Genomic DNA, 124,413 nt, shown 5'->3' on the forward strand with positions numbered 1-124,413 from the left:
CTACTCCACTCCTGTAGGTCCTGGGCGAAAGACCTAGGCCACCAATCTGTCAGACACACATCAGTCAGCTTGCAGACTGAAGCTCCGCCCCTTAGTCCTAGACTCCGCCTCCCCATCCTCGGTCGCCAGGGTTTGGACCTGGAGGCGACGCCCATGAAGAAGCCGCGTGCGCACTGCGGGCCCCAAGGACTCCGTTTCCCTTCTCCCAATGGCGGGCGGCGGTCCCCCTTCCCGGCAGCCTCCCTCGGGTAGAGAGCGCGTCATTTCCGGTGGGGAAGGCCCGCGGCCGCCGCCGCCATTTCGGGCGCTGCTGGGAGGCTGACACCGGAGCCGGTCCGCTGGGCGGCGGGCGCCAGGGCTGGAGGGGCGCGCGTGGCGGCGGCGGCCCAGCGTGAAGGCGCGGAGGCGGCCATGGCGGGCAACTTCGACTCGGAGGAGCGGAGTAGCTGGTACTGGGGCCGCTTGAGCCGGCAGGAGGCGGTGGCGCTATTGCAGGGCCAGCGGCACGGGGTGTTCCTGGTGCGGGACTCGAGCACCAGCCCCGGGGACTATGTGCTCAGCGTTTCGGAAAACTCGCGTGTCTCCCACTACATCATCAACAGCAGCGGCCCGCGCCCTCCAGTGCCTCCGTCGCCCGCTCAGCCTCCGCCGGGTGAGGGACAGGCGGGCGGGAGGCCCCGGGCGGGGGTGAGGGCCGTGGAACTCTGGTCCGCTTCAGGAGGAGGGACGTGGGCAGAGAGGGCAGGAGTGACCCTGGCGGGGGAGCTGCCTTCAGCCCAGGCTGGTTCCCACCGACGAGCGGGATTGTGGGGGAGGAGGAGCTGCTCACCGAGGCCTCTGGGTGTGCCTTGGGAGCCGGGGAAGGGGAACTGCTGCGGCCCCGGGGTGGGGCTGGGCGCCAGGGTCAGGCCCAAGGGCAGGGCAGGGCCAGGCAACTTGGGGACAAAGAGTTAGTGGGGATGTTGCGGGGACACAATTTGGCAGAGGTGCCCAGAATGGATCTGCTAATCCTACAAGTGGCTTTTAGGCTTGAAACGTTTCCTGCAGTGTTAGAGCCGGTTTTGGCCATACTCCCCTGGTGGCCTTCGGTAGGAAGTCACCACGTACTGGCTGGCTGGGAGGGATGGAGACACCCTCAGGAAGCCGGTCGGTTTTTTCCTTTCTTGGGCATTTTTCCAAAATCTTTTTACCGTGTTCTTCCCTTGTGGAATACGAAGGTGGTGAACTAAGTGACTTGGTAATAGAAAAAAGCCTTCTGTGACCAGCCCAGAGTAATTGAAGCCTAGCTGGCAAACTGTCCAAGAGGTTTGAAGTGTCCAAAAGACTGCCTGCTGCAACTAGAGTTTCTAGTTTCAAAGTGATTAGTGGGGGAAAGGTTTTTTTTTTTTTTTTCCTTCAGAAAATAAACCAGGTATAAGCCAGTGAGAACAACCCTGGAAGTGAATGGAGCTTCATTCTCCTTGGGTTTAAACAGTGTCAGTCATGTACTTCTGGGTCTTTTATTGCTCAGTAAGTTGGTGTTGTAGTCAAAGTCTTCCAAGATACAAGAACAGACCTGTCTGTAAAGATAACACCAAGCATTTTAGTTATCCCACGGGGTCTTGTCAAGGATCAATGAATTGTAACCGCCTTGCCCATACTGTTGGAGTTGTCTGGCAATGTTAAGGAAATACATCCACTTAGCACTTGAGGTTTTTGAGATACAGAGTGATTCTGTGATTGCCTTTGTCTGTGTATGTATGTAATGCATCAAGTTTCTTGCTTTCTGGATGTTTGAAGTGAAAGCCTTTTTCTCCTAGATCTGAGCCAGTCTCATGAATGAAGACTCCTTGGCTAACCATAGCAGACCTGCCCTTTTTAGGATAGTCCTAACTTAGATTTATTCACTTTGGCCTGAAATGAGGTGCGATAAAGATAGTTCTTTTTGTTAGCACACACAAGTTAAGGGAAGAATTTAGTATTGAGGTCCTTTTAGTTTACACATTTAGATCTTTCTAGGTCTCATTGGTTTAATATGTAAAATAAAATAAGAATATTAATGTAGCACATTTGCCCTAAAGGTATTTGTGCCATCTGCAAGGTATCTATTTTATGTTAAGTGCAGTACTAGGATGGTATGTTGTCATTGAAATTCAATTTCCAACCACATGTCATAGTTAATGCCTGTAATCCCAGCACCTGGGAGACCGAAGCAAGATGATTTTACAAGTTCCAGGCTATCCTGGAGAACTTAGTAAGACTCTGCCTCAAAATAAAAAGTTAGGATGGGGGTGGGACTGGGAATATAATTCAGTGGTAGTTTATTTGCCTAGCATTAGGGAAGCCCAGGTTTTATTTCCAATAGTAGGGTAGAAAATTTCAGTCCTCAGCTTTCTCTCTATGTGTTTTGTTATAAAACTTGGGAATAGTAGCAGGCAGGTTTGTTAGTTTGATATTTCTCCATACCTGGGCATTGTGGTTTTATATCTCAGCAGCTCCACCTTTTCAAAATAGATGGTTGGTCTAAGAGAGGAGATTGCCAGTTTGTGGGTGGGGTAGGAAAGTTCATTGGCATTGTGGCAATTTGTTCTGTCATGTACCCTATTTTCTCTTTAGGGCAGTCAGTTCACTTGCTGTTTTTTACTTTATGATGGATACTTAATCTTTGCCCCCCCCCCATTAAGCTCTTTTTGTTTTAAAGCTACATAGGGATTACTTGAGTTTTAGAGAGGCATATATAATATTAATAGCTGACACTTATTGACTGCTTATTGTATGCCAGATGCTTTGCTGAGGACTTTCTGTGCCTTACAGAAGTTACTGTCGGTAACAATATAGTGAGTGAAATATTGCAATGTGCATTTATTAAAATATTTCCAGTTTTTGGACGAAAGAACTAGAAATCCAGTAACTTGTAAGGTCACAAATTTAGTATATAACTAAACCAGAATTTGAGCTAGACAGTGTCACCTGAGAACTGACCCGGCCCCTTATTATATAGTTTTGTTATTCTTTGTTTATTTGCTTTGAAATCCCTGAAGTGCACTTAGGAAACTCCATTCTTTTGTTTTGAGACAGAGTCTTACTGTGCAACCCTATCTGGTCTGCAACTGTCTATATAAACCAGGCTGACTTTGAAAAATCCTCCTGCCTCTACCTCCTGAGTTCTGGGATTGAAGGTGTTCACTAGTGCACCCAGCTCAAAATTTTAAATAAATAAAAGTCAGAGCCAGCAGGATGGCTTACTAGGTAAGAGCACATGTCTTGCAAGCCTGAGGATCTGAGTTTAATCCTTGGGTCCTAGAGTAGAATAAGAGAACCACTTGTGATGGTTATCCTCTGACCTCCATAGATGGGCCAGAGGTTGTCTCCTTATCCCAATAACTGTTTGTTTGACATGGCATCATTTTGTAGCTCTGACATGGAACTCACTATGTAGACAATGCTAACTTCTAACTTAGGAAGATCCTCCTGTCTCTTTGCCTCACTGTTGTTGGGTTTATAGGCACGAGCCGTTGGACCCAGCTCAGTGACCCTATTTGAACTTTTACCATAGAGCTTTAGCTCCCACAGATGATCTCCTATATTGCTATAGCCTGGGAACATCTTGACTCTGCCCCAGAGCTATAGGGGAAAGTTTGTTCAAGTTTACTGGTCATGTTCTGTGTAAGGTTAGGCTTCAAGGTGAGAGCCTCTTGGGAAGACTTGAAACAGCTGATCCACTAGTTTCTTCTACTTGAAACAGTACAGACTAGATTTTGACTGATAGAGTCCTAAACTGAATGAGAAGCTGGGGGTGTACCTTAGTTGATAAAATTCTTCATTTGAGTAAGACTGAAGGCCCCGATTTCAATCTCCTGCATCACACAGAGCAAGCTTAGTGACACAGGTCTGTAATCTCAGCACTTGGGAGGTGGAGGCAGAAAGCTCACAGTGTAAATCATCTCTGCTTATGTAGTGAATTGGAGGCCAAAAACCAAACTTGAATAAAGTGTGTGTAATTTAAGGACAGGGTTTCATTATAGATCAGTCTGGCTTCAAACTCAACAGAGAGCCATTCTTCTAGTGATAAGCTGAGGCTGGGTTTTAATTTATCTGCCACTTTTATTTGTTTAAATTTATTTTTATATCATGTTAATTGGTTTTGCCTGTATGTATGTCTGTGAGGTGTTGGATTCTCTGGAACTGGAGTTACAGACAGTTGTGAGCTGCCACATGGGTTCTGGGAATTGAACCCCAGTCCTCTGCAAGAGCAGCCAGTGCTCTTAACCACTGAGCGCCCCCCCCCTTTGTACTTTGGGTTTTTAACTTTTCTTTGCTTCAGTTTCTTTATCTTTGAAAGTTAGAAAATAGCAATACTTCATAGGGTAAATGGATTCAAATGTATAAAATTTTTGAATGTGGCAGTATTAAGTAAATACCCAAGTTATAAATATTAATCTTGTTTTTTTGTTGTTTTTGTTTTTCAAGACAGGGTTTCTCTGTGTAACAATTCTGGCTGTCCCTGTCCTGAACTCACTCTATAGACCAGGCTGGCCTCGAACTCACTGAAATCCACCAGCCTCTGCTTCCCAAGTGCTGGGATTAAAGGCACCACCACCATCACTGCCTGCTATAAATATTAATCTTAAGACTATAGCGATGTGCAGGGTGTGATGGCTTATGCCATCCTGAGGGAAGGATGAAGCTGAATTTTCATACCGTTGAGAATCCATGGTATACTTTTTATACATTTTTTTTCTTTTGTGTGTATGTGTGCATGAGTGGTACAGGGTACATACTGGGATCAGAGAAAAATTTGTGGGAGTCTGTTCTGCCGTGTGTGTTTGGGGGTCAAACTAAGGTTGTCAGGTTGGTGGCAAATGCTTTTACCTACTGAGCCATCTTGCTGACCCCCTAGCCTTTTAGTATAATTTATTTTTGCAAATTTTTATTGTTTTTTTTTTGTGTGTGTGTGTGTGTGTGTGCATGATGTGTGTGTGTGGGGAGTGCATGTGCTAAGGTATATGTGTGGGGATTAGTGGGAGTTGTTCTCTTTTTCTATGGCTATATGAGTTTCAGGGATCAAACTCAGGTTGCCATTATAACCCTAGCTATCCTGGAACTAACTCTGTAGACCATGCTGGCCTTGATCACAGAGATCTGCCTGCCTCTGCCTCCCGAGTGCTCCTCCGTGAATGCTGGAATTAAAGGTGTGTACTGCCACTACCCAACCTGCTACTTTTTTTTTTTTTTTAATGCAGAGTTGTTATGTTGGCTTTTTGGAGAAGGGTTTCACTTTTGATTAGGCTGGTCTCTCCATCTTGTCTCTCCCTCTGTGCCTGACACCAGCTTCTTTTTAGAGACTGTAAAATAGGTGTTTGACCCTGTTTTACAGAAAACTGAGGCACAGAGAAGAAATTAGGTAACAGTTATAACAACCAGTAAGTGAGAAGGAATCTGGTTCCATCAAACATGAGTCTACAAAGTACTGGGTTTTTTTAGGCAATTTTTGTTTATGTAGTCTTTATTCACTTGTATTGTTAATATTTGTTACGTCCTTTTGAAATGGTCTCATGTAGCCCAGGCTGGCCCAGAACCTCCTATGTAGCCTAAAATGATATTGAATTCCTGATACTCCTGTTTCTACCTCCCAGATACTGGGGTTATAGGCACACATTACCACGCCAGGCTTCCTTAGTCTTTAGATTTCCCTGTTAGGTGGAAGACAGCAGCCTTTAATCCTATGTATTGGACCATTAGTGGGTATTATTTATTTAAGCAATTTATGTAAATGCAATAGGCAGAGGAGGAGGAAGAAAGGATTGATAATGAAGGAAAGAGGAAGTGCTGTGAGATTTTGGAAGGGTATTCTGGAGCAGCTCTTGGTGATCTTGCCAGAAGTAACCTGGCCAGTTTTAGCACAGAGCCCTCAGGTGTGATGAATTCTTTGGGAAATGACATTGTAAAAACTGTTGTGGCCTGAGGCCTGAAAAGCTTAAAAGTAATTGGCTTTGCAGATAGCAGAGAAGCACCTAGCAAAAAAAAAAATTCAGCTGTTAGCTTGTTTATTTTGTTATTTGTTCCATTATGTATCTCTGGCTGGTCTGGAACTCAATTCATAGACCAGGGTGCCTGGGATATTAGGACAGTCTTTCTGTTTCACAGGTGCTTACCACCACACCTGGCTAATACTTTTTTTGATATTTTAATTTATTACTGCACACTCAAGCTGGGCCTAGTGATGTAATCCTATAATTGAAGCTTGTTGATAGGCTGAGGCAGGAGGATCACAAATTGAGGACTTGTCGAGGCTACAGAGTAAGTTCGAGACTAATCTGGGCAATTTAGTAAGACCCTTTCTCAAAATGAAGCTTGCCTAGCATGTGTGAGGACCTAGGTTCAATCACAATATCCAAACTGCACATTCAGAGTGTCACCCAGGTTTACAGAGTGAGTGAGGTTTTCCAAGTCCCAGGCAGCTGTGAGCTCTGTAGTTGGTTCTGTCCTCTAGACTGACCGACTGTATCTCCTTCCTTTCCCTCCCTTCTGTTTCCTGCCTTTGGCTGTTTGTGGTTAGAAGGAGGGAAAAGGAACCCAAATGCATAGCTGTGGTGAGGTCTGGGCTTATCTATGACTTATGTGCATTCTTTTCCTTTTTCTTCCCTTCTGGAATTTAAATCAATGAAGTTTGCCTGCCCCATATATCTTCCTGCCCCAGTAGTCAAACCAGGCATCCCTCCTTAATTGTAGTGCTAGCACCATAGAAGTGTGCAGGTAAAGTGTGTCAAAGACTTTGTTTGCTGCTTTGCTTGTATTTTGTTAGGATTGCCAAGTCCAAAGAAAAAGGCCAGTGAGCCCAATTTGTACCATGTAACATTAGCAACATTAGAACAAGAAAAGAACTAAACTTATCATGACTTTTTTTTTTTTATATAATGATTTATGTGTTTGCCTTTACCTTTCATTGCATTTACCTTTCAAAGGGGTTTGGCTTAGTGGTATTCTTGGTACCTCTAGCAGCCCCAGCCTCACACAAGAACATTCCACTTGCCCTTAGTACTGTAATGGGGGGGGGGGGAGGCATAGCAGTGGGTGCTTTGGAAATTTTCCTACCTCACAAAACTGTTCTTTCCTTGTGATTCACTATGTCTTAGGGCAGTTTATTGTTACTGGTTTTGTTGTGTTGCTACTGCCGCTGGTTTTTATAAGAATACATTTCCCATTGCAATAAAAACCATATGGAAAGATGTCTTTCTAAGTCACCCTACTTTGTTTCTTGCTCACCACACTGTTTGCACCTTTGTCTTTTTGTAAGTTGCTTAAAGCTGGATTTAAGAATTTCACTTTACACCTTTCCCTAATTTCAGAGTATGTTGATTAAGAATATCCACACAGGGGCCAGAGACATGGCTCAGAAGTTAAGATTGGTTCCTGCTCTTCCAGAGGACCAGATTTTCTATTCCTAGGAGCCATATCAGAGGGTTTATAACCACCTGTAACTCCAGCTCTAGGTGATTGATCTCCACACACATATACAGTAATAATAATACAAATAGGTTAGGTTTGGCATGCGCCTTCAACACCAGTATCGGGTAGCAGAAACAACTGGATCTCTATTATTTTGAGGACAGCCTGGTCTATAAAGTGAGTTTCTGGCCAGCTACATAGGGCTACATAGTGAAGACCCTGTATCAAAACATAGTATTTTAAAAATATATGTAAAGTCAGACATGTGGCTCGTGCTTCTAACGTCAGTACTCAGGAAGGGAGGCAGAAGATTCCATGTGAGTTTAAGGCCAACTTGGACTACATAGTGAGACTCTGTCTCAAACACCAAAGAGTATATGCTCCCCAGCACCATCAAGATTTCTTTAAAGAATAAGTGGCACTTTCTGAACGCACGTTATTGTCAACCATGGCTTCAATGGGGCAATAAGTAAAAGCCATTTTGCAGGTGCACCTTGGTCTGTGGTTGGCTAAACATTAGCAATCGAGTTTTCTGCCCTCTGTGATCTAGGACCATTTTCTAAGCAACATGCTTTGCTGTGTCAGCGGCTCTGCTCTGTACATTCATTATCCTTGGAGCTTTCTCGAACAGGCAGTGCTGAGCATATTTCCCTGCTCACACTTTGACAGTTGCTGTCTTCACCTGGAAAAATCATCTTGAATTAGATTGGTGAGGACAGACGAGAATAGGAACAGTTCTTTGTGAAGAGAGGCTGTAAGGTAGCACTGCTGTATAGCTATAAGCAAACTTGTCTCCTCATGCCAAATACTGCGGTGCACACTTAAAATCCCAACAGTTGGGAGACCGAGACAGCAATATCAGACTGAAACCTCTGGGCTATAGCACAAACCCTGTTTCAGAAAATAGCCATTGGGTGGTGGAATGGCCCAGTGGGCTAAGTGTGTATGTGTCTCACAATCCTAGCAACCCGAGTTTGACCCTTGGAGCCCTCATAAAGCTGGAAGGCAAGAACTGAACAACTCTGCAAAGTTGTCTCCCAATTACATAGATACATCATGCACATGCACGATGCTTATTTTTTTTTTTTTTTTAAGAACCAGCCAGCAAATGGTGGCTCAGGTTTGTAATCCTTGAGCTCTGGAGCCTGGGCAGGTGTGTTGCCAGGGATTTGAAGCCAGCTTGGGCTGTATAGTGATAGAATCCAGACCAGGTTGGACTACACAGTAAGAATCTATCCACCTTTTTTTTTTTTTCAAACGTTTTATTTTTTGCATGAAGGTGTTGGCTGCATTAAGTTTGTGCATCACATGTGCTTGGAGCCCTCAGAGGCCTGAAGAGGGTGTCAGACTCCCTGGGACTGGAGTTAAAAATGGTTGTGATCCACCAAGTTGATGCTGGGAATTGAAACAGCCAGTGCTTTTAACTGCTGAGCTATCTCTCCAGCCCCCTCTCACATGTTTTTTTTTTCTCTTTTATTATTATTATTATTATTATTATTATTATTATTATTATTATTATTCAAGTTAGGGAACAGGCTTGTTTCACATGTACTTCCCCTCTCCCTCCCCTCACCCCCATTCCTTCTCCCCCACCTCCAACCTACCCCCCACCCCATCCACCCACCACTCCCCAGGCAGGGTAGGGCCCCCAACCGGGGCTCCACCAAGTCCACCAAATCTTCCTGTGCTGGGCCTAGGTCCCTCACCATGTGTTCAGAGACAGAGTGCATCCCTTCAAGTGGATGGGCTCTCGAAGTCCCCCACACACACCAGGGCAAAACGCCAGTCCACCTCCGGAGACTCCCAGGAGTGCAGGGGCCTCCCCATTGGCATCCATGATTAGGGGGCTGGATTAGTCCCGTACTGGCCTCCCAAAGAGCATCTGGGGTCGATATGCTTTCCCTTTTTCAGGCCAACTGTTTCTGTGGGTTTCTCCAACCTGGTACAGACCCCTTTGTTCTTCATTCCTCCCTCTCTTCAACTAGGTTCCAGATTTCAGCTCAGTGTATTTCTGTGGATGTCTGTCTCTGCTTCCATCAGCCACTGGATGAGGACTCTGGTCTGGTCTGTGATGAGTCCCCTCTCACATGTTTTTAAAAATACTTTTTCTTTGCTTATATGTGTATGTGGGTGGGTGCATTTGTTACTGTGCATGTGCAGCATGTAGAGAGCAACTGGTATAGATTAACTCAGGTTGTCAGGTTGGTAGCAAGAGCCTTTATCTGTTGTCATATTGCTGGCTCCCATTCATTTATTCATTTATTTTGTTTTTCCAGGCAGGGTTTCTTTCTCTGTGTATCCCTGACTGACCTGGAACTTACTCAGCAGACCAGGCTGGCCTCAAACTCACCTGCGTTTGGTTCTTGAATGCTGGGATTAAAGACATGTGCCACTACTACCCAGCATCAGTTTTTTAAAATATGAATGTTTTTTTAAAAAAGCTTTCAAAAAATAGTATCTGTAAGCCTATCCTTAGAACTGTTGAGTTCATGTTGCAGTTTTCCTGAAAAGTGTTCACGTAGATGGACTATGGATACCCTCTAAACTGCATCTCTAGGCTCTGTTTCATGTGGGCATCTTCATTTACTATTCTTGAATTGTAGACTCAGTAGAAATATGCTCTGTGTTTATGGAACATGAATTGGTGTTAAGAATTTTTTTTTCTGTTTTTTTTTTTTTTTTTGATTTTTGGAGACAGGGTTTCTCTGTGTAGCCCTGTCTGTCCAAGAACTAGCTTTGTAGACCAGGCTGGCCTTGAACTCTGGTATCTGCCTGCCTTTGCCTCTCAATCTATTCACTATGGTGTAGTGAATTTTAAGTGTCCCTACTAGTACCTTTCTCTTAGATCCTTGATTGAGTACAGATTGATGGAGGGTTGTATCCCATGCTATGCCCTACCTTCCTATTTAGCTGAGGTTGACATTGAACATCAGATCTTTCAACCTATATTTTCCAGAGTGTTAGGACTCTGGATATGTACCACTGCACCCAGTGTATGTGGTACTGGATATCGAACTCATGGCTTCATGCACTCTCCCAACAAAGCCATCTCCTTAGTCCCAGTTTTCATGTTTTTGAAATAGGATCTCATGTATTAGACTGCCCTTAAGCTCATGCATCTAGAATGACTTTCGAACTCCTGATTTTCCTGCCTCCAAAGAATAGATTTGGGGGTGGGGTTATGAGACAGGGTTTTTCTGTGTAGATCTAGCTGTCCTGGAGCTCACTCTGTAGACCAGGATGACATTGCACTCATAGAGATCCATTTGCCTCTGCCTCCCAAGTGCTGGAATTAAATAAAGGCATGTGCCACCACTGTCTGGCCAAAGAATCAATTTTAACCAATGGGGGGGAGAGAAAGAGAGACAGAGAGTAGCTAGAGAGATGGCTCAGGGGTTAAGAGCACTTAGCAAAGTACTAGGATTTGGTTCCCAGCACTACATGATGGCTCACAATCACCTCTAATTCTAGTTCGAGGGTATCTAATATCTCTTCTGACCTGTGAACACACATAGTACGTACACATAAATACTATATATATATATTAGTCTTGGGCTGGAGATTGAGAGCACATACTGCTCTTAAAGAGGACCCTAGTTGAGTTTCCAGCATTCACACCCAGCAGTTGACAACTACCTGTAACTACAGCTGCAGGGTATCCAAATCCCTCCCCTGAACTCTATAGTCACCTGCATGCGCATGCACATACCTCCACACAGACACACAAGCATATAATTACTTAAATCTTTGAGCCTCCTGAGATGACTCTGAATAGGAGCATTTACTGCTCTTGCAGAGGACCTGGGTTCAGTTCTTTACGCCCACATGGCATCACATAAAGCCATCTGTAATTCAAGTCCCATGGAATATGATGCCATCTTCGGAATTGTACATTGTAATGATGGTAATGTATAGCTTAGAGTAGCTTACAAGTTTCTCTCATTTCTTGTTGGAGCAGTTGCACGGACCTCTTAAAACAGGAGGGCTTGAGGCCAGGCCACATGCCTTTAATCCCAGCACTTGAGAGACAGAGACAGGTGGATCTCTGATCTTTGTGAGCCTGGTCTACAGAGTGGGTTCCAGGACAGCCAGAGCTGTTTCACAGAGAAACCCTGTCTCAAGTCCTCGCAACCCCCCCAAAAGGAGAGCTTGCTGTGCTTACTGAGGCTGTAGTGTACATTTGCTTACTTTATTTATGGAGTAGCAGAAGAACTTTGTGAGAGAATGATCAGAAAGTGTGTGTGCTATGCTGTCTTTGCAAACCAAGTGGCCTGGTCTCCCCTCCCCATGGTGATGGCATCTTTCTTTCCAGAGGGTGCTCATTTTATTTATTTTATAAATGTATAGGTGTTTGTCTGCGTGGATGATGCATCATTTGGGTGCCAAGTGCCCAAGGAGTCGAGAAAATGGGCATTAGATCCTTGGGACTGGGGTTAAAGTTATGAGTCACCATGTTGGTGCTAAGATTGCCAGGTCCTCTGGAAGAGGATACTCAGTTTTAAAGTGTGATACAGCCCATTTGGGCTGTGAAGAAAAGGGTTTGGTTTTGGTTTTTCTTTTTTTCTGGTTTTTTTCATTAGTTCAAATTAGAAACAAGCTTTGCTTCACATGTCAATCCCTTCTCCCTCTCCCTCCAACCTCCCACCTGCCCCCCACCCCATCCACCCTCCACTCCCCAGGCAGGGTAGGGCCCTTGAGGGTGGCTCCCCAAAGTCCACCACATGATCCTGGGCCGGGCCTAGGCCCTCCCCCATGTGTCCAGGCCAAGAGTGTATCCCTTCACGTGGGATGGGCTCTTAAAGTCCCTTCTTACACTAGGGAAAAATACTAATCTACTACCAGGGGCCCCCTAGAGTGCGGAGGCCTCCTAATTGACATCCATGTTCAGGGGTCTGGATCAGTCCTGTGCTGGCCTCCCAGACAGCAGTCTGGGGTCCATGTGGTTTTTCATTTTTTTTAGGATCCTTTCTTTGCTGACCAAATATTAACCACATATGTATGAAAAATACATAAATCTGTTTCATCGGCAGTATAGTATACCTTCAAATGACACTCTGCTCTGTCTTTTCCAGGAGTGAGTCCCTCCCGGCTCCGAATAGGAGATCAAGAATTTGATTCATTGCCTGCTTTACTGGAATTCTACAAAATACACTATTTGGACACTACAACATTGATAGAACCAGTTTCCAGATCCAGGCAGGGTAGTGGAGTGATTCTCAGGCAGGAGGAGGCAGAGTATGTGCGAGCCCTTTTTGACTTTAATGGGAATGATGAAGAAGATCTTCCCTTTAAGAAAGGAGACATCCTGAGAATCCGGGATAAGCCTGAAGAGCAGTGGTGGAATGCAGAGGACAGCGAAGGAAAGAGGGGGATGATTCCAGTCCCTTACGTGGAGAAGTATAGACCTGCCTCCGCCTCAGTATCGGCTCTGATTGGAGGTAACCAGGAGGGTTCCCACCCACAGCCACTGGGTGGGCCGGAGCCTGGGCCCTATGCCCAACCCAGCGTCAACACTCCGCTCCCTAACCTCCAGAATGGGCCCATTTATGCCAGGGTTATCCAGAAGCGAGTCCCTAATGCCTACGACAAGACAGCCTTGGCTTTGGAGGTACATAATGTGCAAAATGTAGAAAGACGAGATCTGCTACAGGGTCTCCCTTTCAGACCTCTTACAGCTTTGTAGGAATGCTGATGCAGCACCAGCTTTGTGATGTTGTAGATGTCAAACCATTAAATACTGATCTTGGCATTTTATGTGGGTTTTCTCTCTTTTAGAGAAAACCTGTTTTGCAATGAGTAAACTTAAAACTGTGTAATTGAATGTTCTAATTGATCTACTAAAACTATTTTGACTAATAACCACCTGAATTCATAGTAATTAACATGAAGTAACTTTTCTCATCTATATCCTAACTTCTTTGTTGCTTTCTGTTTGTCATTGTCTAAAACAAGATGGGTTCACACAGATTAGAATGTAGTAAGTGGTATGTAGCAATATACTTGAGTGGAATTTTTCCTTTTTTTTTTTTTTTTCTGTTTTGGAGACTGGATGTCTATGTAGCTCTGGCTGGAATTCACTTTGTAGATTGGCTGGTGTGAAACACACAGAGAACTACCTGCTTCTGTTTCCTGAGTGGTAGGATTGAAGGTGTGTGCCACCACACCCAGCCAAAAACTCCTTTTATTTTAGTGGCTAGCCTGGAAAGGCTGAATGATAGCCTTGGCCAGGCCCTGGGTTTTGTCCCTAGCGTCACACACACACACACACACACACACACACACACACACACACACACACAGAGAGAGAGAGAGAGAGAGAGAGAGAGAGAGAGAGAGAGAGAGAGAGAGGAAACAGTGGTGTGCTGATTGATGTGAATTGATCCATAACTAAGAGTGTGAGTCACAGAAAACAGATTTACTTGTCTTTGTTGCTTAGTGTGTTGGATGGGAGAAGCCAGTTCTTTGTAAGGGTTATTTTTTGTTTTGTTTTTTGAGACAGGGTTTCTCTGTGTAGCTTTGTAGACTAGGCTGGCCTCAAACTCACAGCCTCTGCCTCTTAAGTGCTGGGACTAAAGGCGTGCCCCAATATCGCCTGACTTAAAGGGTTATTTTTAACTCTAGTCATTCATTGAAGCCTTTCTTTTGACCTGCCATTCACTGCATTTATTCCTTTGTTCCTCTTTAGCACTCAATTTTTCTTCTTACCCATTTGAATGCAGAGGTAGCCTGCTGTCCCATCTTTCGGAGCCTGACTGACTTGAGTATAAATAGGTTGCCAGCTCCCATAAGCATGGCCTGGGATTATGTCAACATAGTAGCAGGGAAGGGGTAAAGTACTCCTGTGATTTGGCTCTTCTCTTTCCTTTGGGTTGTGTTCCTATAGTTAGGGATAGGAGCTGTTTTTAAGTGAGAATCTTAATCCATAGAATGAGTAAAAAAAAATTTAAAGATTTTATTTATTTTATATACAACATTCTGCTCCATGTATATCCACACACCAGAAGAGGGCACCAGATCTCATAATGATGGTTGTGAGCCACCATGTGGTTGCTGGGAATTGAACTCAGGACCTCTGGAAGAGCAGTCAGCGCTCTTAACCTCTGAGCCATCTCTCCAGCCCGAATGAGTAAAAATCTATTTGAACCAGACTCTGATGTTAATGCATTTGAATTTTGTTTCATTCATTTTTATTTGCCAGGCGTAGTGGCACATGCTTTTAATCCTAGCACTTGGGAGGCAGAAGCAGGAGGATCTCTATGAGTTGGAGACCAGCCTGGTCTACAAAACAAGTTCCAAGAAAGCCAGGGCTACACACATAGAACCCCTGTCTCAAAAAACAAAACAAAATTATTTTTATTTTATTTGTATGGGAGTTTTGCATGCATCTGTCTGTATACCACATGCCCACAGTAGCTAGAAGAGGACATTGGATGCACTAGAACTGGAGGTTCAGACTGCCTTGTGGGTGCTGGCACTGGAACTCTGGTCCTTTAAAGAGCAGGTGGTGCTCTTAACCACTGAGCCATCTTACCAGTCCCAAAATTTTCATTTCTGATCTAGTGGGTGTGTAAGTTAAGTCAATGGAGTTTCCCAGGTTTGACTGAAAAAAGGAAATATGTATTATGTATGTATTTTTTTCCCCCCTCACTAGACTGGGCTGTTTTTTTCTCACAGAGAGGATGTTGGGAGTAAAGGCATGTGCCACCATGCCCAGTTTTTAAAAAGTGTTTTGTTTTGTTGAGATGACTCATTTTAGCCCACTCTGGCCTCTAATGTATGACACTCCTGCAGAAGCCCCCAATTGTTAAGATTATAGGCATGATCCATCACACCCCTGTTGGAAATTTGTTTTGTTTCGTTTTAAGATTTTATTTATTATATATACAACATTCTGCTTCCATGTATATCTGCACACCAGAAGAGGGCACCAGATCTCATTGCAGATGTTTGTGAGCCACCATGTGGTTGCTGGGAATAGAACTCAGGGCCTCTGGAAGAGCAGTCAGTGCTCTTAACCTCTGAGCCATCTCTCCAGCCCCGGAAATTTGTATTTTTTTAAGTATCGTGCCTTGGCTTTGAGAAATGGAATGTATGTATGTATGTTGTCTTATGTTCCACTGCTTGGAATTTTTTTTTTTTTTAAGTCTCCGTTATTTAATGGGTAGTACAGTAATCATCTCAGAAGTCTCTGCCTTCATCAGATGTTTGAGCCCTTTGCAAAACCCTTTGTTTCCCAGCACCTTCCAAACTCCTAAAACTTGCTATAAAAAGCAAGTTTTTAAGCTCATGAAATTGAGGGGATGATGCTCACATCTAACATGGTCTATAAGCTCTTAACATTGATTGCAGATTTTATTAACGAACTAGAGTATGGAAACGGCATTCATGGAACGGGTCACTGCATACCCAGAAGAGGATAGTTATTGTATTAAAATCACTTCTGTTTTAAGATTTATTTATTTTATTTTACCTGTGTATTTTGCCTGCATGTATGTATGAGGCCAGAGCTGGAGTTATGGATAGTTGGGAGCTGTCATGTGGGTACTGGGAACTGAATCTGGACCCTCTGTAAGAACAGCACATGCCCTTACCTGCTGAGCCATCTCTCCACCCCAATGAAAGATTATTTTTAGGGATGTTTCTGTTAATAGTGACATTAATGCTTAAAAATGGTTGAACTTCTCCATCTGCTATGAAATACTATACAAATTTTGGGGGATAAAGATTTGAGTTGAAATATGATCTCATAATTTTTTTAAATTAATTTATTTATTATATATACAACATTCGGCTTCCATGTATATCTGCACACCAGAAGAGGGCACCAGATCTCATTATAGATGGTTCTGAGCCACCATGTGGTTGCTGGGAATTGAACTCAGGACCTCTGGAAGAGCAGTCGGTGCTCTTAACCTCTGAGCCATCTCTCTAGCCCTAAAATTTATTTTTAGTTGGTGTTGATTATTAAAAAGGTCCTCTTTCAAAATAAAACATACCTTAAGATGGCTTTAAAATACCTTTCCTACGTGCTTGAAAAAAATAGTTTAGACTTGCACATGTTCGCACATGCTTTTAGTCCCAGAACTTGGATCTCTGTAAGTTCAAGGCCAGTCTGGTCTGTATTGAGTTACAGGACAGTCAAAGCTACAAAGTTTTTGTCTCAAAAACAAAAACAATTGGCACATGAGAATTCTTTAGTGGGAAGGAGCCTTAACCCTCCTTTGCTATAAAGAAAAACTTCTAAGAAAACAGGTTAAGTCAAATGTGATGGTAAATCCCAGCACGGTGGAAGATTTCAAGTTTAAGGCCAGCCTGGGCTACAAAATCAGACCCTGTCTCTGATTCCAGAAAAGGAGGTGGGGTTGAATGAATCATTCAGACCTTTGGAGGAGGCAGTAGAGATGTTAAACCCAGAGATTCAGTCTCTCTATCTTCCTAACAGGGCAGTCCTCATACAGATGATTGTTGTCATGTTTTCTTGTTTGCTTTAAAATAAATTCATTGGCGGGGGTGGGGGGGTGGGGGGGTGGTGGCTAGAGACATGACTTACAGGTTAGGATCATTTTTGTTTCTTACAGAGGACCTGGGTTTTCCACATCAGGCAGCTCATCAGTTTTGTTCCAAGGAGATCTGACCTCTTTGCAAACACAGAAATGAAAACATTTATACATTTGTTTATTGTTTGTTTGTTGATTTTTGGTGTCCCCAAGGTCCTTATTTTAATCCCTAGCAACACACACACACAGAGGACTTTGGAAATAACAAATTGACCTTTCAAATATTAAAACTGTTATTGGTATCTTCATAATAACTTTTTTTTCTTGAGAATCAAAAAACTTTGTATGTTGTTTTTGTTGTTGTTTGTTTTTCAAGATAGAATTTCTCTGTAGCTTTGGAGGCTGTCCTGGAACTTGCTTTGTAGACAAGGCTGGCCTAGAGATCCTCCTGTCTCTGCCTCTCAAGTGCTGGGATTAAAGGCATTCGTTACCACTGCCTGGCTCTCACTTTACTTTTTTTTTTTTTTTGGTTTTTCGAGACAGGGTTTCTTTGTGTAGCTTTGGAGCCTATCCTGGCACTCGCTCTGAAGACCAGGAGATCCACCTGCCTCTGCCTCCTGAGTGCTGGGATTAAAGGTGTGTGCCACCAACGCCCAGCTCACTTTACTTTTACATTTGTAAGTTACATACATTTTTTTGAGTGATCATACAAAGTAATGTGTTTCTTTATGATATTTTTGTATTGTGCTCATAGTCATATCCTATCATTCATTTTTGCTTACTTGATTTTTGTTTATATAATTTAAAAGATTATATGTATGTATGTATTTTGGGGAATTAATACATGTAATGAATGACTTTACATGTGAAGATTAGAGGACAACTTGAGTCAGTTCTCTTCCACCATGTACCACTACAGGGGTACACTCAGGGACTAAACTCATTGGCTTGGTAACCATTGTCCGTACCTTAGTATTTTTGAGACTGAGTCTTTTGTAGCCCACTGTGTTCTCCATTTCCTTTTGTAGTTGAAGATGGCCTTGATCCTGATCTTCCTGCCTCTGTCTCCAAATGCTGACACCAGGCCTACCTGGATGGTGGATGTTTTTGTTTGTTTGTTTGTTTGGTTTTTGTTTTTGGAGACGGGGTTTCTGTGTGTAGCTCTAGCTGTCCTGGAACTCACTCTGTAGACCAGGCTAGCTTCCATCTCACAGAGATCAACCTGCCTTTGCCTCTTGAATGCTGGGATTAAAGGCATGCAATACTACTACCCAGCCCTGGATGGTTATTTTTATTACAACTTCCACAGTCCAACTTCATAAACATGATATCTTTTAAGTACCTCTAATGTGACCTTTTGTCAAAATTGAACTTCTGTAGCCTAGTAACTTTTTTTGGCGGGGGCGAGACAGGGTTTCTCTATGTAGCTTTGGAGCCTATCCTGGCATTTGCTGTGTAGACCAGGCTTGTCTTGAACTCACAGAGATCTGCCTGCCTCTGCCTCCCGAGTGCTGGGATTAAAGTGCGTCACCAACGCCTGGCTCCTAATAACTTTTAAAAAAAGATTTATTTATTTATTTAGTGTGCATTGGGGTTTTGCCTGCATGTGTATGTATATGAGAGTGTCAGGTTCCTTGAAACTGGAGTTACAGTTATGAGCTTCCATGGGGGTGCTGGGAATTGAACTTGGGTCCTTTGAAAGACCAGCCAGTGCTCTTAACCACTGAGTCATCTTTCCAGCCCTGCCTAGTAATCAGTACAGTTCAAGTACTACTGTGTTTCCCTCAACAGTTTAAAATACTTTCTGGCACTCTTGTGTGGTTTGTGCCATGCCTCTGACACTGCTCAGTTTGGGAACTTTTGGTCTCATTTATAATACTAATTTTTAGAAAAAAAAAATTGTAGTGTGGGGATTTGAATCTAGGCCTCTCATAGATGCTAGGCAAGTATTCTACCCCTTTGATACAACTCCTGACGAAGAAATTGCTTTTGTTTAGCTTTTCTTTGTGAGGGCAAGGATTTGTTTGTTTTTGAGACAGAGTCTCACTGTATAGCCCTGGCCTCGAATTCACTATGTAGACCAACTGGCTTTAAACTCACAGGGATCTGTCTGTCTCTACCTCCCATATTCTGGGATTAAAGGTGTATGTCACTGTGCCTAGCTCCCAGCTTTGTTTTCCATGGTAGTAGAGATTAAATCAAAGCTTTGCATGCTAGGAAAGTTATCTATTGATTAACTGTATCCCTAGCCTTTTCTTTTTGAGGCAGGAACTCCCACTTGTAGCCCAGTCTCGTCTCAGACTTAAGGCATTCCTTCTGCCTCAGTCTTGCAAAAACTGGGATTACAGGTGTGAGACACTATGCCTGGTTCTTAGCCCCTTTTGATTTTATTTATTTAGACATCATCTATGTAGCCTTGGCATGGAACTCACAGTGAAGACCAGACTGGCCTCAAACTTAGATATATCCACCTCCTGAGTGCTGAGATTAGAGGTGTATACCATTGAACCTCTCCTTCCATGTTTACTTGACTTAGGGGAACTGAACTCAAGTCTTAATTAAGGTTTGAAGCAAGTTCTCTAGGGACTTGTTAGCTCACAAGTAGCTTTATTGAACACAGCAGGCTCCACCTGTTGTCTGATTGATAACTACCTTCCAATTACAGTAGCAGAGTGGAGTGCTCATGAGTCGGGACCATGTAGTGGTCAGACCCCTGCAGAAGGACAGGGAGAGAACCGACTCCACAGAACTGTCCTCTAACCTCCAAAGCCAGCACAAACACACATAGTGATAAATAAACTATCTACAAAACAGCAATCCGGACAGGGAGAGAACCGACTCCACAGAGCTGTCCTCACAAACACACTCACAATGATAAATAAACTATCTACAAAACAGCAATCTGGATTTGATTCAGAAGCAGTAATTGGTTGACTCCTGACTTAGATTGCTATAATTTCCTTAACTTTATCCCCAGACAAATCTTAAAATATTTTTTTGCCTTTGTTATGTTAAAAAATGTTTGGATGGGGCTGGGGAGATGAGTTACTTCACTTGCCACACATGACTTTATCTGAGTTTGGATCCCTGGGACAACAACATGTACCTTTAATTCCAGCACCTGGATGAGGCAGACACAGGATCCCTGGAGTTACTGGATAGCTAGGCTATGCCAGATTGGTGAGCTCGGGTTCACTGAGAAATACTGCCTCAGAATATATTGTGGGGCTGGTGAAATGATTGTGCAGGTAAGGACGCTTGCCATCAAAGCCTGAGATCTGAGTTCCATCCTGGAAGCCCATGCTACGAAAAAGAAAAGAGACCCGACTCTCCAAGTTGCCTCTGACCTCCATGTGTGTGCTGTGGTGTAAATACACACACACACACACACACACACACACACACACACACACACACACACACACACACACAAATGTAAAGAGCTAATTTAAAAGTATACATCATGAAGAATAACAGGAAAACACCTGTTGAACTCTGGGCTCCCTGGCACACAGGAGGCCACTGATTCTCTTCACTTGTTTCTTTCTCCCTGGCTTTCTGTCCCTGTGCTGTGCTCATTGGAATCCTGCCAGTCTGGATCAGAGGAAAACTGGTGGTTGTTGCTGGCTCTCCTTTTAGGTAATAGGGACAAAACCTAGAAAAGCAGTCTTCTGGGGTGTACCCACAAAGGAGCTTACATAGTTCCCCGATAGCCTCCTGTTTAGTGTATTTGAGAATTTAATGCCATTTGGGCTTTTTCATTATTGCTAAAACTTCCTGGTGAGGCTAGCTGGGCATTCTTTTGTTCCTGGACCATTCTAGTTTGATTATGTTTTCACTAGGGTCACAGCTGACTTTAGCTGTATAGAGCCAGGAAACAAACCAGTTCATTGAGTTTCCTGGGAACCAATAGCTGTATTTGGTCCCCTTCATAGATGAATCTCTGCTTCATCCTTAGGCTTGCTCTTGAGGATGTTAAAGGATCGGTTGGTCAGGAGGATGAGGACCAGATGGAGACAAACAATGGAGCTTCCTCCTTTACCCTCTCTCCCCAAGAGTAAAAAGGAAAAAGAAGCTGAGCTGACCCAAAAATCAACGCTTGTGAAACTAACAAGAATTACTGAGTTCAAGGCCAGTTTAGAATAATACAGAGTTAGTAGTACCAGGCCAGCTAGGACTATATAGCCAGATCCTATCTCAGGAATAAAAAAATTCATCAGAACTTGTGGTTGTTATCCTGGTCTTAGGGGGTAGAAGCAGGAGGATCAGAAGTTAAAGGTATCTTGAGAGTCTTGATAATACATGTTAACGTCTTTATTTCTTGTTTTATCTTTGTGGTTAATGTTGAGAATAGAGACTGTAACCCAGGCTAGCTTGTGTCTCCTGGTTCAGCCTCCAGCATTCTAAAATTTATATGTGTTATACCATGTACTCCAACTTTTCATTGTTATTGTTTTGTTTTTTATTAATAGTCACTTAAAATTTGAAATAATGGCCAGAGAGATGACTCAGCAGCTAAGAACACTGGCTTCTCTTCTAGAGGGCCAGGGTTCAATTACCAGAACCCACATGGCTGCTCACAACTATTTGTAACTCTCGCCCAAGGGGATCCTTATACAGACATACATTTATACAAAACACCAATGCACATTAAATAAAAATAAGTATTTAAAAACTATTTGAAATGGCTGGCAGTGGTGGCAGACACCTTTAATTTCAGTACTTTAGGAGGCAGAGGCAGGTGGCGCTCTATGAGTTTGAGGCCTGGTTTACAAAGCGAGTTCTGGGACAGTCAGGGCTGTTATACAGAGAAACCCTGTCTCATAGAGAGGGGGGTGGGAGGGAGAGAGAAACTTGTAACATTTCTGGGGCAGATACTGGCTTTGTGACACTTTGGGGGGAACAGAGGCAGGAGAATTTCTAAAAGTTGGGGCCAGCTTTGTCTGTATAATAAGTTCAAGCCAGCCAAGACTATACAGTAAGACCCTGTCTCAAACAGACAAAAATAAAATAGTACAAAAGCCAGACAGGGTGCTGCACATAATATATCAGCACTTGGGAGATGAGGAGGCCTGGGCAGGAGCAGCAGCAGTTCATCCTCAGAGCTATGAGGGTCAGTTAGCTACCTGCCTATCAGAAAACCAAAACAAACCTCTTGTCTGGCTTTTCTGAGACAGCAAGAACCACTCTTGATGCCCCAGGATTGACAGCTTCCCTTTTATCCAAACTGTTGGGAAAGCCGTCTCATGTGGCTTTGCTGGAAGCCCTTGTTCTCTTTGGCTCTTGTCCTTCCTCAAGAGCCACAGAGTACTTGGAGCATAATCAGGAGGATGACCCCGTGGGCTACAAAGGGTATTCCCATCATTGTCTTTTTGAAGTATTTGTAGTTCAAGGCCACTTTGGGGAGTTTGATTAGCCTAGCTGACTATTTACATGTCACTCATAGGTCCATTTAAAAATTACAAACAGCTGGGTGGTGGTGGAGCGCACCCTTAATCCCAGCACTGTGAGTTCGAGACCAACCTGGTCTACAAGACTAGTTCCAGGACAGGCTCCAAAGCTACACATAGAAACCCTGTCTTAAAAAAACAAACAAAAAAATTTACAAACATTGCTGGGTGTGATAGCACATAACCTTTAATCCCTGCACTTGGGAGGCAGAGTCAGGTAGATCTCTGTAAATTGGAGGCCAGCCTAGTCTACAAAGTGAGTTGTGAGACAGCCAGAGCTGTTTTACAGAAAACAGCTATCTTGAACTCACCCAAAACAAACAAAGCCAATCATTTCATTGATGTTCTCCTTTTCCCTTTAGCCCCTGATGTTTTGGTGAGTTTCGTATTTAAGATAGTACTTGAGAGGCAGAGGCAGGCGGATGGATCTCTGTGAGTTCAAGACCATCCTGGTCTACAAGAGCTAGTTCCAGGACAGCCTCCAAAGCCACAGAGAAACCGTGTCTCGAACCCCCCCCCACACACACACACACAAAGAGTAAAATACAATGTATCTCGAGTCTCCTTTGTAGGGTGAAATCAGGAGAATCTCTCTATATATTTTTGTTTGGTTGGTTTTGGTTTTAGAGACAGGGCTTCTCTGTGTACTCCTGGCTGTCATTGAATTCATTCTAGAGACCAGGCTTGGCTCAAAATCAAAGAAATCTGCCTTCCACTGGCCTCCTGAATGCTGGGATTAAAGGTGTGCTTCATCACCTCTGGAATCTGAAAGATGGCTCTAAAGCCAGGCATAGTAGCACAGACTTTTCATTCCAGCATTTGGGTGGCAGAGGCAGGCAGTTCCCTGTGAATTTGAGTCCAGCTAGGACTGCATAGTGAGGAGACCCTGTCTCCAAAACAAAAAACCCACAGGAAGGAGAAAAAAAAAAAAAACGATGGCTCTGCTTGACAAAGGTTTGATGTATGCAGTACATACTTTCTGTCCTCTAGGACATCTGGCCCTAGAAGAACTCCCCATTTCTTTTTAAAAGAGAAAAGGCCTGATGACAGATGGGATGTTCTAACATCTAGGAAAAGCTTAGTAAAATATTGACAGATATCCTCCCCCTTTTTACAGTGGCATACAATCACTTGGTAACGTGCAGAACTTACTCAGTTTAGTGAATTTACAGGTGGACACTGTACTTCGATGCTCATGTAGGTCAACATTTCAAATATTTGCAGCACTTGCTCCCTCATGTCAGTTGTCTAGGGTCCTGTGTATGCTGTGTGCATGCCATATCATGGAGGTGCAACCTAGCCTTAAATTACTTTTACTAGAAGTGAAATTTTATTTTGATGTCTTGGGTCCCTGGAGACTATATGAAAATCTGTGGTTGTCAGAGTCAGCCACTTTGGATATCAGGCACTTTGAGCTGGGTAATTGCTAGCAGTGAAGTGAACTCTGGTGCTAGCAAACTGGAGGGTCTAAGCCTGGTTTCAGTAGTGGTCTGTCGTCCTCTTCTGCCTTTGCACAGATAGCCCCAGTCCTCGTGGCACTGGCAGTTAGAGCTGCTTTTTTTCACCCTTTGTATCTTATCCCTTATTTCCATTACTCCCCTCTGGCCTGTTTTGTTTTTCTGTTATTCAAACAACCACACTAGGCCTTTGTGGCTTTCAGATTTTTCCTTGGGAAATTACAGATCAACCAGTAAGCAAGAGTTTTCCCTGTTAGTGAGATCAGATGTTCTGTAGGAGACCCTGGCGTTCACATGAGTTGGTTTTGCACAGTAACTCCTAGAGACGTTCTTAGGGAGTCCTGCAGCCTCATAGTGCAGGGCTTCAATGTTAGCCGACACAGTGAGCACTGGCATCACAGAACCCTGAGTTCAAATCAATAGCTGTGTGAATATCAATGATTGTCCTAATCCTCCACTTTATAAGTTTTAAAATGTTCTTTATCATGAAGGGTTATTTTGAGAATTAGAAATTAACATCTATAAAATATACTCAAGCCGGGCATTGGTGGCGCACGCCTTTAATCCCAGCACTCGGGAGGCAGGTGCAGGCAGAGCTCTGTGAGTTCAAGGCCAGCCTGGTCTCCAGAGCGAGTGCCAGGATAGGCTCCAAAGCTACACAGAGAAACCCTGTCTCAAAAAACTGGGAAAAAACAAACAAACAAAAAACCCTCAAAAGACATACTTACATACGTGAACAATGTAAAACCCAAGTGACAAGCAAACAATGGTCATTATCTGACTACTCAGGGTCTTTTTGTTGTTGTTGTTACACTTTCTCTTTTGAGACAGGACTTGTCTAGACTGGTACACATGCTTCACATTTCCCATGTAGCTGAGGATAGCTTTAAACTTGTCCTCTTCCTACTTTTGTGTCCAAGTGCTAGCATTACAACATGCAACACCATGCTGTTTCTTTCTTTTCTTTTTTTATTTTTTTTGGGGGTTGTTTCCAGACTGTGTTTCTCTATGTAGCTTTGGAGCCTATCCTGGCACTCCCTCTGGAGACAGGCTAGCCTCGAACTCACAGAGATCTGCCTGCCTCTGCCTCCCGAGTGCTGGGATTAAAGGCGTGCGCCACCAACGCCTGGCCCACCATGCTGTTTCTTTAATGTTTTAGTTTATCAAACTGATCTTGTCTTGAGTTCATGCCATGGCAGAGGTATATCTTGTTAAAAAACTTCATATTTGTTTTTATAAAGGACATTGTATAAATGGAAGGAGTTATAGTTGTCTGGTTATAGCTATAGTAGTTAGTGGATTTTGTTTCCTTTGTCCCTGATTGGGTAGTAAACACATGCCATTTTAAGGAGTGGCAAGTCAGTTAGATTTGAGAGGTGGCATTTTGGCCTGTATCTTCTCTAGGTAAAGATTTGGTCTTGGCTGAAAAACAATAGGAATACTTTATTTTCTGAATCCAAATGCAGTGTGCTTGCTATGGTTGCCTTTGCTGTGCAAGCAGTGGCAGCCACAATATTGTATGAGAGAGAGTTGTCCTGGGGTAGGGGTTGGGCCATGCTACCACATATGCCAGGAAGAGCTAGGCATTATTCCCTAAGCCATACCTTATGGCGTGGGGTGGGGGTTGCTGAGAATAGTAGACCAGAGAAAAGGAATATCAGCTCATCTAGACATGCTGAGATTCACAGAAAGTATCAATTTTTAGGATCATTTTTGCTTTCTGTATTCTCTGTCTTTTTTCCACTGCTAACAACACTCCTTCCTTTTGCCTGCATTAACCACAAGTAACCAGTCTGGTGGCTGGGGCTGGGGAGGTAGTGAGTAGCCATTTCTCTATAACATCAGCCCTAGAGCAATCACATGGGCAGGGTATGCCTAACAGAGAATGGAGATTTTCAGCTTGCCTTCTTAACTGGAAATAAAGTGCTCTCCTTATTCTCGTCCTGCAGGTCGGTGAGCTGGTAAAGGTTACGAAGATTAATGTGAGTGGTCAGTGGGAAGGGGAGTGTAATGGCAAACGAGGTCACTTCCCATTCACACATGTCCGTCTGCTGGATCAACAGAACCCTGATGAGGACTTCAGCTGAGGATAGATCAACAGTTTGCTGACAGATGGAACAATCTGTTTTCCCCCAGTTGCCATCTATACAATTCTCTTACAGGTGTCAAAGCAGTCTAGTTTATATAAGTGTTCTGTTACCTGTGATCTTTTTAAAGACTGAATTACTCCATTCTTACTCGTATTTACCATATTCAGGGTACGAAACTGGAGGGCTTGTGTGGTTAACTTCTGAATTTGGCAGTTAAGGTGATAGTGGCCATGCCTGTATGAGAGGAGGTAAATACCTTGCCTCCCTTCTCTTGGACAGGGTAGATCAACCTGTGGAAAACTGACGGTCAGGAAAAGAATGTTACACACTGCTTACCCTGATTTCTTCAGTGGTTTTGTTTTCATTCTGACACCATACTACCAGTTGGCAGCAGACTGTTCCTCCCACTCGCATGAAGTAATCATGCACTGTGTGAATATTACCTAGTGGGATTGCATTTGCATTTATGGACCATGACCATTTTATGACTCATTCTGACATTTCAAATCCTGAGGATTCTGAGAACACTACTAGAGGCATTTGTCTTCCTTCCCAGTCAATGCTTCATACTTTTCTTGGATTCTTTCCTTGTTACTCTCTTCCCCTGTACCTATAAGTGGCCTGATTCTTAGGATAGTGACTATCTTCATTCCAGATGAGAAGCAGGATGTGCAGAGCACTTTATTCAGTGCATAGCTTTAAGCCAGTATTGGGTTCACTCAGTGGATAAACTCCCAGCTCTCTGCCTTCCCCCAAGGGGGCATCATAGGTTCACAATGCTACCACAGCTAAGAGACTCCTTGCTGATGGAACGGATCCGGCAGGGCCATTTCTCCTGATTGCTAGTATCCTAATGGGATACTTAGAGTTCTCAGATTCTACTTGGAGTGGAAGGACCAACACTTACTGTATTCTGTAGAGGGTATCAGGGGCCAAACTCTGCCCTCTGCATCAAGTGCAAGTTGTATAAAAGGCAGATTAGAATTCTATGCATTTGGGGTAGGATTAGTACTTTGAAAACTGTTCCAGTCCTAAATTACTTACGTATTACTTTACATGGCCAAAATAGTTCTTGAAGTACATTACTTTATAAGTACATTACATCATTTGGGTTTTCCTTTGTCCAGATTTAGTTTATAAGCCCTTTAAAGTATAGATTGATTTATGTGGGGTCAGATGCTCCAAAGAATAGGCCTGTGAGGCCACAAATGATTTAGGGTTTCTTTAGACTGTAATATGAGGCTTTTGGGTGATAAAAGGCACTTGCTGGTCTCTGGTGTGGTATGACCAATAGAAACACCTTATACTTTGCTTTGAACCTCATTTTCGAAAAATAATGTACCTTTTTAGTTCTGTATAGATTGATTTGATGAATTTGCATTCTTTGAACATATATCAAATCATGGTATTGCAGTGGTTAACACATTGCTTAGCACATGTGTGTAGAAATTTTGTATGAAAGAATGAGCAGAGTGCTGAAACTTGTTAAATGGCCCAGGGACACCAATTGGCATAGGATCTCATACATTACCACAGGCAAACTAATGAGTTGACGCTAATTTAATACATTTGTACCTCACTCTAAGGTAAATGCTTGATGAAGATGTTAATACTCAACTTTGGAGATGTTGGCACAGTGCTAAACACATAGTAGGTGCTCAGTGATGTTGAGTGGACAGATTTGCAGCATGTGACATATTTCACCTGACTACTTGGTTCAGTTTTCAGTTAGTATAGATACTGTAAATCCAAATGCACATCAAATCTTGTTTTCCCATGCCAGGTGTGGTGGCACACACCTTTAGTCCCAGCACTTGGGAGGCAGAGGCCGGTGGATCTCTGAGTTTGAGGCCAGCCTGGTCTACAGAGTTACTTTCAGGACAGTCAGAGTTCCAAAGTAAGACCTTGTCTCAAAAAACAAATATATTAGTTAAATTAAAAAAAAAAAAATCTGTCTCTGAAATTATGGCATCTAAAATATTTATAGAAAATTCTTGTCACAACTGATTTGAACATTTGTGTTTCCTTTTGCCTTTGATGCTGGCTTGTACTGTCTCTTCATTATGTGTGGTGTTGTTGGGATATGCAGCTCTACAGGAATCAGAAGAGCTCCTCAGTGATTAGTTGTTCAGAGCCATTACAGGAACTGTTTGGTTGGAGTTGGCTGTGTGTAGCAGTTACTGGACCTCACGAGATCAAAGGACTTCTTACAAATATCTTCCAAAAATAGCAAGCGCTAGAATCCTAGTCAAGTGCATCTGTACATTGTCCCAGAGCAAAGTAAACAAAATCGGCTGCTATGTTTTATATAATCACTTCTGCAAGAGCCCATTTTTGGATACTAATATGACGTGGTTAATTCTTATTAATTTGTTGGAATTGTTTATTAATAATGCAAATAGATTTTAATTTTCCACAAGTAACATTTCACTATTAATGGTTTGAAATGGGTGATAAGCGAACCGATTTGAAATAAAATATGAACATGTGCCATTGTATTATAACACTATACACTTTCTTGACAGTTAAATTTAAAAAAAAATTTTTTTTGTAGCATGTATTGTATATGTTTATAGTATATGTAGTAAATAAAAGTATGGCCAAATGTTTGGCTTGGTGATCTTTTGGAGAAAACAATCTTGGAATATTTGTCACAAAAGAGTGAAACCTTTATGTTTTTAGGAAAAGAAGGTATGTGTGTCGACTGCCAATCAATAGATACATAATAAAATATTACATACATGGTAGGTGCTTCAAGATGGGGTCAATCATAGGTATGCTGTGAGGGAAACATAAAGGAATTTATCTATGGAACCTAAAGGAAGCATGTTGTGAACAGAACACCAGATTTGTCTGGAAATGGGTATTTGTGAGTGTGAGAAGATGATGGTGTGATAGGGAACTTTGTAAAAGTCAGACGCCAGTCTTTAGAATGTTAGTATAGGTATTCCATTAGTTTCTCCTTTTTAATATAAGTATCAGATGCTCAGGGAAGGCTCTAAAGTAACAACGGCAAAAGTAGATTGTACATTTCTGTATGTTCATGCCATCCTTCCTCAAAGTGTGTATATGCTCCAAATTGATGTCATTCACTCTATTATTGGGAACTATAGTTTCATGGTGCTGTGGCATGTTCCCATCATCCTAGCACTTCCCAGGCTGTGGAATTATTTAAACCCAGGAATTTGAGGGTCAGTCTGGACAACTTAGCAAGACCCTGTCTGCTAAATACCTAACAGACAAATTTTATTTATTGCCCTATTATACTCTGCCTTAGACTCAAAACATGACCTCTTAGTTGCTGCTGTGGACTTAGTATGTCAGTGTAGAGCGAAAGCAGATTCCTCCAGGGCGAGGAGGGGATCCAGCTTTGGCATATGCAAGCTTAACAGCAAGGTGATAAAGTGTATTTCAACTTTTGACAAAATAAACTGTCCAACTTTTGTTTTACTATGTTGATTGTTGGGTTCCTTTACATAGTCTCAGAGTGTTCATACAGCCCATGTTTAGTAGCTCAGAGAACTTAGGGTGAAGTTTTCTCATAAATGTGGAGGGGGTTGCCTGCACAAAAAATGTGGGAAGAGGCCCAGATGTAGGAGCAGGAGCTGAAGGAGCTCTGCCCCCACCCCTGTTGTAAAGAAAGTGAGTTCTGCCAATCTTCAGCTTATCTCATGGACCAGCCGTACCACCATAACACACACACACACACACACACACACACCATAACACACACACACACACACGCACGCACGCACACGCACGCACACACACGCACGCACACACACACACACACGCACGCACACTCGCACGCACGCACGCACGCACACACGCACACGCACGCACACCCTTTACTTTTGGTTCCAACTTAAACTCCTCCTGGGAGTTTATAGACTTGTACCACCACCTTCTGGGCAGTAGTTACATACCGTTTTTTATGATTGTTTGGCTCAACTATAACAACTCCAACAAGGCAAGAGTAATGTCTGTTTCTTCAGTTTTCAAAGCCTAGCACAGAGCTTGGCTCCCAGGAGTCAACTTGCTGAGGGCTGACATTGGGTCTCAGAGGAAGAGTGGATGCCCAACATGAATGAGGCTTTAGCTTCAGCCCCCAGCACCACAAGATCATAGAAGTACTGAATGTTTTCCTCAGTAAAGTGTGCTGGAGAATGTGGAGTGAAGGTTACCTCAGCTGCTTCCCTAGCAGCAAAAACTAGGTTCAGTCACATCTACTTAGGGTCCTTTACAGATATGCAAAATGTTCTCCATAGTTTGTTTGTTCTCAAGAGGGTGGGTACTTCCCATTCTTTGTGTGTGTGTTTTTTTCCACAGAAGGGAAGTTAATCTTATCACTTGCTAACTATATTAAACACATAATGTTCTTTACTTTTTTTTTTTTTTTAATTATGTATAAGTCATGTATCACTCATGCCAGAAGAGGGCACCGGATCTCATTACAGATGGTTGTGAGCCACCATATAGTTGTTGGAAATTCAACTCAGGACCTCTGGAAGTGCTCTTAACCCCTGAGCCATTTCTTCAGCCCCTCTGGTTTATATCTTTGAGTTTGTGGCTTTAGCCACGCTCCAAAAGGCTGACTCCCATTCCTCAGAGCATCAAGTTATGTTCAACATGCTTTGTTCTAAAAGACTATATGGAAGTTGCTTCATACATTCGAAACATTCAGGGCTGGAGAGGTGCCACAGTGGTAACTTCACATGCTACTCTTGCTGTTCCGGCATCGATATAACAGCTCAAAACTGCAGCTCCAGTTACAGGGGACCTAATGCCCTCTTCTGGCTTCCTCGGGCAGTAGAGACACCTGTGATGCACAGGCATACAAACATGAGATCTATCTTCTGTTACTTAGGTACAGGGCAGGACCCTGGTGAATCCCATCTATGTGTGACAGCCATGGGCATGACCATATACTAATGCCAAAGTGGGTTGGTAGTAGAATTGGCCTGAGCCAGGGGTCCAAATGTTTTCAGGAGTTATGTGCTAAAAAAGAATATAATAGGAGGAATGACTGGGATTACTTGTGCATATCATGCATATCTTTCCTTCCACTGGAATTACAGTATAACCCCATTACTCTTTTTTTCTTTGAACACAGTCATACTCCAGCCCAGGCTGAAATTCTAGGGCTACATAGTGAGATCTTGGTTCAGAAAAGGATTGGAGTTCAGAGCTGAATGGCAGTGAGCAGAGTGCACAGAGAGCAGGTGCTTTTTGTTTTGTTGTTGTTGTGTGTGTGTGTGTGTGTGTGTTTGTTTTTGTTTTGTTTTGGGACAGGGTTTCTCTGTGCAAAAGTCTTGGCTGTCCTGGAACTCACTCTATAGACCAGCCTCGCCTCAAACTCATAAAGATCCACCTGCCTGTGTCTCCCAAACGCTGAGATTAAAGGCCACTATTGCCCGGCCTCTGGTGCTGCTTTTTAAAAAGTTGTAATTCATTTTTAAGAAAGCTTGATTATTACATTATCTTGTTGTCTCTTGTTTGTTTAACATTTCTTCAGCTAAGTCTCTCCAAGCAGTGGGATTTAAGTATTCATATACCAAAACTTAGGGGAGACATTCCTCATTCAAACCCATCACTACCATCCTTTCTGAAATCTTCTTTTCCCTCTTATGGATCCCTTTATAGTTTTGTAATCTCTCCCCACATTTGCTCCCACATAAATGCATATACCTGCAAACTAAGAGCTGGGAGCCAGTGGTGGCAGTGCACTTACTCTGAAGGCAGAAGCAGGCTGGTATCTGAGTTTGAGGACAACCTAGTCTACACAGAAATACCCTATCTTGAAAAACCAAACAAACAAATAAAAGCTGGTGTCCTCATGAGAAAACAAACAAACAAACAAAAAAACATGCTATTTGTCTTTCTCAGTCTGGGTCACCTCAATAATTTCCAGTTTCATGCATGTTCCTGTAAGCTTTATCTTCTTGTTTTAAATTGTGTGTTGTGTCTGTGAGTGACTTCCATGTGTGTAGGAGCCTACAGAGTCCAGAGGAGGGTGATAAATCCCCTGGAGCTGATTGCAGGCAGTTGTGATCTATCTGACATAGATGCTAGGAACTGAACTCAGGTCCTCTGCAAAAGTAATACATTTTCTTAGCCACTGAGCCAATACTCCAGCCCAATTTTTCTTTCTTTCTTTTTTTTTTTTTGCTTTTCGAGATAGGGTTTTTCTGTATAACTGCCCTGGCTGTCCTGGAACTTAATCTGTAGACCAGGGTGGCCTGGAACTCACAATGATCTGCCTGCCTCTGCCTTCCCAAGTGCTGGATTAAAGGCATGTGCCACCATCGCCAGCTACCATGTCAACAGGAAAACATTTAACTGGGACTGTCTTACAGTTTCAGAGGTTTGGTCCATTCATGATTTTGGGACCTGGCGGTGTGCAGACAAACATGGTGCTGTTGAAAGAGCTGAGATTCCTACATCTTGATCTGTAGGCAGCAGAAGGAAAAACTCACACTGGGCAGTGGTGGCACACGCCTTTAATCCCAGCACTCTGAAGGCAGAGGCAGGTAGAGCTTTGTGAGTTTGTTTTACAAAGTGAATTCCAGGACAGTCAGAACTGTTACACAGAGAAACCCTGTCTCCATAAAACAACAAAAGACTGTCACGCTGACCATATTTGAGCTTATGAGACCTCAAAGCCAGTGTCCACAGTGACACACTTGAGACTAGTGCCACTCCCTATGGGCCATGCACTCACACAGGAGTCAAGGTGATTCCGATTCAAACCCCACAGACTGTGCCACACTGCTCACCTGCTGGACATTGTGTGCCCAGCAGTGGCATCACTTTTATGGCAACTACTTTCTGACTGTGGCTGCAGAAGTCCCTAGTGGGGTCTACTGCCGCTCTAGTGGTAAATAGGTAGGGGCCTACAAAAGATGACTCACCAGGTAAAAGCACTTGCTGCCCAGACAGATGACCTGCATTGTTTGGTTAATTTTTTTTTTTAATTTTATGTGTGTGAATGTTTTACCTGTGTGTATGTATGTTCCTGCAATGTCCTTGTAAACAAGAGGAGGGCGTTGGATCCCTAGAGCAGGAGTTAATGATGGATTAAAGTGCTGGATTAAAGGCATGTGCCACCATCACCATTTTAACTGATTTGAGTGCTAGGAACTGAATCCTGGTCCTCTCCAAGAACAGATAGTCTCCCCATTTGGAGACAGGCTCTCACCATGTCCCTGGCTGGTCCCAAACTCACAGAGACCACCTTTCTCTGCCTCTGGAGTGCTGGAATTAAAGGTGTGTACTACCATACCTGGCTGTGACATGAGTTCTAGTTCCAGGAACACATAAAGTATAAAAGAGAACCAACCCCAGTGAGGTGTTCTTGGACCACCACATTCAATGCTGCAAGTCCATGTGCCCATACCCATGAACATACACACCAATAAAATGTAATTATGTAATAGGCACTGGAGACATGGCTTAACAGTGAAGAGCATATACTTCTCTTCCAGAGGACCTGAATTCAGTTCCTAGTACCCAAATCAGGTGACTCACAACAGCTCCAGGGCAACTGAATTCTTCTGGAACTTGTGATCACATACACCCACCACACAAAAACACATTATTAAAAAATAAATCCTGAAGCCGGGCGTTGGTGGCGCACGCCTTTAATCCCAGCACTCGGGAGGCAGAGGCAGGTGGATCTCTGTGAGCTCGAGACCAGCCTGGTCTACAAGAGTTAGTTCCAGGACAGCCTCCAAAGCCAAGAGAAACCCTGTCTCGAAAAACCAAAATAAATAAATAAATAAATAAATAAATAAATAAATAAATAAATCCTAGACTGGAGAGATGGCTCAGAGAGCACTGGCTGCTCTTCCAGAAGTCTTAAGTTCAATTCCCAGCAACCATATGATGGCTCACAACCATCCATAATGAGATCTAGTGCCCTCTTCTGGCTTGCAGGGATATGTGCAGAAAGAATACTGTATTCATAATAAATAAATAAATATTAAAATAAAATCCTTTAGGCAGGTAGTGAAGGCATACACCTTTAATCCCAGCACTGAGGAGGAAGAGGCAGTCAGATTTCTGTGAATTCCAGGACAGCCTGGTCTACAAAGCAAGTTCTAGGGCAGGCTCCAAAGCTGCATAGAAACCCTGTCTCAAAAAAAAAAAAAAAAAAAACCAAAACAAGCCAAAAAATAAAGGGGGGGGGGGATGAAGGTCCCGAGTTCAACTCCCAGCAACCACATGGTGGCTCATAACCATTTGTAAGGAGATCTAGTACCCTCTTCTGGCATGCATATACATAATAAATAAATATGATTAAACCCAAAAGACAAAAAGAATGTATAAATGTATGCTTAAATACATAAACTAATAATGCCAGGCATAGTGGGCCATCCCTCTAACCCAGCACTTAGGAGGCAGAGTCAGGTGGATCTCTGTGAGTTTTGAGGCCAGAATGATCTACATAGTGAGTTCCAGGACAGCCAGAGCTGTGACTCAAAAATAAACCACCAACAACTAAAAAACTAATGGCATTAGATGTGCCATAAAATGTTCTGAAGATGGCTGGATATAAGAGCACTGGCTGCTCTTCCAGAGGTCCTGAGTTCAATTCCCAGCACCCACATGGTGGCTCACAACCATCCATGAGATCTGGTGCCCTCTTGTGGCCTGCAGGAATACATGCAGGAGGAATGATGTATACATGATAAATAAATCTTAAATAAATAGGGAAGGGAAGGGGCTCTTCCTTAGAGCCTCCAGAATGAGTGTGGTTTTATTAGTCCTCTCCCAGAACTTGGTGATAAACATGGGTTGTTTTGAGCATCAAAGTTGGTGGTAGTTATAGCAGCAATTGGAAAATCTTACAAAGTTATGGCCATGAGCCTTGATTCAGCTGAATTATTTTTAGCACAGATTCCCAGGAGTAGGATTACTGAGTCACAGCGATTGCTACATCTCAGTATCTCATTTTCTAAAGGGTGTTTACCAATCCTCAGTGCTACCATCTCTTCAAAGATAATTTAGGAAGTTTAGAATGTATCTTAAATGTTTATGTGACAGTACTTAAGAGTTTTTGTTTGTTTACCTTTAGATACAGCCTGGCTCTGTGGTGGCTTTCCTAGACTTGTAAACCAGGGTGGTCTCTGGTCAGAACAGTTCTCTGCCTCCACTTCTCTGGTACTAGGATTAGAGATAAATAAATATTTATTTTAATTTATTTTTGAGCCAGGATCTCTCTAATTAGCTCTGGCTATTTGGGAACTTACCATGTAGACCACTCTGGCCTCAAACTCACAAGAGATCCTCCTGCCTCTGTCTCCTGAGTTCTGGGATTAAATACATGAGCCACCATACTCGGCTGAAAATACATCTTTGGCTTTTTTTTTTTTTCCCCTAGCACTCATGATGGCTCAACAACCATTCCTTAACTCCAGTTCCAGGGAATCTAATGTCCTCTCTGACAGCTTTGAGCACCAGGCACACACATGATGCACATATATACATGTAGGCAAAACACTCTCTCTCTCTCTCTCTCTCTCTCTCTCTCTCTCTCTCTCTCTCACACACACACACACACACACACACACACACAAACACAATCTAGTTTAAAAAGTAAGAAGTGCCGGTGCTGGTGGTGGTGCACTCCTTTAATCCCAGTGCTTGGGAGGTTGATGCAGGAGGATCACTGTGGGTTCCAGGCCAGCCTGGTCTACAGAGTGTGTTCTAGGACAGCCAGAGCTACACAGAGAAACTATCTCAAGATACAAACAAGCAGAGCTAAGTGGGTTTGTCGGGTTGCCTGTAATCTCAGTGGAAGAGAGGTAGAAGCAGATTAACAAATGCAACTCACCAGCTAGACCAGATGAATGAGCCAGCTCTGTCTGGGTTCAAGAGAAATACTATGGCAACAGAAAGTGAAGAATGATTGAGCAAAATACCCAGTGCTCACCTCAGATCTCTACAGGCATGTACACCCATGTATGAATGTACACATACACACCATAAACATATAAAGCGAAAAACAAAAAATGGGGCTGGGGTGACAGCTCAGTAAGTAAAGTAATTGCCACGAAGCCATGAGGACTTGAGTTCAATCCCCAGCATCATCTGAAATAGCTGAGCATGATGGTGCATGCTTACGAGTTGGCGACACAGAGACAGGTGGTTTCCTGGGTTTGCTAGCCAGCCAGTCTATCCTACTCAAGGAGTTCCAGCTTGGTGGGAGATCTTAGTTGAAAATTTCAAGGTTGGTGGCTTCTAAGGAGCGTCTGAGGTTGACTTTTGACCTCTACATTTATGAGAGAGAGAGAGAGAGAACGGTTCAGTGGTTAAGAGCACTTGCTCTTGCAGAGAACTTGGGTTCAGTTCCTAGTACCACATGATGGCTCACAACTGTCTGTTATCTACAACGCCAACTCTAGTGGATCTGATGAGGACACCAGGCACATAGGAGGTGCACATACAAGCATGAAGATGAAAGCAGTAATTTTAAAATCTTTTTTTAACTTAAAAAGCACTGATTTCGGTCTGGTGGATGGTTCAGAGCTTAAGAGCACTGACCTTTCTTCCAGAGGTCCTGAGTTCAATTCCCAGCAACCACATGGTGGCTCACAACCATCTGTAATGAGATCTGGTGCCCTCTTCTGGCACACAGGCATATATGGAGGCAGAATGTTGTATTCATAATAAATAAATACATCTTTTTTTAAAAAAGCACTTATTTCCTGATTTTTATGTTTGGTTCTCTCTTACCTCTACAAATTTTTATCTCTTCATCTTTATTTATGTGCCATGGCATGGATGAAGAAGTCAGTCCTTTTCTACCCTATGGTATCCGAAGATTGAACTCTAGTCCTCTTGGCAGCAAAGTTACCCACTGAACTATCCTGTTTGCCCATTCTTTAGAGCCTTGCTGCTCTTCTTTTTGAGGAAGGGTGTGTGTTTTGTAGGCTGGCCTGGAACTTCTGAACTCATGTGATCTCCAGCTTCCAGAAGGGCTGGGACTGTGGGCACCTGCTACTTCACCTGGATAGCCTCAGTCTGTCACTCCTCTTCCTTCTTTCCCTTTCTGAGACAGTTTCATGAAACTCTGGGAGTGTTTGTTTTTTTCAAACTCCCTGTTTTCCTCCAGCTTTATTGGAATAGTTTAAAATTACATTTTCTATTTTATAGAAGTTCAGTTGCTTTTTCCATCTGACTTTTAAAGACTATTTACAAGAGCTGGAGAGATGCTCAGCAGTTAAGAGCACTGCTTCCTCTTGTAGAGAACCTGGGTTCATTACAGCACACTCAAGGTGCCTCACAACCATCTGTTACCAGGGAATCCAAGGAAGTCTCCAAGGGCACCAGACACACATGGTGCACACCTACACACAGGTAAAATCCCTATTACATTATTACAATAAAGAAATCTTATAAAAACAAAACCAACCTGATTATAGCAAATAAAATACAGTTGCCTAAGTGATACAATATCCTTACATATCTTGATTGCTAGGAAAATGCATCTTGCAATACCCAGGGAGTGTTTACACTTGATGTGCAGCTGAGGGTGGCTTTGAATTCTCAATCTTCCTGCCTTGGTGTCTTCAGTGCTTGGATTACAGGTATGTACCACCATGCCAGATTTGTCAGTCCTCCTTTTAAATTCTATGCTTGTTATTCTACCTGCATAATCTTTGGGGAACCTCAGAAACATGTACTAATCAAAACCAATGTTTCTCTCTGTATCCTACCAGCCAGCGACTCTTCCTAGATTTCTATTTTTTATTCTATTATTATTATTATTTGTATTTTTTGAGACAGGATCTCACTATGTAGCCCTGGCTGTCTTGGAACTCACTCTGTAGACCAGACTGGATGCCTCCTGAGTGTTGGGATTAAAGGCCTGCACCACCACCCCTGGCTTTCCAGTTTGCTTTTTAGACAGAGCCTTACTTTTTTGCCCAAGCTGGCTTGGAACTAGAAGTATGTATCCAAGACTGGTTTCAAGATCATGGCAATCCTCCTGCCTTGGCCTCTCAGTGCAGGAATTATAAGTGAGTTACCATATTCAGCTCTGTATTTCTACTTTTTTGTTATTGGTACCATTCCTCACAGGAAGTGGCAGGGTGGGAAGATGGGAAGTCAAATTTTGCATTATTTCCCACAGTTGGTTTTGTGGCTTCTCTGTGATGCTATTCCTGTCCTTCCATTCCTCTCTATCCAGAGGCTATTACCCATTACCTTTTGCTTGTATTTTGCAATATGATAATTTACCATTCTTGTTCGTTACTGCTTTGTTTTACTGAAATGTTTTCTTTTTCTCTGTGTGTTTTGAGTCTTTCTGCCTGTTTCCACAGTGCTGGAGTTAAACTCGTGAATTACCACTTCTATAGATGTGTAATACTTTTCTTAAGTACAATTATGATGATGTTGCCTTGAGCTCACCTGGACAGGACTATAACTCATTGTTAAAGTACATGCTGTAGGCCCTAGGCTCCATCCCCAGCACTTGAACAACAACAACAACAAAATAATAATTCTCTTCTGTTCACAGACTAAGATGCATGCCTCTTGGTTTGTGATCTCAGGCCTATCATGATTCCAACTTTTTTTTTTCTTTGAGACAGAGTTTCTCCATGTAACAGCTCTGGCTGTCCTGGAACTCGCTTTGTAGACCAGGCTGGCCTCGAATTCACAGAGATCCTCCTGCTTCTTCCTCCAGAATGTTGGGATTAAAGGCGAGCACCACCACTGCCTGACCGCTTCCAACTTTTTTTATTTCACACTTATTTTGAAGCCCTTTTTCTCTGAGGCTCAGCAGCAGATATTGAGTACAAGCTGTTGAAAATCGGGCTCAGCAGTTAAGAGTACTGGTTGCCCTTCCAGAGGTCCTGAGTTTAATTCCCAGCAATCACATGGTGACTCAAACTATGTATAGTGGGGGGCTGATGACCTCTTCTGTCATGCAGGCATACATGCAGATAGAACACTCATGTGTGTAAAATAAATAAATCTAAAAAAAAGGACGTTGAAAATCCAGTGGGAAGCAGAACATGATGTCCATTGCAAGAGAAGCAATTCCGATTGAGGGTTATTTGTTTCTAGCTAATTAATGTCAATTTGTCCTTACTCGACCTCTGGTGCACCTTGAACTCCAAACTAGGCATGCCACTTTCTTTTCCGCTTTAGTCAGGATTTCCCTATATAGCCTGGATTGGCTTCAAGTTGCTGATCTTATTCCAACTTGCTTCAACCTCAGCCACTATAGTGCTGGTATGGAGGGGTGGGATATAACCACGCATGCCCAGGAAAACCAGACACAGACACAGACACAGACACACACACACACCACACATCCGTCTGTCCTTCCTTCCTTCCTTCCTTCCTTCCTTCCTTCCTTCCTTCCTTCCTTCCTTCCTTCCTTCCTTCCTTCCGATGGAGGTCTCACAATGCAGCCCTGGCTGACCTGAAATTCGCTTTGTAGAGCAGGCTGGTCCCAATCTCAGAGATCCTCCTGACTCCTTAATGCTGAGATTAAAGGTATGCACCACCACACACACAAAAAAAACCAGAGACTTTTGTTTCTTTTTTGATTTTTAGAAGCAAGGTTTCTCTGTGTAACCTTGGCTGTCCTGGAACTGTGCAGACCAGGCTGGCTTCGAGAACTCATAGAGATCTGCCTTCCAATGCCTCCGGAGTGGTGGGGTTGAAGGAGTGTGGCACCAACACCACGTTAAAACCAGGGCCTTTAAACAAAAGTCCTATCTGTGATGGGCCAAAGCGATAAAATACGGCTGAAGGGAAGAAAAACATGATTACGGTGTGTGAACAAGAAAAAAGTTGGCGCGTAAAAACTGGAGCCCTCCCTTGTTCACCTGTCAGTTCTTTACACAGAGGTTAAAAGGCTCTGAAAAAGGCACATGAATGAGAAAAACGTGCAGGAATGCACAGTGAGTGGGTCTCAGTGAGGAAGGCCTGCAGTTGCAAGAACCCATCAAGCCTCTCGCTCGCTCGGTCTTTCCGCAGGCAGGCCTGTCCTCGGCCGGCGGCCACCGAACAGGATCCTGGCTCATTCCTTTAGCCCAGTCTCGGCCTCCAGCCTCTCCCGCTCGCCTGGGCCGTTCTTCTTCGCAGTCGCAGTTCCCGCCTTACTGCTGAGCCGACGGAGGAGGGGCGTCAGTCGTGCTGGTTCCAGCCTTTTCTGGCGCCGAACTCCCGGACCCGCCCCCCCGCGCCAGTTGCCAGGGAGCGGTTGCCATAGAGCTGAGCAGTTGTCCGCGTGCGCAGGCGGAAGTCCCGGATTGAAGCGCCGCCATTTTTACTGCTCGGACGCGGAGCGAGAAGCCGAGAGTCGGAGACGCTATCCGCTTCCATCCGTCGCGCAGACCCTGCCGGAGCCGCTGCCGCTATGGATGATCGGGAGGATCTGGTGTACCAGGCGAAGCTGGCAGAGCAGGCCGAGCGATACGACGGTGAGTTGGAGGGGTGTCGGGGGGCTGGAAGTCTCGGACCCTCCGCCGCCGCCCACAGAGGCCGGGAACCGGAGACAAAATGGCGGCATCGTCCCCGAGTCTGGCTCGGGACGCGGGTCGGGAAGCGGGAAATGTCCTGCGGGCTCCCGAAGCGGTGGGAGTCTCCGGGCCCAGGAATTTGACCCCTCCGGTGTCCTTAGCTTGCAGACGCTCGCCCGCCAGCAGGCCGGGGAGTAGGGTGGAGGAGTTGGTTGTAAAATGGCGGCTGAAGGGGGAGGGCGAGTCCCCGGGCGGGGGAGGGGGGAGGAGGTGGCGGGTGCCGTCTCCCGGCGCGCAATCCCCACGGGAGCTTTCGGGACCGTGGCGGGATGCGGAGGACAATCGGGTGGGGTGATGTGCGAAGCAGCAGCGGTCGCTCGGGGGAGGGCGGAATCTTAGGGAGCTGGAGCGCGGGCGCCTTTTCAGGGAAATATGGCGGGTGGGGGCGGTGGCTTTTCCCGGGAGGCCCAGTGTGGGGCGGCGGCTGTGGAGCCTCACAAAGGAGAAGCCTCAGGAGCGGACGGCTTCTCTGGGCCGCTGGTGGGGAGTCGTCTTTGGAGAGGGTGGAGTGTGTGGAAATCACTGCAGATTGATCATCCTTGGGTGGAGGCAAGCTGAGATGCTGCGATTGGATTCCTTCCCGCAGGCCGGCGCACCTCGGAGTTGAGGGTTTTGGGGGGCTTCTCTGCCTCGCCTCCTCCCATGGATGTGTGGAGCCTCACTCGTGCTCCGTTTGTTCTCACCCAGGGGATCCCAAAGTTCCTGTGGGTTTTTCTTTTTTCTTTTCCCAACCTTCAGAAGCCCGAGTTCTGATGGATAGAATTCTTAAATACAGGAGACCAGGCTTGCCAGGACCCTGTAATAATGATGGCTTTTTACAGTACCCGTGTCTCAAGTCTACCCGTTTGTAAAAATGACTTTTCTCTTCGCACTCAGCATTATGACACATGGAAAGACCTGTTGAAAAATAGTTAATTTAAATAATGTTTAGTAACACTCCCTTGGTTGACGACGTAAGTTTGGAAAATTCGTGTTGCTTGGCTTGGGGATCTTTACCTATTTTGAGGACTCGGTTGAGGCTTGGGGATTTTGAAATACAATTCTTTTTTTTTCCCCCTGTTTTATGACTTCATTGTTGCGTGGCTGGGGTTCCAACCCAGGGTTGCATGCATGCAAAGCAAGTGCTCATATACTAAGATACACTCTACCTCTGTTTTATCTATTTTAAGCAAATGGTTTTATGTACATATTTTAATAGTTATTTTGTTCACTCGACACCCACTACTTCCTCACCCCCGTGATGTAACCCAAGCCCTTGTACAGTGCTCTCTGTCACTAAGCTCTATCCTTAGCTCGTGCTAATTTGAATTTAGTCTTATCACCATTTCATTGAAATATCTTTTGTGTTTAGTCAGTTGTAGGCAATTTATGTTTTTTTTTGTGCCTTCCCTTTCTCTGATTTTGTACCTAGATACTTCAGTTAAGCAATATCTATCAAAGTAGTATTTTAAAAGTGATAAATCACATATATGTTTACCATGATTTATTTATGTTTGTTTAGGAATAGGGTCTCACTCTGTCGCTCTGGCTTTCTTGAAACCTTAGTATGTAGACCAGGCTGGCCTCTAACTCACAGAGATCCACCTATCAGTCTCCTGAGTGCTTTGATTAAAGGCATGTGCACTAAGGCAGATAGGTCCTTGTGATTTTAGTGTTGGGGGCTAGGATGGGATGCATGTTTGGAATTAAGTGTTATTGCCCCTAATTTTTTCCAAATTACTTAAGCCACTTGTTTTTCAAAAGTTAGGTCAGACCCTTTTCCTTGAATTCCAGTTTGGCTCTGTTGCAGCTTTTCTAGAACTAGTCCTAGAGTCTTGTCAGAAATTACTGTTCCAGCCTTTGGAATTTAGAACAGAAGGCTTCAAAACCCCCAGTTTAGGAAAGATACTAAACTGAATTTTGCCTTTCAGGTTTGAGTTGCTGTTGGCTTCTGTTGGGAGTGGGAGGAGGTGGGATGGGGAAAGTATGAATGTAGCTCAAGGTCAGCCTTCATTTTAGTGTTTGTAGCCAGGAGAGTTTGGTTGTAATGGAGGGTTCTCTCTCTGCCTCCCTGAAAGAAGTGTCCCCTGAATCTAGTGTCCTTGGGAGGAAACATGAAATTACATTTGAAGACTGGGGATTTAGGCTTAGTGTGAATGTGACCCCTCCTCCCAATAGAAAGGTATTAGGGAATCTTTTTGCTTTGTTTCTGAGTCATTTTTAGGAAGGATTTGGAAACTTGCATGATTGTAGCTTCCAAATAAATGGCAAGTTAACTTTAAATCATGCTTGTGATTTGAGTGCTGAGGGTTTCTGACTAAAGTCTGGCCTTGTTAGTTATTGAACATAGGAGTGTAGACAAGCCACTTGGTGACTGTCCCTTTGAGACTCTTAAAGAAAGAAGGGAATGCAATAGGAAGCACTGCAGTGATTTGGCATGAGGAGGGATCTAGAGCGGGAGAGGCAGGAAGGCAGTCAGGAAACCCACCACTACTTGACTGACTGCAGTGATTCAGCTTTGTTTGTGTAATAGAAATGGCTCTATAGAAGGGATCACTAAGTAAAATACCAACTGCAATGCGAATGCATTGGGATTCTGAGTTTTGGGTACTTGGATGTAAATGTTGGCCTTTTAGCTGACCTTCCTTCTTGTTACTGTCCTAGGTTTATCTTGTATTTTGCATACTATGTAGAATCTAGTGCCTGAAGTGTCTTTTACTCTCCCTATAGGGAATTGAAATCAATTTATATAGATTATTTAATGGTTTTGGAAGAGGAGGTGAGAAGCTATGTTTCACGAACAGAATCGTTTAGGAGTTTGTATAGGAATTATCAAAGTTTGAGACAAGGACTGTTGACTTTAATAAGTTTAATGTTTCGCTTGGTTTTTTGAGACAGGGTCTCTTTAAAGAGCCCTGGCTGTCCTCGAATTCACTATATAGTCCAGGTTGGCCTTGAACTCAGAAATCCTCCTGCCTCTGCCTCATAAGTGCTAGGGAGTGCTCTACAACACCCAGCTTAGTTTAGTAATCTCTTTAACAAGTCAGTAGTCTAAGAAATAGGGGTGTTTTTCTTTTTTTTGTTTTTGTTTTTTGTTTTTTTGAGACAGGATTTCTCTGTGTGTAGCTTTGGCACTCGCTCTGGATACCAGGCTGGCCTCGAACTCACAGAGATCCCCTTGCCTCTGCCTCCCAAGTGCTGGGATTAAAGGCATGTATCACCAGCGCCCGGCCAAATGATAATTTTCATACATAATTAAAACATTAATACAGAAAAGTTAAGGGGGGGAGTTGCTGGGGATTGAACTGCCGGCCTTGTGTATGCTATGCATACCATGGAACTATAACTACCCATCTCTACGAGACAGGGTTTCACTAAGTTGCTTAGGGTGTTCCTTGAACTTGCCATTGCCATCCTACCTCAGCATCCCAAACAGCAGAGTTTGAGCTGTCCGAAAAAGTAGTATTTTTCCTATTTTCTGGGATCAGAGTGGTCAACATATGTAATACTTGGCTTGTGTGGTAGTTCTGTTTTTGTCCTTTCCTAATAATCTTCATCCTGCTAGAATCTCCTCAGTGGGGCCTAGTATGGTGGCACATCCCTTTAAACTACACTTAGAAGACGGGGGAGGCTCTTGAGTTCCAGACTAGTCTGAGCTATGAAATCCTGTCTGAAAAAAAGCAAATTAACCAGGTAGGCAGATGCAGGCAAATCTCTGAGTTCTAGGGCAGCCAGAGTTACATTGAGACTCTGCCTTCTAAAAAAGAGAAAAAACAAAACAGGATTGGCTCTATGGGGTGTGGCTTTTCCGCCTCTTGCCCCCTATCCCCCATGGTCGATTGGGTCACTCTTGAGTACTGCAACACCAGAAATGCTTCTGTTCTGAGTCATTGACTTGAGAGCTGTTTAAAACACCAAAGCCTCATTTCTAAGAACACACTGTGCTAGTTAGGGAAGGATGGGGAACAAACATTTATTATTGATTTGGAGGCAGGGTCTCACTGTGTTGCCTTGGAATTCACAGAGGTCCTCATTTTTGTGCTTCCCATGTGCTGGAATTAAATGTGCTCACAGTCATGTCCTCCCTTGCCTTCTTGAACAAGGAATGCTCATCACAAGGTGGGGTCCTACACACTGTAATCCCAGTGCTGCTAAGGAAAAGAGTGGATAATCTGGGGTTGAAGGTCAGCTTCAGCTACATGTAGTGAGTTTGCAGTTACAGGACACTGTCTTCGACTCCTTTCCTCAGGTTTTGTTTTGAGACAGGTTTCTCTGTGTAGTCCTGGATTTCTTGGAATTCATCTGTAGAATAAGTTGGAACTTGGAGATCCACCTGCCTCTACCTCCTGAGTGCTGGGGTTAAAGGTGTGCATCACTACTGTCCAGCTGCACTTCAGATTTTTGTACAATGTTGTGCATGTTTGTCTTACACAATTTACGGATACCATGAATTGATGAATCACTGTGTTTTGAAGTGATTTTTACTATTGTGGATGTTCTTTAAGCATTCTGTTCATTTTAAATTTTATTTGTGTATATGTGTGGTTTTTGTTTTGTTTTCCTGACAGGGTCTCACTATGTGGCTCTGATTGTCTTGGAACTCAATCTGTAGACCAGCCTGGCCTTGAAATCACAGAGATCCAACTGCCTTTGTCTCTGAGTGCTGGGACTAAAGGCTTTTGCAACTATACCTAGCTGTGTATGTGTGTTATGTGTGGGTTAGCATGTGCTCTGGCACATGTGTGGAGGTCAAAGGACAGCTAATGGAAAACTCAGGTGGTCAAACTTGACGGCAGGTGTCTTTACCTGAGCTGTCTCACAGGCCCTCTTTTCACATAAAAACTGATTTTTTTTTTTAAAAGATTTTATTTATTATGTATACAACATTCTGCTTCCATGTATATCTGCACACCAGAAGAGGGCACCAGATCTCATAATGGATGGTTGTGAGCCACCATGTGGTTGCTGGGAATTGAACTCAGGACCTCTGGAAGAGCAGTCAATGCTCTTAACCTCTGAGCCATCTCTCCAGCCCAAGAACTGCTTTTATTTTCTGTATGTTTTGCCTTCTTTGTACCACATGCCTGCCTGGTTCCTGCAGAAGTGAGACGAGGACATTGGATTCCCTGACACAGGGCTTACAAGTGGCTGTGAGCCATTTTGGGTGCTGGGAGTCAAACATTGGGTTCTCTGCAAACCACAGAGCCAACTCTTCCATTCTCTTTCCACCTTTCATTTAAAAAGTTCTGAAGCAGGGCAATGGGGCTTCAAGATCAGTCCCAGTAGGAGGCTGAGGCAGGAGGATGTACATCTTAGCAATTAAGTCAGACTTGGTCTTAGAGTAGAAACAGGGCTTGAGTATGTTGACTTAGTGATTGAGTGCCTGCTGAACACATGCAGGGCATTGGGTTAATTTGCTGGCTGGGGGAAACCCTGTCTTGAAAAAACTTAGTTGAGGCCACCTGATGGCATAGTGAGTTTCAGACCCATCAGGGCTTATATAGGCCTCTGGCCTTCTTGGTGCACTCATAGCAACCCCCCCCCCCTACATCATTTAAAATCTTAAAAACTAAACGAAAAACCACCCCTGATAATATCTGTCTTTGGGCCGTAGCTAATGCCACACATTTATACAGAGTACTTCTAAAATATTTTTTTCTTTTATTTTCTACATGAACGTCCTTAATAAATGTGTGGAACATTTTTGGAGGGGCAGTGGGTGGGCATATAATGTTACAGATAGCCCAGATATATTAGAATCTAATGGAATGTAAAGTAGAATCCACCAGACAATAGCCAGTAGCAGCACTCCAATGTAGTTACTCCTTCTTGTGGCTAGTTTGTTACAGTTAAGTACTGTTACATCCAAATTGGTAGGTGGAGTTGCCCATATATCTTTATGGATTGAGCTCATTTTGTATTTCTGATGCTCAACCAGGCCTGTAGGAATAGTTAGTTTCAGGGGCTTGTTTCAGCTCATTAAAAAGAAGCAAGTTATGACAAAGGGGTGTTCAAATTTATCATGAAACCCAGATGTTTTGGGGGGAGGCAGAGGCAGTTGGATCTCTCTGAGTTTGAGACTGGTTTTCAAGAGCTAGTTCTAGGACAGCCTCCAAAGCCACAGAAAAACCCTGTCTTGAAACCCCCCCCCCAAAAAAAAAAAAAAAGATTGTGCTGGAACAGCTAGAATGAATTTGACGTGTGTGTGTCTGTGTGTGTGTCTGTGTTTCAATGAGGATTTTGGAGGTAGAACTCAAGTCCTTATGCTTGTATTGCAGGCACTTCCCAGTCCCCATTTTTATTTTAATGGCAGCTCACAGGTTTCTCCACACTGTCACACAGACATACATGCAAGCAAAACACTAGTGCACATAAAAAATAAAAAGGAATCATTAAAAAAATTTCCTAAGCTTGTTCCTGTACCACAGTTACTGTAGCTCTGAGTCCTGAGAACTTCAGATTTTGCATTTGGTAAAAAGCAAAATGGATCACAAGAAAATTGAAATCCTCTCACTCTCCAAAGTGGGAATGTGGAAAGTCAAGGAAATTGTAGTCACTGACAATAGAGCTAGCTGGCATACTAGCTAATCAGTCCGACAGTGTTAGAGGCAAATATAAATATGCTGGTTTTATTTTGTCTGCCTTGAGTTGTGTGGTGGTTTGAATAGGTATGGCCTCCATAGATAGACTCATGTTTAAATGCTTGACCCATAGGGAGTGGCACTATTAGGAAGTGTGGCTTTATTGGAGGAAGTGTGTCATTGTGGGGATGGGCTTTGAGGTCTCGTATGTTCAAGCTATGCCCCGCGTGGGACATAGACTCCTACTGCTTGGCTGCCTGCAGATCAAGATGTAAAACCCACAGCTCTTTCTCGAGCACCATGTCTGCCTGCATGATGCCCTGTCGCACAATGATGATAATGGACTAAACCTCTGAAACTGTAAGCCACCCGAGTCAATGTTTTCCTTTTTATAAAACTTATGAGTTGCCGTGGTCATGGTGTCCCTTCACAGCAATAGAAACCCAAAGTAAGACAAGCTAGCTACTTTGGTTGGTTTTTGGCTTTTTTTCGAGACAGGGTTTCTTTGTGTAGCTCTGTCTGTCCCAGAACTCTGTGTTTAGACCATGCTGGCCTTGATCTCTTGAGTTCCAGGCCCACCTGGTCTACAGAGCAAGTTTCAGGACAGTCTCCAAAGCTACAGAGAAACCCTGTCGGGGGGGTGGGGTGGGAATTAGCTGGATGGTGCACCCCAACATTCATGAATGAGGCAGGGGCAGGGGGATCTCTGAGTGCTAGGCCTTGAAAAACCAAAAAAAAAAAAACAAGATTTAAATGAAGACGAATAGGTAACATTACTGGTATTTAGTCAAGCATGTTTTACTCTAAAGATAGTATTCCTTCCATTTCACACTTGATATTTGTGCAGTTTTGTAAACATCAGTCAAAACCAAGGCTCTGTTTCTCCTTTCCCTTCTCCCTTCTCTGTTCAAGACAGTGTCTCATTGTAGCTCACTCAGACTAACCTTGAACTTGCTTCTTAGCATAGACGGCCTTGAACTGCTGATCTTCTCATTGAAGCTCTATTCTTAGTTTTTAATTTTACAATGTAGAAATTGCTTTGGGGGCCTGGGGAGATAGCTCAGTCTGTCAAGTGCTTGAATGCAACACAGATACTGAGTTTAAGCCCCACACCCACTTAAAAAGTCTGTTGCTTGCTTGTCATTCCAGCATGCTTGTGATCCCATCTCTGGGGAGGCAGAGATGGTGAATCCCTGGGGTTTCCTGACTGTTCACCCTAGCCTAATTGTTGAGCCCTAGGATTTAGTGAGAGAAGTTGTGGAGACTGGCAGTGGATCTCTGGGAGTTCAGGCTAATCTGGAGTACAGAGTGAGTTCCAGGACAACAAAAGCTGCATAGAGAACCCTTGTCTTGAACCCCTATACCCCCCCCAAAAAAAAACAAAACAAAACAAAAAAACAACACAAAAACAAACCAAGGTCGATGGATGGTTTCCTGAAGAACGACATCTGAGGGTGGCCAAGGGACTCCACATGTACTTGTAACTGCACAGAAATGAATACACACACTGAAGTACATAAAGAAAGCTGCTTTCAACAGACTTTTGGTTTAATTTTATTGAGTCTTGTTGATTTTGTATGAGTATGTTGGTTGAGTATATTTCCCAATGGAGAGGCAACAGATAGTGGAAAGTGGGACAGCTGAACCCCAGCAGTCATTAAATAGTCTCAGGACCTGTTTTTCTTGGATACATACTGAAGAATTGCCTGCTTCTGACTGCTGGCCTTCCCTCCCCCCTCCCCCCATTGTATGCTGGATAGACTGGCCTCAAACTTGATATCCCCTTTCCTTTTACTCACTTCCTGATCGTTGATATTGCAGGCCTGTGTCACTACACCTGAGGAATTGATTTTCTGAGACATTATTTTTCATGTGTGCACCAGAGGGCCACCTCAGATGTCATTCCTCAGGTGCCTCCCCACCCTTTGAAATAGGGTCTTACTGGCCTATAACTTCAAAAAGTAAGCTATGCCATCTGGCTAGCAAGCTCCAGGAATTTTTTTTTTTAATTTTTATTTATGTATTTATTATGTATACAATGTTCTGTCTGCATGTATCCCTGCCGGCCAGAAGAGGACACCCAATCTCATTACAGATGGTTGTGAGCCATCATGTGGTTGCTGGGAATTGAACTCAGTACCTCTGGTAGACCAGTTAGTGTTCTTAACCACTGAGCCATCTCTGCAGCCGCTCCAGGAATCTTCTTGTCTCTCCCATTTCTCTGTTGCTAGAATTGCAAACCATTTTGCTGTGAATTACACGTAGAACCTTGCACACGCTAGTTACACAAGTAATCTACCACTGAGCTTTTTTGTCTGCAGAGGAATCTCACTGTTGCCCAGGCTGGATTCTTGGCCTCAAGTGGTTCTGACTCAGCCTTTCCAATTGGAATTTGCAAATTTTATTGTGCTCAGGCATTGAACCTAGAGCCGATCTAAAAAGATCACTAGACACCTGCTTTCTACTGAGTTAGCTATGTCCTCAGGCACTCTCTCTCTCCCCCCTCCCTCCTCCCCCTTCTCCCTCCCTCCCTCCATCTTCCTCTCTCTCTCTCTCTCCCCCTTCTCCCTCCCTCCCTCCCTCCCTCCCTCCTCCCCCTCCTCCTCTCTCTCTCTCTTCTCTCTCTCTCTCTCTCTCTCTTTCCCTCCCTCCCTCCCTCTCTCGTTTTCGTTTCTTCTGTAGCTTTGGAGCCTATCCTGGCAGCACTCGCTCTGGAGACCAGGCTGGCCTTGAACACACAGAGATCCGCCTGTCTCTGCCTCCCGAGTGCTGAGATTAAAGGCGTGCGCCACCAATGCCCAGCTTCCTCAGGCTCTCTTGCTTCTTAACCTTGTTCTAACTTTTTCCCCCTAGGGTGAGAGAGCTGCCTCAGTAGTTAAGAGCTCTTTTGGCTTTTTTGGAGGACTTTGAATTTCATTCCCAGTACCCATGTGGTGGCTCACAACCATCTGTAACTTCAGTCCCAGGGAATCTGGTACCTCTGGCCTCTAAGGGCACTGTATGTATGTGATGCAGACATGCAGGCAAAACACCTATACACATAAAAATGTCAATAATAAAACATTTTTTCTTAGACTCTTGTGAGTGTATCTGATGCATACATATGTATGAGCAATAATGGTAGTGTACTGTGGAAGTCAGGATAACTTGGTGGAAGTTTGTTCTTCCCTTCCTCCTTGCAGGCTGTGGAAATCTGACTCGGGTCATAAAGCCATCTTATTGGGCCCCTTCTATGTTTTGAATGAAACGAGACCTCACTATGTTGCTTAGGTGTGTGCGTGTGTAGGGAGCAGTGCTCAAGTTGCCTTCCCTTAGACTCTCTTATTAGCTGGAACTTGAGGGGTGCCCATGTGTTCTGTGATATGCTTGGACTAAGTTTTGTTGCTTTGTGTGTATACCTAAATTTTTTATCTATGGGATTGAGGGCCCACGTCTTACTGTGTGGCCCAGGTTGATTTTGAATGGTGATCTCATACCTCTGCCTGACTTGTGCTGATTGTAGGCATGCAATTTATAAAGCTGAATTAAAGCTTTATAAAAGACTTGTTCAGGAGGTGGAGGCGGAATGTCAGGAATCAGCACCATCTTGTCTGCATGGAGAATTCCAGACTACCTTGACTCTAAAAATAAATGGGCTGGAGAGGTAGCTTAGCAGTTAGGAGCACTTGCTACTCTCATGGAAGACCCAGGATTGTTTTCCAGTCAGTACTCACATGGAAGCTCACAACCATCTATAACTTGTTCCAGGGGATCCATGCCCTCTTTGGAATTCCTCAGGCACTAGGCATGCATGTGGTGTACAGACATACTCAAAAACATAACACTCAATACATGTAAAATAATTCTAAACAAAAGGCTCTCCTGTATGCATGCCTGTAATCCCAGCATTCCACAGGTGGAGGCAAAAGGCCAGCTCCTATATAGCAGAATTCAAGGCTAACCTGATTGTTCTCTGGAGTCCTACCAAAGAGGTTTTTAAGAATACTTTGTTATTTTACCCTTAATGAACCTTCCTGGGATTGAGAACCATTGGAATAGATAATTGTTCCTCAGATAATTGACTAAATTAGCATCACTTACTAAACTCTGGGATTTGGTCTGCATCTAAATTTATCTTTATCTTTGGATATGCAATGATTGTGCCTTTTACTCCTTTGGTGGTGGTAGGCAGGTGGTCATCCTTTTGAGACAGTGTCTCCTAGAGCACAGGCTGGACTTAGGTCAGGTCCTCTTAACTTCCTTTGCTGGGATTAGAGTGATTTCAGCTGTGTACCACAACACTTAGCTTCTGGAGCTTGTCTTTAGAACCAGCTGTTTGTTTACATATATACCTTGTTGACTTTTTTTTTTTTTTTCCCTTGAGACAGGGTTTCTCCTGTTACTTTGGAGGCTGTGCTGGAACTTGCTCTAGGCTGGCCTCGAACTCACAGAGATCCGCCTGCCTCTGCATAAGGTTTGATGGGGGCTGGAGAGATGACTTAGTTAAGAGGACCAGGGTTCAGTTTCCCAGAGTCCACTTGGCAGCTCACAACTGTGTATGACTCCTGTTCCAGGGGATCCAGCAAAACACCAACACACATAAAATACAAATAAACTATAAAGTTTCCTATAGCTGAGGGTGACATTGATAATGGACCTGCAATCTCAAGCAAGTGTGGGCCTTGCAGGTATAGCACCATGCCAACTGTAGTGTAGTTTAATGAGGAGGAAAATGTGGCTGAAAACGAGAATTGTGGGGCTAGAGATGTAGCTCAGATGGTAGAGTGCTTGCTTGCCTGACAAACATGAAAGTGTGGGTTCAATCTCCAGGACATGGTAAGACAGGAAGAGATTATGTGCACTCAAGAGGATCAGAAGTTCAAGGTTATTCTCCATCACATAGCTGCAAAATGAGTTTGAAGCCAGTCTAGGAAGCATGAGACCTTCCTTGTCTCAACAAAACAAAACCAGAGGATTAAAAGAAGGGAATGAGAGCTGGGCATTGGTGGTGCACGCCTTTAATCCCAGCACTCGGGAGGCAGAGGCAGCCCAATCTCTGTGAGTTCGAGGCCAGCCTGGTCTCCAGAGCGAGTGCCAGGATAGGCTCCAAAGCTACACAGAGAAACCCTGTATCGAAAAGCAGGGGGTGGGGGGGTATGAGGATGTTGTCAAGAGGTTCTTTTCTATGTATCATCAAAGGCACTGATAAAAAGGGGCTTGAGCACTGGACCTTACAGAGGTCTGGGTTAGAAAGAAAACTGGAACCAGAGCTTCTAAGGCTTGCTCTTAGCAGGCATGTGGTCAGTGCTCAGTACACTTGTGGAGATTTCTTCTTATACTTTTGCCCAGTGTGAGTATAGATAGCTTTTTGTTATTTTGAGACAGGGTTTCTCTGTAGGCCAGGCTGGCATTGAATTCAGAGATCCTCCTGGTTCTTGGGAGGCAGAGGCAGGCCTGGTTCACAGAGCAAGTGCCACCATGCCCAGCAATGTGACTATAGCTTTTTTTTTTTTTTTTTTTTTTGGTTTTTGGAGACTGGGTTTCTCTGTGAGCTTTGGAGCCTATCCTGGCACTTGCTCTGGAGACCAGGCTCCACCTGCCTCTGGCCTCCCAAGTGCTGGGTGGGATTAAAGGCGTGCACCACCACCAATGCCCAGCTAGACGATAGCTATTTTTTAAAAAATATTTATTATGTATACAGTGCTCTGCCTTCATATATGCCTACAGACTAGAAGAGGACACCAGATGGTGTTAGGTGGTTACGAGCCACCTTGTGGTTGCTGGGAATTGAACTCAGGACTTCTGGAAGAGCAGCAGGTGCTCTTAACCACTGAGCCATCTCTCCGGCCCCAGTATAGCTTTTTAAGAATGATGACTTGACAGATTGTGAGCAAGTTTAAACAGCAGGATAGTTTATGATAAAACTGTCAAGTGTGGCAGAGATTTGATGTTTAAAAAGCCCCTCCATTAAAAAAAAAAAACAAAAAATAGACACGGCAACTCACCTTTAATCTCAGCACTTGGGAGGCAGAGGCAGGCTTGATCCTCAGAGCGAGTTTCAGGACAGTTAGGGTTCTATTACACAAAGAAACCCTGTCTCCAAAAACAAAACAAAACAAAAAACAGTGGTGTCCATTTGAAGGCTGTTGCTCATGTGTAACTCTAAACAAACATTTTCTTTTAACTATTCTTCTTAAGATTCCACATGGTGTAAATGCCTTAGTTTGTACTAACATGCATGCATGCCTTCTCATTTATACAATTGAAACAGTTGAATTTCTGTGTGTAACTACAGTATAGGGCAGAAGTCCAGGTCTGGCAGCTGCAGCAGGAGAGGCTTGGTCATCCATCTTCAGTATGCCAGGCAAAGTGAGATTTACTCAATGTGGGTACATTGGCAAGAGGAACATGTAGTGTCTAGTGGCACCAAGTTACCTTTGGAGTACCGGCAGGAGTTTAAACGAAAGGAAGAATTATGGTAGGGGCAAGCACAACTAGTTAAGAGTGTGGTCTGGTTGAGCTTTGTCTTGGTTGGGCTTTGCAAGGTGGTCTGGAGCATTCCCTCTCCTCTGTCATCGTCAGTGGGCCCAGTCTGATTCATACAAAGTTCCAGGGTGCTCTCATCTACCATGGAGGTTTGGGGGCATGTTCTGAGGTTTTGTTTTCCCTGGTATCTGAGGTTACCAGGTTAAGGTTACCAGATTGAAGGTTAAGGACAATTACTTATCCCCTGCCTTCTTCCAAATAAAGAAGGAAGATACAAAATGATGGCCAAATGTCAGGCTTTCATTTTTGTTGTAAGTTTTTTGTATGTTTGTGCCTGTGTGCATGAATGGGGTGTGGGCATATGCAAGAATTTGTGTGTGGAGATATCATGGAGTCAGTTCTCTACCTCTGCCAGCCACCTTTACCATGGGGCTACCAGGGATCAGATTCAGGTTGCAAGTGTCTTTACTAGATGAACCATCTTGCCAGCTTTCATCCTCATTTGTAGTTATTACCTAATAGGTTCAAGTGAGTACTAGTGCTTTTTGCCAAAAACATCTAAGTGCCTGTTTCAAGTAGGTTTATTATTTACTATTAATCATAGAAATAAAAATGAATAAATCAGTCAAAATTGGTTTAAAGGCAGAATTAATGGCCTGTCTCTGCTTTGGGCTTTTAATTTTTGTTCTTTATTACCTATCTATCTATCTATCTATCTATCTATCTATCTATCTATCTATCTATCTATCTATCTTGAGACAGGGATTCTCTGCATAGCCCTGGCTGTCCTGAAACTGACACTATAGACCAGGCTGGCCTGGAAATCAGATCCACCTAAGTGCTGGGATTGCCTTTGCTCTTTTAATAATACCTGATTTCACGCCCTGTTATTGGTGGGGTGGGGGTGGGGGGGTTGGGGATTGGTTCAAGACAGGGCTTCTCTGTATAGCCCTAGCTGTTCTGGAACTTGCTCTGTAGACCAGGCTGGCTTTGAACTTAAGAGATCTGCCTGACTCTGCCTCCTGAGTGCCAGGACTAAAGGTGTGCGCTACCACCTCCTGGTTTTCATAGCCTTTTAAAACGTGGTTTTTATTGGCCCTCTTAAAACATTTTTAAAGGAACATCTATTATTGTGTGTGTGTAACTGGGTTAGTTTTGTTTGTACTGTGTGGTTTCATGTATTGAACTCAAGTTGCCAGACTTGGCAGCAAGCATATTTACCTGTTAAACCACGGACCCTTAGTTGGTTCTTAAGAGGTACATCTTCATCCTCTAGTTTTTTAAGCTCTTATTTTAAAATTTAGTTTTGTTTTATGTGCATTGGTGTTTTGCCTGCATGTGTGTCTGTGTGAGGGTGTCCGATCTTCTAGAACTGGAGGTACAGATGATTGTGAGCTGCCATGTGAGTGCTGGGAATTGAACCTGGGTACTCTGGAAGAGCAGCCAGTGCTCTTAAATACAGAGCCATTTCTCCAGCCTCATAATTTCTTAATTTCTAAACCACAGCTCTTCAGAAGTTTTTAAGATAGGAGATGTAGCTCAGGTAGTAGCGTGCTTGCATAACATTGTGTGAAGAACTAGGTTGGAACAATTTCACACACCATGTAGTGGTACATGTCTTTGCTACCAGCACTCAAGGTGGAAGCAGCATCAAAAAGTCAAGGTGAGCCTGGGACATGGGAAAGAAATCCTGCCTCAAAAATAAATATGATTACAAGTTATCTTCCTGAATTATTTATATATTTTTGGAGTTGTCTATAATTTATTGTTCACTGCCATTTCCAATATTTATATATTTGCATTTTATGTATATGTGTTTTGCCTGCATAAATGTGTGTGTACAAAGTAGGTGATTGGAACCAAACATGGATTCTTTGTAACAGCAGTAAGTGTTCTTAATCCCCAGCCATATCTCCTTCCAGCCCAATTATGTTTTTTTATTTTTATTTTTATTTTTTAAGGCTTATTTGTTTGTGTATATAGTGTTCTGCCTGCATGTATGGCTGCAGGCCAGAAGAGGGCACCAGATCTCACTACAGATGGTTGTGAGCCACCATGTGATTGCTGGGAATTGAACACAGGACCTCTGGAAGAGCAACCAGTGCTCTTAACCTCTGAGCCATCTCTCCAGCCACAATTATTTTTGGGCCGGGCGTTGGTGGTACATGCCTTCAATCCCAGTGCTCGGGAGGCAAAAGGCAGGCAGATCTCTGAGTTTGAGACCAGCCTGGTCTATAAGAACTAGTTCCAGGACAGCCTCCAAAGAAAGCCACAGAGAAACTGTGTCTTGAACCCCCCCTTCATCCCCCCCAAAATAATTGATTTTTGGGTCTGGAGACATGGCTCAGGGGCTGGAGACATGGCTCAATGGTTAAAAGCACTGACTGTTCTTCCAGAGGACCACATGGCAGCTCACAACTGTCTGTAACTCCCAAGATCTGACACCCTCAAACAGACATGTATGCAGGCAAAATGCCAACGTACATAAAATAAATTAAAACAAATAATTTATTTTTTCTAGGCAGTGGGTAGTTGCACATCTTTAATGCCAGTACTTGGGAGGCAGAGGCAGGCAGATCTCTGAGTTTGAGGCCAGCCTACTCTACAGCCAGGACTGTTACACAGAGAAACCCTTCGTGGTAGTTTGAATGTAATTGGCCTCCGTAATCTCAGGTAGTGTCTCTATTAGGAGTTGTGGCTTTGTGGGAGTTGGTATGGCCTTGTTAGAGGAAGTGTGTCACTGCGGGGACAGACTTTGGGGTTTCCTATGATCAGGATACTGCCCGGTGAGTCATGGTGGTTATTCCTCCAGCACCACTTCTGCCTGCATGCTGCCATGATCCCCACCATGATGATAATGGACTGAACTGCTGAAACTGAATTGAGCCCCCTCAATTAAATAATTAAATGTTTTAAATGTTTTCTTTATAAGATTCGACCTGGTCATGGTGTCATTTAACAATAGAAAACTCTAACACACCCCGTCTCTCAAAAATCACCATCTGTGATGGTCTCGGTTTCTCTCTCTCTCTCTCTCTCTCTCTCTCTCTCTCTCTCTCTCTCTCTCTCTCTCTCACCCACCCACCCTCTCCTGTAACCTTTGCTGGCCACTCAGGACTTGTGTTTGGTTTTATTACTTTGACATTAAGAAGATTAACGTTGCCTTGAGTTTTGGTGAACATTTTTTCCATTTAGGAGAAGTTAAGATTTATTATCTTGAGTGCTCTGGCATTAGGAATATTGATCAGCTTGAGGGGCTGAAGGGATAGATGGCTTAGAGGTTAAGAGCATTGGCTGCTTTTTAAGAGGTCCTGAGTTCAATTCCCAGCAACCACATGGTGGCTCAAACCATCCATAATGAGATCTGGTTGCCCTCTTCTGGAGTACAGATATTACATGGAAGCAGAATGTTGTATACATAATAAATAAATAAAAAAATCTTTAAAAAAGTTTTATTAGAAGCATAGAATTAGACCTTGGGGTAACTTGTCAGTTTGATAATGGATACTTGTATCCTTTAGATATTTCACATCTTGTTTGTAAGGTTAAAGATTGGTGATCTGGGTTGAGAGGATTAAGTTTACTGGGGACATTTTTAGTCTCTTTCTTTAAAAGAAAAAAAAGTTTGACTGATAGCGGTGGCACATGCCTTTAATTCTAGCAGAGGCAGAGTGAGGCATATATTTGAGTTCCAGGACAGCCAGGGCTGTGTAGAGAGACCCTGTCTCAAGAATATGAGTGTGTGTTTTAGCCAGCTGGTGGTGCTGGTGCTGGTGCTGGTGCTGGTGGTGGTGGTGGTGGTGGTGGTGGTGGTGGTGGTGGTGGTGGTGGTGGTGGCGCGCTTTAATCCCAGCACTCAGGAGGCAGAGGCAGGCGGATCTCTGTGAGTTCAAGGCCAGCCTGGTCTACAGAGCGAGTTCCAGGACAGGCTCCAAAGCTACAGAGAGAAACCCTGTCTGGAAAAAACTAAACAAACAAACAGTGTGGCATACATGTATGTACATGTACTCTGTACATGCCTGGGGCCCTTGGAAGCTAGAAGAGGGTGCCAGATCCCATGGGACAGGAGTTGAGTAGTTTTATCTGTCATGTGGTTGCTGAGAATTGTACTTGGGTCCTCTGCAAGAGCAGTAACTGTTATTACTTGTTGAGCCATTTCTTTAGTCCTCAAGTCTCTTTCTTAAGCCTATGTGTGTGGATATGTGCATGTAAGTGCAGGTGCTGTGGGGGACAGAGGTGTTGGATTTTCCTCAGAGCTGGAGTTAGAGGTATAGATATATGGTTATGATTTGCCTGAGCATACATGCTGGAAATTGTTGGTTCTCTCTTGTCTTGTTATGTGTCCCATGCCCAAGATTCACGTCTTGAATTAGTAGGGGAGGCAGAGGCAAGATCATCTCTGATTTTGAGGCCAGCTTGATTTACAGAGCAAGTTCCAGGATAGCCAGGGCTACACAGAGAGAAACCTCTTCTCAAACAACAAAACCCCCAAAACACACTACAGTGTGAAGCCCTGTCTTTTTGTTGTTGTTGTTGTCAAAGAGCTGGACAACGCTGAGGCAGGCAGATTTCTATAAATTTGGGTTCAGCCTGGTCTACATATCGAGTTCCAGTCCAGCCAGGGCTATGCAGTGAGACCATTTTTTTGTTGTTGTTTTGATTTTTTTTTTTTATCATGTATACAGTGTTCTGCCTACATGTATCTGCAGGCCAGAAGAGGGCACCAGATCTCACTACAGATGGTTGTGAGCCACCATGTGATTGCTGGGAATTGAACACAGGACCTCTGGAAGAGCCACCAGTGCTCTTAACCTCTGAGCCATCTCTCCAGCCACAATTATGGTTTTTATTTTTTTTAATAATTCATTTTTGGGCTGGGCGTTGGTGGTACATGCCTTCAATCCCAGTGCTCGGGAGGCAAAAGGCAGGCAGATCTCTGAGTTTGAGACCAGCCTGGTCTATAAGAACTAGTTCCAGGACAGTCTCCAAAGAAAGCCACAGAGAAACTGTGTCTTGAACCCCCCCTTCCTCCCCCCCAAAATAATTGATTTTTGGGTCTGGAGACATGGCTCAGGGGCTGGAGACATGGCTCAATGGTTAAAAGCACTGACTGTTCTTCCAGAGGACCAGGGTGTAATTCCCAGCACCACATGGCAGCTCACAACTGTCTGTAATTCCCAAGATCTGACACCCTCAAACAGACATGTATGCAGGCAAAATGCCAACGTACATAAAATAAATTAAAACAAATAATTTATTTTTGCTAGGCAGTGGGTAGTTGCACACCTTTAATGCCAGTACTTAACCTCTGAGCCGTCTCTCCAGCCCATGAGACCATTTTTACTGTTACTAGAACTAAAGGAATTTTTATGCCTTAGTTTCTTGGGTGCTTGGATTGCGTGTACCTTCCAACCTGCTGGATGCTGGAAGTTTTTGGTTGTGTTTTTTTCTTAAACTCCTTTTGTTTGTTTGTTTTTTCAAGACAGGGCTTCTCAGTGTGTAGTCCTGGGTGTCTTGGAACTTGCTCTGTAGACCTGGCTGGCCTCGAACTCAGAGTTCAGTCTGCCTCTGCCTCGCCTCTAGAGTGCTGGGATTAAAGGTGTGTGCCATTACTACCCAGGAGTTTTTCCTTTTTATTTTTTGTTTGTGTTTGTTTGGTTGGTTGGTTGGTTTTGGTTATTCGAGACAGGGTTTCACTGTGTAGCTCTGGCTGTCCTGAAACTCACTCTGTAGACCAGGGTGACCTGAAACTCACAGAGATCTACCTTTCTCAGCCTCCTGAGTGCTGGAGCTAAAGGTGTGCGCCAATTCTACCTGACCCCACACCCAGTTTGAGCCAGGTTTCTCTATAGTCCTGGCTGTCCTGGAACTCATTCCACCATCACCCACCTTGGGTGTTGGAAGATCTTTTAAGAAGACTGATTTAATACATGGGGAGGAAAGCATTTGAAGCAGTGCCACTTGAAGCATTTAAGGTGCTCAAGTGGATGAGTTAGATGAATGAATGACCGACCAAAAAACCAAGATTCAGAGTGAGAGTCGGGGATGTTTGTAGCTCAATGGTAGATTACTTGACTCTAGCTCCTGTCCCAAGCACAGCAAACAGTGGGATTGGATAAATTAAGTAAAGGTGAATGACATTTGATTATCTCAGCAGTAACCATAGAGTTGTCTCAGTGTAGTGGATATCTAACTATTAGACTGTTAACACACAGTGAATGTAAAATGACCCAGAACACAACAGGTCTAGTGTGTTTAATTTTAACATGCCTATTTCTGTCTGTAGATTATGTTTCAGAATTTTTATGCAATAGTGATTTTCAGCTAGCACTCACTGCCTTCAAGCTATCAAAAGTCTCATAGAAGGCCTGGAGGGATGGTTTAGTGGTTAAGAGCACCCTTATGGCAGCTCACAGCTACCTGTAACTCCAGTTTCAAGGGATCTGATGCCGCCTTGTAGCACCAAGCACGCATATCAATTCATAGACATACTGGCAGGCAAAATACTTACACACAAAAACTAAAAAGAAAGAAAAGAAAAAAGAAAAATTCTTAGGGTCCAAAGGAGTGGGGCATTCCTTTAATCTCAGCAGACAAATGTAAGACGATTGTGCAAGTGCCAGCCCAGGCTATATAGCAAGACTCTGCTATACTTCCCTTTCCCTCAAAAAATAGTTTCAGAACATGTATTCATGATCTGCAAAATGGCTCATCAGGTAAAGGTACTTGTCATGAAGCCTCACAAAATCTGGGTTTGGGGGCTGGAGAGATGACTCAGAGGTTAAGAAACCTGTTCTTCCAGGGGTCCTGAGTTCAATTTCTAGCAACCACATGGTGGCTCACAACCATCTATAATGAGATCTGGTGCCCACTTGTGGTCTGCAGGCATGCTTGCAGATCGAACACTGTATACATAATAAATGAATCTTAAAAAAAATCTGGGTTTGATCCCTAGAACCCACATGGTAGAAGGAGGAGACCTGTTACCCCAAGTAGTGATCCATCCAGTCAAGAGTTTTAGTTCTCTGATTCAAAAATTTTGATCACATCAGCTGCAGATACATGACAGCCTTTCCCTGCTACAGAAATGTTTACTTAGAATTGATGAAGCCCTTGCTGTAGAGATTTCATGAAATGCTAAATATGCTGAGTGAGGAATTTTATGTTAGTGAATTAGTGGGAATCCTTGAATGGCCAGGTTGGTTCAGAGTTGGGGATCAGGCAACTTTTGTGCATAGCTGAGGGAGACTATGGTTAGGGTCATGCTTCAATTGGTGATACCAAGAGAATAAAGATAACTGACATGAGGGTTTCATAAAACACTTGTAGTGTTTATAAGAAACTCAGAGTGTTTGGGTTCATGCTGAATCTGTCCCTGAATCAATGTGTAAAGGAGTAGAACTTCTTTAAAGATAAGGGGGCTTCAGTTTGTTGGAATCTTAAAAATAACACATATTGGTCACTCAACAGTTAATTAAAAATTAGGTGGCCCACCCAAGTATCTGAACAGTTCATCTCTCCAGAGAGGGTAGTCAAAATATCTAATAAGCAACTAGAAAGTAGATGGGGCAGAATTCTAACATCATTACAGACTAAAACCACAGTGGGCAGCTGGGGGTGTAACTTAATGGTTGAGTGCTTACCTAGTGTAAAAGGCCTGGCTGGTTGGGGTCAGTCATTTCAGCAACTGTAAAGGGGTGGATTTTAAATTAGGAAACTCAGGTTGCTAATCTGGAAAACTCTAATTTTTGTTTTGTTTTTGTGAGATAGGTTTCTAACTATGTAGTATTCCTAGTTTGTGGTGGGGGGGGAGCGTTTACTATTACAGCATGAACTATTACTGCATTTGGCTTAATATAGCTTAATTCATTGTGATGAATTGGCTAATGTACTACTCTCAGGGAATTACTGTATGCCTAGGATGCTCTTTAAAGTGTAGATTCTTAGCTGTTACCATTAGGGATTCTGAATCAGTAAATCTAAAGGTCTGTTTGATAATAGTGTCATTAAGACCTTTGTAAAAACCACCGTTTCCCCTTTTATTTATAATACTCAGTATTTATTTTCAATTTTTTCCTGTTGGGCATAAAATGTTAGTATTTATCTTTTTGCTATACTTGGAATATGCCCCCCCTTTTTTTGCTTGCCATTTAGTGGTAACAGCAATTACCAAAAGTTATAGCAGCATAAGAATTTATAGTGTGTGTTGCCCCTGTCCCACTTTTGTTTGTTTGAAACAGGCTCAAACTCATAGAAATCCTCTGTTTAAGTTTCCAGGTTCTAGGAATACAGGCATGAGCCATTGTTGCACAGTTTGTTTTATTTTAAAAATGGTCCCCTGACATTTAATTTGTTGATGGTTTGGTCTTCTGAGATTGAGGCATGTGTGTGGCGTCCTACCCCCCACTCCCCAATTCTTGACTTGACTCTTTTATTTTGGTGATTGTAAAGTTATTTTTGTTAAACTACTTTTTATTGGAAGGATATGTGCTCCAGATTAGACAGGGCTTTGTGTTCTGGCTGAGCCAGCTCCTTTCCTTTCATTTATTTTCAGACAGGATCTTCCTGTGTAGCTTTGGCTGATCCCATACTCTGGTAGCTCAAAGTGGATTTTGAACTTCAGGCAGTCTTTTCTGCATCAGCCTCTATGTTATGATTGCAGGCATGCACTCCCCATCTGGATTTCCAGCCCCCCTAATTGTCTCTCTCTCTTTTCTTTCTTTTTTTTAAACTAGCTTTGCAGGGGAAAAAAGGTAACCGTGAAAGGGATGGGTCAACAAAACTTGTTAAATCTATAGTCTCCTTTTTACCATTTCCCGCATAGAAATGGTGGAATCAATGAAGAAAGTAGCAGGGATGGACGTGGAGCTGACAGTTGAAGAACGAAACCTTTTATCTGTTGCATATAAAAATGTGATTGGAGCCAGAAGAGCATCCTGGAGAATAATCAGCAGCATTGAACAGAAGGAAGAAAACAAGGGAGGAGAGGACAAACTAAAGATGATTCGGGAGTACCGGCAAATGGTGAGATGTTACCATTTTATTTGGTTTGATAGTGTTTTTGAATGTGTATGGGCATTTGCCTTGCCTATTTCTTTACCCATGTAGGCCAGAAGAGGGTGTCAGATCCTCTGGTACTAGAGTTACAAGTGTTGTGAGCTGCAGTGTGGGTGCTGGCATTTGAAGCTGGGTTCTCTGCGAGAGCAGACAGTGCTCTTAACAGAGTCCCTCTGTTAAAGATCTAGAACTAATGATGTTATTTAAGCTGACTTCAGCTTTGAGTGCTGGGATTAAAGGCATACTACCACACCTATCTTGATAGGTTTTTTTTTTTTTTTTTTTAAATGATAGTTTCTTCATGTATAGGTGACACTGAGTTAATTTATAGTTTTGGTACCATTAACTTTTTGTATATCTGTTAGAACTGATTAGCTTACATAGAGAAAGGGTTTAGTTGTGCTCAGTTTTAGAGGATTCTGTCCTGGATTTGGAGCTTTGGATGGCATTGCTGGGTTCATGTCTGATAGCAAAACTGCTTAGGTCTTGAGCCAGGACGCATAGAAGACATTTATCCAAGCCAGAGTAGTGTCCATTTGTTATCTGAATTAACAAATTAACAAATCTAAATTATTGCTTTTCATGTTTATGTTTACTATCTGGTAGAGAAAGGAAACTTGATTCTTTTGAGTATCTGGCTAAATCTCAGGCATATAGCTTTAAGTAATTTGTGTTATACATGGATATTTTAGGTCACCACCCAATATAAACTACATAAGTACATAGGCAAATGTATTTTTAACTTTTCACTTACCTTGGTTAGAAATTACAGACTAGAGAATATTTTGGGGTGAAAGCCAAGGACTGTTTGTTGTAAAAGCTACAGGGGGGAAATATCCTAAGGGGAAGGAATGCTAGGGATTAGACTTGGAATGCACACTTTACCACTGTGTCCAACATAGGCAGTAAGTTTTGAACATAACACACAAAAGTAAAGAACAAATAGAACTGTTGCTTTTGCTGTGCTACTAGAAAACACTTCATTGACTACTTTTAGTGAACACATAGGGCAACTTCAGGTTTTTGTTTTTGTTTGAGTTTTTCAAGACAGGGATTCTCTGTAGCTTTGGAGCTTGTCCTGGAACTCTGAAGACCCAGCTGGCCTTGAACTCACAGAGATCTGCCTGCCTCTGCCTCCTGAGGGCTGGGATTAAAGGCTTGTACCACTACTGCCTGGCATAACTTCAGTGTTTGCATTTATTTATGTACATAGGGATCGCCATGGTTCATGTGTAGAGATGAGGGCGTCTTTGTGAGTTGGTCTTCTTATACTCCTATGGGTCCCAGAGCTTGAACTCAGGCCATCAGCCCTACCAACCGAACCATCTTGCCAGCCCCCGTGTAGGCCAATTTGATAAATATTTGTATGCCTCTCTATACTAAATAGTTGGATATAAATACTGATGAAACAGAACTACTTTTTTTTTTTAAATGGAGACTCATTCTGATTGTTGTTTTAAACACTCTGAAAATAATTCATGAAATTATTTCAGATGGTTTGTAAGTGTATTATATTAAAAAATGGGAGCCTCCTAATGCATGCTGAGCTTTTGCCCAGCATACGTAAGGTTCTGGGCTTAATCCCTAGCAACATTAAGAAGTAAATAAATGGCCCTGGAAAGGTAGCTGTTACCCAATTTATAGGTGATAAAACTGGAGATATGACTGGTTTAAGGAACATGCCAGAGGTCTTAAGGAGGTACGTTGGGATTATTGTTCTCAGATACCTTGGAACAAAGACTATGGATCGGCAGACAATTTGGTTTTTCTCAAGCATGAAGACACTGAGAAAAATTACAGTTAGACTGTAGGATGTGATGAGGAAACAAGGGAAAAACTGGTCAATTAGGAGATGAAGCTAAGAGTCTGAAGTTTTGATAAGCCTCTTAGTAGGAATAAGGAACTAGAAACAGAAGGAGGTGGCCAGGGATTGTCCAGGGTAGAGCAGAAAGTTAGGGCTGTTGAAACACAGGCAGGTGAGGAAGGAGATTAGACCAGTGGTTTGTTTATACCATGGTGATATATCAGGTCACTGGAAAGAAGATGGACTGTAGTTACTTTGTGAACAAGGGAAAGGGGCATGGACACGTGCAGTGATATGGTTGCTGAGTATGGGGTTGCAAGGAGAGCTTTGGAATAGTAGCTAGTAAGGATCTAGGAGAATGTAACAGCGACTCGATCTCAACTTGAAAAGCCACAGGAGAGGTGCAGGCAGTCTTACTGAACTAAGGGCAAGATTATAAGAAGAAAAATGGGAGAATTTTTTAGTGTCTGTGAATTATAGAAAATGGAGAGCAAGACGAACGTTTGTGAGATTGGCCAATCGCATCTCCTCAATGTTGGAAGAACTAACTGTAAGCTAGAAACCAGGGACTGCAGGCACAGGCAGCCCAACACTCTGGTGCAGTTTGCACAAGGCTCAGTTTTATTGTCACGACTCCTTTTTATTACAGCTAACATCTGAGGTGTGTGAATATCATTTACCCTTTCTATTCTGTAGAAATTGAGGAAGGCCATAAACTTCTCACATTTGTTGGCATTTCAAAGTCTCTCTCTCCTTGAGAAATACCAACATCAGATATTCATGTAGCTGTGTCAAATTCATTATATCACATAACCTTGCATCAAACCCCAACATGTACTTAGAGATATTGTGTGCTTTAGACATTACAAACCAATAGAGAGATAGATGTTGACATTAACTTTGAGCTACAGTTACTTTTGCTGTTGTAACTGGTTCTGATCTTTATAATGAAGTGAGTGATTGTTGGAACATATTAGTACTGAAGACAAATTGTCTGGGTTTAATCTTGGAACTGCTTTGGTTCAAATCCTGTCACCCACTTCTTACATATTTGTTGTGGTGCTGGGAATTGTTCCTTCTAGGCCAGCACCCTACTACTAAGCCATATTCCAGTTAACACTCCTGTTGTTTTAAAGTTCTTTCTTTCCTTTTTTTCCCCCCAATAGTTTATTGACTTATTTACATTGTTGCATCTGTAAGGGTGAGCTGCTATGTGGGTGCTGGGAATTGAACCCAGGTCCTTTGAGGAAGAGCAGCCAGCACTCTTAACCATGAGCCATCTCTCCAGTCCTGTTTTAAAGTTCTTTTAAGTTGATGGCCTTCTAGCAAATGCTACATCTTTAAAATAAATATATACACGTGTGTATGTATTTATATACATACACATTTATGACTTATTAGAGCCACTTACAGTCTATGACTGAGTAGTCCAACATTAGCTGTCTCCTGAGAGAACGGCCAAGGATTCAGAAGTAGTTCAGTCCACAAGACTGGATGCCTCAGCATTCCTAATTTGGTACTGGAGTCTCTGGGAGGTCCTAGAGAACTGCCAGTTTTCGGTCCCCATTGGAATTTGATAGTGTAGGTTCTAGCACTAGGGGAGCTAAGGCTCAGTGAGGGTGAACATTGAGACTGCACCAGTTTCCTTCATCCTTGTTCTTTTATGTGAGCTGCCCTCAGAAGGTGTGGCCCACACATGGTCATACCAAGACAGATCCCTTCCATCCTCCCAGGTGTAGTCCAGTAAACAACCAAGAGTAGCTGTTAAGTTAGTGCCTTATAATGGAAATTAATTCATTTAAGGGCTTAGAGAGAATGTTACATATTATTCAGTGGTGTTTCTTTTTTTCTTTTCTTTTCGGTTTTTCCAGACAGGGTTTCTCTGTGGCTTTGGAGGCTGTCCTGGAACTAGCTCTTGTAGACCAGGCTGGTCTCAAACTCAGAAATCTGCCTGCCTCTGCCTCCTGAGTGCTGGGACTAAAGGCGTGCACCACCACTGCCCAGGTCACTGGTGATTCTTTAGGTGGAGATAAAGATAGAGGGAGGGAGAGGGGGAGGTTAGAAAGGAAGAGACTTTCTATACTCTGAATAGTTTTCTGTCAACTTAAGGTTTGAGGAAAGAATTTGGAGACAGATAAGAAAAGATATTCTAAGACTAGGCTCTTCAGATCAAACTTGGTAGAGTATAGCAAGACTTTTAAATTGCTGAACTTAATCTCATGTTTTCCCTTCCTAGGTTGAAACTGAACTCAAGTTAATCTGTTGTGACATTCTGGATGTACTGGACAAACACCTCATTCCAGCAGCTAACACTGGCGAGTCCAAGGTTTTCTATTATAAAATGTAGGTTCTATACTAGAAGGGAAAAATGTGAGATTTAAAGTTAGCCTTAGAACCATAACTTTTTAAATGTAGGTTTTCAGCTTTTGACTTTAAACAGTTGAATATTGGAGGGTTAGTTCCCAAGACTTAAAGTTTTAATTAGTTGCAAATACAGTACTAATGAAGAATTGATATTGTTGCACTTTACAAAATACCTATCTTTTGGTTGTTCCCACCTCCACTCTATCAACTTTCTAAGTGCTAGGATTATATGGCACCACACCTTGCCTGGGTTTTTTCTTTTGGGATTCCTTCCTCTTTCAGCTAAAGCTGTGAAGTTCACAGTATAATCTTAACTGTCTGTGGAGAAATTACAAAGCTGGGTATAGCTCAGGAATAGGAGGGGCTCATTGTGCTCAGGGCTCTAGGTGTCTCGTCACTGTAGTGACAGCAGCAAATGTGTATTGTGATTAATGAATGTGTGTGTTGTTCTTTGGAAACACTTTTATACTAGTTACATGATTTTGCTTGAGTTATATTCTGTGAAAGTTTCCCAATAATTTTTAATATGAAATCATTAAGGAAAGAGATGAGTCAAGCTGATGGATTCTGAAGTTGTTTTTAAAAAATGTCTTAATTGTTAACTGTATTTTGTCATGTACTACACGTCATGCTCCAAGAAGTATTTTCTAATTGTGGTTTTTATTTGCTGTTGTGTTGTAGGAAAGGGGACTACCACAGGTATCTGGCTGAGTTTGCCACAGGAAATGACAGGAAGGAGGCCGCAGAGAACAGCCTCGTGGCTTACAAAGCTGCTAGTGACATTGCGATGACAGAACTTCCTCCAACGCACCCCATTCGTTTAGGTCTTGCTCTCAACTTTTCCGTATTCTACTATGAAATTCTTAATTCCCCTGACCGTGCCTGCAGGTAAGTTATGGAAGAACCAAGTTCCTAGTGTGGAGTGCAGAGGTTCTAGAGGAGCTACCTTCTGTTTTCTTGTAGGTTGTCACAGGGTTCTGTTGACTTAATTTGTATGTATTAGTCTTCATTTAGTCTTTGAGTTACTTATGACAGGGTTTTGGTAGCAGGTATCTTGCCTAGCTTATCTTTGAATGTTCAGTTCTCATGTCTCATTCTCCCAATTGTTAGGTATCATAGACATTTACCACCCCACTTCTCTGGGAATGCATTTAATACTCTTGGTGAACTTTTTTGTTGTGGTTGTATTTTGAGACAGTTTTCCTATGTAGCCTTGGTTGTCCTAGAACTTGATCTGTAGACCAGGCTGTCCTGGAACCTAAAGAGATTAACCTGCCTCTGCCTCTCAAGTGCTGGGATAAAAGGCGAGTGCCACCACCTCCTGACAAGAACTTTTTTTTTTTTTTTTTTTTTTTTAATTTTCTGCTGGGCATTGATGGTGCACGCCTCTAATCCCAACACTCAGGAGGCAGAGGAAGGTGGATCTCTGTGAGTACGAGGCCAGCCTGGTCTACAGAACGAGTTCCAGGACAACTTCCAAAGCTATACAGAGACACCCTGACTCGAAAAACAAAACAAAAAAACAAACAAAAATTCTGTTTAATACGAACAACTATATTATCAGTCTCAGTGGTGTTTATGAAACTGTTGCCACACGAAAATTTCTGCACTTTTTTTGGGGGTGTGTGTGTATGTGGGTCCATAGCATGGCAGATGAAAGTCTGAACAACTTACAATTAGGGACATCACATAGTTGTGAGCAAATTTCGGGTGCTGGAAATTGAACTTGGATCCCATGGAAGGGCAGTAAATGTACTTAACTGTTGAGATTTGTTTAAATGCAAATTAAGGATTGTTGTACTGGTAAACATGTATACTACAAAGAATTCATTGTAACCATTTTCATGTGTGTACTTGAGAGGAGTTTAATATGCTCACAATTTTTTATGACCTTTAGTACTAGCCATTTCATCACTTTCACCACTTGACCCAAACTAAGCTTTAGTAACTCCACTCCCCAGTCTCTTCTAACCTGAATTTGTTTGTTCTTGGCATCTTATATAAGTAGAATTGTATCTGTCCCTTTCTGTCTACTCTATTAATTTCTTGGTAACAGTATCTGTAGATCTTCTATCCTGGGGCAGTGACTTATGCCTGTAATCCCAGTCTTCAAGAGACTGAGGCAGGAGGATGGGTGCAGTTGAAGCCAGCCTAGGTTACAGTGTGAAACCCTGTCTCAATCTTCCTCTTCCAAAAGCTGGGTGTGAAGGTCCATCCCTGTGATTCCAGTGCTCTGAAGGTGGAGGCAGGACAACTAGGCATTCAAAGTCAGCTAGGGCTATAGGAGACACTGAATAAAACAAAACAATTTTTTTTCCTCTTCTTTTCCTTTAGGAGAGGGTAGTTGGGTTCTGAATTGTATCCATTGTAGGTATGTGCCACAATTGTGTCTTATCCAAAGACACTTGAACCTTTTTGGATTTTCTAGGCAGGGTTTCTCTGTGTAGCTTTGGCTGTCCTTAGAACTCAATCAGTACAGACAAAGCTGGCCTAGAACTCAAAGAGATCCTACTACCTCTGCCTTCCGAACGCTGGGATTAAAGGCTTGTGCCACCACTGCCTGGCAGGAAAATATCTTTGTCACAAATGTATTTTGGTGGAGGTTGGACTATATAGATTATTTTCAGTCTAGCCTATTTGTAATAGTTCATGTAATTAAAAATTAGTGCCTTGGGGCTAGAGAAATGGCTCAGTGTTAAAGAATATGTTCTTTTAGGGTACCTGAGTTTATTTCCAGCACCTGCATGAAGCAGCTCACAGATGCCTATGACTCCAGCTCCAGGGGATCTGTTGCTTCCAGCCTCATCTCTGACACCTGTTCTCTTGTACATATAAATACAAATACATATTATCAAAAATAGTAAATCTTGGCTGGGTGGTGGTGGTGCACACCTTTAATCCCAGCGTGAGGAGGCAGAGACAAGTGGATTTCTTGTGAGTTCGAGGCCAGCCTGATTTGTAGAGTGAGTTCCAGGACAGCCAGGGCAACACAGAGAAACCCTCTCTGGAAAAACTAACCTTTTTTTTTTTTTCTTAGCTGAGTGAGGTGGTCCATGCTTGTAATCATACCACCTAAAAGACTGAGGCAATTTATGTAGTTGCTTTGAGATAGTCTCACTGTGTCACTCCAGATGGCATGGAACTAGATCTTGTCTCCATGTACTGTTTGTTAGCTCTCTTTGCTAGGCTTGAAATTTCAAGGGTTTGTATAGGAAGATGTTTAAAATGCAACACGAGCATCTCTAGTGATGCCCAACTAGGTAGGGATGCTTGTTATCAAGCCTGATTAGCCTGAGTTCAGTCCTTGGGATCTATGTGATGGAGGGAGAGGCAGCTGTGACAGGTTGTCATCTGACCTTCAGGTGCATCCATACAAAATTCTACAAATACATCTTTAAAAAGTTTTTTTTTTTAATTAAAAGCAGGCTGAACAAAAATACAGTCTTACATGTTTTTATTCAAAGTTATCTTTCAGCATTTGTCTCTGTTACCTTTATAGCACTGGAGAACCGAGAAATAGCCCATTGTTCCTATCTTTATTGTTAATTGAATGCTGACGATGCATTTATTTCAGGTTGGCAAAAGCAGCTTTTGATGACGCAATTGCAGAACTGGACACGCTGAGTGAAGAAAGCTATAAGGACTCTACACTTATCATGCAGCTGCTACGTGATAACCTGACGCTCTGGACCTCAGACATGCAGGGTGATGGTGAGCAAGCTCAGATGTTTCTCTTTGGTGGTTGCCTCTTCTAAGAACTCTTGGTGTTTCTTAATCTTTGTGTAATTTTCAGTCATAGCCTGTCTGCAGTAGTTGAAGTTCATTCCTTCTGTAGGGAATGATGCCCAATTGTCATTTTGGCCCTTGATAGAAAGTAAAAGGCCTATTTGACAATTTCATTCCTGTGTAGAAATATAATGCAAATATTTAAAACTGTAAAAGTTTTGCCTTTAATAATGGGGTTTTTTTAGTACTCGTACTGCTTTAGTCGTTGTAGGGACAAAATGACAGGAAACCATTTCTTTTTTACTTTATTTTTTTTTTAAACTTACATTGTTTTGTCTTATGTGTTTTGACTATTTTTCCTACGTGTGTCTGTGTACTGCATGAATGTCCTCAGAGGCCAGAAGAAGGCAATGATGAATCTCCTAGAATAGGAGTTAACAGATGGTTTGTAAGCAGCCTCCATGTGGGTGCTGGGAATTGATCTTGGGTGCTTTAGAAGAGTAGGCAGTGCTCTTAACTACTGAGATCTCTCTCTATCCCCCATCATTCCTTTTACCTTTCCGAAATTCAACTGGGGGGGGTAGCAAAGGTTGTTTATGAAACTATCTGGTGTTAGTAGGCATTAATGAAATATCTCTTGTGTGTGGGGTCTCCAAACCTCAGACCTGTGTGTGCCAGGTACCTATTTCACCTCTTACTGTACCCTGGTCCCTGTGTAGAAATCTTTTTCTCTAAAAAGCGACTATTTTCCTCTAGGGTTCTACGAGAAATAAAATGATCTTCCTTAGGTCCATGCTTAAGAGTTCTGGTATTGTCTGGTCTTAGATTTTTATTTGCAAAATTACTGTTTTGGGGGAAGTAATTGCTGTTTGTGGGAATGCATGTATAAATTTTAACTTCAAATAGAAAAGTTGAAGTTTGTTGAATTTGTTGATTTTGTTTTTTAAAGGCGTGTGTGTGTGTGCCTGTGTGTAGGTAGTACAATCCAGACCCTTGTGCATGCTAAGCACATGTTCTAACACTTAGCTTTATCTTTTTTTGTTTCTTTGTTTTTTGTTATTGTTGTTGTTTTTTTTTTAGAGGCAGGGTTTTTTTGTGTAACATTAGATGTCCTAGAACTAGCTCTGTAGACCAGGCTGGCCTCGAACTCATAGCCATCTGCCTGCCTCTGCTTCCCAAGTGCTGGGGTTAAAGACCTGGGCCACCACTGCTTGGCCAGAGGTAGGTTTTATTTGGGATTGATGACAAAATTACTATTATTATGAGTTAGTTTTATATACTTGGTGTAGGGAATTGGCAACAAAGTTTTGTGTTTTTTTTTTAAATAAGATTAATTACTTATTAAACAATTATTTTATGTGTATGGGTGGGGTGTTTTGCCTGCATATATGTCTGTGTACCACATGTGTACCTGGTGCTTTCAGAGGCCAGAAGAGATATTGTCAGAACCCCAGGAACTGGAGTTACAGGTGTGAGCCATTATGTAGGTGCTGGGAATTAAACTTAGGTCCTCTGGAAGAGCAATCAGTGCTTTTAACTTCTTAGCCACTCCCCAGCCTCAAGATTTCTTAATTTTTTGTTTTGTTTTATGAGACAGGGTTTCTCTGTATTGCTTTGGAGGCTGTCTGGGAACTTGCTCTGGAGACCAGGGTGGCCTTGAACTCATAGATCCGCCTGCCTCTGCCTCCAGAGTGCTGAGATTAAAGGCGTGTGCCACCAATGCCTGGCTTAATTTTTTTTTTAAATAAGTGTTTTTGCTCGCATGCATAAACATGTAATGCATGTCCAAAGAAGCCAGCCAGAAGAGAGTATCAGATCCTTGGAACTGGAATTACATGTGGCCATTAATTACCTCACGAATGAAGGGAATAGAATTTATGAACTCTGTAAGAGCACCCCAACCACTGAATCATCTCCTATCCCAAAGTTAATCTGTATTTTTGTTTTTTTGTTTTTGTTTTTTTCGAGTCAGGGTTTCTCTTTCCGAAAAACCAAAAAAATTTTTTTTTCTGTTGGTAGAGTACTTTCCTGTGTATAATAAATTTGAGCCCTGCCTGAGCTACATCATTATAGAAAATTGCTAAGTTGTGAAGTTTGGAAAGTTCATATTTTGTAATTCTGCTGTAGCTCATTATCAGTGATAAACCAGTATCAATGTAGCCACTTGCCTTTAATCCCAACACTCTAGAGGCTGAGGCAGGCAGATATCTTGGTCTACTAGTGAATTCCAGGCCAGTCAGGGCTACATAGTGAAACCCTGCTCCCACAACCCCCCTCCATTAAATGAAGTATAATTTACACAAGTTTAAACTCAATTTACTTACACTTCATTTATGTTTTGTGTGTGCATGGAGTGCATGCATATGGAAGTGTGAAGATAATTTTTGTACTTTCTTTCCAACTTTGGGGGTGGGTATGTGGACCAGGCTGGCCTCAATCTCAGAACCTCCTGCCTCTGTGTGCCACCACACCTAGCTCATGTTCTTTCCACCTTTACTTGGGTTTTGAGGATTGAACCTAACATCGTCAAGCTTGCAAAACAAAATGTCATCTTATCTGGGTCATTTTACTAGGCCCTATAAATTATTAAAAATTCTGTGTGGGGGGGGCAGTTTGTGGTATGTATTGAGGCCAGAGGTGGTACCATCTACCCCGCGTGTGCGCAGAGAGAGAGAGAGAGAGAGAGAGAGAGAGAGAGAGAGAGAGAGAGAGAGAGAGAGAGAGAGAGCACGCGCGAGAGTTTCATTGCTCTGGGCCTTACTGATTGTCTAGGGTTGCTCCCCAGCATGTGCATTTCTCTCCACCATATACGTGCCTTTTTTATGTGGTCTTTGGTTTTTCGAGACAGGGTTTCTCTGTGCAGCCCAGGCTGTCCTGGAACTCAGAGATCCACCTGCCTCTGTCTCCCCCAGCACTGGGATTAAAGGCATATACCACCACTGCCTGGTTAAAGTTAGAGCCCTTTTATTTTACTTCTGGTCATGAAAATAGTAGTAAGTGTTTGACTTGAAAACATCTAATGGTGTTTGTTTTACTTACCTACTTGTATGTCTTTTTCTTGTAGAGTATGTTAATGACTGGTTTAATTTATTGCAACATTTTTTTTGTTTTTTATTTTATGAGCGTGTGTGTGTGTGTGTGTGTGTGTGTGTGTGAGTGTGAGTGTGAGTGTGAGTGTAACTACCTGCCTGCTTGGTACCTTCAGAGTCCAGAAGAGGGTGTCAGATCACTTGGGACTTGAGTTACAGATGGCTGTGAGCCACCACATGGGTGCTAAGATCTGAACCCATGTCTCTCTAAAACTGCCAGTACTCTTAACTGCTGCTGAGCTATTTTACCAGCCCAGGAAGACAATTCTTTTTTAAAAAAAACTTGTGTGTGTGTGCACAGAGTTCTTCAGTGGGGTCACACTGTTAAAGGACTGTTTCAGAGAAATGTGTAGGCTCTGCTTGCTCTTTTTCCTCCTGCAGTGTGCAAAAAACATGTATCTGTGGGTCCCTCCCCCATTTATAAACTTCCCAAAAGTTCCTTAGGAGTGAAGGGAAGAATTGAAGAGGTTAGTAATTCCTGAGATTTATTCAACTGGAAAGACCAGAGTTGACTCCCAGGACACATGGATGTTTCCTTTGTCTTGTGGTTTATTCCTGTAATGTGCTCTCATCTGATTGCTCTCCCCCCCTCTCTTCTTGACTGTAGATTCCTAAAGGAAAACCCAACTCTTCCTTCCCTTAAACTACTTTGTAAGTCGTTGCTGTGGTACAGGGAGCTCTGCTTTTATTTTGGATCTCACTAATCATGCTTGCCTGTTGCCACCTGTCCTTACAGACTCACCTGTTTACATTCTCAGGTGCTAAGTCTGGATGGAGACAGCTGTGGCTTGCTACCTGCCTCATCTAGTTTGTGTGCCTTACATATGTAGTGACTTTCATGACTTGTGTCTGAGTGGCTGAGATTTTTGCCATGTCTGCCAGTTGCTTGTGTGTGTTCCTGTGGTCTGTTAGCACACTTCCAGTGTGTTCCTGTTACAAATGAGACTGAACATGCAAGTTTCTGAGCTTGGGTGCATTGCTCTGGAGGGTTGGCCTCCCTCCATTCTTTCCTAATAGGTGGTTATGTTTGTCTTTGCATGTCTTTTCTATCTTACAAGTTAAACCACCCATGTGCTTTGTAAGCAACATTCATTCATTCATTCATTCATTCATTCATTCATTCATTCATTCATTCGGTTTTTTCGAGACAGGGTTTCTCTGTGGCTTTGGAGGCTGGGCTGGAACTCCCTCTAGGCTGGCCTTGAACTCACAGAGATCCACCTGCCTCTGCCTCCCGAGTGCTGTAATTAAAGGTGTGGGTAACCAACGCCTGGAACAACTTTGTAGTTCAGGCTGGCTTTGAACCTTTGTGATGTGATAAAGACTTGGCTTGTTAATCATAAATTAATGTCAAACTTCCTTACCACAAGATATTTTAGAGTGCTTTACTTGATGCTTAGCTGTGGTGATACAGCAAACTGTTTAAAAAGCTGGCCTTAGTATAAATGCTACATGTTTATGAATTATAAATGGACAGCTTATCATCTTAGCTGTTTTTGTTGTTAGGCTGCTTTTTTTTTTTTAATAGTTTAGTAGCTTTTTTTTTTTTTGGTTTTTCGAGACACTATGGCTTTGGAGGCTGTCCTGGAACTAGCTCTTGTAGACTAGACTGGTCTCAAACTCAGAGATCCGCCTGCCTCTGCCTCCGGAGTGCTGGGTTTAAAGGCATGTGCCACCACCTAGTTTAGTAGCATTTTAAAAACTGGTTTAGTAGTAGTTAACTGAGTGTGTGGTTCCATGTGTTCTTATTTTTATGTAGTGCTAGGGATTGAACATAGAGCCTTATGAATACTAAGTACATGCTATATACACCTTACCCTCTGGTTAATTTTTTTTTTAATTCAAGCTAGTAATTCTCCATTTTATAATGTACAAAAGAATATGATTTTTTACCTGTTGGATTATTTTTTTTTAGCAAAAGCTTTGCATGTTTCCTTACTATGGCTGATTAGTTAATGCTTATTAAGTAGGTAGATGGCCTTCCAGTGAATAGACTTGGCTTTCTCTTGCATGTCATAGTGCAGTTGAAACTTGAAACTTGGCAGGCTAATTGTCATGTTCAAAGAGTAAAGAGAAATAGCATGAGAGCTGGCTCAAATGCCCTTCTAAAATAACCTCAGTGACCGTGTGTTTCACTCTGAAGGAAAGATTCCACTGTTTGGTCAGCATACAAAGAAATTCTCCTGTCTGTAGCACATCCTCCCCAAACACTGGAGGACTCCCATGGAGCTTTTATTCCCTGGAAGGATAGCTGATGTTGAGCTGGTGGGTAGATTGTCCCTCCCCTGCCCCCTCCAAAAGATAAAAAGCAAAATACTGTTGGTTCTTGAAGAGGTGAGGTTATTGAGAAAGAGTATTTGGCCCAAGAAACACATGAAGGCTTGAAGGTCATTTTAAGTGTATTCTTTCTGTTGTGTACTCTTGAAGAGCTTGTTTAACAGAGACATTTGATTTCTGAGCCTTTAAGCATTTTAATTTTATCATCCTCTAACACCTGACTGTTTCAGGACTGTGGTTGGCAGCTCAGATGTGAGAAGGCCTCTGCCTGGAGTTTGCTAACAGTTGTAGTGAAACTAGGAACCCTTAGCTTGGACTTATATCTTTGTGGCCATCACAGCATGTGACAGTGTGAAATAATTGTGCCTTGTTCCTTACAGGTGAAGAGCAGAATAAAGAAGCGCTGCAGGATGTGGAAGATGAAAATCAGTGAGACATAATAAAGCCAACAAGAGAACACATCTCTGACCACCCTCCCTCCCCACCCTCCCCTGGAAGTCCCCATTGTCACTGAGAACCACCAAATTTGACTTTCACGTTTGGTCTCAGAATTTAGGTTCCTGCCCTGTTGTTTTTCTTTCTTTTTCTTTTTCTCTCCCCTCCCCCTTTTTTAAAACAAACAAACAGTTTTCAGAAGTTCTTAAAGGCAAGAGTGAATTTCTGTGGATTTTACTGGTCCCAGCTTTTAGGTTCTTTACAACACTAACAGGACTGCATAGAGGCTTTTTCAGCATTACTGTATTGTCTCCAGCCACATGTGGCAAGATCATCAGTAGAAATGGAAATGACATTTGAAAGACATTAGACTTCTAGGTGATGCATCTAAGAAAGATTAATCACATGATAGAGGCATATGTGCTGTCATTTTTCCTTTTTTAAATTGTTTTATACCAATGTTTAAACTTAATTGGGTGTTAGCTTGAAGTGTTTTGGGGGAGTTTGTTGTAATGGTTTTGCTGTAAAATGTGTTTGGAACTCTGCTGAAGTGTTGCTGAAAAGCATGGTGCTGGTAACAGTTCAACAATCCGTGGCTGCTCATTCTTGCCGACTCCTCCCCCTCTGAAGCAGGTTAGCATTGAAGGTGGTATGGAAGCCTGCATGCGTGTTCCACTCTCTTCCTCCTCCCTTGCTCCTCAGCCTCCTTCCCTCCTCCTTCGCTCGCTCAACCTCTTTTGTTCAGTATGTGTAACTTGAAGCTAATTTGTACTACTGGATATCTGACTGGAGCCACAGATACAGACTCTGTATTGTTCTTACTGAAACACAGCATGGAATTAACATTAAACTTAAATAAAACAAACCTAAATTAAAAATGCCAAATATATTACGCCTCCATCCTTTATACTTCTAAAATAAAATCTCTAGTCCAAACATATTTGACAGTATTGTTTGTCTGAATGTGAAAATATTCCCCATTTTATCTTACATATATCATTTGTTTCTCAGTGATATGTATTTGGGGCCTGGGGAAAGTTCTGTAATGTGTTGAACAACAAGTCAGTAGATTACATGTCCTGTCTTTCAAACCAGTTAGCAACACAGTATTTATGTTTATGTTTATCATTAAAGTACAACAATCATATTTAACACAGGTGTAACTATGGATCATTTTCTATTGTGTAATTTTGAGTTGTACAACCAGATAAGGTTCAGCGTGTCAAAATAGTCCTCTTTGGTCTAAAGTAAAATTACATTTCCTCACTGCAAAAGCTGGAAGAACAGTAATTGAATCCCTTGTTGCCATCACCCTTACCAGAAAGATCTAGACTATGTGCACAGTTTGTTCAGACGCAGTGTATGTGGTAGTGTGTGTGGATGCTCTGGTCTCCTTTAACATTGCTGAATGCCTGAGTTCCTAAGGACAACTCATTAGGGATGGAACTGGATGCATCACCCGGGCTGGCCTTAAACTAGGAAATCTGCCTCTGCCTTCCAAGTGCTGGAATTAAAGGCATATGCTACCACTGCCCAGCGAAATTAGTTTTAAGTTTTATGTGTATGGGTGTTTCTCCTCCAATGGGGGATGTCCTTCTGTATATATGTTTCTCTTACTGTTGGTGAATAAAATACTGTTTGGCCAATAGAGGCTGGAAGATAGGCAGGACTAGGAGAATTCTGGGAACGGTAGGCAGGAAGAGACCTCGAGGAGACACCATGTAGAGACCGGGAGGATCGGATGTGCCAGTCGTTCTCTGGTAAGATAAGGTCATGTAGAAATTCATTAGTATTATTAGTATTAGTAGTTATGGGTTAAGACAGAGCTAGCCAATAAGAAGCCCTAGCCATTGGCCACCAGTTTTATAATTAATATAGTGTCTCTTTGTGTTCATCTGGGGCTGAAGCAGCGGGACAAGTAACTGGAGCTACACTCCTCCATGTATGTCCATGTAGCAGACATGTCTCTGCTACTCACAGAAGACTGAAGGAGTCCCATTCATCCCTTGGAACCGGAGTTAAAGGCAGTTGTGAGCTTCCATGTGGTTGCCAGAAGTCAGGTCCTCTGTAAGAACAAGTTCTCGAAACTGCTGTGTTATCTCCAACCTTTCAAGAGCATTTCCAAGTAGATTTGGTAAATTAAAGGGCAGCTTCAGCCATGTGAATGGAAGGAAAGCCAGCCTTTACTACAGAAATTACTAAATAATTATCACGTCAGGAGAGTCAGCCAGTGTTCTCAACCTCGCAACCATTTCCAGCCCCCCTCCTTTAAGAGACTGTGTGTGTGTGTGTGTGTGTGTGTGTGTGTGTGTGTGTGCGCGCGCGCGCGCACGCGCGTGTGCGTGCAAACAAGTCGTCTTGTGTTTGCAAAGCCACCTCTTCACCAACTGAACAATCTCTTGTCTACCATGTATGGGTTATTTCTTGTATTCTGTCTGGCCATGGTGGAATAAAGCTATACTACACAAACTGGAGAGTGGACAACACTTGGATCAAAACAAAACAGCATGCCAAAACCTACAGGGCACAATGAAAATACTGCACAGGGAAGTGCATGGGTGGTTAGGTCTCCGATAGTGCAGCAGAAGCAAATCCACAGACGAGATGCCGTCTAAGGTAACTAAGTGGAAGTAGGAAGAGTCGATGAAATACATTTCTTTAAGATCTGATTGGCAAATCTTCAGCCAAATTCAAGTACAGACATAGCTGAAAGGTTCAGGCAGATACCTAGGCAACTTAAAGAGCCCTGTGTTGCGTGGCCACGTCATGGCTACGTCACTCATTACAGGGCTGCCTAGGGACTCTGCGTATGCGTGAGCTCCCACTTTTAAACCTGCAGCATTCTCTCCCCCCCTCTCGCTCTCCCGCCCTATAATAAACCTGTTAATGTGCCCTCTATAGTCCATTTCTCGAATTTCTAATTTAAGCAAAAGAATCACAATAGCCACCATGCCTGGCCAGCTTTTATGGAGTCATGGCAGCTTTGTCTGTGGTACGCTGCCCTTATTCCTTGTCCATTCCACTCGGTCACCCTGGGCTCCTTGAAGTTCCCCAGCCATACCAGGCCTGCCGTTGTTCCAAGAGGCCACAGCTGTTCTCTCCACCTGGACCATGCCCCCCTGAAGTATTCCATCCCCAGCGCCCTCTCTGGGCTCCTCTCAAGTCCATCAGAGCCATCTGTGGAGGTCACATGACTTTCCCAGGTACCTAGCGTTAATGCTGTTGTTGACCTGATGGCCAATAGCACTGATCCAGGCTGCAGCGTCTCCGGAGACCTAAACTTGAGCTCTGTGTGATTTGCACAAACATTTTAGCTAGAAGCTTATTGTTTAAAGAATTTATCGTGTGTGTATAAGTGAGGAAGAGAGTTTGAGAGTGAGTATGCAGCTGGCTTAGGTGTGTGGAGGTCAGAGGACAATTTTTGGTTCTCGGCCTCCATTTTGTTGCTACAGGGACTCTTGTTTCTCAGGTGTTTGTTTCAGGCAAGAAGGCTCTGGGTGAGACACAGTCTCCATCTCCACTTCACATCTGGCCCCAGGAATTGCTGGGATTATTAATTTGTCACATCACATCCTGATTTCTTTTTTTTGGGGGGGGGGCGCGGGATCTTTACTATGTAACCTTGGCTATTCTGAAACTGGATGTGTAGACCAGGCTGGCCTCAAACTCAAGAAAGAGCCATCTGCCTCTATCTTTTGAGTGCTAGGATTAAACGTGTACACCACACCAGACAATATCTTGCCCTTTTTGTTTCTTTTGTTTTGGGTTTTGTTTTTCGAGACAGGGTTATTCTGTAGCCCTGGCTGCCCTGGATCTTTAGACCACTGTGGCCTTGGAACTCAGTGATCTACCTGCCACCGCCGCCTGGCTTCATCTTGCCTTTTTAAATTTGGGTTCCGGGAATCACGTTCGGGTCTTAAAGCTTGTGTGGCAAGAGCGGCTGATCAGCCACATACATTAGAACTTCTGAGCCTCGATTTCCTCATCTATAACTTGGAAGCCTATTTCAAACGGGACCTTCGTAAGGAGTAAATGGGGGGCAGGAGGATCACCATAAATTGGATACTAGCCTGGTTTACAAGTCAGACCATTTCAAAAAACAAAAGAATACATGCGACATGTAAGCCCCAGTTGCCTTTCCCCTTGTGCCCTCCGGATTTTCCAAGGAGTTTCCCGGGCTAGTGCGATCGCAGTACAACGTTCCCATTTACTTTGGATTATATATCATTATAAATATTAACAAATAAGACTTAAAAAGGACACCTTCGGGAAGGTCAGACGAAAGTACAAAAATTGTGTCGTGGCGCTGCACCTCTGCAGCCGTCACGTGGTAGCAAAACCGTAAGCAGAGCACGAGTCCGCGTCGACGACAGCCAGAGTCCATGCATCGGGAGGTTCACTTGGCCAGAGGACAAAGGGCCGACATGCTTGGCCAGGGCTCCCCGGCCGCGGAGGGTGCAGCTCCCCGTTCTCGCCACTAGAGGTCAGGAGGTCGCCGCCGCAGGGTTGGAAGACAGGACTGTTGGGGGAGTGGGGGTTGGCTAATGGCGGTGGGCACGGTGGAGACCAGGACGTGAAGTGGATGCCGATTCAGGAGACGCCTTGGTTATTGACACAACTTTGGAATGACCTTTGTTTTTGGTATCAAAATTCCCCTCTGCAACGCTGATGGGCCAGAAGTAAGACTTCTCAGAGGCCTTTTTCTTTTCTTTTTCCCAGACAGGGTTTGTTTGTAGCTTTGGAGCCTGTCTTGGCACTAGTTCTGTAGACCAGGCTGGCATCAAGCTCACAGAAATCCGCCTAGGGCTTTTCCTTCCTGCAATGTGCTGGAGGTTTAGAAATACCCCAGGATCCCAGGAAAATTCCACCACTTTTTAGTGGGTTCCTGCCTGGGCACTCACATATGAGCCAACGGGCTTGAAGCCCTGTCTCCCACCCTATCTGTCCCTGGGGTTCGAGACCCAATCCCACTTACTGCCAGGGGCAACAGAGGGATCCAGGTTCTTGGCCCACCTGAGCTCTGTTCTCTTGCTGGGTCTCGGTCACCTTGTGCCTAATAAACACTTGTGTATCTTCAGGAGGGCTGTCAGGCTCCACTCAGAACAAGCCACCCCAAAGGGCAAATACCGAATTACTCAGAGCTCAACCAGCTGCCTTGAAACACCTTCTTGGGGCCTCCAGAGCCTCCCATTTCTAGCTGTATTGGGAAAACAGCAGCCTTGACTCCAGGCTGGGGGTAGGGCAGCTGAGTTCCAGGGCTTGGCTGTGGTCTTTTGGCAAACCCTAAATAGCACAGATGATTTCTAAGAGGTCGAGGTGGCAGGCCTCATTGAGCCCCACCACTCAGAATGGAAAGGAGTCCTCACCCTCAAACAGTTAAAGGACTTGGGATTAAGTCTTGCTGCAGCTCCTTCCAGCTTGGTGGCCTGAGAAGTTTATCAACTTCTCTAAAACCTTTTCATTTGTAAAATGGGTTGACCAAGCCACCCACCACACAAGAAGATAAAGATTCAATAAGAACGTGCAGGCTAATTCAGTAACATTGGCAAAGGCTTTGCAAGCCAGAAACCCAGTCTCTAAGCAGCAGGTGGCCAGGTCCTGTGGGGGATAGAGACCCATTTTCCCTGGCAAGTGGGGAAGGCTGTGAGCAATTGGGGTTGGAGTCGTGAGCTGGGTCCTTCTTTTAGCCACAGGAGGGTGCTGGGCTTAGGGTAGGGCATCTTTCCTCTCAGAAGCCCCATGCCTTGTCATCCAGTGATGGCTTGAACAAAATGGGGCTCTGAGATAATGGTGCAACTCCTTGGTCCTCTGTTCCTCCTGTCTTCCTGGAGCCCCGGTTGGCAGGAGACATTTGGGGAATCAAGATTGAGGTGTGTCCTGCCCTATCCCAGAAAGCAAGGCCAGGGCTCCAGACGCCCCACCCCCACCCCTTCTCCCAGACAAAGCTCTCTTTTCCACTGCTACAAGGCTCTGTCTTCCACTGCTATACCTGAAGGCAACCCACTGCCTTGATAGGTCCATGATGCCATGGAGTCTTGAGGGACCCAACACCAGCCTGAGCTGAGGGTATGAGGAAGGGAGAGATGGGCAGGCAGGAGGAACACTTGTTTCTTTTCATGCTAGCAGGATCCCCTACTATTTTCCCTGAAGCTGAGGGAGAGGGACCTCTGTTGAGAACAGGAGCAATATCACATGGGAGAGCTTGGGTTTGAACCATCAACTCAGTTTCCCTATAGTGCTTGTACACATCAAGTCCAGCTCCTGCCTAAAAACCTTATGCTGCCCCAGAGCAACCCTTGACCCCCCACGGTTCCCGTCTGTGTCCCCTGGCACCTACCCCAGGCCTCCTACTCTCTGTATTTGGTGTTCTCTTAGCTTCAGAGCCACAGCTGGCTTTTCAAGGCTGTGCTGAGCCCTGACTCCCCCCAAGCTGCCTTTCTTGCCCTCCACCCTCCAGCAGTCAGCAGCACCCTCAGCCCCTGTAGACAGCTGGCTGGTCCTGCATGCCTTACCCCTTTGTGGCAGTGTGTACACCAGATCCCCTCCTAGACAGGGACTCCCCACCCTGGGAGCTCAGATTCTTCTGTCCACCAATGCCAGGCATGAGTAAATTGGAAGCTCCAGTTGGTTACATTGTCTGTCCTCCAGTCCTAGGTTCTGCCTACCCATAGTCCTTCCTCTGTGGCCTCCAGGAAGCCAGAGCACCCCCACTTCTGTGGTGTTCTATCCCTCACTTCCAATAGGTCCTCACCCTAGTCAGCCCTTCCTCTGGGCAGAGCTGAGGCTGAGGTCTTCTCCCAGCTCCAGCTCTCCTAGGCCCCAGGGGGTTGAAACAGGTCCAATGTTGTGTCTTCCTGTCCCTCTGACTGGGGGACTGGGTGCCCTGTGGCCTCCATGCAGGGGCTGCAGTGGCTATGTCCGAGCATACACCCTGGATCTTGCCCATTGTGAGGGCCACAGCCCTTGATGGCAGCTGAGAAAGCCCAGGGCAGGGCCTGTGTGGGCTGGGTGGCTTGGGTGGGTGACAGCAGATGGGACAGTCAGTCGCTGAGCACAGCCCCCGGGAGCTCGTTGGTGAGTGTGTGCCAACGCTCAATCCTCTTGTCCTTGTTCTTCAGGCAGTCAAACCAGTGCTTCAGGCGCTCGCCCTTGGCATTGATGCCCAGAACCACTCCACCTATGAAAGAGGCCAGAGGGGCAGCCAGGGATTCAGTGACCTAGTGTCTGGGCTCTCCTTCCTGCCCAGTTATGGGTGGACATTTTCTGGCTTTCAGCCACAACCTGCCCACCTGACCCAGTATGATGTCATATTCTTCCCCTACCAGGGACCAGAGCAGTCTGGGGTAGTGTGCCCACATCTTAGGGACTGAGAAGGGAAGGAAGGGCTACACGGCTCACTGTGCACCAATGTCACACCCACCAGAATTTGTGGTCACATGGGCTCTGAAGCCAGCCCCAGGTGTTGACTGTCATCACTCTAGGTCCCCCACCAACCGCTGTGAGCCGTTCCCAGGCCTCCTCCCCTCTCTGGGCCTGTCTCTTGACACATGAGTACACTTTGGAGAGTGTCCGAGGTCCCATTCACTAGGGACAAGTGGTTCTTGGACCCATATCTGCCCAGCACAGGCACACCACTAAGGAGTGTTTCCCTTGTATTCCTTACCAATGAAATCATTGGATTTTCCAATGTCATAATCCCAGACAGTGACCTCCAGGCTCTTCTTGGCCAGGTCCCCATGCTTGATCTCATAACAGAACTCCTGCTGGCCAGAAGAGGGTGTTAAAGCCACGTGGCTGAGAAAGGTCTGTGATGCGCTGAAGGATGGAAGTGGTCAGTGTGCGATGTTCTAGCCAGTCTGCCTGCTTCTGCCTGATGGGGGACTAAGCAGGTCCCACCCTCCATCTGCCTTCCCTTCTGTCCCAGAAGCTGGTCCTAGGTGCTGTGAGATCCCTGGCTGCAATTAATTGTCCAGAACAGAATCTCTGCCATCCTTCCCGCTTGTCCTCCGGGTCTGGCCTTGCTTCTTAAACACCTGCTGTCCCCTCTGCCTCTGAGTCCCTGGTCATGAGTCAGGCCTGAGGTGCTCTATGAAGTCGAGACCCCCAGGTCTGGGTGCCACTCTCTGCTCTGAGGACCTGGGCACACACTTGTCCTGTCTTCCCTTTAGGTATTGTGCCATGACCTTCTAATCTACAAAGTTCAACCATGAGAACTGTGCAGCTGAGTTCCAAACAGAAACTGCAAAAAAGTCCCATAATATTTTAGTAAGTCTGTGGTTTTCTGTTGACTGTATTCACAGCCGTCCTGCCACACCTGCTTGGGTGTCTTGAATTCTCAAATCCCACCTAAAGAGTCTTGCCATTTTCCTCACACCTCCCTTCCAACCCTGTCATCTAGAAGGAGCCGCTCAACTTTCTATTTTTCATCACTTCCTCCATCAACAAGACCTTCGAGAAGGTTCGTTAGTCCCGTAAGCTTCTCTATTGCCTAACAGTCTGGTGGAGTCTTAGCCACGGCTGGTGGCTTTTCTGGCAGCTGCTCCCCACCCTCTCTTCCCACTTCCCAGTTCCTACAGTGCCCCCTTTGAAAACCAGGCCCCTCCAGACCCCCACCCAGCCCAGGGGAGTCCCCCAGTCCTTATGAAGCCCAGCGCCCCCAGCCCAGCTATACCTCATTGAACTCTGGGTTTAGTGTTTTCTTTTTCACCGCGGTCTTATGCTTGGATTTCTTGTCTACATCTGGCTTCAGGTATCTGGAATGATAATTGGGGACAGTCAGAGGCTGGGGAGAGCTGTGGACTGCAGATGGTCCTAACATAGTGCTACGGGGCTCTGCCCTGGAGAAGCATCCCTGACTACCTTTGTCCTAACCCTGGAGTTCCCAGTCTGCCCACCTGTGGGCAACACTGAGGTGGCTGCTTAGTTACCCAAGCACACCACTGTCCCCAGAAGAGGGTGTTATCTTTTCTCTGGAAATCTGAATTTTACAAAGCTCACACCTCCTACAGGAAAGCCAGTTTTGGAAAGCAGAGTTTGTCCCTCTGTCAGGAATTGTCATTTTTGTTTTGTTTTGTTTTGTTTTAGCAGGGGGTAGAGTGGGGAGGATGGGGGACATTGCAGTGCTTGACACTGAACCCAAGATCTCATGCATATAAGGCAAATGCTTGACAAAACTGTTCTTAACTCCAGCACCAAGGGCTAAGAGCTTAAATATGCCTCCCCCATTTATTAAGAATTCACACCACATAAACTCCATTCTTCTCAGGTGTAAGATTTGGTTTTTCAGTGTATCCCTTGAGCTGGGCAAGCATCACTCCTTTGTTGGAGTCTTGAGGAAGATTTTCTTTTGACAGTTATCAGGAATAATTCCTCCAGGCAGATGGTAGAGCTCATGACCTTCCTTCCTTAGGCTCCCCTCCTCCCCTACCCTGAGACAGGGTTTCTCAATGTACCTGTGGCTATCCTGGAACTTGTTCTGTAGACCAGGCTATCCTTGAATTCAGAAATCCACCTGCCTCTGCCTCCTGAGAGCTGTGATTAAAAGTGTGTGCCACCACTGCCTGGCCCCTCCTTAGGTTTTAATCCACCCTAGGCCCAGAGAAGTGGAGTAACTTGCCCGAGGTCACATGGCTGGCATGAATGCTGCTTGGAAGCCAGGCTCAATCTCTTTTCTCCATGCCTGGGAGGTCCTTCACAGGCTGGGATGCAGGAGGCTCTGAACTCTCTTTGCAGAATCTCCCACCCTGTCCCTGCAGACAACTGTGTGAGATGCAGGAGGCCTCTGAACTCTCTTTGCAGAATCTCCCACCCTGTCCCTGCAGACAACTGTGTGACAAGTGCCTTGTTTCTGCTTAGTGTGCTCTGCTCAGTGGTTGGCACTGGGGCCCTCAGCACAGTAAACGACTAGATTCTTAGAAGTTTAACATGTCTAAATGCATGCTAACAAGAGTCAAGCCTCTTGTTTTTTGCCAAACTTCAGCCTTGGAAAAGCTGAGTGCTGTTGTTTAAAAATCCTTACTGGAGGCCTGGCAGGCTGCTGGGTGTTGTGGAACAATTTTTTCTGTATGCTGTGAAGATGTGTTGCTCTCATTGGTTTAATGAAGAGCTAAAAGGCCAAAGGCTAGGCAGGGAGAGATTAGGTAGGACTTGCAGACAGAGAAAGAACTTGCTGGGATGAAGAAGGGCAGAGTCAGCTGGACAGTGGTGGCGCAAGCCTTTAATCTCAGTACTCAGGAGGCAGAGGCAGGCAGATCTCTGTGACTGTTTCACAGAGAAACCCTGTCTCAAAAAAACAATAAACAAACAAACAAATAGAAGGGCAGAATAACCAGCCAAACACAGAGGAAGCAAGATGTGCATAAGACGAGGTAATAAGCCATGAGCCACGTGGCAGCACGTAAATTAATAGAAACGGGTGAAGTTATGAGTTAGTTAGGAACAAGCCTAAGCTAATGGCTGAACATTAGTAATTAATAAAAAGTCTTTGTGTGGTTATTTTGGACTGGCTGGTGGGACAGAAAAGTCTATCTACAGCTAGGGGATTCACACTTGCTGCCCAAACACGCCTGTGTGAGTGTGGACACTCCCCTGATCTCTGCCTGGAGCACACATAGTAGGAGAGAAAGAACTCCTATAAGTTGTCCTCTCTCCTCTGCATGCATGAACATTTGTTTTCAGGCTCGTAGGATGGTTAGGATGACCCTGAACTCCTGATCCTCCCGCCTCCACTTCCTAAGTGCTGATATTACACAGGGGACCACCACATCCAGCTTCAAGTTGAGGTTCTGTTAGATATAAAATACTGGCTTGTTAAAGACTGCCAAGTACATGTTAACAAAGGTTGGTGGTAGGGGAGAGAAATGAAGATGTATAGCGATAAACACTTTTGCATTTGTTATTTGTGACATAGTTAGTCTTGCTGTATAGTCTGGCTTCCCTGGTACTCAGTGTGTAGCCCAGGCTGGCCTTAAACTCCCTACCCTTTGCCTCTGCCTCCCAAGTGCTGCGATTTCATGTGTGCACAGCCTTGCCCGGCTTACAAATTATATGTTAATGACAACTTTACACACAATCATCCAAAATTTAAACATCCTACATGCCCTTTAAGTGGCAAACTGATTAACAACGAACCCATGCTTTACATACACGCCGAAAGCTATGCAGCTGTATCAAAGATGGAGTCTCCAGTGTAGACACTGTGTGGGTAAACCTTGGACAAATCACTCATTGCAGGTGAAGCCCGGCCTAAGGCAGAATCCATCTGATGTTTCATGTGAAATCTGGGAGAGGTGATTCTACTGTCATAGACAAACAATAGGCCAGACAGATGCCCGGAGCTAAGGAACTTCTGGGGCAAGAGCAAAACAGCTGGCTTTCTGTACCCGCTGGTCCTAGACCCTTAGATTCAGTCAACTGAGAGTTGGATTTGGTGGTACATTCCTGGAATTCCTTTTCTCGGAAGGTAGAGGCAGGAAGATTACAGGTTCATGGCCTGCCTGGAGTACTCTCCACCCCCCAAAGAAAAGAAAGGAAGAGGACTGGAGAGATGGCTCAGAGGTTAAGAGTGCCGACTGCTCTTCCAGAGGTCCTAGTTCAATTCCCAGCAACCACATGGTGGCTCACAACCATCCGTTATGAGATCTGGTGCCTTCTTCTGGTGTGCAGATATACACAGAAGCAGAATGTTGTATACATAATAAATAAATAAAATCTTTTAAAAAAAGAAAAGAAAGGTAGAAACTTTACCTGAACTGACCCTCTCTAGCCTTTCCTTGTCATTACTCAGAGATAGGTAACAAGTATTGACAGGATCCCAGTGGCAGGGAGGAGCCCCGAGCTGTGAAAGCATCCTGCTAGGGCTTCAGTCAGTTTGCCTGCCCAAGTTAGCACAAAGGGAAATCCCAGGTTCTGGGTCTCCCTTCACATGACCTGGAGTTGGAGTTCACCCAGCAGATTGACACTGAACACGATTTAGAATGTTCATGCCATGTTGGTTCCGCATCTCATTTCTGTCTGAAGAGAAATGTAGTGTGACAGGTGGAGGTGACAAACTCGCTGACCTTCCAATCCTGCTGCTCCACGCCTCCCTGTCTCCACTCAGGAATGCCCTGCATGGTTTAGGAAGTGCAGTGGCCCTCAGTGTCTGTGGAAGAAGGAATGCAGGGCACATCTGTAGATGCCCAAGTCCTTACATTAAATGAGCTGGCATCTGCACAGACCCTGCCACAGCCTGTCGTGGACTTCTGAGTTGTCATTAGGTCAAGTGTAATACGTAAGCCATTGAAACGCTGCATACGTGGCCATTAATCTGTTGCTTAGGGAATAATGACAAGAAAAAGTCTGTACATGCTCAGAAGATTTTTAAACTTGGTGTGTTTATGTGAGTACCTGCATATGTGTGTGTGTGTGTGCACCATGTATATACCCGGTGCCCTCTGTGACCAGAAGATGGTGTCAGAGCCCCTGGAACTGAAGTTACAGGAACTGTGAGTCAAGCTGAATTCTTCCCCAAGGCTCCTCTCTGGAGAGTGTCCCCATGACTTTGGATGACACACCATTTGTGAAGAGCTCCAAGCACTGAGGGTGGGTTCTGTGGTACCTGTCCCCTTCTCCAAAAGGCCACCCACTTCTGCCTGCCTCTTAGATCTCTGAGTGCAGCCTAACCCAGCCAGGTCTACTCTTGCAGGGCCCAGGCCACTGGTAACAAACCCTAGCCTGTCCCGAGTTCTACTGTCAGTGGTAGGGAGGGTAGACACAGGGCTGGCCACACACAGGAAGACTTGGCAAAGGTCTCTTGCCAGCTCCCCTAGTCTCCTGGCACTGGCCCTGCCTCCTCCTTTAACTTGCTTGTGAGCCTGGATCACCAGTGACCTGCATCCCTAGGCCCTAGGTTTGCTCTCTGGTACCCACACTCATGTGTGGTGGTTCACACCTTCAAAGGCAGTGGTCAGGAGGCAGGGGCAGCAGGATCTGGAGTTCAAGGTCATCCTTGGCTACACAGCAAATTCAAAGGCAGCCTGGAATACATGTGACCATGTCCCTTGTCACCAAAAAGAGATGACTATTCTCTCTCCAGGTGGGTGATCCTTCTGCAGACTTCAGTTTCCCCACCTATGAAACGGAATGGCTGCACTTAACTCCAGAGTCACAAAAGGCACATGGAAGAAAACACCCTGGTGAACCCATTGCTCCAAGGCAGCCCTCTTAAGTGTTTGTCATGCTGGGCTCCAGCCACGTAGCACTCTAGTTCTTCCTGGTGAGCAGGGGAGCCAGGCACAGGCCTGGGTGCACACTCACGTTTTCACATAGGGATCCGAGTAGCCGTTAGCGTCCATGGCGGCCAGGTGTGCACATCGTACAATGCCCACCAGCAGGCCCTGCTTCTGGGAGCTGTACTTGAGTGAGATGAGGATGCGGCCTCGCTCCTCCAGGGACTTGTCCTCTGCCTTGTCCACCTGTAGGAGAGGGTGGTCACTCTGCTGTCTTTGTCTGCTTCCACCTTCTTGGAAGCAGTGAGGCTGTCCATAATCTCACTCCTCTAGTGTCTACTTGCTGATGCTCAGCTAGGCTTGGGCACACAGAGATCTATAGAACCCATTTTACATCTCTCCAGAAACTGTTTTTGCCTACAGCAGGAGAAGTGAGTGGCAGTGACAGAGATGGCCTGGTCTGCAGGGCCTGATGCATTTGCCACCAGGGTAGGAAATCTGACCCCCAGCCTGATCTGCCTTCTTCACGCTCAAGCCTTCTCTGTAGACTTCAGCTCTGAGCTGGTGCCCTCCTCCATGTCTTTGCTCAGTTTCACCCACTCGAAGAAATTTTGCAGGGTGGGTGCCCCCCTCCCAACAGCCTAAAAGACAGAGCTTTGCTATCTTCCGGGCGCCTTGGCTGGGAGCCCTGTGGGAAGATGCCCAGCCCCTCCCACCTCAGGGTGAGACTTCAGCTCTAGGCTTCCACATCCCATCTCTCCATGTCCTGACAGCTGGAGTCTCCTCCATTTCCCACTGTCCCCTAAAGTCATCCAGACATGCAGTTAGGAGCCCATGTCCCCCGAGGGACCCTTCTCATGATCTGTCAGGCTCTTCTTTTATAGGCTCAGCCTTTGTCTGCAGCTGTGCTCTGCTTGGGACTGACCCAAGCCCCCATGGGGCCAGGTCCAAACCTTCTTGGAGATGACAGTCCTGTGAGGTGAGGAAGGGATGCCTGTGACCCACAGGCCTTTCTCCGAATTTCATGGCTAACTGATCCCAGCGTTCACCCTGAATTCAAATACAGCCTTGGTATCCTTCTCAACCCAATGCTCAGACGGTCATGACCAATGGTGCAGGTGTGTGATTCTGGGCTCTGCATGGAGTATATATGAGCAGGGATGGTTCCAAAGGCAGATGACATGATCATACTTTAGACTGTTTCATTTGACCACCACTGAACCAGCTATTTGCATAGAACAAGTAATGTAGAATATAAAATCTAAAACCACCAAAATGCGTCCTTACAACCAGAGTGGCTATCCCAAATGTCACCCCTGTGGTCACTGTGTATCTCTAAGCTGGCCAATGAGCAACATGGTAAATTCAGTGGCCAAAGTATGCCTCAAGAATACTCACAATACACATGCATCCAAATTCACACACATGTACACACACTTACACACAGTGTGCACGTGTGTACACACTCACACAGTGTGCACACATGTACACACACTTACACGCAGTGTACACATGTGTACACACACTTACACACAGTGTGCACATGTGTACATACACTCCCTACTCATTTATGCATTCATGTTCACAGAGAGTCTTGGGTTTTTTGTTTTTGTTTGTTTGTTTTTCAAGACAAGGTTTCTCTGTGTAGCCCTGGTTGTCCTGAAACTCACTCAGGACTTGGCTGGCCTTGAACTCAGATCCACTTGCTTCTGCCTCTCAAGAGCTGGGATTAAAGGTGTGTATCACTACGCCCTGCCAGTCTTGTTTATATCTGAGGTCAGAACTCACGGACAACAAAGCACCATAGGAGCTGGTAGTGCCTTCATGGTGGGGGGGGGGAGTGGGCCATTTGGAAAATTTGGGTCACCCCTGGCAAGTGATTAACGTATCAGCAAAGATTCTACCACTACTCCTGCACCTGAGCAGAGAGAGTGACATGAGAATATAGCCTGAGAAAGGCTCGCACAAAGGCAGTGTCTCAGCCACAGAGTGGATTCTTAGGGCTGGGCTTAGGCCTAGTTTGCTGAGTGGCCATGTCCCAGGCTCCAGCCCCTGCCAAGCCTGGTGTACAGGGGTTCCCTTGGCTCAGGGTTTGGGGAGGCAGTCATGTCCAGAGCATTAGGTGGTGGAGGGCTTAGCCTGTCTCTTGGCCCTGAGCACTGGGGCTCCCTTAGACTCTGCCCTTCAGCCCCTATAAGCCAGGTAAAGGAGAGGTAAGGAGAGAAGGTGGGCACAAGAGGGATTGGAGGAAAGCAGAAACCAAGACTCTGGGAGGGCAAATTAGTGCCGACTTCTTGCTGAACAATTACAATGTCTAGGAAAGAATTGCCCTCCGGGCATCTCATGGCACTCCCCACCTAACAAGTTCCAATTGAGTTGTGCCTAGTGAATGGCTCCCTCCTCCATCTGGGCTCCCAGGCCCCAGACCTGGAACTGCCCTGCAGCAGGCCTTTGTTCCCATCCAGCCCCCATTCTATCAGGTTCTTGGCTCCAGCCCTTCCCTCCCTCCTCTCTTTGCTTCTGGCCATTCTGAGCCCAGCAGGCAGGGAGCCGCCATGCCCTGCTTTGTGGCACAGGCCTGTACTCTTAGCTACTGAGGAAGTTGAGACAGGAGGCTCAAGAGTTCACTGCCAATCTGGGCTACAGAGCAAGTTCAAGTCCAGTCTGGGGAATTCAGCAAGACTCTTTCCTATGAAAATTTAAAGGGGGTGGGGAGATGGCTCAGTCAAGTGTAAGTTTGGATTCCCAGCGTCATTGGAAAGGTGGGCATGGTGGCACAAATCTGTAACCCCATCACTGGGGGAAACAGGAGAATCCTAGCTCACTGTCTAACTAGACCAGTTAGTGAGCACTGGGTTCAGTGGGAGACCCTGTCTCAAAGAATGAGGTGGAGAGCAATTGAGGAAGACACTCCGTGTTGAATGCAGGCCTATACATTCACACATCTATCCACTGCGCTTGGCACAAACGCACAAATTTACAATTTGGAAAAGTAAAATTTAAAAGGTCTGAGGATATAGCTCAGTGGAAGAGTGCTTACTTACACACACAAGGTCTTAGACTTAACCCCAGCACTGCTGGAATTGTTACCTTGGCTTAGCAACTTCCATGGAAGGTGAAATAATTCCCTGCCACTTCTGTGACGTCCCTCCTAGGCTTGCCCCCTCCACTGTGCTCTTTGTTCCACAAATTAACCCTGCTCCTGTGCCATCAACAGGCAGCAAGTCCCTTCCATGTCCCTGCAATGGTGCGAGAACATAGCATCGGCACATAGTAGACGCTCAGTAAACTCTCATTTGGCTGGGGTGCCGGAGCCTTCCCCCCACTCACCGGCAGCTGCTTCTCCAGGCAGATACTGAACGTCTTGGTATGGTTGGGCTTCAGCTTCTTCAGGGGCACTCGAGTCTCACCGATGAACTCATTGTGGCGGAATTTGTCCTCATCACACACGGAGATCCTGGGGGCGATTGGCTTCCACAGTCAGTGGGAATTCATAAGTGGTGGGGTGTTCCCGGGTGGGGTGTAGGCACAGGGGCCCTCACCCACCTCAGGGTCTTTCGGATCATGTCCTCATCCGTGATCCCGTAATAAGTGAGGGTCTCGTTCCATGTGGGGTTCAGAGTGTTCCTCAGAGTTTTTGTTCTGAGTTTATTTGCCTGGAAAAATAGAGTTATCTTATTGGTCCTGAATGAGTGTGACCTAAAGCTGGCCAGCCTGCTCCCTCCACCCATGGAAACACTATCCGACCCAGTGGAGGGGACCTGAGGCAGAACTTGAAACTGACAGTGTTAATTAGCTAATTTAAAAACAGCAAGCTTATTGGAGGCATGTGAGTGGCCCCTTTAGTAACAGAGGTCTTTGATAGCAAAAGATAGCCAAGAGAGACAGGACCAGCAGCACAGCGGGGAGCTCAGCTAACTTCAGACACAGGTCCTGAAGTAGGCAGCCTCTAGTTAGAAAGGAAAGAAAATGACTGTCCCCAGAATGGACGGGCTGGCATCTTGACTTCTGGTCCAGCCAGTGCAACCTGTCTTGCTGGTTGCTGACCAATGGAACAAGGAGACGATGGTGTGTTTAAATGGCTAAGCTGTGGGAATTTGTTGAGGTGGTCACAGAAAGCTAATGTGAGCAGTATCCTGATCCCAGGCCCCGGTGACAACAGCAGGGTAGAGGTGATGACTGTGGGGTGGTTCTGCATGGGGTAGGGATGTTATTATAAATGTAACCTGGATACATTCTCTGGGGCCCACGTAGAAGATAGGTAATGGACTCATGAGATCCCAGGGAGGCATGAGTGCCAAGTCAGGCCATGTTTGGGGCATAAACCCTCACCTTGCTGGCTCCAGGCAGCAGGTGTAGTTTGACGTAGGGATCAGCCAGTCCATTGTGGTCCATTGGCTTCAGGCCCTGAGCAGAGACCAGAAAGGATGAGAGTTGAGAGCAAGGAGACAAAGGGCCTGCTGACTGGGCCTCCTCCCTGACATCTCCAGGGACCAAACACTGCTGGAATAAGCTCCCCTCCCCCACATGTTATCCCCAGGCCCTTTCACTTTCTACCTTCTTGACAACTGAACCCAGACAACTGACACACCTCACTCTAAACTTGGTGAGTCTGGTCTCTCTTCCCACTTTCTGGACACCACTCCTTGACCCGTCTTCCTTTTCTGACCCCAAATCTCCATGGTTTGCCAAATACTCATCCTCATGCTCCTTGTGGTAGCTGGGAAAGCACTTTGTTACAAGGCTGGAAGACCAGTCAAGACTGCATTTGCTAGTTGATGTCCCTAGAAGTCACAGGCTGCCTGCCATGGAGGGCCCTTCCACAAGATGGCACCCCTTGCTAACTTTGATTTCAGTTGCCAGCACAGGAATGGACAGCTCAGGGGAGGGGGACCAGCAAGGGCCTCAGCTAACCTTCTGGGAATTGTGTTTACTCCTTTCAGTGGTGTGGGCCCACAGGGGCTGGGGAGGCAGCAGAGGTGTACATGGCCTACATTCCAGATGGGTGAGTGGGATGGCTCAGCTTCTGGCCAGGTGCCCCAAACCTTTCTCCCAGGGCTTGGAGGAGCTTCCAGGTGGGGCACCCACCCATTATTTCTCTTCTGCTTGGGCCCAGGCCCAGGTTTGGGAGTCAGCACAGCTCAGGCACGTCCTAGTTAGTGGACCAGGCACTTCACCATCTCAGCTTTATCACAGGCAGAGGTAACCATTCCCACATCTGCAGGGTTAAGGGGTACAACTTCCCTCTAAGATGCCAGGGAAGTAGCTGGGGTAAGGGTGAGGATTTAAGCCAGGCCCAGAGCTACTGGGGCTTGACCTGGAGGGAGTGTGTGTGTGCTTTGGTGACAGTGGCCTTTCACGCCCAGCTAGCTTTCCCCTGCTAGCTCCTTTAGGGAGTAAAGAGTAGTGTCCTGGGGGAATCTGGTGGCCCAGCCTGAGTGGGTATAATTGAGGCCTCCAGTTTTATTTCTACAATTCTTGCACACTTGTCATGTTTACAGTGTTTTCACTGTTTCTTTTCCCTTGTAGGTCTTTGTCCCAGGAGATTAGCCAGAGATTGTGTGGGTCTCACTTCTGAGGCCCTGGGAAATCCACAAGGGCTGGCTAGGGCAGGGGGTAGCTGCCATGCTAGGATAGCAATGACACCTGCTCTGCCCTTTGGATCCCCAGCCTGTGATATGGTCCCTGCTGTTACTTCCATACCCTTCTACCTGGCAGGTCCTTGGACATACCAGAGGGCCACACACTGGGCTCAGCCAGAGGCTGAGTGACTGTTCCAAAGGCTGTGGCTCTGGGGTTTTTCCGGGCACTGTTTGGAGGTGGTGCCCTAGGTCCACCTGTAGATAGTTGCATCCACTGGCACTCCCTGGCTCAAGCAGCCTTGCTGGCCTTGAGTCTGGGGTCTGCCCTGCAGCATGGCAAGGTCTCCCCCAAGCCCATATGCACAGCTCCCAGGAGCTGACTGAATCCAGGAGAGGGGGCAGGAGGCTGAGTTCACCCAGAAGTAGGAAAGATCCTATCAGCTTATTGTGTTTCCAAAAGATAAAGACAGATGCCACCGTCTCAGAGAGGGGCAGAGCAGGGGCTGTATGGGATGGTCCTACTAGCACTGAGGGGACAGGAAGTACAATAGACTCCCCTCAATCCAAGTTCTTATGGTCCTGCACTGTCCAGACGTTACTGTTCTTTAGGCATTTGGGACTGGAACCTTCTGGATAGTCAAAACTGAGCTTTGACTCTTTGACAGTGCTCGGCCTGAAGAAGAGGGACAGACAGCAGCTGGTGAGATTGTGCACAGGGACAGAAACTGCATGACTTTGTACCTACAAGGTCCCTGGAGACAGTGAGGATGGGCAGCTTGGGCTAGGCAGGGAGAGGCAAGGGGAGACAGGAAAGGAGTTTCAGTTTGGCAATCTGAAAAGGCTGGACAGTGGTGATGTAATACAGCCATTTGAGTGGGCTCAGCATTCTGCTGCTAAGTTTCACATTTTTAATATTTTATCACAATTAAGAAGTAACTCTGGGCAGTGGTGGCGCACACCTTCAATCCCAGCACTTGGGAGGCAGAGGCAGGTGGATCTCTGTGAGTTCGAGGCCAGCCTGGTCTATAGAGCTACACAGAAAAACCCTGTCTCAAAAGACAAAAACAAACAAACAAACAAACAATCCAACCAAACAAAAAACTAAGAAACAGCAAGTAGGCTGAGCAAGCCAGGAGGAGCAGCACCCCTCCATGGCCTCTGCATAGGCTCCTGCCTCCAGGTACCTGCCCCAGCTTCTCTGGATGATAAACTACAAGCAGGAAGATGAAATAAACCTTTCCCTTCCCAGGTCGCTTGTGGTCAGTGTTTTATCACAGCAACAGAAAATTAGTTAAGACACCAGGTGAGCGTGCAGCCTGGGAAGTCCATATTCCATGGATTCCCCAAGAGGCTCTGTGTGAGCTCCTCTTCTGCTTACACTCTGGATCCCCTTTGGGGCCACAATATTTCTCAGGACTGTCCCCTTTTTTTGTAGACATTTACAGAGGAAGAACAGGGCTACCACCTCTGCATACACCAGTACCCATGTAAATCTGTGCACACAGACAGAAAGGCAGACAGACAGACAGACATATATACACACACTCTACACTTGAAGCAGGGAAAAGGCAGCAGGAAATTCAGGCTTTGAGATGGGGAGGAATAGCTGGGCTCCACTAGAGTGGTCTGACAGCTGGTCCCCAAGCAAGGACAAGCTCTGCTAAGCCAGGAGGTGGGGGCGGGCTCTGCCTGGTCCTGCAGCCTGTCTCCACCTCTCCAGGCTAGAGTCACCAGGAGCTCCTCTCTGTTCTCTAGGCTATCACAGCCTAACGGTGCCAGTGGAGTGGGCAGAGACACAGGGTGAAGTGACTGGTGACTGGGACTTCAAGTTCCCAACCTGGGCCCCAAGCCCAATGTAGACAGTTCTCACACTTGCCCACGGCCATCGGCATGAGTGACCCAGGTATGTCATGGGTTGTCCCTCTAGGCAGGCACAGCGCCGAGGGCAGCCCCTCAGTGGTAGGGTGGGAACAAGCACAGAAAGATGCTGCAGGTGAGGGTTGCTGGGTGAGGCCTAGGCCTGGCAGCACTTGGAAGCTACTCTATGTGTGCTGGGCTGGCTCAGGCCTTCCACAGCCCTACTAGGGTCTCTACTGGCCACATAGGCCCTTACCTTTCTGGAAAACATCAACTTTGGCACCTTCCTCCCAGAGGGAGCAGTGTGAAGGGAACAATACGGTTGAGAACATGGAACAGACACAGGTTCAAGAGCAGATCCGCAGAGGAGAACAGGGGATAGGACCCGACCAGGTCACACTGGGTCTGCAGATGTTCATGACTCCCCTCAGCAAGGCTCACAGGGCCTCTAATGCTCAGGCTCAATGGCGCCCACCCTGCCTGGAGCCTCCTCTTTAGTGGCACCTAAACTTTCAGCATAGTAGTTGCTTAGGGGCTTCAGGGAGCCTTAGGGGTCAGAACTTTGGAGTGGGGAGACCCAGAGATGGTAGCATCCATCCAATCAATCCCTCCCCCCCACACACACTGCAAGATAGGTCTCTACTTCCCCGCTTCTTCAATGACCCCTCCCAGGCTCCAAATGCTGCCTGGCCCTCTGCAATTCCTGCCCTGTCTCTTTCTGAAACTCCTTTCCCCAAATGCTTTCCTGGGTAGGACCACTCTTGGAAGTGGCTGCTGCACCCCTCATAGCAGGGACACCAGGAACCCTGAACAGAAAGGATTGGCAGAACCCTGCCCCCTTCCCGAGGCTTGAGCTCGGCTGGCGCAGGGCCTACCTTGGCCTTGCTGATGGTGCAGTGCAGTGCGTTGTTCTCCTGGTCATAGAGCAGACTGAAGTCCAGCGTACCCAGGGCAGCTATGGGAGAAGGAGACGAGGGTCATGCAGCAGCTGTATGGCTGGAGCAGCACCCTCCCCTGGCGGCTGCGTTATCATTACTCTATGTGTGCTTATTTGCACATGTGTGTGCACATACACATGCCAGGATATGCATGTGGAGGCCAGAGGACAGCTTGCAGGAGTCATGTTGGGTATGGAGCTTTAACTAGGGTCACCAGAACTGCCAGCGGTATCATCTCGCTGGCCCAACAGTCACATTGCTCTCAAGATTAAAAGATTTATTTGGCCGGGCGTTGGTGGCGCACGCCTTTAATCCCAGCACCGGAGAGGCAGAGGCAGGCAGATCTCTGTGAGTTCGAGGCCAGCCTGGTCTCCAGAGCATGTGCCAGGACAGGCTCCAAAGCTACAAACCCTGTCTTGAAAAACAACAACAACAAAAAAAACAAAAAACAACAACAACAAAAAAAGATTTATTTGGTGGTGTCTTCTTTTAGTCCCAGCACTTGGGAGGCAGAGTTTGAGGGCAACCTGGCCTACAAAGTGAGTTCCAGATTAGCCATCTTAGTCTACAAAGTGAGTTCCAGGTTAGCCAGGTTAGCCAGAGCTACAAAGTGAGATCCTGTCTCAAAAATAGACATATAAATAAATACAATTTATTTGGAGGAAGAACCATAAGGTAAATATGTCTATCACAGTCCTCAGAATATGTGAACATGGGGGGCTGGAGAGGCAGCTCAATGGTTAAGAGCGCTGGATGATCTTCCAGAGGTCCCAGATTCTATTCCCAGCACCCACATAGTGGCTCACAACCACCTGTAACTCTTGTTCCAGGGGACCTGACTCTCACTTCTGGCTTCTGTGGGCACTAGGATTACACTGGTGCACAGGCATACATGCAGACATAATAACCATATGCATAAAATAAATATAAGCAAATACACAATTTAAAAAAGATTATGTGAACATGAGTCTGTGGAGGAGCTGGTTTCCTGGTGCTCTATGGTGCACAGGTGACAATCCCTGACACAAACCCCAACACAACAGTCTCTGCCCCCATGGACACCAGCTGTATCCAGCTTCTGTCTTCAGGCTGCTGCACAAACTAAAAGGCAAATCTTTTTTTTTTTTTTTTTTTTCTAAATGGTTGGAATTAGTTAAAGCAAGCCAAAAAAAAAAAAAAAGTTACTGTATCCTGCTCAATGGCTGCTGAGAACAGAGCAGCTACAATGTAACAACCTCTTTATCTATCTCTCCCAATGAAACACTCAACCCTCAGAAGGACAACATCCTGCCACTGTTAGATGAGAAGGTTCAGGGATTCTGGGTGGATCACTTAAGTCCCACAATCACAACCAGATAGGTGGCTGGGAGAGGGACTTTCAAACCTCACTTTGCATTGCCTGTCCTATCCCATAGGAGTGCTATTGTGAACCAGATGGCTTGGGTCCCCGTCTCTCCCACAAGCAACAACACACAGTGGTATGAGAAGGCAGAGGACAGGCTCCAAGAGGCTGCAGGACCTGACCAGCCTGAGTGGATGACTGTTGATTGAGCCCAAGGTGACAAGTGACACTGCAGCTCCCTGGTCTCCCTGGCACTGAGAGATCCTAAGTGGGCAGTGACAAGCCAGCTGGGTCCTCATGCTGCTGCTCTCTCAAGAGCATCGATAAGTCCCCAAGGGCCAGGCAGAGAATGCAGCAATAACTGGGTTCAGCTGCCACCTTAGGAACAGTCACTTGCTACAGCTGTGGCCTGCCATGTCCTGAGGGTTCCCAGCAAGAGAGCCAGGGTCTGAGTGAGGGAAACTTTTGAAGTCCCCAGACAGCAAGATACACATTCTTAGATAGCTCCAAATCCCTGATTTGCTCCTAACTGCTGGACAGGTCACAACATTATCTGGTGAGCCAAGAGCCATGAGAGCTTCAAAAGGGACTCTGAGCCACAGTGTGCATTGGGCCATCAGGGGACACTTCTTGGAGGAAGTGATGCCTCACCTGGGACAGGAGGGACCAACAGATAGTAGTTGGCCAGTAGTATGAGGGACCTGGAGGGACAGCATAACCATAGGCATCTGGCATTCGGTTGATGGCTGAAGTGATGCTGGGATAAAGGAAGGGCCGGGACTCTGTCCCCATCAGGGTGCCGCGCTGGATCCTAGATGGCTTCTAAGTGAACAAGCATCTGAACTAAGCCTGCCTTTAGTAACAAAGGCAGGCCACATGATAGCCTTTGTGTCTGGAGGGAAGTGGGTACATCAAGGGCTCTTTGTTCTGAGAGACATGTGGAACTGTGTCAGGTTCCCTACATCCCAACAAGGTGATGTTCTTGTCTCTTTCTACAGTGCAGTTGTGAGTGTGGAAGAGGACATCTGCTGTTGCACGCTACAGCTCGGCATGTCTTTGCTGTGTGACTTCACACAGCTTTCCTCAGTTTCTTCATCTGCAACCTGGAGACAACTATAACTACCTCCTGGCATTTGGGGCCTGTCAGATGGTCATAGGAACAGCAGACACACTCTGATGATGCTTCTAGAGCTCTGAGTCTGCCCCTCTAAAGAGTTTCTGGAAGGGACTGCCCTAAACTGGATCACCTTCTCCCTGCCTTTGGTACAGAAGCGGTCACTTAATCTTTTCTGCATAAGTGGAGTCATTGTTATGACTACAAGGATTCTGCTGTGGGTCATATTCACAGCCAAACAGAGGATGTGAGTTGATTGCTCCACCAGGGCACTTTGCTTCCTCTTTCCTTTACTCCTACCTCTGCTAGCACAAACAGCTCTTTCTTTTGTAAACCAGGCAATAACAGAATTGTGTTCAGACTAAGAGTCCCTAGGTCTGGAGTAAGCTGCGAGTATGTTCCCCTAGTGGAAAATGCATGCGTTAGCAATGACCACACTGGGGCCTTTGCTACAGCATCCTCTCTCCCAACAGGTGAGTAAGTGATGATGCTGTTGGTGAGGATGCTACAGATGAGAGGATACCAGAACTGAGGATGCTGAGGAAAAGATGTTGTGAGTGAAGATACTGAGGGTGAGGAAGCTACTGGTGAGTATCTTCAGGGTTAGGATGCTGCAGGAGAAGATGCTGAGAGTGTGGATGCTGCAGGTGAGGATACCATGGATGAAGATACCGAGGATGAGGATGTTGCAGGTGAGTATCCTGAGGGTAGGGATGCTGAAAAGCACCATCGCCTTTACTGCAGCCACCCAGCCGAGCTTCTGCAATATCATTCTGCAGAGCTGATGGCTTCACATGATAGTCAGTTTGCATGGTGTCCAGTTCAGGCTACCCGCTCCTGATGACCTCACCCTGAGGACACTGCCTCAGGCACCTGGGGGACCGGCAAGCAGCAGATGGTCAGTGCTCATGGTGGAGCCACTCAAATGGCTTTGCTGTTCAGTCACTTCCCAGCAGGAAGGCTTTGGTGTGATACCCCATGTTACGGCACACACTCTGTGATGTCAGCCTGTGTCCCAACCCCAGAAGACAAGTCAGGGAGCATGCGTCTTGGGACACTGACATCTGTTACCACCACCAGCAAAGAACAGTGTTACTCAGTGTGTGACCAGGAAAGGACTGATGAATGTCTAGTGCCACTGAAGTCCAAAAAGAAATTCTACCTTGCCATTAGAAGCTTGGTCACCATTTTGAGAAACTGCATGCGTGGAGGAGCTGTCTTAGGGAACACATGACCCAAAATTCACCCTTTCCATGTGAAGAGAGGAGGCTCAGAGAGGGGAGTTGGCCATCTGTGGGTGGCCCAGCAGAACTGGGGAGTCTGCCTTAAAAGCCTCATGGCTTCCTGAAAGGTTTTCTTTACCATTTTGTGTAACTTAAGTCCTGAAGCTGAAGCTAGGGGGGAAAAAAGGAAAGGGGCTGGGGGCAGGGCTCAGCAGGAGAGCCCTTACCTCACATGAACAGGGTTCTTGTCTCAGCAATTGGGCAGGGATTCACTGCTAATCTGAAGGGCCTGAGCAGGGTGACAGTGCCTCAGGCGGAGGCAATAGCAGGCTCAAAGGACAAGAGAGAGTGCCTTTCTGTGAGCCCCAGGATCCTGAGGGCCCTGCCCTCAGAGCCACTCAGATCATGTGCGTTGATGAAAGTTTACATCTTTGGAAAAATAATGAAGGTTGGTCACTAATGGGCCTCTGAGAGTTGTCACCGGCTTGCTGATAATTATAGCGCTTTAATGGGGCTAATTCAGAAAGAATCAAGCTCAGGCCCCTGTTGCTTCCTCCAAGGCTGAGTGTTCCCCAGCAGGGCCTGTGCAGACAGGCAGCTGGCCATGGCCTTGGTCTGCACTTGAACTCGCTTGGCCCATTCACCCCTGGGAATCAGAAATCAGTCCTTTTTGTTTTGTCTTTGGGAGAAAAACTTCAGCCTCTAAAACAGTTTCCCCGGAGCCCGTGGATGGCTCAGTGAGTAAAGGTACTTGCTTTTGCAAGCCTGATGACCTGAGTTCAATCCCTGAGATACACATAAAAGCGGAAGCCCCAACTCCACAAAGTTGTCCTCTGACCTCTGCGTGTGTGCTGCGGCACACGTGCACCCATTCACACCACACAGGCACAATTAAAATTTTCTTACCAATTTTTAATTGATAAGAAGTCACAGAAAACTATCGAGGCTGATTTGAAAGCACTCCATAGGTGAGGAAACCGAGGCACGGCACTTGGTCGGCACCGTGGGGGAGGATGCAGAGGACTAGGTGATACATGTCTGCTTCACAGAGCCTAGAGACAGAGCTCAGACTTTGGGCATCTCTATTCCCTTGCTTCAAGCCATCCAAAAATTCATTGCATCCAAGACAAGATTTGGCCTCCTTGGTTTGGCATGGAAGTCTTCCTATACACTCACTTTGACCTCATCACTCTTCCCTTGTCTGTGTTTCTTACACGTTGGTTCCTTTATTGGCCCCAATACCCCCTTTCACTCTGCTAGCCTTCTTTCCCCTTCTTCCCAGCTTCAGAGCAGTGGCCTCTGTGGATGTTTGCCTCCTTATTCCTCACTGCTGGTCCTTTTGCTGGGTTTCTGTTAGCATCCCAAGACCAGAGGCTGTGTGTGGTCCAGCCCACGCTTGTCCCTCTGTGCCCCCTGTACGGTGCCTGACACACAGTTGGTATTGCACTGTTGAATGTGGAAGAATATGATGGACATCTGGCCAGAACAATACTGAGGCCCACAGAAGTTCTGGGTGAAGGAAGAGGCCAAATAAACCAGTAACTAGGGTCTGCCCATGCCCAGGAGAACCTTCCACGCAGACCCAACAATGGTTCCCCAATTCACCCTTGCTCCAGACCTCTGTGGGCACCTGTCCTGACCTAGCTGAGTGAGTCATTTGGGAACATAGACATGTGATGCAATTCTAGCCAATGAGACAAAAGGACAGGTCTCCTGGGAACTTCTAGGAGAGATTTTCTGGATCCTAGACATGACAGTAGAAAACGGTTTTTTAAAATCAAATCTAGGACCTTATTGTTATTTGTGATGCCTGGACCCACAGCAGCCACCCTGGATCATGAGGGTTGTCCTGTTGGACAGTAAGAACATCTCTGTGACCATGTTTTACATCTGATGTTCCTCACCCATCTGCCCTTGGTAATAGGAAATCTGCCCTGATTTTCAGCCCAAGAGGAAAGAGCTGGCTGAGTGGAAGGACTGACAGAAGCCTTGTCACCAGGGCTGCTGGGGGCTGCTCCAGTGTACCCTGGTGTCTGCAGCAGGACCTTTGCTTTCCGGATGGGCCGAGCTTCTCTGAATTGATTTCATGGTACTTGCAACCCAAAGCCTCTTAGTCACTGCAGCTTCAGGGTCTGGGCTCCCTCTGCAGATGGGCAGCAGGTAGCTTGGGACATCGGGAACAGAGGCCTAGAGTGATGCTGTGTTTCCTTCACTGGCCTTCTAAGCTCAGCAGGGAATGAAGAGGGTGTGTGTGTGTGTGTGTGTGTGTGTGTGTGTGTGTGTATGTGTGTGTGTGTGTGTTCATGTGCCCATGCTTGAACACTTTGCAGTAACCAGCAAAGGAGGGGTTTTTAAAGAGGAGAACAGGGCTAAGCAAACAGGCTGTTTTTTTATCCTCTGCTTGGACAACAGAGCAACCGCCCTCATTTCTTTTTGTCCGAACAGATAATCCAATAATTAGAGCAGCAAATAGCATAACCCTGGCTAAAGCCATAATGAACCATCTGGCTTGAATCACTTAGGCTTATTCTAAGGGATCTGGTTGTCAGAACTCAGAGGGTGCACAGCCTTGGGTACCAGGTAGAGGGTGGTCTTGCTCAGTGTTTCCTCACCGATGAGAGCCACAATTCTCATGCTCTTAGCTCGATGAGATGCAAACCTCCTGCCTCAACCTCATACCCACTTCCTCAGCATTGCAAACTTCAGGCCTCCTATCCACACTTTGTTAGTATGTCACAGTGAGCTGGGTGTGGCCAGCCCCCAGGATCAGTTGAGAAAGCTGTATCTAGGACCCAGCTCATGTGAGCCTCTCCCCAGCTAGGACACCTGTGGCTGAGCCCACAGACTCGGCATGGTTCCCACTGCACCACTCCCAGCTGAAACAGTATTGTGAAAACACGGTGGAGTTGACTAACAGGAGATGGGGCTTCTGGTTTGTTTTATTCTTTCTGGTGGGTTTCAAGATAGCCAAAATGATTGGGTTTCTCCCCTCTTGGCTATATATCATCCCCTGGGCCTCTATGGCACCTGGAGTATGGCTTGCAGCTCAGGCACAAGCTTCATCCATTTGCTCACTCCCCTGGCTGCAGGCTTTTCTGGCTGGAAATGGGAACTGCTTCCTATCCTTTCCTCTCAGGATGGTTCTGGATCCCAGGGGGCTGACTGCGGTCCTAGTTAGAACCTTCCCAGAGGCTAGTCAGCCTGGATCCTCGCACAAAGTGCCAGGAACTGGGCAAGGGAGTAAATCCAGGGCACAGCTCTGCAGACTTCAATAAATTATGCCCACCCAGTTTTCTGAAGCCTGCAGGACAGCAGAAGGTGAGGCTCCCCAGCCTCTATGCTTGGGGGTCCAGGCCTAGAATACACACAGGAGGCAGTGTTCCTAGCCAGGGCTTGATCCACCTCTGTTGATGGGCTCCCTGAAGTGAAACCAGATGTCTGTTCCCAGGCTGGCACTGAGAACTCCCAACCTCAGCTTTCAGAGACACATGTAATGCTGGGGAAAAGCCAGACCCTAGCTCAGAGGCCCGGGAGAACTCCCACCAGTGTTGCACCGAGGAGGGGCTGCTTTTGCCTTGGGGGAGCTGATGTGGGACCCCCATCCCCCACAGTCCCATAGCGCCCATGACTAGATTTTTGAGTGAATCAGCTTGGAGTCACAGCTGGGCTGGAGCTCTTCCACCGAGCGACCCCCACCCCACCCCCCAGTAAACCCATTGGACTCCAGCTGCAACCTCTTCCCTCCTTGGCTTCCCGGATGGTCCTTAGTGGGCCGGGCCAGGCACTCTCGGGGACTACACAAGACGCCAGGAGTGCTCTTGGCCTGGCTCGGAAGACCCTGGTGTCCACTGTCTCCCTGGGGCTCAGTCCCGGAGGAGAGGCCGCGGCTGGGGACCCTCCTGCCCCGGGGAAGCCGGCGTAACAGGTGGGGAAAGGTCCTCGGCCAGGGCCAGCGCCGCGGTGGGGTTCGCTGACGCTGGAGGAAAAACCGCCAAGGTTTTTCCAAAGGACAAGCGGACCGCGCACGAGCAAAGCTGCGGCGCGCTGCGGGCCGCCGGGCCCGCCCTAGCCGCCACAAGGTCCCCGGCTCGCCCGGTAGCCACTCCAGGAGGCTCGTAGAGGGCTCTGGGGCCGGGAGCCACCGCGCGGCCCGCAGCAACTGGTGTCTTCCCGGGGCGCAGCTCCGCCCTTCCCGGGAACAAAAGCCACCGCCCGCGCTGGAGCTCCTGGCCGGGAAGGGGTGCGGGGCGCGCTCAGGGGAGCGGAGGCCCGGAAACGGGGCTCCCCCAGAGGACGCCCCCAAACTTCCCAGCTCTTGTGTGCCGGTGTGCCGGGCGGCCGCGGCGCATGCCCTACGGGGACCCAGCGCGGGGAGGGGGCGCGCGGCGGGAGACTGGGAAACTTACTGCAGTCGTCCGACTCATAGCCGTCGGCGTCCGGCTCGTCCTCAGGGGGTTTGGCGGGCGGCCTCGAGGGGCTGGGGCCGGGGCTGGGGCTCGGGCTGGCACCGTAGGCTCCGAAGAGCTGGTCCACATCCTCGTCGTCGTCGCCGCGGCCCGCCGTCGGAGGGGCTGCGGGGGCCGGCGCTGGCTGCGGGTGGGCGCGCGGGAGCGTCCGGGGGCGCGGTGGCGCGGGGTGCAGCGGTGGGGGGCAGGCCCCTCGGGAAGCGGGGGAAGTAATCGGAGATCTGCTTGATGGGCCGGATGGGCCCGGGGCACACGTCGATGGCCATATGCTCCTGGATGCTGATGGTCGCCTTCTCCCCGCGCCGCCGGAGGGTCATGCAGGCAGCGCCGCCGCGCGCGGCCCGGCCCGGCCCGGTGTGACCCTGGCCCGGGGGCAACTCAGCGGGTCCCGCGGGGCTCGGCGGGGGCTGCGGGCATCGCCGGCGTGGCCCCGGACGGCCCTGACGCGGTTGCTGCCTGCTTGGCGGCGGCTGGTGCGAGTGAGTGTGGGGCTGGCAGCAGGGGGCGGGCCCAGCCCGCGTCACCCGGCAGCAACCAAGCGGTGAGTGTGCGGGCTGCGCGCGCGGGCGGGCGGGCTGGCGGGCGCAGAGAGAGCGAGGGAGCGAGCGAGCGAGCGAGCGAGCGAGCCAGGAGAGCAGCCACTCACTCTCGCACACACGGCGCGCACACACACGCGGGAGACGCGCAGGGCCGTTCGCAGCCTTTCCTCACTTAACACTCGCAGGCCAGGACCGGGTGCCAGTCTTTCTCCCGTGTTGCGGGGAGGGGGGTTGCGTTCACTCTTGCGGGACATGTGCAGGTGTGTGGGGGCATTGCAAACACACACAAACGTGCGTAGTGACACTCGTGGAAATGGTCACCCGTTGGAGTTACATGCTACAGACACATGCAGTGGTGGCATGTGCACCTCCCCAGCAGGCACATACACCCAAGAAACACATGTTCTCAAGGATGCCCAGGACACAGTCTTCCCTATTGTGCTCAACTAACAGAACCCATAGCCAAAGAAGCCATTTAGGGTTGTGGACATGAACTCCTCAAAAATCCCCCTCCTGTGCAGAGACAGTTGGACAGCCCACAGGATTACCCTCCCAGGAAAATAGGAACAGGCTGTTTACATGCATGACATGTGCACCCTATGCTGTACCAGGTCACTGCTGGGACAGTTTGCTCACTTCCTCTCAGGTCACACGCAAACGGGAGCTTCTGTGACCTGGGCCAGGCTCCTCATTCAGCCCCTGAGTGGTTTGAAAGACTCACAGGGACAGGCTGGGTGAGGACTTAGACCAGGGCATGGTCAGGACTGGGAGAGGGAAGCGGGTCAGGGTAGACACCTCTGGGCTATGAGTGGCCCCCTGGCCAGGCAACTGAACAAATCCTTGCAGGCTTTCTGGGAACAGCTGTGCTGGGACAGGCTGCTGCTTGCACAGGTGCGTCTCCAGTAAGCCCTGGCCTGGCGTGGATGGAATCCTGTTTACTCTGGTTTTTACTGACGTGTAGGAGAAGCTTATCATTTTTGCTTGTGTCACTATATTACAGAGGTTCTCAACCTGTGGGTCGCGCCCCCCCTGGAGGGAGGGGGAATCCAACGACTTTTATAGGGGTCACCTAAGACCATCGGAAAATAAGATTATTTATATTACAGTTCACAACAGTAGCAAAATTACAGTCATGAAATAGCAATGAAAATATTTTTTTTATGTCTGGGGGTCACCACAACATGAGGAACTATATTAAAGGGTCATAGTATTAGGAAGGTTGAGAACCACTTCTCTATTGAGTCATGAACCCTATGCAAGGTGAGGACCAGAGATAAGAAAGGAGAGGACCTCCACTGTTGCTTTTAGTTGCATCATTCTGGCAGGGTCATTTGAGCCCCTGAATCTCAGTTTCCTCATCTGTGAAATGGGACTAATTCCAATTTCACAGCAATAGCACAGAAGATGACTGGTATGAAGGACTTTACAAGGCCATCTTTTTTTCTTTTTCCCTTTAAGAGACTAGACTCATTGGTAAAAAATGATGGAATATTATGTGGTTTCTTCCACCATCTTTTCATTTTTCTTTTTTTCTTTGTGGTATTGTGGTATTGTGGAATTGAACATAGGGTCTCACACATGCTAGGCACACTCTACCACTGAGCCACACCCCCAGCCCTCATTAGTTTTTGAGACAGGGTTTCTGTAAGTTGCCCAGTAGGCCTTGAACTCTTTCTGTCTGGGGTTGGTTTTGGTTTTGAATTTGTACCTAGTCCTCTTTGTAGCTCTTATTTTGAGACAAGGTCTCACTGTGTTGCTTGTGCTAGCCTTGGACTTACTTTAGTCCAGGCTGACCTTTAACTTCTGATTGCCTGCTTCAGCCTCTTGGATATTGGATTGCAGCCTACTCCTCTGGACCTGGCTTTTGTGCTTGAGTGACCACCTGTCTTTGGAACAAGTCCTACTTTGTCACATGCCCCAGTCATCATTTCACTGATTCTTTTACTGTCCAGCATGGAGCCAGAGGTTCTTGTTCCCATTTTGCAGTTAAGGAAATTGAGGCCCAGACACAGAGAATAGTGCCGGGTGACTGCTGGTTGCTGAGATCTGCAATTAAGATCGAACTGAGGACTGGGTATAGTGGCAAAGACCTTTCATTTCAGCACTCAGGAAACAAAGGCAGGAGGATTGCCACATGCTTGAGGGCAGCCTGGTCTACACAGTGACTTCCAGACCAGTCAGGGCAATACAGCAAGACCCCTTCTCAAACAATGCAGCCTTTTCTTTTTTTAATGTTTCCATTCTCCCTTCCCCTGCTCCTTCCTCACCCCTACAGAGCTGGGATGGCTGCACAGGTAAAACCTTGAGCTCTAGGATCCTCACAAGGCTTCTTGGGTGGGGACAGCCAGATGGAGTCGGGATGGGGCGTAGGGGCCGAGCTTCAGGGATTACAGGGCAGTGAACTGGCCTGGCAGTCTGGGTGCTGGGAGAGCCTACTCAGCCTTCTTGAGAGTCTAAGGAGCGACAGAGGCACCTGATCTCGGTAGGGCTGTCATTCTAGGATGACTAAAGGGGCTTAGTCCTTTCCCCAGGCACTTCCACTGTGACTCTCTCTATGCCAGAGGTGGCTGCATCATGAAATGACTGTGCGGTGACAGGGGTATCAGAATAGAGCAGCACAGCAGTCTCCACAATTCCTTCCGTGAGGAACAAGGAAGGGTGAGCGCCATCTTGCAGACAGGGAAAGTGAGGCTTCAGGTGGGCAAGGGGCTCGCAAGTGACACTGGACACAGGAAAGCCTGTGGGCTCCTGGGGAGATTGGGATGGGGGAGGGGCTGATTAGTTCCCCCTGGCTTCTTGGCTTTTTGGGGAAGGGGCTTTCTGGAAGAGCAGCTCACAGTGCTTGGCCCCATAGAAGCTAGGTTTTGAGAAAAGTCTAGAAGACGTGGGAGAAGGGGGTCCCACCTTACAAAGCAGTGAGCCAGGGAAGCCTAAGATACCCATTGAAGAAACGTGGTGTGTGGGCCAGGCTCTGGCAGTTTGCAGAATGGAGATCCACTCTGAGTCTGAATTTTAGCATCAGTGAGCTCTGCTGACATGGGGTGGGGCCCACGAAGGGGAAGTGTTGAGGTGGTGTCATCAGGAGAGAGGCCCAGTTTCTGAAAAGACCATGGGTTAGGACTTAGACGAAGCTCAATTAAAGCTCCTGTCTCCCCCCACCCCCCACCTCTGGTTTGACTCCTTGTGAGTTGCTTCAGTCTGAGTAAAGGGCATCTGGGCAGAGATGCCTAGCATACTCCCTGGCTGGTAGTAGACTCTCCTGCTGTGTCTCCTCGGTGCAAACTTCAGTGCCTGCCTCAGTTTCTCTACTGGGTGAATGCAGTCAGCTTCTCTGTCTGTTGCCTGGACCAGGTGAGGACAGACAGGAAACCTGTTGAGAAATGAATGTTCTCTCCAGTGATGAGTGCCAGCTGGTGGGGGGTGGGTGGGGATCTTTAAGCAGCTGGATATGTCCAAGCCTAATCAATCATGTCAATGGGGTGGGCAGTTCCACAGCAGAATAGGCTGCTGGCAAGGTTTAGTGAGTAAGTCTGCGTTTCCCCCATAGACTCTCTCAAACACCTTATACCAATGAGATAGTCTCCACAAAGGATGTCTGGGCTGTCTGTCCTGCCTTGGTGGATGTCTATGAATAATGCAGATTCCAGGGCCCCACCTCATAGCCACTGACCCAGAATAGGTGTGTGCAGTGCCAGATATGTCCGAACAAGCTCCTCTAGGTGATTTTCATGCACAGCAAAGGCTGCGAATTGCTGGGTTAGGAGGTGCTAATGGTTTGATACCAGGATGCTCAAGCTGCAGGTGCTCCCCCCGCCAGGTTCACACATGTCACACACACCATCACACCATCGACAGCACCTCTCAGTATTTAGCAGTTCTCCTCTAAGGAAGTAAGTTCTTGACAGGAGTTATGGGGTATGGTATCTGGGCCATTTCTAGAAGGATTTGGCAAAGTCAGAGTGGGGAGTTTAATTTGGCCTCTTTCTTGGTCCAGAATGGACAGTGAATGCCTTTCCCTTTCCTAGGTGACATGCATTTCATTTTTCTTTTGAAACAGGGTCTCACGTAGCCCAGGATACCCTGAAACTCACTATGTAGTTGAGGCTGGCCTCGGACTTCTGATCCTTCTTCGTCTGCCTCTCTAGTGCAGGGGTTATAAGTGGCATGCCTTCTGTTTTCGTTTTTCTAGATAGGTTTCTCTGTAGCCTTGGCTGCCTTGGAACTCACTTTGTAGACCAGGCTGGCCTCAAACTCACAGGGATCGTCCTGCTTCTGCCTCCCAAGTGCTGGGATTAAAGATGTGTGTCACCACTGCCCAGCCAGGTGGCATGCATTTTTGAGGAAATGGCCTCTACTCAGCAGTTGACTGGATATCCTTGATTGATGTCCCTAGCTAGTACTTGTATCTTAGGAGGAAAGGACGTTGCTGGTTCTGGTCTATACCCCCACCCCTGCCAGCTTGTCCTTCCTTTTCTGATTGAAGGAACCCTTGACAGGCTGTGTTGATAGACCTTCGTTGTATTAATGGGAATTTTTAACCCAAAGGAGAGACCGGCAGAGCAGCTCTGCTGGTTGGTAGAGAGGTGCCTTCCAGGGGTTCTTGTCTGTTCATTTATTCATGACTCAAATTTCAACAAATGTTTACCCAGCACCTCCTCTGCAATAGCCCCGTGCTGCAGTCTGCAGGGGGATGGCTACGAAGTGAAGCCCCATTTTTCTTTAGATTCTGGATGAGGGAGGGTAAATCAGGAAGACTGGGAGCCAGGCACTCTGGGGGCATCTGCCTTCTTTGTACCTTTGCAGACACTGGAGTGCTAGCCTGAGCCAGTCAGCTTCAGTGTTTGCGTTAGCTGGTGTCTGCTGCAGGGCAAATGATGTACTAAGTGACATAAAAATGTGGCTTTCTGATAATTTATCTTGTACATTCTCATAAACACATCACCCTCGTCACAGTACATTTACGAATGTTAGGCCTAGCAGAAGGGACAAGTTAACACTTACCTAATGAGGTTTTGCAAATGTCAAATGCTCAGGAGCTGTGGTAATGGGCTAAATGGCCCAAAGAGGGGTTTTGTCTTCTTTTCTTCCTGTAACACCCGTAGAGTATGGGTCTTGGAACCCCTCACCTCACTTGTTCTCCAGAACTGGAGACCTGGATAGGTGGAGGGCTTGACAGAGGCAGACCTGGGACTCAGCCTAGTGTCCTTATATTTGGCCCCTGCACATTGGAGGTGGGAAGGACTAGGCCCTTCCCTTTATACTAACCAGGGCTGGGCTCTGTCCCTCTGCACTGGCCAGAATCTAGACTGCCAACCTGGACAAGGGAAGGTTCACTGGCCAGGAGAGACAACCTGACCTTAGACCATCTCTACAGGAGGTCAGATGTCACATGGACCTCTTCCTTGGAAAACTCCAGAAGTGACTCATGGGGTTTAGGAAGGTGTGGCCTGAGGCTTAGGTTGAGACAGTACACCACTTCCAGGTTTTAGGTTTCTAGAGACCAAAGATTTGGTTCAAGGAGTCTTCAGCATGGGATTGAGCATTGCAGTAGGTATTGTAAGTGGGTGAGGTATTTTAAGTGGGCTAGAATGCAGGCACATGGGCCTGAGGGTGTGACTCAGGGTTAGGGTGCTTGCCTAGAATGTGCGAAGCTTTGGGTTTGATTCTCCAGCTCTGGGTGGGGGATGGAGAAGAAGAAACAAATTAACAATTTTGAAACCCAAGGCAAATGGTTTTGGATTAATGGTGCAATTCAAAAGTATTAACAATGCAGGCAGTAACTTTCAATTATAGTTTGCTTCACTTCTTAAATTTAGAGAATGTTTTCCTCATACAAAAAATGCCTGGAATATAAAGTAAAGAAGTTCTGAATCTACCAGCCACCTTTAAAACAAACCATTCCAGTTCCCTGGAAGACGGAAAACTGGAGTCTGGTGTGGTGGCATATGTCTATTGTCTCAGTTACACTGGAGGCTGAGGCTGGAGAATTGCTTGAGTTCAGGAGTTCAAGGCCAGCCTAGGAAACACAGAAAGACCCTGTCTTTAATAGCTATCACTGTACTGTGTGTATTGGCTCATGTCAGTAATCCCAGCACTAGGGATGTGGGGCAGGAGGATTCAGAAATTCAATGTCATTTTTGGTTACATATCAAGTTGGAGGCCAGCGTGGTCTACATGAGACCCTGTCTTAAAAAAAAAAAAAGTTAAATATAGAGAGAATGGAGTGTTATTGTTAGGTGGTACCGAGCTTTAATGTGATGAAGAGAAAACTTTCAAAAACAACAGTGACAGTTGCACAATCCTTTGAACTTGGTTAAGGCTACTGAAATAATGCTTATGTTAATATGGAGGGTGGTGGTGGCAGCGAGCCCAGGGCCAGAAGGTGTGCCTGGCCATTCAGTAGGTCCTGGATTTGACCCACAGCAACTCACTGAAGCTACTAAAATGATGAATTTTCTCATCTATATTTTAATATTTTAAAAAATTACAAATGTGGCCAGGCGGTGGAGGAGTACACCTTTAATCCCAGCAGCCAGAAGGCAGAGACAGGCAAGTCTCTGTGAGTTAGAGGCCAGCCTGGTCTACAGAGTGAGTTCCAGGACAGCCGGGGCTACACAGAGAAACCTTGTCTCAAAAAAAAAAAATTACAAATGTATTTGAAATCTGGATATAACAGGTTTCCTTTATCTCATTACTTTCTTCCAAGGCAAGCACTGTCTCAAATTTGATCCTATCCCTCAACAGAATTATTTTGTATATTTATTATGTAGATAAATAATATCTAGTATTATTTGTAAGATTCAAAACTTCATATAAGTGCTATCATACTGTTTATGTCCTCATTCAATATTTTTGGTGTGTGCATATATGTGTGTGTGCATGTGTGTGTGTGCATGTGCGTGTAAGCAAGAGAACAACCTTAGGTGCTGTTCTGCAGGAGCCATCCACGTTGTTATCTTAGAGACCAGGTCTCTCCCTAATAGGTTAGGCTGCCTAATAGGCTAGGCTGATTGGCCAGTGAGTCCCAGGAACCTGCCTGTCTCTACCTCCCAATCACTGGCATTATAACTGCCTAATACTACACTCAGTTTTTTTTTTTTTTTTGTGGAGGAAAAAATTCAAAATTTTTTTCTTTGTGTGTGTGTGTGTTGACTAAGTTATCTTCCCAGCTCAATTTTTTTTAGGAAAAGTTTTATATATCTAAGGCTGGCTCTGCTGGTTGTTTTTGTCAACTTGGCATAAACCTAGGCATATTTGGGAAGAGGGAATCTCAACTGAGAAATTGTCTTCATCTGATGGTCGTATAGGCAAGTCAGTGGTGGCATTTTTTTGGTTGATAGTTGGATGTGGAAGGGCCCAGCCCCCTGTGGGTGATGCCACTCCTGGACAGGTGGTCCTGGGCTGTCTAAGAAAGCAAGCTGGGCAAGCCATGAGGAGCAAGCCGGTGAGTAGCAACCTCCATGCTTTCTGCCTTTGTGCCTGTGAGTTGTTGCCTTGACTTCCCTCAGTGACTGCAACGTGTGAGCAAGACGCCTCCTTCCTTCTCAAGTTGCTTTTGGTCATGGTGTTTATCAGAGAACAGAAAACAAGGCTAGAACTCCCGGATCCTCCTACCTCAGCCTCCGAGTGCTAGCATCACAGGGACGTTGCACAGTGTAGAGAGCAATCTACAATAGCCATGTTTTTGTTTTTGAATGAGTGAGTTACTAAGTATATAGCAAGCCAAAGTAAAAGACTAAATAATGAATAGTATGTAAGAGAATATTTAATTGAGTACTCAAAACACGAAGCAGAGACCAACTGAGGTTGGCCCATTAAGGCCATGTGGAGTTCCTCCAAAAACTGCAGGCAGGACAGGTGACACCCCAGATGAGGTATCCGAGTAAAATATCAGTTTCAATGGATAGAGATGACATCATCACATCCGGTGCTCATGGCATCCAGCGGAAACCAGCTTGGGAAGTTGAGGCAGTCAGCTGAAGTTTTTGGCCGAGTTTACAGCTTCTCTCCCCCAATAGAACATGGTTGGAAATGGTTTGTCTTCTGATATCTTCAAGGAAAGACACTGTGTGTTTACACTTGCGCTGTTTTCCTGTCATCTTCTCTCCCTATCACAGCGTTAGAAGGCCAGCCCATGTCCAGACATTGAAGCACACTTTGACACAAACACAGTTGGGTCTGAAGTGGAGTTGGCCAGTCCTGTTTCCAGAGCCTACTTCTCAGTGAGCTCAAACATCTGGCAATTCACCAAGGTAATGAACACTGCAACAGCTGTGTGGTACCATGCCTGGCCTTCAACTGACTTATTTTTTGATTTGGTTTGGTTTGTATTGTTGTTTTCAAGACAGGGTTTCTCTGTGTAATAGTCCTGACTATCCTGGAACTTGCTCTGTAGACCAGGCTGCCCTCAAACTCACAGAGATCCTCCTGCCTCTGCCTCCTGAGCACTGGGATTAAAGGCGTGCGCCACCACTGCCCTTCAGTTTACTTTCTTTTACATTTATTTATTTATTTATTTATTTATTTATTTATTTATGTGTATGTGTTGGCATGTGTACCATGGTACATGTCTGGAAGTAAGACAACATGCAGGAATTGGTTTTCTCCCTCCACCATGTGGATTCCAGGGATTGAGCTCAGGTTGTCAATCTTGGCAGCAAGTGCCTTTACCCACGGAGCCATCTCACTGGTTCTTATTTTCCTTCCTTCCTTCCTTCCTCCGTCCCTCCCTCCCTCCCTTCCTTTCTTTCTTGTTTATAGACAGGATCTCACTATATAACCCTGGCTATTTAGTGAGAACTTTTATGTAGACCTGTCTGGCCTTGAGCCCATAAAGATCTGCCTGTCTCTACCTGCTGAGTGCTGGGATTAAAGGTGTGTGATACCCCGTCCATTCTCAATTTAATTTATTTTCTTACTATTTTGTCATTGTTCCTAAGATTTATTCCATCCGATGTATATAGCTATAGTTTGTTTTTACTATTGCATGTTATTCTATAAGGTGAATATGGTATAATTCTTTCTGTTTTTGAACATCCCTGCTTTGCTATCACCCCAATATACTATGGTGTTTGTTCCTGGTTATCTCTTTTCCTTTTCTTTCTGTGGTGTTGGGGAACCAAATCCATTCCCTGGAGCATACCAGACATCTCCAGCCCTGTTACTTGGCTTCAAGAAGGAATATTTCTTTAGCATTTCCCAAATAGAGGATTGTTAAGTCCAAGGATTGTGTAGTTTATAATAAATTATTTATATATTTATTTATTATAAAGTGTGTGTGTGTATGTGTGTGTGCGAGCATGTACATCATGGCATGCATGTAGAGGTCAGGGGACAACTCTGGAGTTAATTTTCTCCTTCCACCACGTGGGTTTTGGGAATTGAACTCAGGTCATCAAGCTTGCTTGACAAACACCTCTCTCCCCACTGAGACATCTTGCCAGCTCAGGATCGTGCATCTTTAGCTTGACCATATATTACCAAACTGCTCTCCAAACTGATTATAATTACTTCCATTCCCACCAGCAATTCACTTCCTATCACACTGGTAGCGTAAGACTTAGATTTTAGCTGGTTTGAGAGATGTTGAAGGGTTTCACATATGCTTGATTTGTCTCCCTGACTCTAGAGCTTGTTCATTCCCGCTGCTGATGGTGGACGCGTGTCATCAACAGATAAATGTGGCAAGCTGAAAGTCAGCATGGGACTAAAACAGAATTGTTCGCCTGTAGGGAAGGAACACCTTGGAGCCTTTAAAAGGAAGAAGCAGGGCTGATGACCTGAATTTGACCTGTGGGTTTGGGGCCAGCCTGTTCTACTTACAGAATGAGTTCCAGGATAAAAGAAAATACTATTTCTTACTTATCTCTGATTTCGGTTACTGGCCAAAGCCTACACATGTTTTCACTGGCACTTGGGGCTTTCTCACTTTTCCTCAGGAGCTACCCTCACTTTCTCCTTGAGATTGCTTGCTGATTGCCATGCCTAGCTCAAAAGGCTTGCCTGCCTGCTTTTTTTTTTTTTTTTTTTTTTTTCTCTCAAACTCTTAGCTCTGATGCCTTCTACTAACCCCCTCAGGCTCCTGCATGCATGTGGTCCACAGGTTGATGCAGGCAAACATAATGCGCATACACCAACAGACACATAAATACAATTGTCCTCAAGCTTAAAAAGTGATTACAATGGCACATTCTGTGTTATCCCATTTATTTACCTATGGCTGAGTCTTGCTATGAAGCTTAGGCTGGCCTCAAATTTGAAATTCCCCTGCTGCACTCGGTCTCCTGAGTACTGGGTTTGCAGGTGTGAGCTACCACACCCAGAGTATATCTGTTTTACCACAAAAACCCCAGTGGAAAAAAAAGCAAGCAAATAGTATTTTAACATGGATGGCAGCCCCTTGATCTGCAGTCTTTGAGACAGGGTATCTGGCTGGCAGCTGGGATGGAGGAGGTCAGGGTCCAGGATGCTGGCCACAGGTGGGATGCCCCAGGGTCCTCCCACAAAGTATCCATTCCAGCTCTCCACCTAGGCTCCTAGGGGCTGTTCATGGCAAGGCTGAGATCCCATGCCACTCTCTCCCTGCCCTCACTTGAGGCCCTGCTTCTCTGTATACAGATCCAAGACAAATTGGATTCCACCACTTTTTCCCTTTCATCCAACCCAGACCTGTACTGTCCTCTGTCCTCAGTAGAGTTATCTCCCCATTTCCCTTAGAAGCTTCACTCTGATGCTGCACCCCAGCTGCCACTGATGCCCCAATGCCCTCCTCGCACCGGCTGGATGTGTTTGATGGCCAACATGCAGCTGCAGACCTAGGCCTCCCAATGCCTTCATTTCAGCCTCTTCTCCGAATGCCGTATCAGTGGCCACGGGACACTATAGTAACACCACTTCTGGCTTTATCTGGCTCAGGGATTGAAGTCCACCCCAGTGAGGTCACAGAGAGGTCTTTTGGGGGTTGTTTTCTTGCCCCCCTGGTTCTAGTAGCCACCTCTAACAGAACCAGAGAACACTTAGTTCTTAGGAAGAATCTAATTCTGTTTATTTTTTCCTAACCCCCATCTCATGCCTGGCTAAGTCCATGAACTGAAGCCTAGGCGTGTCTCAGGGCTTTGTACCATCAAATTCCCTACCCCTGGGACATCCTCCCATTAGGTCACCTCAAGGTGGCCCATTCTCATTTTGTAGGTCTTAGCTCAAGGCCAGCTCCTAGAGATGCCATTGAAAGTTGCTGTGTTCCTTCCTGTTTATTGCTTGATGTCTGCAAGCTGCTCAGGGACAGGGACCTGGTACTGGCTGTCTCCAGCTTATGGGCACTCAACTCGTAGTGATAGGAGGCAGCTGATCCAGGCTACAGGATTACTGGCAGGGCATTTTGGAGGAGAGGCCTGCAGAGGCCCACTAGCTTTGGGCTAGCCCTGCTCCTCTCTGCCTGTACCAGCTTGCTCCCACTCCAGCGGGTGGCCTTGGAGACAGCAGCATTCAGATGAAGGAGGAGGCAAAGTGGAGGGTCATCCATCAGGCGAGACGTGGAGAGCCTGGTAAATCAGGGAGGCTGTCTGAGGCCCATTTGCAGCATCTGCCTGGTACTCCCCATCATCTGGGAGCTTGATGGTCAGGCTGTCCCTGGGCACTGGAGAGAGCCAGGGTAGCCCCAGGACCACAGTGGTGGAGGAGGGAGGGCCTAGCCAGGGCTCCTTGCTAATTACCTTCCCTTTTCAACCTCGACATTTACTTCACGATGAAACATTTAAAAACACATAAATCTCCCAAAGGTGCTGGATTCCATCTGGAACCTCCATCCCATCTCAGAAGGCAATTATTTTGTTTGAATTATTTTGAATTTTGATACACAAGAGTACATAGACTAACATAATAAACTCGAAAACCTATCCACCAAAATCAGTATTTTCATCTTTTTTTAGAGAGTTTTTTTTTTTTAATCATAAAAAAATCTTAACTGTGGAGCTGAGGGTCTAGCTGAATGGCAGAGTGTGTGCTTAGCATATGTAAGGCCCTGGATTTCATCCCCAGCACAAGCTAACATTGTGAGGCTGTGTAGCATATGGAATCATGTAAAGTTCAGATGTGCAGAAAAGCACAGCACTTGTCAGCGTTGTGACCTTCCCAGGCATGAGATTCGACCCTGGGTTCTTCTCCCCAACTGGTCCCTCACCTCACATTCTGATCTATGTGATGCCTCTGCTAGCATCCCTGATATTTTTATTTTTATTCTTATTTTACTTTTAACTATGTATATGTATGTGGATATATGCAGAGGGCACAGGCACCCTTGGAGGTCAGAGGAGCATCGGCTCTCCTGGAGCTGCAGTGAGTGACAGACAGTTGTGATGTGGGTGCTAAGAGCCAAACTCAGGTCCTCTACAACAACAGTGCATACTCATAATGGCTGAGCCATCTCTCCAGCCCTTGTCCTGGCCATTTAAAAATATAAACACAGGGAGATGGAGATAAAGAACACCTGTTGTTCTCCCAGAGTTCCTGGTTCAATTCCTAGCACCCACTTTTGGTGGATCCCAGTTACCTGTAATTCTAGCTTCAGGGAATCTGATGCCTTCTGCTGGCCTGTATAGGCACCCACCCACACAAGTATATAGACACACACACACACACACACACACACACACACACACACACACACACGGGGAGGGGGCAGAGAATTAAAAAAATTAAAGCGAATGTTTGGTTTACAAATAAATAAATATGCCAGGAGGTGGTGGTGCACACCTTTAGTCCCAGGACAGCCAGGGCTGTTGACAGAGAAATCCTGTCTCGAAAAACCGAAAATAAATAAATAAATACAAATATAAATACAATAAAATTTCACAGATAAAAACTTCCCTTCTAGTGTTCCAGCCTCACCCCAGCAGGCAGGCCCAATAATGGAACTCACATAGACCATGCCAGGCCGAGTTTCATATTTTTAACACATAAATTTGTTTTGCATAGTTTAGAACTTTGCATAAATGACAGCAATCCTGTACCTATTACACAGCACACTGTGTTTTTACCCATGTCTAAGTGGTCTTTTAAAAGCTGCCCTACTGAGGTATAATTTATGCACTGTAAACCAAGTATACAACTGGACAATTTTGGGTAAATGTACAGAGCTGTGCACCCGTCAGCATAATCCAGTTTTAGAACATCCCCATCTCTCTCTCCTAAGGCGGCCAGATGCATTTCATTTTCTCCCTTTTGCTTCAAGTGCTTTTGGGTTAGATCTTGATCCCTTCCCCTCAGGGAGCCCCTGATAGGTGCCAACCCATGTTCTGGGGACATTATGTTACTTCAGTCAGTCCTCATGACAACTTCAAAAAAGTGCATTTTGGAGGCAATGACAGGGAGACCCAGAGGAGGGCAAGAAGCTGCCCAAGGTCACCTCCACCCAGACTGATGGACAAGCTGAGCCCCAGGCCAGCCCCAGTCAGTGATTTAGTCCTGGGACCACAGATTTTCACTGCTGGAGGGTGGGCCCAGCAAATGCTGTGATCCCACACAGATTATGAGCAGTCTTAAATAGTTGAGTGGTCTGCTCCCCACTCCAGAGACAAGCAGTGGCAGAGTTGGGACTTGGACCAACTCTGACCCCTGGCTTAAGTCTCCTTTGCTTCTCTTTTTCTTTTCCATTTTTTCCTCTCTCCTCCCCTGCCCCTGGGTTTTGCTGTTTCCCTGTTTGGCTTGGTATTTGCTATGCAGCCCAGGCTGGCTTTGAACTTACAACAATCCTCTTGCCTCAGCCTTCCCAAGTGCCAAAACTATAGGTGTGCGCCACTCTGCTTGGGCCTTTTGTTTTATTATTTGAGGCATATCATCAATAGCCCAAGTTGGCATGGAATTGTGTATGTGGCCTAGGCTAGCTTTGAACTTATGATCTTCTTGGCTCAGCCTCACAAATGTGTCACCATGCTTGGCTCACTTGCCCTTCTTCATCACAGAGAAGGAAACAGACAAAGAAAGTATGGTCAGATAGATGGGTATCGAGGGATGGGTAGAGAGAGGCACATCAGGACAGATTCTTATACTCTGATACATCTACAAATTCACTTATCCATGTGAATATGTGTAAACACACATGCTTGCTTGTCCATGGCATTATGGGTACTCATAGCCATATACATGCCCATCCACACAGGTGTGCCCACACAGGCACAGGCATGTACTCAGCTATACACACATTGTTCTAGAAACACTCAACTAGTCAGAGTTGGTGTTAAGAGGTCCTTTGCTCTGCAGAGTGGTGTGTGCGTGCACATGTGTGCAATGTGCATATAGACATGTTTACACATGTGTGTTGTTCAGTGTATGGATATTTATATTTGTAATCTGGTGTTAAGTAGGTGATGGGGGTCCCCTGGTGGAGTTCTGACCGTGTCTCTCCATGAAAGGGCGACTTCCAGCTGTGGGGCTGGGCCTTCTGCTCAGGGGCATGCTTTGGGCCTTCAGAAACAGAGCTTGGCATGATCTCTGGGATTCACTGGTGCCACACTATCAGACATGGGACCCCGCCTCTCTTCCAGCTGGCCTACTTGCTTCCACCCAAAGATCATTCCTGTCAGGAGATTCTGCATCTCCACAGAACTGCAGAAGCCTGTAGAGCTTCCCTAAAACACCGCCTCAGGCATGGAGTGAGCAATCTGCTCTATACTGACTTGCCACTGCCAGGACGTGGAAACTGAGACACAGAGGCATCTGTAGGGTTCTGTTCCAGCAAGAGTAGTTTCAGAGCCAGAATGCATATGGACAGGGACCTTGCCCAGACTGTGCAATAGGTTACCCCAGACCTGGAACCCAGGAATTCTGGCATCTGGTTCCTAAGGCATGGTCTTGGCCTGGGGTTGTGCCAAGCCAACAGACCTTTGATGAAGTGCCTGCCTTCCGCCAGATGCAGATACAGCAGGAGAATCAGAGGAAATGGAGTAGGTTAGAAACTAAGACATGTTTTCTCAAATTGATCCTTTTCCACAGAAATGAGGTTGATTTTTATGTATGGTTATAGTTTTATATTCTTCTTCCTTTTTTTTTTTCCAAAGACAAGGTCTCACTCTAAAGCCCAGGCTGCTTTGAACTCAAGATCTTCCTGCCTCACTTCTCAAATGCTAAGATTAGAGTTCTGTACCACACCACACCTGGTGGCAATGTTTATATTCTTAGTTGGCAAATTAATATTTAATATTTATTTTTTTTTTGTGTGTGTGTGTGCTAGTGAGTGTGTGGAAGTTAGAGGACAACTTTTAGGAATATGCTCTTTTCTTCAGCCATGTAGGTTCTGTGTTCTGGGAGTCAAATTCATGTTGTTAGGCTTGGTGTCAAGAACCTTTACCCACTGTGCCATCTGGCCAGCTCTTAGTTGACAAGGTAAACTGAGCAATCCAGCACTGAGCCCCAGCATTTCTGGGACCTTACCTCTGCAGTTTGCTGTCTTATGGAGCCCCTCAGGTTCGAGCCTCTTTGGGGTGCCCTGGAATTCTGTTCTCTTTCTCCTTTCTGCCTGGCCCCTCATTTCACACCTGCATTTGCCCATATAGTCCCGTTGAAGCCTCCTATCTGTGTTTGAAGGCTTTATGCTACTGGCTTAGACTCTGGATTGAGTCAACAACAAAAGCAGGCAAAGCTCTTTTTCTTATCCAGCAGCCAACTTCAAGGCCACTCCAGCCCTGGGAAGCCAGCCAATTGCTGGGAAGTGAAGGCATCAAAGGCCTCTAAGCAGTAAGAACTAGCTTCAGAGTGGAGCTTGGTGCACATCCGGCTGGTGGCCTTGCTGCAAAACAGAGCAACGACCTGGAGGCTTGTTTATCGATGATCCACCAGCAGAGGCCGGGGTAGTGGGCTCCTGCGGAGGAGGGAGGCCCCCTGGGTCTGGCTTCTTGGTGCATCCATCTAGGAGCCCTGTGGGACTATTGTGTGTGTGTGTGTGTGTGTGTGATACAAAGGGGTTCTCTTCCTTCTAAAGCACCTGGAAAAAAAAAAAAAAAACCTCAAAATTTACAAGATACATGTTAACTGGGAAAATGGCATTCCTTGCACATATTTGAAAACTTCCTATGAAGGCTCTGGGGTGTGAGACCTTAGGCTCAATCCTAGAATAAAAAGGAAGAGTTACATGAAACTAAAAAGCAATCATGGGGCCAGTGAGATGGCTCAGCAGGTTAAGGGTATTGCTGCCAAACCTGACCTCAGTTCAATGCCCAGATCCCATGTGATGGGAGGAGAGAACTGGCTCTTGCAAGTTGTTGTTTGATCTCCATGTATATACCATGGTATAAGAACACACATCACTCTCTCTCTCTTTCTCTCTCTCTCTCTCTCTCTCTCTCTCTCTCTCTCTCTCTCTCTCTCTCACACACACACACACACACACACACACACATTCAATCAATCAATAATTGTTTTTGAAAAGGAATCATAAAACCAAACAAAACTCAAGCAGGCCAGGGAAATAATAAATTTCAGTTATTTGAAAGCCCTAGAGAATAGAGAACACTCTTAGGTGCATAGTGGCTGGGGGAAGAGGTGGGGGTCAGGCAGAGTCCTCCAGAATGAGTAGTGTTTGACATGACTGAGAGCTCATCCTTTGAGACAGGCCTGGTGTTCTGTGTGATCCAGAGTCTGCATCCATCCTGTTCCTGCCGCAGTGCCCATCACCCCCAGCTGTGCCCCCGCCAGGTCCCAGCAGTTGTTCTGTGCTCTGTGGCTTATGGGAGCAGGCACAGATAGAGGAGGTAACATGGATGGGCAGCCCAACACTGCCATTCCCACATGCCACCCTGAGTGTATGTCATGGGCGACTTTACATCACCCTCACTATTGTTATTTCTGGAAACTTGAGCTCTGGGAGGTTAGTTACTTGTCTAAGGTTGAGTCAGTGGCAGAGCTGGAAAAGTAGACACCTGCAAGCTGCCCTGACTGGGACCTCAGCTTTCTGTCCCTGAGCCCCAGCCTCATCACTTAGCTGGGAGCTTGGGACCTCTTGGGGGAACATGTCTACCCTGGGCCAGCTTTGCTCTTGGCCTGGCCTCACCTCACGCTATCATTCATATCTGGAGAACACAATACCAGTGGTAGACGGAAAGCTTGTGCTTCTCTTTTTCTAGGTTTGGGCTCTGACTCCTCCAATTTCTACTATGGTCAGTGTTTGCTGAGTCAAGCAGGGTATAAGGAAAATTACTCTCCCCCTGGACTAATTTATCATCCTGTTATTTCCATTAGCTGACACTGTTGGAGCCCATTCCATCCCAAGCTGTTTGGATTCTTAGCTTGGAAATCCCCAGGCCTGGCAGTACCATTTCCCATCCTAAAAGGGACCCAGGGAAATGGGAGATGCTGCCTTCAGGTGCATGGAGGAAATAGGAGACAGGAGATGGGGCTGAGGACAGAGACCAGTGGGCATGTTTACTTTTGCTTCTTTTTAATCCAGAGGCAGGTGTACTGTGGAGGTCCACAGGGCTCTCTCTCATGACTTCTGGAGGCAGGAGTGGCAGTGGTCTGCTGGGATCTACAGCTGGGTGTGGGAGAGATTGTGTCGAAGGAAGACAAAACAATTGGCAAGAATGGGGAGGGGGTTCCTGAAGGCTGGATGGCTCTAGAGTGGACACTGGACCAGCGGACTGAGCAAAGCTGTGGAGGCTGGCTTCAGTTTTTGACATGTTTAGAATCTTCAGATGGTGAGGATGAGTATTATAGTTTGGCTCTTAAGTGTGCAACCCACCCCCCCCCCACCCCCGCTCATGTGTTGAAGTCTTGGTACCTGCATTCCTGAGAGCAGTTTAGGTTATTGGAGTTGCGTCCTTGAAGGGATGCTGGAATCCTGGGACCTCCTCTCTCTTTTCATTTCCCAGTCACCGTGGCTTGAGCAGCTTTGCACCCTTCCCCATGTGATGGCCGT

General features: G+C 45.6%; 3 protein-coding genes across 4 annotated transcripts; 2 read left to right on the forward strand and 1 right to left on the reverse strand.

The window, feature by feature from the left end:
* The first annotated feature begins 265 nt into the window (after positions 1-265).
* Positions 266-29,372, forward strand: Crk (CRK proto-oncogene, adaptor protein). Of its 2 annotated transcripts, none has more exons than XM_027426730.2 (3): positions 266-652; positions 12,501-13,036; positions 25,782-29,372. In XM_027426730.2, the coding sequence occupies exons 1-3, from the start codon at positions 412-414 to the stop codon at positions 25,917-25,919; spliced, it is 915 nt and encodes a 304-aa protein (XP_027282531.1). In that variant the 5' UTR covers positions 266-411; the 3' UTR covers positions 25,920-29,372. The 2 variants fall into 2 exon arrangements, with proteins under 2 accessions (XP_027282531.1, XP_027282532.1); XM_027426731.2 differs by having other exon boundaries at positions 12,501-12,866.
* Positions 29,373-40,185: 10,813 nt separating this feature from the next.
* Positions 40,186-77,179, forward strand: LOC100753603 (14-3-3 protein epsilon). The gene is made up of 6 exons (XM_027426726.2): positions 40,186-40,363; positions 62,312-62,511; positions 66,585-66,691; positions 67,394-67,600; positions 70,287-70,423; positions 76,185-77,179. The coding sequence occupies exons 1-6, from the start codon at positions 40,300-40,302 to the stop codon at positions 76,235-76,237; spliced, it is 768 nt and encodes a 255-aa protein (XP_027282527.1). The 5' UTR covers positions 40,186-40,299; the 3' UTR covers positions 76,238-77,179.
* A 6,100-nt stretch (positions 77,180-83,279) lies between these two features.
* Positions 83,280-106,286, reverse strand: Doc2b (double C2 domain beta). The gene is given in 10 exon segments (XM_027426717.2): positions 83,280-83,416; positions 83,903-83,999; positions 84,911-84,992; positions 89,536-89,693; positions 92,778-92,904; positions 92,994-93,103; positions 93,780-93,854; positions 97,762-97,841; positions 105,910-106,054; positions 106,056-106,286. Coding segments are annotated over 10 exon segments (1,242 nt in total).
* Between the last annotated feature and the right edge of the window lie 18,127 nt (positions 106,287-124,413).

This window comes from Cricetulus griseus, chromosome 7 (genome assembly GCF_003668045.3).
Source record: "Cricetulus griseus strain 17A/GY chromosome 7, alternate assembly CriGri-PICRH-1.0, whole genome shotgun sequence".
Lineage (NCBI taxonomy): Eukaryota > Metazoa > Chordata > Mammalia > Rodentia > Cricetidae > Cricetulus > Cricetulus griseus.

Coding starts and splice junctions, on each gene's coding strand:
- Crk (XM_027426730.2), top strand. CDS start 412: ATGGCGGGCAACTTCGACTCGGAGGAGCGGAGTAGCTGGTACTGGGGC. Junction 653..12,500: donor GCCCGCTCAGCCTCCGCCGG/GTGAGGGACAGG, acceptor TGTCTTTTCCAG/GAGTGAGTCCCTCCCGGCTC. Junction 13,037..25,781: donor AGACAGCCTTGGCTTTGGAG/GTACATAATGTG, acceptor CTCGTCCTGCAG/GTCGGTGAGCTGGTAAAGGT.
- LOC100753603 (XM_027426726.2), top strand. CDS start 40,300: ATGGATGATCGGGAGGATCTGGTGTACCAGGCGAAGCTGGCAGAGCAG. Junction 62,512..66,584: donor TTCGGGAGTACCGGCAAATG/GTGAGATGTTAC, acceptor TTCCCTTCCTAG/GTTGAAACTGAACTCAAGTT. Junction 66,692..67,393: donor AAGGTTTTCTATTATAAAAT/GTAGGTTCTATA, acceptor GTTGTGTTGTAG/GAAAGGGGACTACCACAGGT.